General features: G+C 29.9%; 10 protein-coding genes across 14 annotated transcripts; 6 read left to right on the top strand and 4 right to left on the bottom strand.

Annotated features, from left to right (window-relative positions):
- Positions 1-40,199: 40,199 nt before the first annotated feature.
- On the top strand, positions 40,200-43,677 carry LOC116769535 (porimin). Its single transcript, XM_032660665.2, has 3 exons — positions 40,200-40,386; positions 41,953-42,379; positions 42,640-43,677. Exons 1-3 carry the CDS (start codon positions 40,314-40,316, stop codon positions 42,755-42,757), a joined length of 618 nt encoding a protein of 205 aa, XP_032516556.2. The 5' UTR covers positions 40,200-40,313; the 3' UTR covers positions 42,758-43,677.
- On the bottom strand, positions 43,546-46,684 carry LOC116769737 (crossover junction endonuclease MUS81). Its single transcript, XM_032660925.2, has 3 exons — positions 45,456-46,684; positions 44,972-45,389; positions 43,546-44,782 (listed from the first exon to the last, which is right to left on the bottom strand). Exons 1-3 carry the CDS (start codon positions 46,538-46,540, stop codon positions 44,447-44,449), a joined length of 1,839 nt encoding a protein of 612 aa, XP_032516816.2. The 5' UTR covers positions 46,541-46,684; the 3' UTR covers positions 43,546-44,446.
- Positions 46,685-47,375: 691 nt separating this feature from the next.
- Positions 47,376-55,761, top strand: LOC116769857 (RNA polymerase-associated protein CTR9 homolog). The gene is made up of 18 exons (XM_032661058.2): positions 47,376-47,532; positions 47,602-47,700; positions 47,811-48,050; positions 48,118-48,582; positions 48,851-49,078; positions 49,175-49,381; positions 49,554-49,708; positions 50,016-50,186; positions 50,554-50,768; positions 51,134-51,291; positions 51,692-51,820; positions 52,385-52,647; positions 53,009-53,255; positions 53,462-53,667; positions 54,035-54,155; positions 54,338-54,576; positions 54,829-55,065; positions 55,137-55,761. Exons 1-18 carry the CDS (start codon positions 47,497-47,499, stop codon positions 55,324-55,326), a joined length of 3,606 nt encoding a protein of 1,201 aa, XP_032516949.2. The 5' UTR covers positions 47,376-47,496; the 3' UTR covers positions 55,327-55,761.
- A 48-nt stretch (positions 55,762-55,809) lies between these two features.
- Positions 55,810-59,515, bottom strand: LOC133319144 (solute carrier family 35 member F1-like). Its single transcript, XM_061522468.1, has 4 exons — positions 59,394-59,515; positions 58,786-59,153; positions 58,458-58,594; positions 55,810-58,293 (listed from the first exon to the last, which is right to left on the bottom strand). Exons 1-4 carry the CDS (start codon positions 59,443-59,445, stop codon positions 58,101-58,103), a joined length of 750 nt encoding a protein of 249 aa, XP_061378452.1. The 5' UTR covers positions 59,446-59,515; the 3' UTR covers positions 55,810-58,100.
- Positions 59,501-60,187, bottom strand: LOC116769782 (solute carrier family 35 member F2-like). The gene is made up of 3 exons (XM_032660973.2): positions 59,984-60,187; positions 59,716-59,907; positions 59,501-59,641 (listed from the first exon to the last, which is right to left on the bottom strand). Exons 1-3 carry the CDS (start codon positions 60,040-60,042, stop codon positions 59,548-59,550), a joined length of 345 nt encoding a protein of 114 aa, XP_032516864.2. The 5' UTR covers positions 60,043-60,187; the 3' UTR covers positions 59,501-59,547.
- Positions 60,188-60,579: 392 nt separating this feature from the next.
- Positions 60,580-62,009, top strand: LOC116769859 (THO complex subunit 7 homolog). Its single transcript, XM_032661059.2, has 3 exons — positions 60,580-60,752; positions 60,818-60,941; positions 61,045-62,009. Exons 1-3 carry the CDS (start codon positions 60,743-60,745, stop codon positions 61,511-61,513), a joined length of 603 nt encoding a protein of 200 aa, XP_032516950.1. The 5' UTR covers positions 60,580-60,742; the 3' UTR covers positions 61,514-62,009.
- Positions 62,010-63,550: 1,541 nt separating this feature from the next.
- On the top strand, positions 63,551-94,034 carry LOC116769526 (5'-3' exonuclease PLD3-like). 4 transcript variants are annotated; one of them, XM_032660646.2, is made up of 11 exons: positions 63,551-63,889; positions 82,910-83,022; positions 83,724-83,885; positions 84,208-84,385; positions 84,897-85,031; positions 85,425-85,547; positions 85,796-85,864; positions 88,932-89,063; positions 92,201-92,340; positions 92,612-92,777; positions 93,070-94,034. In XM_032660646.2, exons 1-11 carry the CDS (start codon positions 63,626-63,628, stop codon positions 93,331-93,333), a joined length of 1,746 nt encoding a protein of 581 aa, XP_032516537.2. In that variant the 5' UTR covers positions 63,551-63,625; the 3' UTR covers positions 93,334-94,034. The 4 variants fall into 4 exon arrangements, with proteins under 4 accessions (XP_032516537.2, XP_061378475.1, XP_032516539.2 ...); XM_061522491.1 differs by lacking the exon at positions 63,551-63,889 and adding an exon at positions 65,868-65,989; XM_032660648.2 differs by lacking the exon at positions 63,551-63,889 and adding an exon at positions 82,162-82,316.
- Positions 94,035-94,192: 158 nt separating this feature from the next.
- Positions 94,193-108,181, bottom strand: LOC116769426 (structural maintenance of chromosomes protein 3). 2 transcript variants are annotated; one of them, XM_032660514.2, is made up of 24 exons: positions 108,082-108,181; positions 107,842-107,956; positions 107,535-107,674; positions 107,248-107,406; positions 106,408-106,533; positions 105,617-105,784; positions 105,449-105,540; positions 105,096-105,249; positions 103,090-103,319; positions 102,567-102,776; positions 102,064-102,163; positions 101,829-101,975; positions 101,290-101,448; positions 100,743-100,901; positions 100,266-100,477; positions 99,687-99,849; positions 99,244-99,407; positions 98,693-98,900; positions 98,272-98,448; positions 97,879-98,015; positions 96,165-96,342; positions 95,347-95,529; positions 94,818-95,056; positions 94,193-94,633 (listed from the first exon to the last, which is right to left on the bottom strand). In XM_032660514.2, exons 1-23 carry the CDS (start codon positions 108,094-108,096, stop codon positions 94,844-94,846), a joined length of 3,609 nt encoding a protein of 1,202 aa, XP_032516405.1. In that variant the 5' UTR covers positions 108,097-108,181; the 3' UTR covers positions 94,193-94,633; positions 94,818-94,843. The 2 variants fall into 2 exon arrangements, with proteins under 2 accessions (XP_032516405.1, XP_032516404.1); XM_032660513.2 differs by having other exon boundaries at positions 94,193-95,056.
- Positions 108,182-109,885: 1,704 nt separating this feature from the next.
- LOC116769845 (organic cation transporter protein-like) lies at positions 109,886-114,473 on the top strand. Its single transcript, XM_032661044.2, has 7 exons — positions 109,886-110,058; positions 111,981-112,188; positions 112,561-112,661; positions 112,841-112,992; positions 113,087-113,713; positions 113,805-113,986; positions 114,297-114,473. The coding sequence occupies exons 1-7, from the start codon at positions 109,895-109,897 to the stop codon at positions 114,447-114,449; spliced, it is 1,587 nt and encodes a 528-aa protein (XP_032516935.2). The 5' UTR covers positions 109,886-109,894; the 3' UTR covers positions 114,450-114,473.
- A 1,843-nt stretch (positions 114,474-116,316) lies between these two features.
- LOC116769568 (histone-lysine N-trimethyltransferase SMYD5) lies at positions 116,317-121,193 on the top strand. The gene is made up of 7 exons (XM_032660703.2): positions 116,317-116,504; positions 116,583-116,710; positions 116,879-117,115; positions 117,526-117,763; positions 118,007-118,184; positions 118,268-118,482; positions 118,667-121,193. Exons 1-7 carry the CDS (start codon positions 116,466-116,468, stop codon positions 118,778-118,780), a joined length of 1,149 nt encoding a protein of 382 aa, XP_032516594.1. The 5' UTR covers positions 116,317-116,465; the 3' UTR covers positions 118,781-121,193.
- The last annotated feature ends 22,986 nt before the right edge of the window (positions 121,194-144,179 follow it).

Raw genomic sequence — 144,179 nt, 5'->3', positions numbered from 1 at the left:
TTTCAAAATCACTTCACTCTATCACATTTTAATAATTAACAGTCATTCATTCAGTTAGTAATATGCTACTGGCTAGAACATTGCACAAAAGACAAAATATAACTTACAAAGTATAAGACCTAGTTGAAACACAATATATATTCACAATTTAGCGCACACTTGATGAAATCTTCGCCGATCAAACGATGGGAATTGACTGACATTGCATTAAACAAGGTATAACACTTGACAGTCGTTTTTAAAAACTACCCTCTTATAGCTTCTATTTATATTTGCAACAGTGAGTGAATTCATAAATTAATATTAACAATTATTAAACATTTCACCACTTCAATTCAGTAAATCATTACAATATCTAACATACGTATATAAAGGTGGACTTAATACATTAAAACTATTAGAATAGCGGTGTCGTTGAGGGTAAGTAAATAACAATCCTGGAGCTTCAAATTAGTAAATTTTAGTACAAGCAAATAAGTTATTTTAAAGATTCCCTTTTTTATGTAATTCCCATCATATATTGAGTTTTCTATATGCATGAAATATAATATGAATACCAAACCTCAAAGGACAATCTGTATCGCATTTCTGGATCTTAGAGACATTTGATTTCGTACCGTATAAAGGTAAGTTATATTTAAATAAACTTTCATGGAGACTGAAAACTTATGATCTGTTTTAAGTCAAGCAGAGCGTGGTAATAACGCAAAGTGTAGAAAAAAACACACCTACAAGTAACCAATTGTGAGTTTACTATGACATAAAAACATAGAGAAATAGGATAAGACTAAGAGTATAAAACCAATCCAATGCAAATAACAAAAAATGCAAATAATGGTATGGCAACAATAGTAAAAATGGTAAAATACTGTTAAAAGAGTAAAATTAAGAGTAAAATAATTTAAATATTAAAGAAATAAAGAAATGTGGCAACATTAAAAAAAACTGTTTATTTAATATTAGTATTATTAACAGTTATTAATGTAATAGGCACGACTTATTCTAAAAGATGATATAAACTTTTAAATACACTTATTTTGTTTTTGTAACCATTTTTTTCTAATCATTAAACTTTTATTTTTTATTTATATACATTCACAACTCTGCCTGCGTTTTTTAAGATCTTTAAAAGTATTTAGTTTATTAATTGTTTTAAGCAACGATTAGTATTTTTTCAATATTATTTGTCTGAAGTGTGTGACTATTTTATTTTTACTACATGTTATAAGTTGAACATTATAAATTATTGGTTTCGGGATGAAACATTTCAACATTCAAAAGCATCTGTAAGAAGAGTTTGTTTCTTTTTTACTGACACCTTTTGACTTGAATATTAAACATTTTGTTAGTATAATTTTAAATGAGAGTTTGTTTAAAGTATAAACATTCTCTTTTCATTCAGATTTTGTTAGTATAAACAACTTCTCTTAGGACAAATAAAAGTTTCTGGCTAAGCTTACGCGAAATGTGGGCAAACAGGCTTCATTATAACTTGGTAAGAAATACTTCCGTATATAAAGATATAGATATATATAAGCGAAAGCGCTCGGCTCCCCCAATGTTCCTCTACAATTGATGTTTCTCAAACGATTTTTGCTAAAGTTTGTTTTGTTTGGGAAAGGTTCGATAATTTAGATGATTTTTCGTTTCACTTCCTGTTAATCCTTCAATATTACTTAGAGAGGATCTCAGTTGGCTATAACCTATTTTGATCCGTTATGAGAAGAATTAATTTTTGGAGTTCATATATTAGGATTTTTTTTATACATATTTTCTGACTTTATAAAATACTAAATACAAAATAAATTACAGAGTTTAAGTATAGTCTTAGAGGTCTTAATCATAAAGGTCCTGATATGGCTATTAAACATATACAAATCTAAATTGGTACCAATGAAAGAGCAAACAAATTACAAAATATTCATTTAACGTCTAGGATCAATACTTCATATGAAGTATTTCAAAATTACCAATTTAATGGCGGCGAAGATTTTGTTGAATTCTGTAATTGAATATATAAGGATCTATAATCAATTAATTATAGCAAGTTCAATAGAACGATAGAAATGTCATTATGTGATATATAATGACAATATATACATTGAGGGATCCTTACGCATGAACGTAATGTTAAATAATTTAGTATATTTCTTGTAAATTTTACATGAATAGGCTTAATATACTTCTCCATATAAACTTTGAGATTGTTTTAAAATCAACATTTATCCCTTCGTATTGTATTCCTATCCAAATAAAATGTAGCAAAATATATGTTATTCCAGAGGAATTTCCTAAGCATACTTTATTGTTAACACAAAAAAAAATGGCAAGTAAATTTTTAAAACTAAATATAGTAATAAATTATTTTGTGTATCGTTTGCTTGGACTCTACATGATATAATTCAATTAGCAACAACGCCTCTGTTCTCTTAGTGCTTAAGAGTAGTAATGACTTTAGCTAAAGTCTCTTATAAAGCAGACTTGGAGTAACAATTTTTGAAACAAACTAGAAACAGACACGAGGAACATTAGCAAAAATCTAATGTAGAAGTTTGTGTCTTGCTGCGACTTTTTGTTTTATTTAAGATAAATTTAATTTAAAGCAGCAAAAAACAACAAAAAATATTTTTAATTTTCATTAACATGATTAGGTAACATATCGGTGAAATAAATTTTAAATTTGAATGTATAAAACATTTAAAAGGGTTTGTCAAACAAAAATTATATTTTTTAAGGTCATGGCATAAACGTTTTTTATGTAAGTACTGCTGTTTATAAAATAAATGCTATTTTAGGAAAATTCTCCAAACAATTAGATTTGTATTCAATTAGCTAACTGCTAGGAAATGCCTTTCCGGCAGATAGCTATATCATTAAAAAAAATGATAATGTGATTGATACATCGTATTCCCATTTCCACAATTTGAAATGAAACGAATTTCTTCGTAATATATTTAAAAGCGAAAGATGATTGGCAGCCGAATAATAAAAAACAACTTTATGATTTTTTTATGAATAAAAACAACATGTTACACCTTATTTTAATAATAAAGAGTGTTTTTTTAGAGGTATAAACATTAAACTGCAATAAAACAACGATGGAATATTCGATTGACATGACTTTTTTTATTCTAAAGATAATTTTGTGGCATTACATTTTAAATATGTTTTCTGACATATGACTGTCACGGCTGGCTCGGATGTAGTCCAATCTGGACGCCCATTTTTCGAAGACTGTTTCCAACATTTGTTGCCGTATACCAGCAATAACACGGCGAATGTTGTCTACCAAACGGTCAAGCGTTTGTGGCTTATCCTTATAGACCAATGACTTTACATTACCCCAGAAAAAATATTCTAGCGGTGTTAAATCACAAGATCTTGGATGCCAATTCACAGGTCCAAAAAGTGAAGTTAGGCGGTCACCAAACGTGTCTTTCAATAAATCGATTGTGGCACGAGCTGTGTGACATGTTGCGCCGTCTTGTTGGAACCACAGCTTCTGGGCATCATGATTGTTTAATTCAGGAATGAAAAAGTTAGTAATCAGGGCTCTATACTGATCACCGATACTGATCACGGTCTGGAAATCATCATTTTTGAAGAAGTATGAACCAAAGATTCCACCAGCCCATAAAGCGCACCAAACAGTCAGTTTTGTGGATGTAACGGTGTTTGGGCATATACTTGAGGATTAACTTCACTGTAAATGCGGCAGTTTTGTTTGTCGACGTAGCCATTCAACCAGAAGTACGCTTCATCGCTAAACAAAATTCACCTATGAAAATTGGGAACAACGGCAATCTCGTTTTAGGCCCATTCGATGAATCTATGCCTTGCTTGATGATCGTTTATCTTCAATTCTTGCACGAGTTAGATTTTGTAAGCACACAAACCAAGATCCTTCCACAAAAAAGTGAATGGGCATAGATCCAATTCCTGTGCTCGCCGATGAATGGACTCATTCGGGTCTTCCTCAATGCTACACTCTACAGTAGCAATAACATCTTCTGTACGCACCGTACGGCGTCTCTGTCTCTCGACGACAAAATGGACGTAGTGCGCGATACGTATTCCGCACGAAAACATTATTTTCCAAATAAAATTGTACAATTTGCCAGCGTTGTACAGGCGTGAGTCTATTCATGATGAATTACCAAACAAAACTGAGAATAAATTACTTGACAGCTGTTAAATCGGTCGCCATCTTGAAAAGTAAGGCCAACTTAAAGTTCTATACCTCGAAAAAAAAAATACCCAATATTTCTCTTTGATTAATTAGTAATAGTATACAAATGTAAAACCAACAAACTTAATTGTAAGACAAAAAGTTACGACACAGAGAACACTATTAATATTACAATATGTCATCATTATCAAAGCGAATATTCTTGTAAAAAATCCTTTTATCCGCGTGTAGGTACATGTACTTAGGTCAAAAATAATTAGTACAAAATAATGTAAAGGATATATGAATTATAGTGTCAATTAATCAAGTGATTTTATTAATTATATACGAAACTATTCAAAGTGATACAAGAGCTCTTAGGAAAAGCAGTGTAAAGGTTAATCCTATGCTCCATATATAATTGTCAAAGGACAATACAATAGACACGTATATTTCAGGGGAATGTTTACTATCCTAATAAGACTTCATTGACTTTGTTCAGGCATAACGATAAAATCTATGTATGTTGTCAACTTGATAGCAATCATGGTTTATCTGAACGTTTGTGGCAGCTAAAACTGACTCATAAAACGTTTAATTTTAAAACAGCTAAACCAAAATATTACTGGAAGTTACTGGTTTCATTTGCATCACATTGAAAATTCTGTTAGTGAGAACTAGGTAAATCATTTCAAATTCGGTTTTACAATATAAAACGGTCAAGATAAAAAAGATTACTGTGACGGCGGTTTTAAGTCCGTTTTGGAATATTCGAGCGTGAGTCCTAACCAACAGAACCCTGTAACCACCTTTAATTTTACATTACTATTTCAAACCTTTTTTAGAGTAGTATTAAATTTAATAAGTTTTCTTAATTACACATGATCCTACAGTGATTATACTCTTAAATGGAATTTATTTAAACGGTATTTACGATAATTGTGTAAAAGGAGAGATTCTTTTGCTCAAATAAATCTATTTTATCTTCATTTAAATTTTATAACTAGGCAGTCATTGTGAAGTAAATCACGTTTTCACTTAAAATAAATAACAACAAATGGACATTAAATATACTTTATTAACAAGAATTTTGCTGTTTACGAATATTCAACTAAATCAAATTAAATTACTACCATATTGTGCAGCCTACAAAATATTTTTAACAGTTAAAGTGTATATTTTGACATAGTATTAATAACAGGAACATAAAAATGATAACATTGGCAAAATATTCCACGATTCCAGCGCGAATGAAACCTTAGCATAAACAAACATAACAGGCAGACAAAGTAACATAAGTAAAAGAGCTCCTTCCAAATGAATATTCCTTCTTTTACTTTCTCGCTGTATCTATTTTTAAGATTATATATTGTTATCAGAATGTATAATCAGTATTGCATTGCAGGCAATGATTGTAATGATCTTTAAAATGTACATAAAATTTGTGAATGAATGATTTGATATTTTGATTGCTATTGTTTCGACACTATATTTTTTCGCTAACACTAAGATATAGCCAAAACAGTTCGTGTCGTGCGTATTTATCTAGAAAAACAATATTATCTGTATATTTCTATTCCGTATATCAGTTAAAACATAATATTTACTTAATAAAACTACCTTTTTAATAATTTGAACCAGTGAAAAAATTTTTTTAATTAATCGTATTCCACATGAACAAATTTACACGATATCTTCAACTTAATGAGGTCACAATCAACGTTCCAAGATACTGTATTACTGGATTTTGTAATATTCTCATATAATAATAATAGTACTTCTTATTCTACTAAATCAAACAAAAAAAGGCACGACAAAAAAAAACAGAGTACAAAAGGCCATCTTATCTCTATATCTTTATTAGTCAATCCAAATATAACAAGTAAAAAGTTTAGTATTTTTTTAATATTTACCTAGTGAACAGGCCCCCGTCTTCATGCAATCCTAAAATGATCAACGGAATATGTTGAAAGCGTAAATGAATATAAAAATAGTTAAATTAAAAAGTGTTTTTATTTTATTTGTCCTATACGTTGAGTGTATATAAAAATATGCATCTGATTTTACGTAGCATAAATTCATTACTATAGTGACAATTATGTACTAATAGATCGTATACTATATGTACAAGACTTTTACAAAACCGCAAATGCTATTGAGTCTTGAACAATTCATGAATTTGGCACAAATTTACACATATCGATTATTCTAATAAATTTATTTATCCATAGACATATATCTTTCCGAACATATATAATTTGCTAGTTTAAATGAATCCTTTCTATTTGAATATAACATTTATACTTTACAAACTGCATTACAATAATCTAGAAACGGTATTTTTAAATATTATTTCAAAAAATGTAAAATAGGATTTAACCAATTTATTAATAAAATTATAAAGTTGTTTTTTCCTTTGTTTATTTTAAAATAATAAGTTATAACTTACCTCAGTGTCCTCATTAACATATCTCATATTATTCAAAGTAAATGAATCGTTATATATAAACTTATTACTTTTTTGCTACAACTTTTTGATTTGTATTTAAGAGCTATAGAGATCCGCAATATTGCAATTAAATTCCTTTGGTCGGTTCTGTTAATTTACCTTTAAATAAAGATTTTCTATAGGCCCAATACTTTTATCAACGTTTGTAAATGTCTTACTAAATAAAACGAATATTTTCGGATTACTACGCGTTATTTTATTATTTAAAAAAAACACATACTCCCGCCGTTTCGGTTACTTTGTAGCAACCGCTATCACGGGCAGACGAAATGAGAACGTTTGTCAGTTGTTGTCCGTGTACTCCCAATTATTTCTTAATTTTCTGGCGCACCGCGCTGGATACCTGCAAAGTAGCCTCACTGTGTCACGAGGTCCTGCGCTGTGGTCAGGGACATAGGATCTTATATTTTTTTTTATTATAGGTAGATAGGGTCCCAGGTGTTAGATAGATTCCAGCCATCTTCTCTACTGAAATTGGGATGTTTTTTAATTTCAATTAACCGTGACCATAATCAGAGTTTCTACAAAGAAACCGAAAAATCGGAAGTATATAGTTTTTTTAATAATAAAATAATGGGGAGAAATCCAAAAATATGACTTTTACTTCAATGAATACTCGCGAAAGTCTTATGTCTTATTAACATTATTATCTTAATAGAGCAATAAACTTCACCTTGATGGATCAATTTTAAAACAAAGCAAAAGAACAAAAAGGGATATACTCGTATAATGTCGGTAAAAGTTAGATATCTTATATTCTCGTATATATTAATTCATATGTAGGAAATCGCTTTTATGGAAATTACGTAAATTACACACAAAAGCATTGTTTCTCCTAAACATCGTCGTCAGCTACCCCTTGAGTAATCCTCTTATTTCGCAATGTATCATAAAGAGGAATATACAATTTGGACTTCTCTAAACATATAATACTGTTATATTAAAAGACAAATTTAGTATTTTATTTGCACAGGACTCTCTCAGAGCAAATATATTTTAGAATTAATAAACGATCTTACACATTTGTATATTAAAAGGTTATGTTTTTAAAATAATTAAATCCGAGGGAAAATTTATTTCAATAATTTATATTTAAAAAAAAATTGTCATCAAAGTTACTTAAAAGACCATCTAAACATTGTAAATCATTATATATTACAATAAATTAATTATTGTTATATAGCCTCTGGCAACATGGTCGGAGGAAGGGATGACTAAAATAGAAAAACGTCAAAAGGTTAGATATAAAAGGATGAAGCTGTGATTAGTCGGGAGTTAGAACTGTTTAAAAATAATTGATGTATACCCGTGTGAAAGTATTGAAATAAATAGAAATTGTAAATCTCTACTATGTCCGATTTCATTTATATTCTGTACTGAAAAGGCATTTTTGCAATATTATGTGAATAAATTAAAAACATTCTTGTAACAACTTAAAAATGATTGATCGTTCTCTATTCACCTTTCCAGCAACAGCGGTATTAATTCTTTATTTTCTTAAACTTTCGTAAGTTGAGGAAAAGTATTAATGACATTAATGAGTGAGTGGTCAAAGTTACTTTTATCTTGTTCTTTAATCTCTTAATGAGCTCTTTTGATTTCATTCTTAAGAGCTTGAAATTATAGAGCACTCGTTTCTAAATATACTATAATAATTATTGATTAAGTGTTACTTAAAGAAAACATCATAACTATTCTCACTCAACTTGACATATTGAGTTCGTTCGGAGTCAATAAGTTGCCTCCCCGTTAAATCATTTACTTTTTGTTTGGTATAAGAATGAACATTTAAAATGGAGGAATGTTCAAGTCTATTTATATCCATATAAAATCGTTCCGGGGCTAATATAATAACTTAAATATTTAAAAAACAAAATGTGTTCAATTCAACATTTTAAGTTACGATCCTAATGAATTGTTTCATCAATAATATCAAAAGCATATAAAATTTTCACTGATCTTGATCAGAAATTGAAATATCATCCTCTATGTGAACAAAATTCTATGCATCATTTTACTACAGATGTTTTACGATTTCTTACATATACTTCATTTTTATTCATTTTTAATTCTAGAAAGTTGAGAGTTACTGAACAAAGGTAATGATAAATTAAATGAAAAATCTTATCAAAACTGTGGAGAAAATATAGGAATTTTTAAATTAATATTGAAATTGAGTGTATATGTATATTTTTTTTGGAATGTAATTTGTTTTGTAACGCAAATACAAAAAAAAAACACACACACAAAAGCATTTAACATGCATTTACGTCACAAAAGAATATAAATAAATTATAATAAGAACTTAGAAGGCTGACACGCAATGTTATTTTTGTAAAAATATTGTTACTTTCATTTAATGTCATGAATCTATTGAATGTAATGAAAAATCCTTTTTCAAATATATATTTACCTTTTGTAATTTCCTTTAAAAAGTTACTCTTCATAAAAACTTGATTGAAGTCGAAGGAAAAGCCGTTAATCAACTTTACATATAAGGTCGCAAGTCGGTATATCATAAAGAGAAGGTGTTGCCATTTTATTACGCATAATATTTAACCTCCATAAATAAAAGATCGGGATCAAATGAAGAAAATAAATATTTAAGATTCCCTCATATTTAAGATATTATGTTTGATTTAGTTAATTAAATATAAAAGAAACATATGTTCTATATGTTGTTTACTTATTTAGTAGAAAATAAGTAGTTATTTTTACTTACAAGATACGAATCTCGAATAGAAGTGTAGGAAATATTCAGAAACATTATTTCTAAAATTTCAGATTTTGTTAATTAAGTAAATTATTTTTAAACTTAATGTTGAAATATAGCATAATTTTATTTCTTACAAACTTAAATTAATAATTCATAGAGTTTATTAAAAAATTATAGATAATTTACATGTTTATGCTATAAAAGGGTTTGCAATCACGGGTTTAAAAGGGAAAACATATATTTTTGGAACTAAAACTTATCAATATTGAAACTGATCTGTTTATTATGTAACGAAAGTATTATCATTGGCCAAAAAAGATTTAAGCTCTGACACATAAGGACCCTTCAAGAATAAATAAATCCATAAAGATTTTGCCCAGTGCCCTAGATCGATGTAACCGGAAATGCAGTCTATCATTCAGCACATGCAAACAGGCACGCACCGTAATTTTAAATAATGTTGAAGTTGGTTAATATTGCTATCTAGTATTATAATGGAAAGTACACATAAAATTTGTGTAACAAACTAGTAGTTTCACTAAATTTGTCTTAAAGTTTTTTATAAGCTAATTTTATTTCTATGTTATTGAGTATTTTCTTTTTTAATCTGGCATTTCTTCGATCGCTTAGATTGTTAATTGCATATAATAGCATCAATGCTAAGTCGAGTGATAGAAAAATATTTGTTGTTGGATTGTATTTGTCCTTAATAATCAACTTGCCCTATTTATTGAATTAATAAAATTTACGTTACATCTACAAATTTACATTTTTAAATGTTGCTGTAAATTTTCCTCTCACTGATATGGCATACTTTACTGCTATGATGTTCCTGTTGCGGTCTTATTTTTAATGGTATGCTGTAAAATAAACATTAAGTACGTCATAAAACATCAAGCTAACATAAATAATTTCAAATAGAATACAACGAAAAGATTCATAATTAAGTGATATGTTTTAGTAATTCATATAATCAATGTATATATAAATTTATGTGTGATATGAGATATTTTAATTGTACAAATGTTTCAAATATCGCTCCTTCATAATACCTTTCAGGACGCCTTTCACTCCGACTTGGTGGAAGAAATGCGTGATACAATCCATATTGATGGGCTTGCTCAAGAATGTGTCCCGACTTTATGTGTTCTTATTACCCATAAAACAATGCAATGTATGGAGATAATGATAATTAAAAATTTAGAACTTAACACTTTATTTCTTATGTAATATTATAAAAATAACGATATTGAATATTTATTGTAATCAAACTCTTTCTGACCAGGACATCACCGTTCAGGCGCCGCGCAAGGTCCATATAATTAAAATATTTAAGTTATAAAAAAGCATGTAGGTGAATACACGTTTAATACAACCATTGAAATAATAAATTGAAAAAAATATTTTTTTATTTTCAAACATTTCTTCGCTTTAAAAATGTAATTACAGTTGCACTAAATGTTATTAAAGTTGTACTAACCCTTGAATGTTTAGCGAAGATTAAACATTCTTGATAATTCTTGAAAATGTCTTCAACAACTTATATATGTTTTCCATTTTTAGCAATAAATGTATTCAATTGACTCAAATGATAATTTTTGATAGTCAAATCCATGTCTGAGTAAAGCATCAATCGTTGAAACCCCACAGCTTTCTTTTATCATAACGAGAACTCAATTACTTTCTGGATCGCATCCTGAATAAAGATTTTTTTGTTCAAATTTTATTACAAACATAGATAAAAAAAAAACAAAAAAGGTTTTCTATTACCTTTGTCAATTTTAGGTTTACCACATTCGCTTTCATTTCTCCAAATCATTTTTGCTACGCCGATTTTACCTATATTTTTTGTCTTTTTAAACAGTATCCACTTCTAATCCATACAACGATTACTATCGCCAGTCTTCTGTCCGTCTTTAAATAAATCTGCATCATAGTCCCAGTGAAGAGTATAGGCATACGTCGAATAAAAGATATGTGACATTTGAATTTTTATAATATCAAACAACCTGCCCGTTATTTTTGCCAATCTTTACCGAATACTTATATTTTTTATTTAATAAGGATTTAATATGAACACGATAAGATGATGATTAATTCTTGATTATACGTAGCTGTATAAAAAAAATATTTATAGAGCATTATATTTTGAGTTGCGTCGACACTCTATTACACTTTTATCCTCAAGCAAGGTAAAAACAGACATGCCATTCAGAGAACCCTCTCAGTAAATAGCTCGGTGGAGGTATAAACATACAACATATATACCTGTGTACTTATAAACATATATATATATATATATGTATATAATTGCGACAATATTAAAATTAATTATAATGGAACTCGCTTATTTTAGAATTTCAATGAATATATAACACATACACTTATTTAAAACAGCATTAAATGTGCAAAGGACCATTTTAATTAATATAAAAATTGCTAATAATTTGTTCTTGGTTTCTTGGAACAAAATATTACAGACAGGCAAAAATATCAAAATAGTAGATAACAAAATAGTAGATATTCCGCCAAAAAAAAAACAAGTTTTAAAAATTTATTACAAATTATAATAATATTATACCTGATGACGTCATTTTATCCATCACATTATACACTATTATTTAAAATTACGTGTCAATAATTATTTGAAAAACAGAAACTGAAAAGTAATTATTAATTTGAAAAATATAATTTATTTAAGTGGTCATAACAACAAGTTATTAATTATTTACGCTCCTTTGTTTTAAACAATTTTGGAGTCTTTTTTGCTAAGATCAACAATCGCTTCAACAAAGGAAATTTCAAGGTTCGTAAATATTTTCAAAAAGACGTAGAAAAAATCTTAAGTGGGTAAATTTAACAAAATTGATCATAAGAAATCCGAACAAAATCACTTTCAGTTTTTTTTGAGAACATTTCTAATCGACCGTAAAAAATAAGACACTCGATTGTAAACTTATATTTTGAGAGTTATTTATTTACAAGTTAATAATTTTTAATTTTCATTGAATTCTCTGACTATGATTGCATCGGTTGGCAGGGGGAAATGAAGTCGTAGGTGGTGAACACAGTATATAAGTAACAGCTTATTCACCTTTTTCTTAAAGACCCCAAAATTATAACTCGAGAGAAACACGGACGCAAGCAGACTATTCGTATTCTTTGCTGTGTGCTGTACGTTCCCAATGAAAGAGAAAGCGTAACGCTTGGTCCGGATGCAAGGAAGGTCTACCAAAAAACGATGGAGGCTCACCGTTCGTCTGCTTGTTCAAAGATAGAAAGAGGATACTGGAATTAAAATGTGCAACTCCTGCACACAATCAACAAAATATATCATGTAGAATACCAAGAGGCTAACTACTTTTCTTCTGTGCTGTAGGCTAACTAAATTGGATGTTACAATGTTGTGGTCTTTGCATGATGAGTTGGTGAAGAAAGGATTCTAGATTGGAAAATGAAATAAAAAAGTAATGAGTTTCGTAATTAAATAATGTAAATATATTCTTTGTCTCCCTTAAAATTTAAAAATCAGCAAAAATATGTCGCACGTCCCTTAATAATACTGTTTCTCCGCGTCTACTCACGTATATTGTACTACTATTCATAAGATATTGTAGATACTTTTTCTTATAAATCACCGATATATTACTTTTTTAATTGCTTTTTCAGTTCGTATATTCCAGAGCGAGAAGATTGTTTAACATATCCACTCTCTTTGACAATTACAACCAACAATTTCTTAATTTTCTTGCGTAGTGTTCGAGACCCATTTTTCAAATGCTCTAACTATATCCTAAAGTCCCGCAACGTGGTCACGATTTTAGGTGTTAATGTTTCATAGTTTTTGTTTCTCCAATTACAATCCACAACACCAGTGAAACTCTTACTCTTATATATATAAGTGAGATGCGGTGAATAACTGTTATTTTTGTCAGTTATTTTTTTTTTATAAAAAAAAACTACAAAGTAGCTTAAGTAATTGCTTATTACACTATCTACCCGCTAAAAAAGTGCTATTGAAAGCAGTACAGCCATTTAAGAAATTAGAAAAAACAAAAAGCTTACAGGCAGACGAAAGATTTGTAAAAAAAAATATATTTTGGTAAATATACCTTGTATACAAACATAAATATTAAGTAATAAGTAGTAGTAACTTAAGTATTTAATAACAAAATGAAAATACTTTTAACGTTGTCTGTACAACTATCTGTATATAAAAAATCATGAATTTTTATTATTGGCTATAAATTTTTATGTTATATTTGTAATATGATCAAAATAGAAAACTATATACCTTTTGATAAATATGATCCCTATGAATTTATATTGAACCATCAAAAGATAATTACAGTACAAAAATCTTTATCTTTTCTATTTTCTTTTTTTACGGAAGGATCATCCTACTACAACCTTATAAATAAATACATAAGTTTAATATTCGGATGTATGTTGCGGTTTCGCGCAAAAATAAATTAAAGGATTTCGATGCAACTTTGCAGTAATGTTGCTTAAACTTCGGAACGGGATATGGATATTCATTTATTACAAAATTCCTAGAATGTCCTTCATGCGGAATCAAGGCACAACAGTGCTGTTGTGTGTTAATCACGTGCCATAGACTATAGTTGTCTTGTCCAATTGGTTACCATAAATAGGGTTAATCATTCTTATACTTTATACATTTCTCTCTGATCGTAATTCAAAAGTCAATGTGGAAGAAGTCATAAACAAAAATTAATATAAAATAAAATTAGCTTACCTTGTGCTAAGGCTCAAATAAAGAATGGATCAATTTCAGCTATCTATATAGAACTTCAATGATATTGAAGTGAAAATCTGTATGTATGGATAAATGAATGGAATTTAATAAATCTTTAAAGTCATACTTATATAATAATAATGAATATTATCGGCATAACATACGTGCAAAGCTAATAGTTCTCCAATAAATTTATTATACTCTATAAGTCACACAGATAAATATAAAACCGCTTGTTACGTACGCGCTACATATTATAAAATAAATGAACATCGCCGGGGCAACATTGTTGTATGGATAAGATATCATATAACGAGTGACGCCGCTGACTCCGCGGAACGAACACCCAGCCGTGTGAACCAGAAGATTCCAGATACCACACAAGTATGGTAAGTGAATGGGATTGCTATCCTAACATCAGGGCAATCATGTAGTCTTAGGTATAGGTTATAACTTTTAATCTGTAATTTTTATTATAATATATATATAAGTAAGTTTCGTAGTTTTCCTGGAACCTCCGGTTGCCACCTTATATAATTCGCTATTAAATAGCAAAACAAACATTAAAATAAAAACAAAACGTTTGCTTATCATCCAATAATATCAATTAAACTTTGAAATAACATTATAACTGAACTTCGTACAAGAATTTTGTATCAATATTGTTAATGTAATTTTATATTCCCTATTGTTGCTGAGCGTCGTTGTTTACATCTGTATATTTCCATTTATCGGATAAGACGAAATATAAACAACAAACAGCAACATAAATCTCAGAAGTGAATAATTTCATACATTCAAGTATCTATACGATAATTTTGTACGTAATCCTTGTTAAATAAAAATATGGATTCAATTAAATAAACATATATACATATAAATTATTTAAAAAATATATACAAATAACCAAATATTTTAACTTATGAGATTATCTTTTCATTATTAATTATGAAATAATTATATTCATAAACTTTTTCCAGACTTAGAAATAGTTTCCAAAACTTACAAGTATCTTGCAATTTATAAAAAGGTGAAAAATTATTGAACTTTTATTTGAAGGAATACATTATATTTAAATTTAATGTAAAAAATGGACTATGAACGCTTCTGGTTTTTCACTTTCAAACCTACTTGACAATGATTTACAACTTTCATAAATCAAGGTGATGTAATAACTTATCTCTGTAATAGGTTGAAACATTTTACACGACATTGTTATATTATTATTTTAACAACTTACAACAATAATGTGAATTGATGAAACTATTTAAGGTGAAAAGTTTTCATGGGAAGTTGGAATTTCAGTTATTTAAACGAAACTTAACTTGAGAATCACAAGTTCTGTACTTATTAAAAATATAAACATAGTTTAAAGTAAATAAAAACTTTTTAAGTTTCATTACAATTTAAATGAAACTAGTATTATTTAAATGAATAAAACTCGCGAAAATCTTAGATCTCATTTCATTACAATTTTTCCCGGACTAAATGCTTAAGTTTCATAAATAATGTGCATGTATATATAACATTCACATGCTGGGACTTAATCTTTTGTAAAGACAATTTAGAGGAAATGATGAAACAAATTATAGTAATAAAGTTGTTTAGAAAAAAAGTTTCAAATACTAAAAGGTAAGTTCAAATATATTTTTCATTCAAAATACGTCTTATTTTAGGCGCCTTTAAGAATCTATAATTTTTAAAGTGCATATTCAATAATTTAATTATACTTGTACTGAATTTTTCATAGTACATTGTAAAACTTAGTCACTTAAAATTACTAGTAACGTATTAATTTCAAACTAAGTTTCTGTAAATCTGGCACCAACGGCGGTTTCTTTGACATCATACTACTAATGCGACATCTTATAAGCTTTGTTAATATTAAAATAGATGAGGAGTATTTTCACCACCACTGTGGTTATTTTCAAAGCATCCATGTAAAATTTTATCTAATAAAATGTTCTAAGAAATATATAAGCATCACTTGCAAAAAAATTGATTCATAAATATACAAATATCTTTGATACAATATTTATATATAAGATTGAGTAAATAGCAGTTAAGTTATAATAAATAAATTGTATATTGACGGATGTGACATGCGACATTTTAGGAATATGTTCTAGTTTCTAAAAGTCAAGTAGGAAGTTAAGTTGTCAGGAACAAGCTCATATTATATTTGGGTAAAAGACCGAGACAGCACCCAGTAATACATTAAGATGTTACATACGTACAAGTTGCTAACTCAATACATTGACATCATGGAACATTAGCTCAAGAATCAATATCCAATTTAAATCAAAATTATGCAGATGACTACGCAGCCTTTTTGAACCAAAAAAATCTAATATAACTTAGTATATAGGCTAGCGGTGATCTCATATTCCCAATCGAGTTCGCAATTCTACATAGCATACAGAGTTCGCAATTCTACATATAATGTATAATACTCCCCTAAAACTGTTCCATGTCAAACTTTGGTTCAGCGTAAGACAAAATTTATCTCATAGACTAGTATCAGAATATTTTTAATAGGAAAAACATGTATTTGGCTGAACAACTTAAAATATTGAAACACTTAAGAATTCTTTGTGTACAAAGGTTTTTTTGGCAAAACACTTGGCAATTCTACACAAAAATACAGCAAATGGATGTATATACATCACAAACACCGTGATTTATATATAAATTTTGTTTTGCAGTTATCGTTTTACACAAATGTTTCTGCTTTGTTCAAATGAACATAAAGGAAAAACTACAATTTATTAAGAATTTTGCTTAAATTCTGCCATAAAAAGTAAAAGCTAGAGCCTCCCATGAAACTTAATGAGCAAAGCAACCATAGTTTTAAAAATTCCGTAAAAATATAGCGTGGTAACGCATTATTCAATTGTGTGAGTTACATTTTTTCCGATGGTATTTCGTCCATTGAGTTTTTTTCCTGGAAGTTAATTTTATCGCCCCTTCATGGAAAACTTCCTTATTTTATAGATTACTTTTTATAATCAAATTCAGAAAAAGGTTGATTCTTTTAGAATTTTATTATTATATGTAAGAAAAATAAGCCTTCTTTATAAGTTTTTATTTTTTAATAAAGTGACTAGCAAAACTTTAAGATTTGAAGGTAACAACTTTGCATTTTTAAAATAAAATTGTGATATAAATATTTATCGACTAATAATTCCACTATTTTTATATTTAGTGAGGATGAATGCATATAAGTATGTATGTATAGATTATTGTTGCACATTCAAGCCACTGAACGGATTTTGCACGAACTTTACGGCTATGTGTCTCAGATATGAGAATAATAAATGCATAGTATTAATTTTTTTTATCTTACTAGTATTGATAACCTCCAACTATATTATACAACCAACGCGTTGCATCACTTTGTTGTTTTGCCTTTTCTCCGACCCTATATATTTTTAAAACAGGAGCAAACGTCAACGCGGCTTTCATCCTTTCAAAAACAACCAAGCTTTTTGTCAAAAAAATAAACTCAACGTCTTTTTTTGGACAGGTCAGTTAATGGTAAATACTCTGGTATACATTTTTTGTAATACCCAGCAAAACCGAAAAATTCTAATCCTCTTTACAGTCGTAGATCGCAGTTAATCTTTCACCGCGGAAGTTTTTACTGTTAAAGGATCTGATGCCCCTCGAGGTACTATGTGCTCAAAATAATCTACGTGTGTATTTTAAAATTTCCAATTTTCTCATTTAATATATAATTAGACCGCAGTCTTGATGAAACTCGACGATAATGTTATTATATCCCACCAAGCTGCTAGAAGTAGACTAACTCATAGTTTCATTCACTTCGGACCCAAACCCTTCAAAAGACACCTGGCATACCTTTGGTGGCTGCAGTGAAATTCTCTTTAAAATATAGTAAATTACCGTGCAAGTATCTAAATTCCCTGGCGGAGCAAGATGTAACATCTTAAACGCGGTCTAAAATATGTACACAGCATTCTTGAAAAATTTCGTTCAAATCTTATTATTTGCTACACTCAAAAACAATTCTTGTCACGAAAGTAAAAACTACATCTTAACCTACACTTTTAGCCTACGCCTTATTTTTACAAGATAAGCACAACACAGATTGCAACGTATCTCCAAATCTGTGTTGATTGAATTGATTTATGGGATTAAGTCATAATAAATTAGTATGTATGAAGTGACTTGAGGCCGATTCTATATGTTGCTGACACTTGGTAAACCTATTTATTGTTTTATAACACTGTATATATGGCTCTTGATTTTAATTCCGAAATCGCAGGTATAATGTCTTACATGACATATCATTTTGTAGAAACTATTCGGAATTATTTAATGGCGTTTCATAACAAAGAAATAAAAAAAAAAAAGCAATAATTTTACACTTTAGAACAAATTAATTTCTTTTGTCCGTTTGTAACTAAGTATTTTAGGTACGAATCCAAGAATTTTGTCACGTTTTAAAAACGTTTTTAACTACTTCAAAATCATTGTGATTCCCAATTGTTGAATAAATGAATTTAAAGAAAAATATATTTGGACGTTATTTACTTCAAATTTATCGAGTTCATACATCCTAATTGCATTTAAACGAACCAATGTTCATATGAGATTAATGAAAATTGACCTTTAAATCCCCTTTGTCCCGTCAAATTGCATAGCTTCGAGGAAATTAACGTAATTCAGTTACAATTCGCGTCATAACTCTTCAACATTTTGTGATGTAAAGTTTTCCAATTCTAATAACCTAATTTTCAAATATAAAAATAAAACAAATCAGAGCAGTTTTTTCGTCAAGGTCTTGTGATGATATTATTATTTAATTAATTACATTTCGTATATGACGCTCTCCATATTTCTCTAAAATAGTGTTTTATTGAATTTATATCATAACCGGACATTGTGAACTTTTAACCTATTTGTGGTGTAATATGAACCAAGATACATACATACCAAGATAGATACACGCTAAGTCGGTACGGACATAAATTAATCTTAAAATGCTTGTGCGTTAACGGTAACATTAGGACGGAATTATTAGGATTACATTGAAAAACTAATCATACAATTTCGTGGTTGAATTATGCTTTAGTCTTTGAAGATTTAGGGATTAATTCTATAAAGCCACAACTGTTTAGATCTGTAGAAGCTAAGGTACTTGGTAGTTGATACAACATCATAATGTATCGAACAATAAACAATATATATATAAATTATTTATTAAATTATACTATATAACTTTAATTTATTACTAAAATGTACTAGATGACTCACTTCCAATCATTAACATTAGCTCAAGGATCATTACGGAGTACAATTCTAGATTACCTAAAATAATCGGAATCTTCTTGAGTGACTTTGATATTTCTAGTAGGTATTAACTATGCGAAGACTCTTATGCTTAAAAATTTTAATTTCATAATGACAATCGGGTTTCTTATACAATATTTAATCAAATACATGAGCATCGATATGCTACTAGTCATGAGATCTGATTATTATTCAAAATTTCCTTAAAACGTATCTTTTCCGTACTATCCTTTATTGAAAATATCTCTTAGTGGATGGGTTTGGTCCAAATATTTTTTTTCAAAAAAAAGCATTTATACTAAGAGCAATTATCTTAAAATGAAAAATGGTCAATTAGAAAAACACACGCCAATATAAATAATGTAAGTAGACTCCTGATTTTTATGTAAAGCACTTTAAAAATTAAGAGAACTCTTTGAATATATGGTTTTTTGAAGGGAAATAAAATTTAATCTACAGAGCAGCCATATATTAAAAAAAAAAACCTGCAAAAGTAAAGCTTGAATTTGGTCACGCATTAGTCAATTGTGTGGATTACATTTTCGGCCGTCGGCATTTTGTCTATCAAGTTTTATTGCTGAAAGTTTATTGTATTGTCCAATCAGGATAAAGTTTATTATTTTGTAGATTGCTTTTTACAATTACATTTACAGAGATGCTGACTTCTTTCATATTACTTAATTGTATATACGGAAAAGTATACTTTCTTAATATTTTTTATTGAATATATATAAGTTGTAGGTGTACGTACATCATTTAAAGGCGTTTTAAAAGAAAGTTAATTATATTAAAACAGTATTATTAATTTTTTGTAAAAATAATCACTTTTTCTGTGAAAAAAAAAGTTTGACATATTTTAAGCACATCTACTTCATTGCTGTATATGAATATAAGACTCTTAAACTCACCCTTACACTTAAATGCATTACTAACTAAGTTTGACTACTTAACCGTTTCTTCATTTCTGACCTCCAAGAAAAATGTACACAGTTATGACATCGTGTATAGGTCATAATTTAAAAACAAATTCATTATTTTTATTGCTTACATATATAAAAGCATATATCTGTATATGTGCAAGGTGCTCAATAACTGCTTAAATATTTGCTCCCAATAGACTGAAAGCCAGTTTTTAAGGTGCCTTAGTATGCTACCGAATTTAATACTGATGCGAGATACGCTATTACATGTGGCGTATCTGACATATGTAGGTTTTCAATTCGCCCGTTCATTATTTCTCCAAGCGGACCAGAAATTTCAAAGTATAAAATATCTTTTAAACTGTGCTAAGTCGCAAAAACGCAGGTCTGCGTAGTTTTAATACCCTGTTACCCAATAAAATTCATTTAAGTTGAAGCATAGTATTTAGTTGGGAAAAACTTTTTTCACTACAAAATTTTCAAATATGTCAATATCAGATTTTTTAAATAAAAGCTTTACCAGTGTTTGAAAGGAAATACAAGGTAGCCAGATGGCATGCTGTACGTGACAGACATGAGAAATGTCACAGAACAGCACCTTCTGTTTTACAAAACGCCGTCTGATCCCGGATATACCTAAGGAATGATTGACACGTACCCTCTAACAAGGATCACCAGATACATTTTATGATACAATTGCAATATTTACTTCAGTACTCTTATTGAACTACCAAAATTTTATTTGACTCATTATTTGAACTCTAATTTATTGTGAATACGCCGCCAGCAACTAGTTAAGTTTGCCTCTTAATTAACAATCCAGACTATGTACGGAATTGCGGCTTTCAATCAATGACCTAAATGACGGCCAGTCTATTTATTGTGTATAATCTGTCAATTACGAATTTAAACCTATTTTTTACAATTTACTTCTTGTTGATTTAATAGTATGTAACAAAAATATAAAAATTTCTGTATCAAAATGCTAGAGATGGAAGTAGTAAGTGGATAAATATGAACAATAAAATCTATCTGTTAAATATTATCTCATTTCTTATTGAATTAACGTAATTTCATAATTTAAAATACTTTGTTTGTGTCAAGGAATTCATACATAAATAGCATTCTCTATAGGTTTAAAAGGATAAATACAAAATATCTGTGTGATGATGTTCATTGGCATCATTCAATAAGTATTTGCAGATTTGATACATAGTTCGCAAATTTGATACATCGCTCACTCGGTAATTAATCTGACTTGGTTTTGCAATTTGAATTATGTAAACAGTTATTGAATTAATTAGTACGCACAGGAACTTATCCATGTAAATTAGCTTAATGTAAGGATTACACAAGGTAAATAACAATAGACACTTTATAATTTTGCTGTTCGGATGTCACGTATTACTATATTATAATTTATATTAATTTTAAATGTTGCTTCTGTTCCATTATAAGGTCCAAAAATTAAATTGACGATATATTATCTAAAAATTATTTTTGATTTAAGATAATATCAAAAATAATTTTATATTCTCAGAGAAACGGTTTTGTTAAGTATGCCTGTACAAATATTGATAATCTCAATATTCAAATAAAATGACATACCTCTAATGAGATCTAAGATTTTCGCGAGTTTTATTCATTTAAACGAAACGCGTAGTTTATCCGAAAAATACTAGTTTCATTTAAACATACCTCTAATTTAAACAGTTTGAAAATAAAAAATTTTTTACTCATAATTATTTTTGCAACCAAACTAAAGTTACTATACTCATAATTACCTTTTACATAAAAATTTTACTGTTGCCAAAAATATCTAACATTGTGTTTTTTACGATTTTTAGGTATCGTTAGTTAGAACATGATAAGCAAAATTGACAGCTCCTAATCTACACCTCCTGTCATTAAATGGGTTCGTCGTAAAACGATATCTTAAACTAGCACCTGACAGTAAATCCCTCGGAAGACAATTCCTTAGCTATATTTGCTGATTTGGGCATCACAAACCTACAACAGAATTACTTATTTGTCTGTACAGAGATTTGTGTCTTCACATAAAAAGATCTTTCGCGATTTCTTATTTTAATTTTATACATTTTACTTATTAAAATATTTAGAAAAATATTTTATTACTCCTTTTCACTCATTTATATTACCATCAATTCTCATAATTTACCAATTTTGAAAATGATGACACCATTCGACATTATCTACTCGTTAAAATTCTGACTTGTAAAAAGACCCCTATCAACGGTTGACCTAGATATACCTAATGAATCAAAGACTAACTGGATAGACCTTGGTAAATGTAGTTTATATGACATATTTTAAAACTACCACACTGAAAGCGAAGATTGGAGTTTGGTTTAGTTATGTTTTTTTTTACCTAAATTAGTTTTTAGTAGCAAATTTATTAGGAAAAACCTATCTTAATAAAATTGATTTTCTTTCAACGTAGGCAAAATCTATATTTGACTACTTTTTTTGACACTTAAATCTAAAAGCCGAGTAGGTATAGTTAGTTGTCCTTGAATAAGATATATTTATTTAATTTAATTAGACGATTTTTTATTTGTTCTCTGTTATCACGTCCATGTCAATCATGAGTTGTTATCAATACTCGAGACATCGCAAGAGGAAGTTGTCCCCACCACGCCCAGTATCTGACCATACTATATATTTTTTTAGGACAAAAAAAAAACAAATTACTAATTGTTACAAACTCTTCATATTAGATGGCCACCCTCAAATCAAAGGCCGTCTTTATATGCTCGCACCATGTAACACTGTCGCTTTGAGAAGTATTATCGGTTTACGGGATCAAAGGTTGACACTCCCTCTGCACTTTTTCCCCGATAGTAAAGCCATTCTTTAGACAACTACGTTGGCTACCATACTTTACCCTGAACGTGCGAATGGCTAACAATGCGTTTCCATGAAATTTCTCATACCCAAAAATCATTTCCGTGTATATCGAAGCCATTCAATAAATTGAGGCATTGTTATTCTCAAAAATACTCGTAACACAAAAGTAAGAATTGTATATACCATATTTACATACACTTGGTCCAGAGTTGATCTGAATCATGATCACTAACTAACAATGATCACTAGTATGACGTTTAATTTCATACAAATCACAAAAATGAGATAATTTTTAAAACAACACAATCAGCAAGCTGCGATATTAAAAGGAGAGTACGAGCATCGAAAATGGAAAATATAACTAGTTCGACACACTGACCTGCTGCTATGATATATTCGGTCAAGCACAGGTGTCTGTCACTCTTTTCACTTGTAAATTTTTATTTATGCCAAATGACTGACACCATACTAGCAATTTAGTAAGAGTATTAGTAAAAACGACATTGCAACGTAATATTCAGATCTACCTACAGCCTTTGAGGTCGTTAACATAGTGATGATGACGTAATAACAAATACAGGTTAAACTGTGATGTATGAAAAAGTGTTATTTAGTGACTAAGCTAAGTATTACTCAAAAGTTTTTTTATAGTGTTCGTATTATGTGGGTTCATTAATTGTCGTTCCATGATATTCACACTATAATATTCACAAACCTAAATTCATAATGAGTATCATGTTCAAAATTAATAGTTATAAAGATACGAGATCGCGTTAAATTTTATGTTAATCCAATATGCACTTTAAAAATTAACGGATATTGGAGAGCTTTCTACCAAAAAAATTTGTGTCAGTTATTGGTAGACACGAGTTAAATACGAGTTATATACTATGGTAGTGGTATTATAATTAAAAAAATATAGAGTTAATTTAAATGCATACCAACTAAGGCAATTTTACGGTTTATAATTCTGTAGTATTTTGCAATTACACTCCTTATTATTTCATATTAATATCACTATTCCTATTTTTGCCTCCACCGTAACCAAGATAATAATAAATTCATGTCTTGATACTTATATGAGATAGTTTCAGTTTCAGTTAATTAAGTCATATATGTAAATCTATTGTTCTCAAGTCTCAACACGTATAACAAGCTAACGCCAACTTTAGGCCTTTTTGATAAATTATTCCAGAATATTCTCATACCTTTATCAATTAGTCTTCGGTTTATTGCTAAACGACAATTAATGATAGTATTATAATCAATACTTGCAAGATTTTGTGGGGATCATCTTAAATTAATAGAAATATACTCCTGTGGCACTATTAAGAAAGGATAATAATATAACACACGAACAAATACATTATTGGTATACTATTTTTCATCATTGATTATTACAATTTCAAAAAAAAAATCTACTGTTGTGAAATCGAGCTAATGTAGCTAATTAAATCGAACATTTGTAATTAAAAACGTACAACATAAATGTATAGGAATAATAAACAAACAAATCCAATAACAAAGTGCAAATAAAAGATAAACGTGGGCAAGGTACAATAATACTATTACAGAGCCATCTCTCGGACGAGCTCCATCAAAACTCATAACTTATTATAACAGAAGCTTTCGGTAACTTACACAATATGCTTTAATATTCTTGAACTATCACTGTGCATGAATTATACTCCATTAAATAAAATATTATACAAGGAATGTCACAGAATTATAGAACAGAAAATAATCGTCGTTGTTATGCATCTACCTACCCACTTATTACATTGTCTAGCAAACGAATTCTATCCACATATTCAATATTACGCTCGCCTCGGAATCTACGACTCTATGCACAGTAATTCGGTAGAGTGGTGCGCACCAGAACGACTACAATTTAAAAAAAAACTTTAACACCATCTTAGCTAAACCACGGGTTACTAAACATGACGCGGAAGTCCATTTGCACATGCAATAATACTACCAAATGACATCGTTCGGAGCAACAGAAATTTACAATAATCGCTCAAATTTTAAACATATAATTCACAATTTAAAATAAAATCGCCTCATTAGCGTTAATCGAATCCAACTTACAACAGACTTATAGTGAAATATGCGATCGTCCTATAAGTGAGCATAAAAATTATATGTTTCAAATCACACATGCACAATTTACTAAATGACAATAATTCAATTGTCATCGATCTTTATATTTACCATTTGGAGACCACAGCTGGCAGAGATTCCAATAAGCATGTTGCAAATAACGTTGCTGGAATAATAGTTCATAACAAATCACTACCAGAGGAATGGTGTCTCGAAGATAAATAAAACCTTGAGTTAATTAGCTTAAGATCCAACAAATGACGTAGATACCTATCCAGTTCCTTTGTATTAGCTAGAGACTAACCGAAAAAAATGGACAACTTTTCTAAAACAATTTTTTTTTGTTCGGTATTGCCATCACCTGAAATAGTAAATATTTATCACTTTTTGACATATATTTAACTTTTAAGAGTTCAAACTTGAAATATTTCTTTTGATGAATTTGAGATACTGAAACATATAGTAGGTGATTTTTTACTTTTATAATTCATTAACATTTACACCCTTTTTTTCTTCCATCAATAATAGCCCAACTTTAACTACTTTTAAATTTTCTCAACAAATAATTTAAATGATGAAATTATTTATGCCAATAAGCTCGTGACATATGAAAATAATTAAAATATATATAAATAAGACAGTCATTAACTATATTCTATTTTCTATGTTCTTTTGTATTGATGTCAAAAGCATAATAAAGCGATTATTATATTTTATTACTTTCTCCTATTTCTCTATATCACTTTTGAACTTCTCCTACAAATCTTTGAACTTTAACGGAAACAAATGGTTTAGTAATCCTTCACATACTATTTGTAAAAAGTGTGACCAGTTTTTCTTCACGTTATCCATAAATTATTGTTTGTTTACTGGTAACCAAAATTACATTTTCTCTTCCCAGTCTTGACCATTTTTAACCCTCGATTCAAAAGAGGAGTTATCCAAAGTGTTGTTAGTTTGACGTCAATGTTCTTGTGCGTGTCTGTGCATCAAAATGCACCCAAATGCACCTAAAATAATGTAATGCATTTTTGGCCTGTCATTGCTCGTTTAAGTGCTTCACGCTTGACAATTAATGCATAAGTTTTTTTTATTTAATAAGATTTTCAGCTAAACATTTTTAACATCAGTGAACTTATAAATTTTACAAGCAATATAAATCTATTATCTATTTTATGCAAATATTGTACATTGTATTCTCCGTTGGAAGTTCATTTTATTATGTATCCTAGTAATAATTCCTGGGCGTACGCTAAGTTCAATCAAAAGCGTGTATCACTCATGTTTGGATAACATGTTTCCACGTGTCAATATTAATTAGAATGTTATAATTGTAACAATAACTTGCTGTTATTTGCTGTATTCAACATATAACAACAGTTTAACAAATTTGTAAATAAACTTTTAGTACATTGTATTTCTTGCCTTTAAAACAACTTGCTGTAATTTTTTTCCTTCGTAATATTTTGAGACTTTGATTTGTGTCAAAATTTTGTATATGTATACTCTCTTCAATAATCTGATATACAGAAAAAGCTAAATAAATTTTAAATTTTATATAATTCATGACATACCAAATATTTTTGTTTCTAATTTGTTATGATGGTAGTATTTTATATAGTATTATGTATAGTACTTCATTTGATTTGAATACGTTGGAGGAGTTAAACATTATTTATTTAACCTACCATTTATTCCAGATGTACAAACTTCAGATTTTTACAATATTAGTTTAAAGATAGCTTTGTATAGATAACACAGACTTCCTTTTTTCTTCAATATACGAACTTATAGACTTAAATAAGATTCTAGCTATAAACCGCGACACCAGCAACATCCACGTAATTTAAAATTCTATTGGTTTTTATTAAAATTCTGATAAAGGTCAGATAGCTACAGGCACCTGCTTCCATTCTTATAGAAACAGTATTCGCTTCTTTCTCTATTTCATTTGTTTTTTTTTTTTGTTTGCACTCATTATGACGATAAGTTGTATAATGGGTATGCTGTTTTACATATGCTTTAAAACATTCAGATATTGCCTAGACATTTTATCACAGGTAATTATAGAATATTGTAAAATACGAAATTTAATTCGAATTATTTTTCTTGGTTTACTTTCAAGTCACCATCACCAGAAGGCTTTTGACTTCACTTTTGTCTTTTTTTATACACTACGCTTTAATTCCTTTTACGTACATATGTGTATATACAAAATATGTCACATCACAAAACTAATATACTAATATAGATATCATAGCTTATTATCAAATATAATGAGATGATTATAATCAAATGGGAAATAAAAATAAATATTTTCTGCTATTTAAATTTATTTGAAAGCTCAATGAATTGTAGTGATTGGTAAAACTTTCACGTGGAATTATTCCAATGATATAGATCTTTGTAAACATGTAGCTTGTGGAATAAAATAAAATGAAGCCAAAAGTTTTAAAATCCGCTCGTGCATTTGTCAATGATTTATATAAACGTTATTAAAGCGACAATAAACAATAATGACGAGACCTTTAATTCGTATTATTTACAATTCATATCATATATTTAATAATTCATTCTATAAAACTGTATTAAAATAATAAACTTATTTCTTTTTTTTTTCTAATAAAAGAATCGTTTTCTGTATTACGAAATCCAAAACTATTTATATAAATGATTTTAACAAATGATCTAAAAGTTTTTGGGTTTAAAAACAAACTGATATATTTTAGATTTTTTATATTTATAAAAATGTATATACATTATAATATTTTTTCTTTCTATCGTAATCATCAAAAATGTATATATATTTTTAAGTTCCTTCAAATATCATAAAATCAGTTCGAATTTGAAACTGTGAACACTAATATTTATTTGTTTTTGTATCACTATAGCCTAAATCTAAAACTACTTTCGGATTTTAGTGAGATTTCAACACTATAGCTTATACAATATATATTCACTAAAAGTAAAACTATGTAATATGTAGACCCTAAGATGGTTTCCCTTGCTCCTTTGCCGTTATTGAAAAAAGGCTCAATCATAGCGAGATTATATCCACACAAGAACGGAATGTTGAAAATGTAAGCGTCTTCCTTAAACATTGTTTGCAAGCCTTCCGCTTATATTCACTTATATTACTTTGTTTTGAAAATAAATAATATCAGACATATCACTTTCAAAGTATATTAACAACATATTAGAAAGATATGATTTATCTTGCTTATAAGTCATATCTATCTCATTATTCTGAGTGATCTTATTAAGCTAGACATGAAAGATAAAGCACAAAGCCTATTGAAGAGGTAAGAAACTGAATAAAGTATAAAAGTAACTTTAATTTCATGTTTGTTTTCACTTAAATATAACACTTATACATTAAAAAGCATAAAACTTCTTAAGCGACTAAAAAACATATATTACTTATAAAATACTCCTCAAAGGACAACAATCTTTGTCGCATTTCTGTACCTTGAAGTACATCTGTTTGATTTCTCCTAATACAAACTTAGCCTACATTTAGACGAATTTCCCCAAAGACTTAAACACGAGGCAGAACTTCAACTTGCTCTCTAGACGGACAAACAAGTGAACATTGTTCTAAACGTCACAACACTGTACAATGAGGCTAAAATATCACAATTTGTTTTAAAATATAAAATAATAAAATATGCATCGTCTTCAATTAAATTACCTTACATAAATCTATAGTTTTAAAATTAACTTACATAAATATACTTACATAAATTAATTTACATAAATCTATAGTAAGCGTAAAGAAACTCTACCAAGTAATTCTTTAAAGTAATATGGGAATCTATATTTTATCAGCTAAACGCAATAGAAGGGTGAATACAAAATTCGTAATAATCTTATAATTACAACAGAAGACATGTTTATAAAGAAACAAAAAAATATTTTTATCAACACTTATCTAGAAAGTAAAGAAATAGTGGCTTTATAATATTGTAATAAGTAACAAAAAGAACACAAAATTATGTTCAAAATTAAAGACAACATATAAATTACTAGTACCCATTCAGATTTCTTCCCTTATAAATTAAGGCGAATAATCAATTTATATTAAGTTTAAAAAAAAAACACAACTACTATAGAGTATAAAATAAATCAATTGGACTCTTTGTTACCCAAAAAAAAACTGAACACAAAATATAAGATATAAAATTTGGTATACTGAAAAAGTTATTTCCCTTGTGCTTAGAATAATATACTTAAAATGTAATTTAAACAAAAACAGATTATGGAAACAGTACAAGGTTAGAACTGCTATAAAAAATAATAACTTGAGAGATAGAATCAAGTATTATCTTATATTATATAAGTTTAAAGACACACCCAACATTTTATAACTATGCTTGCCCACAAAAATCTTTACGAAAACTGGTCTTAATACATCAAAACGTTATCAGTTGTTCAAGACAAACAAAAACTTATGTTGATATTAGTTCAATATATATATATTTTTATATAAACATTTTTTGTTGTTATCTTGACAACTTTCGTAACAAGAAAACCTTCGTACAAAGTAAATTCCAATAAAAACTAAAAGCGATAGACGACCCAAAATAGCACTTCTTTCTCCTTGGAGGACTTCTGTCGTTAGTATAGGACATACTTGGCGTTATGGAACTATAAAAATAAACAGGTTTATATAAGAATAATAAGATTTAGGTTTAATTTAATAATAGTTAAATAGCACTAGCAGCACTATTTAAAAGACTTCTGGGCAATATTAATTAAGATACGAGGAATAGAGTTTTCAGCGGTACCTCGGTAAAAATACAGCGCCTATTATTGTTAACAGTTATGTTATGGGAAAGTCGAATAATATGATTTTATTTTAGTATAATATATGCTATTCAGGTATAAACTAGAGAAAATTTCATAATGGTTAGAGGTATATTTTTTGAGAAACAGTAAAAACATTATACCATACCATGTTAGCATCTCGTAAACTTTTCATTTATCGTCTCTGCGGCTTTGTTTTTGGAAAACAATGTTTATTAATTCTTAACACATTAAAGAGCTATTTGACATATTTTACATTATTTTTTTAACATTAGTACATATATGAATATGGGTTCTGTGAATGAGAAATAATTAATTTTAATCAGTCCGATGTGTTAATTAAATAAAATTCTACGTTGCTTACGAAGACCTGACGGTGGAAGAAAATATCAAAAGCTGTTGCATAATATCACTTGAAGGGTTTTTGTTAAATTAGAATAACTTTAACTTCTGAACATAATTTACTAATTAATTAGTTTAATAAAATACTATCTGTAATAGCCACAAGGAACCATTAATTTCAATATGAACAAAAAAAAATCCATACATATTTCCATACATACTTATATTAAAACAATTGTGGGTTAAAACAAGTTAAATATATACATACTTCACTATCCATATTTTTTATTAAAAATAACATAATTTGTTAACTTATTATTTATAAACTAGACAAATTTTAATAATAACTGTCTCTGAGACTTAATAATCCTTAAAGATCCATGGACAACATATAACTGTATATTAATTAACAAACTAAATATTAAAATCGAAATTGTTTTACAAATGTTTAAGAGGTACAATTGTTTGTTCTTAATTAAAAGTATAAATGCAAATTTTAACCAGTTTTCAATATCCCATATAATGATATCGGTTTACTTCGAGTAAGTAAATACCCAATCGTTGTTTCACAGAGACTTTATTTGGTGGTGGCTAGAGTATTTTTGGCTTTTTAAGGAGGATTAATGTCCCGCAAAGACCTTGACGGGCTTATTATTATATATCGCTAAGGGACGGATTACAGAACATCGGTGACCCTTTTTGCCGACATGAATTATGGCCTTGGTCGTTTTTTATTCTTTTAGACCTGTACTTTTTCTTTAATTAATATATTCACACCTAAAGCGTCTACTAATTGTGTGTAAAATGTGTGATTATTTTATTCGAAAAGAAAGCTAATGCTCTATGTTCAGAAGTCCAAAGGGCTAGGTGATATATTATTTATTGTGCTTAAGACTTTTGCTCCTGAATTAAATTACATTTCTATTCAGCTCTATTAGCTTCTAAACACATTGGGCACTGAGTCGAAAAACGCTGTAGGTACTTCATTCTAAATCTATTAATATACCCTAAATTGTACATCTGTACTTTTCTATGACCTGATGTAATACTATTTCCATTTTTGTTTTAAAGTTTTATAAAACTAAATGAAATCACCCAATCCTAATTAGAGCATAGAAAGAGTAGTCCAAAAAGTTAAACTTACCGAAAACCTAGAAACCCTAGTAGTCCGGAGAGACGTCAACTACGTTAATGTTTTCTATCGACTGTTCTGCAATGCTCAGAGTTCTGCAATTCTTTGATTAAATTACCAAGTGACGTCATTACTCCTACACACTTCGCTTTAAATCTGAATTATAATTGAGATTATCCCCATTACCTCAAGGCATATGTTTTTCAAACTATTCGGCTATCCATCGCGTTTCATACCAATATATACAAATTTAATCTGAGTGAATAAGTTTCTTAATAATACCTAATACAATAAAAACACACTAAATTATCTCCTAAGACCTATATTAATGCATGAGTATATTTTCAGATGAATATTGCATGATATAGAATCTGTTTTGTTTTTATTTGTGAGTAACAAAAAAGGCTATATCATAAGGGTCACTGAATTTCGTTAACATAATTAGGTATTGTACATGTATTTCTTTGGTGTCCTCTAGTTACCTTTTCTCTTTTTTAAAATAATAAAAAAAAAATTGTATACTATATACTATTGAACATATCGGTGTTTTATTTATTAGAATTGAAGTTTTGAACTCAGAAGATGACATTTATATCGACTTACTTCATTCGTTTATTTTTTTTTACTTGTCAACTCAAACTAACTCAAGTCACAAACCTTTTTTCAGTTCTTACTATTCGCTTTGTGATATTTATTTTGTATTGTTACTTTTAATAATACCGTATATGTTTGTTGGGTTTAATAAAAACTTCTGTTATAGAAAATTAAAGTTGCGCTTTTTGTCTTTTAAAGGTCAAATTGTGTGACAGCAGCAAGACAGAATTCAGATTTAATGTAATAAATTGTAACTTATTATAATAAGAGTAATGGGTGTTTACAAAATCTTTAAAATTTATTATTTTTCTTGCTTTTTTCACTTAAAGGCTTCCATGGTTTTATTTGAAGTTTTTGGTTTTTATTATTTAATTATTCTAGTTAATTAAATTTGCTAATTTCGTGAACAATTGGTACACTTTCCAAAATTCTGGTAACGTTGGATAGCTCATTTATCGAAGAAAGGCTAAGCCTGTTAATATGTTTAAACTGTTAATATGACTGTTAAAATATACTATTTCCAAATTTTAACATTATAAGACCTAGTGCTTTTATTAAACACTTTCAAGTTTCATGCACAAGGACAATAACGTGGTGTACCTACAACGACTTTTTAATGTACTATTTTCAACGCAACGCTAACGAAGTCGTTGAGCAAAAACGATAAATATAAAATTTTTGTGCAAGTAAAAGTTTTAATTTTATTCATACATATTTTAGAAAAATAATTTTACCAATTTATTTGAAAAAAATGGAACTTAAATCTTAACGAGAGTGTTACTCAGATTTCCAAGATACATTGAAAGAAATTAATACTAGCATAAAAATATGCAGAATGGTTATGGAATGGTTATGGTAGGTAACGGAAATAAAAAAAACAACATGTTGGAGTTCATCCACCCCTAACATATTGTGACGAAATTATTTAAATTTGTAATAATTGAAGATATAATGGTTTGATTGCAATAAGGTCTAATTTAATTTTATAAAATAAAAATTGTGTTTTACTCTTATATACAAAAACTTATTTCTATGACCATTAAGCGTATTTTGTCTTAGCATACTTTTAAAAAATGTAGATAATGTAGTGATTTTACTCAACTTTCTCCACGAACAAGGCCGACAAGGCATCCACAACATCCCTAATGTTGCAGATGTCCATGGGTGACGAAGCTTTCCTTCAAACAGGTGGGCCGTCTGTTCGCCAGCCCCTTTGGGACAAAAAAAAATCTAAACATCATCAATCAGTGTGCCAATGTTTTAATTAACATGTTGTTCTGAGATTCATGAACATATATTTAATTCACTGTTACAAACCTCTCCATTTATTGATTGTATATTTTTTTGTATGAAAAATAATTAATCACCCCCGCAATCTTTGCCGGAGGCAAAGAAAATCCTTTTAAACCCTCATAAGTCTTGCAGAAAATATAATTTAAAATAAATTTTTAGCCAGAAACGTTGCATTTTATGCGAAGAAGGGATTATTCATTTTAATACTTGGTATTATAAATATTCTTATAGAAATTTTTGCTCTATAAAGGTAAAATTAAAACGGGCGACAAATTGAAATACACTTATAATTTTTGTTTTAAATGTAAAATTTAAATTTAAATAGAAATATTAAAGATAACCACAACTATGTATTAACGTTAGCCTAGACTAAAAGACCACCTTTCGATAAAATAAAAGAAGAATAAGGTAAAAGGTTTAAAAACCATTCAGTTGCATTTAGCACAATAGATGACTTATTATGACTTGTATAAAGTACATTGTCCTTTATTAGATATTTAGAACATCAAAGTTTACATTATTATATAATTTTTATTAAACCTAAAATATTGTTTAGCTATAATCCTACCTGAGGGCCAATAGAAAAGACTCCCTAGAGGGTAAGCGCATTATCTCAGAGAAAGCCTATTCACTCTTTCCTCAAAAACCCCCAAATCAATACATACACAACATAGAATCACAAAGGCAAATAAAATTTTAAAACCCTTTCTAGGAATCCTATTAATCCAATGAGCCACGGAATCCAATGACGCAAATGTTTTACAGCATCTGCCCAAACGTTGCAGGACTATTTCAAACCCGGCCGGAAATGAGTTATAGAAAGATAAAGAAGCTGTGCTGTAGTAATTACCAGTCGTATTTGGACAACCACAAAATATTACCTTACAGTTATTTTAACCTTTTATGATTGAGGGTTTGAGGATATCTCAAGGCCAAGTTCTGAAGGCAGTTAAAGATATATTCTGAGAATTTTTAGTAGTGAAAAGTTAAGATAAAAGGATTCTTGTGGGCGTTAAAATACATACATACATATAATGTGTTTTGGTAGCTTTCCATTTTATAACATTATCATCATACCAATCGAAGACTTACTAAAATTTACACTCTCTACCATGGTCCGTCTTTTCAACTCCGACTAGTAGAAGAACTGAATTGATAACATTCCACAAATATGATGTCATCTTAAAACACCTTTCAATAAAAAGTCGATATTGTGCAGCAAAAAGGGCAACGCAAAGAGAAGAGACCTCTGATAAACAGCTGCATTGTCTGCCATTGGCTTCGATGAGCAGCCATTAAGTTGATATCCAGGCAATAAGTGCACCAAAAATGCAATAGCTATAAACGTGATAAGGACACTAACAGCAAATATACATATGTACGCACATACTCAGTGTGGTGATGAAAATTACGTTCAAAAGTTTTATCTGAATATGTAAAGTACGTAGCCTCTATATCATACAATCAGGATCTCCTACCAAAAAATCAAGTGCCTCTTATTGGTTCTTGGGTAGGGGCGATTAGCCACAGTATTAAGTGACGACCTCTAACCTAAAAATTACGTATTATTAGTAAAGGAAGTGCAACGACCTCACAAACGTGCTTCCTTAGATAGAGTAAAAAGTATGCAAATAATAAGTGAAATGAAAGTTTGGAAGTAACACCCAAACCCTCCAGATATTTCCATCACGTCCTCTCCTCTGGACGCACAAGAAAATACTTATTAGCAGATAAACCTTTCATAAGTGCTTAATCCCCTATTCATAAACTAAAAATTATTTAGGATTAATAAAATAAAATATTCGAGATGAATTTATATAGAAATATTTTTCATCCATCTTATCCCTTTATTATTCCATCTATAAATTGTTAATAAAAGTGACCTAACGATTATTTACTTATCAGGAAGTCCTCACAGATACACATGGTTTCAGAACTTAATAACTCGTTCTCCCCATATTTGACTAATTAAATTATCCTTTTTTTTAAGGAAATGTATTGAGTATGAATGCGGTACAGAGAAATTCCATATAGTACATGAGACTGAATCGTTAATTTTTTTCGACGGAAATAAAATTACGTATTACCATCGGTTCCGATCACTAGCTGTATGACGTTAATAATTTTTCTGCACTTTACCGCGACGACAAAACAATGTAAAATTAAAAAATGTGTATAATGAACTTTCATACTCATATTCATTAATATATTCTTAACTTTTAAAAGAACTGTTACAGCGTAACTAGTATTTTAACAATCATGGTATCATATTTACCTAATTTTGTTTCCTCCATTTATGATTTTATATTCAAAAAAGTAACTTGTACAATTAAAATGTATGCAGAAACTTGCATGGAACTTTCATCGAAATAATAATCAACGACTTCCTTGATTTGTGAGATTTTCATTTTTGATCTTCATTTATATCAAAATACTTGTAGCTATTTGATCCTCTAAAAGTAATTACTTAAAATCTAAGAGATTCTCTAAGGTACATAAAGGTGAAAATTGCTTGGCAACTTACATTAGGTATTACTAATGAACTTGGATAACTAATCTTGACAGTAAATTTCAGATGTAAGAAAATATTTAATTATAATTAATTCAGTAGAGTCATCGAAAAAAATAACCAAATTATGTAGAACTCTTTAAAAAACATAAAATACTTATATTTATAGATATTGAATAAATCTGTTATTTAGATACTATTTTTTCTTGTCAAAGTATTTATATATTTTGTAAGTACAAGATAAATAAGATAATGATATAAATATAAAAAAAACATTCTCAAGTTATGTTAATTACAAAATACAAGAAGATCAAACTAACCATTACATAAATAATAAAACTCAATTCCCAGTCCCAGCGCCAGAAATGAGCTGTTTTTGTGCATAATAATAATTTGACTACAGATAACGACAATAAGAGAACAAAATTTTAGTATTTAGCTGACCAGTACATTCCTCTGTTGCATTTATTTAAAAACATTTCTACATTAATTGCGTTTAATATGAATTTCTCTAGGTAATATCGTCTACATTTAACTGTCGCTCCCTCTTATTGTAGCTGTCCCTTTAGAATATTCCTACAATTTAGCAAAGTGCTCTATGCTTTTGAGAGCTTTTGCAATGAATTTAACAACTATTCCTGAATACTTTTTTTGTGTCTTGGAACTAAATTCGTCGTCTAGGAACATTTGTCACTTTTACTCTTTCTGTGACATAGTATCATTATATACTATGTCATAGAAAGAGTATATATTCTTATAAGTTACATGAATTTTATGTAAAATATTTTTTATTATAAGTTTTACTAAAACAAAAAATTAAAAAATAATGAGTGTTTCTAAATTCTCTCCGCTTTTATACAAATGTTAGTAATGTTTGTGAAGCTAAAAATTAATTAAAACACGGAAAATATTATTATTAAATTTGCGTTAAGATATTAATAGATATTATATGTTTTAGTACAAAGTACCCAATTGATAAATGAAAATCGACACCTTTTAAGTTAAAAATATTCGTCAAAAAGCAATGAGAATATAATAAATTAAAGTTATAAAAAATTACAATTTAATTCTATTTTTTTTTATTTGATTTGCAACTTATTTTCTTTAAAGATATACAAAGCAGTAAATTTCCTTTAATAGAACTTCCAATTTTTCAGAGGTCTATGAATAATATTAAAACTCTTTTTTTGTTAGAACATTGGATTTAATTGCTGTATAAAATACATTCAGTTATCCCAAAGTAAACGACATATTCTTCACAGATATCTTTTCCAATTTTCCTGTATCGATCAAGCATATGCTAGTCGTATTGTAATTGTGTCAATAGATTCCGCCCACATTAATTTATCAGAAGTGTGTCGGAAACCGTAATGTCACTAATAATAGCAGTTGTACCAGTGACATTACCTATCAGTATTCAGATTTTACAATCGCTGCCAAACAGCGAAGCCACAATAAATTTCTCGATATACATCGCTTTTACGGTAGCATTATATTGACGTGATATATCTCTATTTATTGTTCATAAGAGACACTATAGAAACAACAAATACAAATTTACTAAACCATCTCATTTTGCATGTTTTATAGGATCGTAAAATTGGTATGTAAGAAATTATGATAAGGGATCATTTCATTTTCATTTAGAGTTGGTTTTCTTTATTAGTAATTTTGAATTTTGATTTGGTTATTTGAATTTATAGTTTATTTTCTATAATATAATATACTTAATAGGGGGTATCTAAGTTATAATTCAGATTAAATCAAAATACTTTAGTCTTTATGTTATAACCTCTCGCTAATCCTGGTCTCCATCCTGCGATATGTGACCAGTAAGACGGCGAAGAGCACGATTGCCACGATCGTTGCACACGAGATATTTGACAACACATAAAACTCCAGACACCCAAAGTTTCACTCTGTCTTAATTAAACAAAAATATGTGCGACAGGAATAAAATTTAAATAATTTAAACCTTGTTTCAGTTCATGGCAGAATGAGTTAAATTGTGATATAGCTGAACGTAATTTAATCCTATTTAACGGGGTATAAAAGACTCGACGGTCCGAAAACCAAGAGAGCAAGAGGACAGGTGACGACAATCAATATACAATAGTCAGTTTTTAAGACATATGATGTCATATTGGTTTGCATGCTTGATGTGTTATTAGGAAATAATTATTATAATTATTAAAAGAAAAGAAAATTTTATTTTCAATCGTTTTAAAATCGTACTTTTTTATGTGAAAGGTGGAAAACGAGCAGACGGACTACTTGGTGGGCAGATGCCCATTCTAGACCCAGGGGACTCAAAAAAGAAGAATCGGCGATATTACCAAAATCAATGTTAATTTGAGTGACAAAAAGTGCATAGTATGTATGTTTTAGTACTGTATAATTGTGAGGAAACACAGGGATATACGATCGGTACTATAATACAGATTCGACATAGTATTAGCACGGTAATCAATAAAGAGCTGGAATAATGTTTTATGACAGATTCACAATTGACATCCAACAAAGGGATACGAGATAACAATGTTTTTCAAATGTCAACATTATCTTGGGTTAAACTTGTGTTTATTTAGTTAATTATGGTACACGGGATTCCAGGACAATACCTAATTATTATTTTATATCATAGTGAAATTATATAAAATGGAATGGAACCGATAGGTTAACACAAAAAATCGGGAATAAAAATTCCTGCGGTACCCGCTGATAGAGGAGTTGAAGAAAGTTTCCCCAATACAGGACTATGTAAATAAATATCAACAATACAATAGAAACTCATTAGCTCATTAACTCATTAGCATGGTTGCAAAAAAAATGGCCTATTATACATTTATGCTAAAATAATTAAAGCTATGATTTAAAAATAATATGATTTTCATTAGGCAATGAACAAAATGGAAGTATAAATGAAAGGGCAATTGGCCATTTTGCTCACATCATTCACAGAAGAACCAAATACGATTACAAAGATTCTCAATTATTATGTCTGAAGAACGGCATTTATAGAAAATTATTCCTTTAGCCTTACTACAGAAACTGTTGGAGGCTAAAACGATTTTGCTATTTAAATATTTCGTTTGATGACTCTGGATAATCCATATCACAGAAGACTAGTAAAATATGTTTAATTAATTTGGATTTCATGCTTTTAAACGAGAAACGACTAATCTCTGTCAGTCAGACAGGAGTTAGTAACAGAAACTATTAGACGAAATCTATTTCGTCTAATAGTTCTGAGATCTATCTCAGAGACAAAAAATAAAATATTTCAACTCATGAAAAACTAAGCTGGAGATAAGATTTCAGAATATTAATTCTTTTAAACTAAGTTAAGTTGTAACGTTAGCAGTTGGTTATCTATTCATTTCCAGATATCGATATTTCCAGATATTTCTTGGCACATATTTCAGACGGATTGAACAGAATGGAATCACTGTAAAACTCGCGAAATTCAATCTGGGACAACAACAAGTTAAGCTTCTCAAATACGTCGTTTCGGATGAAGGCATTAGACTATCCGATGATAAATTCAAAGCTATCGTCAAATATACATAGCGTCAAATAACTCTGACATTTCCTAGGAATACAAAATTTCTACAGTGACAAATCTTCATAGGTCGCCTCTAACCAACCAACTAAATAACTAACCAGCTTCACCTTATCTTAAATTCATACCTACACAATGTCGAAACGCTAGATAAAAACATCATCGAGTGACCAAAGGAAGCAATGCGAGCGTTCGATTCATATAAAGTTGGCATTGCTAAGGCAACTCTTCTTGTCCACCTGTCTATTCAAGCCACACTTGCAATATTTAGTAAGCCGTGTTCCAACCAACTCTAAAGTGGTGAGCATAACTAGAATCAACGCTAAAGTAATATCCTGGTACTTATTACTTAAAGCGTAAGTTTAATTACAGGCACTTATTTAAAAGTTTGTCAACGAATATTGCATATACTTTTCAAGTAACATACAAATATCTCATCGACTAAAAATTTACATGAAATTCGATTAATAGTTAAAATTATTTAAGATTCGATTTAAAAATCGATTCGATTTTTACCATCTGTAAATTATTGCCAGTCGAAAAATATTGTTATACAGTTACAATACAGACTACACAAATTAATTGAGTATTTTTCTTCCTTTACACATATTCTTCGTATTAGCATAGAGCTGAGAGCCGTCATTTGTAATTTGTGTTCGTGACTCAAACGATATTTTTGGTCTTTTTACGAAGGAAACCAACAATCTGCGCTCAAAATGATAAAGAAAATTATACTACTGGGTCTGCTGTCGTTTTCGATGTGTTTGAGTAAAGCAGCAGAAGAAAAAGGTAAGATTAATTATTACCAGAACAATCTGGCGTCGCCCATCAAAGTAATTGCGTTCAAATAAAAAAAAATCTTATTCTTGTAAGTCAGCTAGTTCTAAAACTAGTTTTAAATGATAACTTCAGAAAAATCTTAATTGTAGTGACTATTCATTATAAATTTAGGTGCCCATGAACATTTATTGTAAAACGAAAAATAGGAATGCTTTAAAGGAGTCAGATTCCTAATCATACACCGTTATATTAATCTCCAATACATTTCTTTTTTTTTTATCATATCCTAACTAGTTCTAAAAACGTAAAATTTTACACACGTTTAAGTATTGCACAATTTCTTTGTCCGTGTCAATGTATACTTAATGTTATTCAAGTTTTATTTTACGACGAGAATTTAATGTATTGCTAAATCGATCTTGTATTAAGATAAAAACCAGTAATCTTCGAATAAAAAATCAAATGTGTCGTGAAAAAACTTTATCAGGAAAAAAATTGTTGTTTTTTATTCAATAATTATTTAATTAGTTCAAGGCTGATTTATATTACTTTGTTAGATACGTCTTTGTTATAAATATTCCATAAAAATTAAACGAAAATTCCGAGTGAATGTGATTCTCTTAATTTTTTTTCTGAAATAAGTCAATGGTAGACTGCCATCATGTCTCGTTGCTTATTAATTTCTTTAATAATACCTTATAACCTATACCTTCATGACTATTTCCTTGTACCAAAAAGATTTCACAACTAAGACACAGTTCCGCCTTAAACAAGTTCCTATAAGAAAGCTCATAAAAATTGATTCGATATCTGTATTTAATAATAATAATAAAAAAAAGTAAATGTGTACTAATAATATTTATGCACATTAATTGGAAAAGTGTTTAATCGAATGATATTTAAGAAGATTTAATTAGATATGCAACAATGTATATTAATTTATTTTTTAAATTACATACTTTTTCAACTTCTGCACTTTTTGAAACAAATATTTTGAACTGTATCTTATGTTCTCTTTTTTAAAGTGTAACATTTCTGTAAAACCGGTTTGTAATATATTATATTGTCATTAAAATTAACTATTTATGATTACTACATTTTGTACTTAATTACTTTTTTATTACAGTCATGACTTAAAAGCATGATTCTCCCCAACCATGTTCATGTAAAACTAAAAAAATAATATCTTCATTCCCAATTTTCCAATATGATATAGATAATATATGTGTAGCTGTTTAAAAAAATGATTATAAAGTGAAGTTATATTTAAACCTCATCAATATGTGCATATTAAATAGACAAACTTGTTTTAATCTTAAGTCTTGTATCATCTGATTAAAAAAAATTGTTGATCACAAGATGTTGAAATTTATATTAAAATAAGGAAACATATTTTCCTATGACTATGTCTTGTAAATGAATTACTAATTTATTATATGGAATGTATGTATGCTGTAGTTTTTGTGTTCAAAGTTCTGACATTATTAATCATTGAAGTTATTACACTTTTAAAAAAATGTTACTTGATGAAAATACATACATTTTAACTAATTATCTAATCACTTATAATTACAGCTGCAACACCTGCAATTTCTATTGTGGCGAATAGTACCACAACAGACATAAAGGAAAAAAATCTAACCACCTCAATCCCTCCTCATCTGACTAATGAAACATCTACTAAAAATGAAACAGAAATTAACCCAACTTCAACCCAAGTGACACAAGAACCTGCAAAACCCTCGGAGGCAACCCCAGCCCATAAAGAAGAAATTTCTAAGCCCGTTGATAACAAAACCACAGAAAAAGAACCAAAAGCCAAGGAAAATTCCAAAGAGCTTGCCAAAAACTCCACTGAAACCAAAGCGACCACAGAGAAAGCTGCAACTGATAAACCAATGAATGATGTGACCGGCAAGAATGCAACAACAATGAAACCTGACATGCCAAACAGTACACAGGCCCCAAAATCTGAAGATAAACATGTTCTCCAGGCGAGAGGGTAGGTTCAATGAGGTTTTTGTACTTTTTCTGATTTATTATTGTCATGGTTTATAATTTTTTTTTTTTAATATTTTATATAACTATATAACTCTATTAAAATTCAGACATTCAGAATTAATAAAAATTTATTGACTGTGGTTGACTTGATGTCAATATATTTTTTATTAGTCTTTAAAATTTTCTACAGGTTTTTAAGGACTAGAGATGAATAATGATGTTTGTAATTTATAAAATTTAATAGAAACAATTTTGTTGCAGTTTTGATGGACCCAGCTTCATTGGTGGCATGATTCTCACCCTTGGACTCCTTGCTATAGGATTCATGGGATTCAAATACTACAAGAACCAAACGGAAAGAAACTATCACACTCTTTAAAGTTTTCATGGCTTAGATATCTATGTAAGTGCACTATTAGGATTTATATTTAGTTATTTTTATAACTTCTTGTTATGTAATATTTAGAATTTTAAAGAGAATTTTTTTTTTTTTCATTTTATGTGCACTACATTTTCTCGGAAAGAATTCCTGATGTAACAGGGTTTTTATTAATAATATTGAGATTGTACCTTTAATGTGGTGGCTGGTCACTATTCTTTTATTTACTTTGAATTTATTGCATATTATAGTATACTTCAGCCACATAATAGGTGTTAGTGCTAGGTTTCTTTATATTTTTGGCATTTATCTCATATTTGTTTTAAATATAAGTGTTCTTTGTGTATATATGTGCTTGCGATTGGATGTTCTCTATTTTTGACACAAAAAGTTCTTAACATTTCCTAATATTAACACATAAAAATTCTATATTTGAATTTAAAGATATTTATTATCAGTTTAAAAAATTTGTAAAGTTTAACTATTTAAGTGCAATCTAGTATTAGAATTGGGTTTTTGTTTATCTGTGCCATCTCAAAAGCAATTTCAGAAACTTATAATTCCATAAAATAAATATTTAGTTTTAAGCAAAATACATATGTATAAGGAAAACAATGTGATGATAATTAGGGTCTGAATTTATATCTATATTGGTTTGGCACAATCTTTATTTTTGAATCTCTCCTATATCTCAATTTTTTTTTTGTACTAACTGCTTAATTTATATATGTAGAATCTCTGAAATCTGATTATAATGTTTGTGCTAAACCAATCACGCTGTTTACTCGTAAATGGTTATGTAAACTTGGAAAAGTTGATTCCATCCTAAAGTGCTCTTAAACTGAACTATTTACAGATGATTCATAAATTGTCTCTCATGTCACAGTCAATAGTTGTGTTAATAAAGTATATATACTAAATTTTTTGTGTTATTTCATTTATTTTTAGTACATTCAATATAAAATTATACAAACGTTTCATATAAAACTCACTTTTTGGCAGTTATTTTTATAACAGATTTTTTAATTTTACCCAATATAAATCTCTAAAGCAATTTTTTTGTGTAAAATATATGTACTCGTCAATATACATATAGCAGTTGCAGATAATGAAAGATGTTTTGCAATTTGCTATTTTTTATTATAAAAGGCATTAAATATTTTTAATAATTCACCCTTTTCACAGAATACTTAATACTAACAGTCTATGACAAAATCTTTTAAGATTTTTCCTTGATACCTATAAGTTATCTACAAAAAACAATGATCGAAGTAAAAAATAACTAGACAATATTCTTATAAAGATAAAACAGTTCTTGATTTAGTTTATAACAGTAAATATTCAATTCTTTTAAAATATTTCCTACAAACCTATTTTTATGAAAGAATATGTTTATCTGTAACATTTCATAGCACAAAAAATAGTGTCTCGGTTATATTCTACAAAAATATATATCTTTTTATGTACATTATTTACAATAATTAATCTAGTAAGGAAACCTGTACAACATGATTATTATCTATTTATAACTAATTGGTCATTTTTTTTAAAACAATTTTACATAACACTGCCATCAAATTATTGCGATTTTAATTAAAAATACTACAGAACTATTATCCTTACCTTCACAGTTCATCTCAAACTATTTTATTAAGGGACTAAATTCACTCAGATATCATGAGATAAAAGTTACGTTAATTCTCTCAATGTAAACAATTTGTACAGTTTTTTACTTACACGAGGTCCTACATTACGTTTACTCTTGCCTTTAATATTAGCTAACAACAGTTCACCTTTTTTTTTATCACAATTTTCATATGCATCCATTAATAATTTTGGCGTTCCGTATTCATTAGTTATAGCCACAGCTTTATCTGCTGTTAATCCTCGTAGTTGTAAAAGCATTTTTATAAAGGTACATTTCAAAGACAAAGGTTTATTTTTTACGAGAGCTTTTTTAAAATAATTGAATGTCATCAACATGTCGCCTTCCGCCATTTTGTGGTGACCCTTAACAGAACAATTCTGTAAAGAAAAAAGAAAATCTTTCATAAAGCAATATACCTACTTTTATTTTATGTTAGTATATAATAAACATAAATTATATTTTTCTATATAAATATAATTCCTGAGTGAGCTATTCTATAAAGAGATAAATAGTTTTGAAACATTTATATATATTTTTGATTATATTAATGTAGTGATCATATTTACCTGATATTCGTTAATTATTTTCATTGTCAGAATGGCTAAGAATCTAACAGTAGCCGCCAATGAATCTGTTCGATGTACCTGAATCTCATCCCTAATTCTCGTATTGACCAATCCTTGCATCAATGTCTGATAGGGCAAACCAACATATTTACTATCATAATTTTCAACCAAGTAAACAACTTTTGCTTTACTTTTCTTCAATCTGAATTTCTGTTCATGATATCTACCATCTTTTATACTATTCGCGAAATCGTCCATTCTTTTCCTCTCAACTATATAAGGCAGCACTAATTCTTCTTTACTTAACCTGTGCCTTGCTATCCATGCAAAATCACCGACACTCAAAGATCTAAACTCGTGTTGAAGATTAGGATATTTCTTCATTTGGAGCATCAGAGGATCATTCTTCTTAGCTAAGCTGTAAGAAAAATGTATATTAGTGGCAACACTTACAAAAAAAACATTAATTAATATAAATACACACCCAGAAGTTTCTTTAACATCGACAAATAAAATAATATCATATGAACCAGCTTCAAATTCCACTACTTCTTCAACCTCTGTATTACAAGTGTCAATGCCGTTTCTGGAATTAATTGGAACATTATTTTTAGATCCGTCACAATCGTCTTCTTCGGGTTGTTTTGAATTTGTAACTTTAGGTTTTTCTCTATTTTTGTATTCTTTATACAGTACCTTTGCAGTTTTAATACCCAATTTTGTCAATTTAAATACTGGAGTTTCTCCATTCTTTCTCATTACAAGGCCCTTTGATACAAGGTTATTCATATTTGCCCATAACAAATTATGTAAAGCATCTGAAGCATTTTTCATAGAACTCTCAATGTATTTATGGGCTAGTTCTAGCAAATCCATCTTACTAATACCCTGCTTTGAATTCACTATTGAATGTTCCCAGAGACCCATCACTATAGCATAACTACCAGACTTGTAGATAGGTTTGTATTTTAATTTCCTTTCCCTTCCTCTAAGTGATTTTTCCAATTCAGGACTCAGAGAGCTGTAGTTAGCTTGAATTAAATTAGAACAGTAATCTTTTCGAGATCCTTTTAGCACATTACTTTGGGATGGTACCTCTTGAACTTCTTGTACTTCATTGTCAGATAAGTCATCTGTTCCACAAGGCACATCAGTAGTAAGCTTGGTGCACTTAAAAATGTTTCTTGCAGATTGTTTCTCAAAGTCATCTTTGGTAATGTAATTGTTTTTGGCTTTTTTAGAACTGATATCTATTGGCTCTAGTTCAGGTAGGGTTGTGCTAGTAACTTTGGAAGAATTATTATCCAATTTATTTGAGCTTGTGTAAGCTTGTAGACGCTTATCGAGGAAAGAGCATAGTTTATTATCGAAACCTTTTAGTATAGCACACTCCGCGCCACTTTCTAACGGTAAAGGATACTTGGATAATGAACTGATAGCTTCATCCAATGAATATTCTAAATTGTTCAATTCAAGCTTTGCCTCATCCTGTAGCTCCTGAAGCCATCGTTGAAATAATGGATTTGGTCTGGTTCGTTTTAAAGTTATTCTTTTACTATTAACAGCCATATCGTGAACTTTCAGAATTGGTAGCTACATTAGAAAAAAATATATATATTAGTTGCTACTACTAAAACATAAAAGTAATAAAAGCAATGATTCTTTCATTATAAAAAAGAGGATTAAATGTTTAAATTAATTAATAATTTTCAAATTTTTATTGACAACATCAATGTCAAAATATTTTTAAACAGCTGTCATAAATAGATTCTAGGATACTTTCGCCAGTCATAACTATTAATATTGTTAAAAATATTAATAAACATAAAAATTATAAATTCTTAATTAACATATGTATTTTTTAAATGAAAAAATCGAATTCAATATTTCTACTTCCATTAATTAATAAAATCTATAGAAATAAAAAAATAGCTTTTTAAAAACTTAATTTTATTCAGCGTACAATACAATAGCGGAGGATTTCTGCTTTTCACGTAAATGGCATCTTTTATCAAGGAATATTATACTACATTTGACGTTACGTTAAATTGACCTTACATTCTAAGACATTAAAATCCTAACCATGATATTTTATATCTACTATTGGTGTTCTGAAGGCGTTATAATATTTTATAGACAGGACAAATTCTTTAATTCAGCAAGGCAATTAAATTACAAGGTAAGTTTTAAAAGACTTCGTAAAAGTGCAATGTATTTACAATTAAAATACTTAAAAAGACTTCATTTGGAGTTTTACTTTGAACAGATGAGTAATAAAGAAAAAATATAATATTCTTTATTACATTCTAAAGTTATTCAATTGTATTTCCAACATTCATATATGTATTATATTTATATATTATCTGTACGCATATACCGTTTATTATCTACATTCGTCTTATGTTAAATTTTGCCAATTTCAGATGTGTTGTTTGATGTTTCAATGTTTGTAATTAATGGTTAATGTTGATTACAAAACAGATATTCTTTATTTTTAAGGAGATGTTATAAAATAAAACATTAAAATGTCGCTTGAAATTCCATTGATGTCCACCGATGAGGTAATAATATTCTATGAGAAGTCCGTCATTTGATATTTTTTAATATATAAGACTTTCAACAATTTTTAGGTGATAGAGCTTGATCCCGAATCTTTACCGTGTGGTGAAGAAGTGCTTAGTATATTGCAACAAGAGAGATCCCAGCTAAATGTCTGGATTAATGTCGCAGTGAGTACTAATTAACCTATAAAGAAAATGCATACGTATCGTAATAAAAAACCTTACAAGTGACGGATTTTAAAACACTCTTAAATTTAATAATATTGGTAATTTTATAGCTTGCCTACTACAAACAAAACAAGATCGATGATTTCCTTAAAATTCTCGAGGCATCCCGAGTGGATGCAAATATTGACTATAGGGACTTTGAAAGGGATCAAATGCGAGCACTTGATATGTTGGCTGCATACTATGTTCAAGAGGCAAATAAAGAAAAGTCTAAAGACAAGAAAAAAGAGCTTTTTACTGAAGCTACTTTGCTTTATACTATGGCAGATAAAATTATTATGTATGATCAGGTGAGTCACTATTCTTTTCTCAGATATTTTGTTAAAATTTCTTTACCTTAGAACAATCTTTGAACAGAATCATCTTCTTGGGCGAGCATATTTCTGTCTTCTTGAGGGTGATAAAATGGCACAAGCAGACACACAGTTCAATTTTGTCCTCAATCAATCACCAAATAATGTGCCATCACTGCTCGGTAAAGCCTGTATTGCTTTTAACCGAAAGGATTATAGAGGAGCTCTAGCATTTTACAAAAAAGCTCTAAGGACGAATCCTAACAGCCCAGCTGCTTTACGTTTGGGAATGGGCCATTGTTTCATGAAATTAAATAATCAGGAAAAAGCCAGAATGGCGTTTGAGAGGGCATTGCAACTTGATCCTCAATGTGTCGGAGCTTTAGTTGGGCTATCGATCTTGAAATTGAATTTACAAGAGAGTGAATCCAATAAGATGGCAGTCATCATGTTGTCTAAGGCATACGCAATTGATCCCAAAAACCCAATGGTTTTAAATCATTTGGCAAATCATTTCTTCTTTAAAAAGGTAAGTAATTTTAAGAGTATTTATCATCAAAATTTTAAAAATATTTTTAAAAATGTTTTTAAAATATGAAATCTTACTTAATCATATATTTGATTATTCTGTTCATTTGACATGTAATTTATATGGCGGTCTATATGTTGACCAGCTCATTTAAGTATACACTTAATATATATTACTCAATTAAAGAATAACTTTCTAATATTGTTATATATACCCAAATACATATAATGGATTCGAAGTGTCATTAAACAAAAAAAAAAATTATTAGGATTACAGCAAAGTCCAACATCTTGCTCTGCACGCTTATCACAACACTGAGAATGACGCAATGAGGGCGGAAAGTTGTCATCATTTGGCCAGAGCTTATCATGCGCAAGGTGATTGCGTTAAAGCATTCCAATACTACTACCAAGCTACGCAGTTTGCGCCACCGAATTTCGTACTACCGCATTATGGCCTCGGACAAATGTATATATACAGAGGTGACACTGAAAACGTAAGCATATAATAAACTGTTTGATGCCACAGTTTTATATTGTGTAAAAAATTAATAAATATTTTGTTACGAAACACTTTTTAATTTTAAAAACAGGCGGCTCAGTGCTTTGAAAAAGTTCTTAAAGCTCAACCGGGCAACTACGAAACTATGAAGATTCTAGGATCTCTATATGCTAACTCTCCATCTCAATTACAACGGGATATAGCGAGACAGCATCTCAAGAAAGTAACCGAACAATTTCCTGATGATGTAGAGGCTTGGATTGAATTGGCACAAATTTTGGAACAAAATGATTTACAGGTGAAAAATATTCAAAAATATATATTTTTTAATCTATAATAAAAAAAAATATCCCATATAACAGGTGTTATAAATGTGTTATTGGCAATATAAATATTTTTATTATGGATCACTACTACAGAATAATATAATTAGTGTGTTTTTTTTCAACATCTCATATGTAAATTTCTAGGGTTCACTGAATGCATATACCACAGCCATGAAAATACTTAAAGAAAAAGTAAATGCTGAGATTCCAGCAGAAATATTAAACAATGTTGCCGCATTGCATTACCGGCTTGGTAATTTAAATGAAGCTATGAAATATTTGGAGGAAGCCTTGGAAAGGTTAATAATTAAAACATTGTACTTCATTTATTCATTTTTAATAAAGAAATTGAAACAAGAAGTCGACATTTTAATATTTTTTTACAGTTTCTCTACTATTATTTTTTACTTGTAATATCTAGTACATACTTACAAAACTGTTATGCCCTTGCGAAATGAAAAATATAAGACTGGTAGTAATGTCTTAATTTAGGTGTTAAAATAATATTAAAAAAAAAAATTATATATATATGCATATATATGTATATGTTTGCGAACAATCAATAAAATTTAAATATTTTTTCACTATAATGCTACTGATTCACAGAGAGAAAGTGGAAGCGGAGACTCTCGATGCCCAGTACTACAATTCAATATTAGTGACAACCATGTACAACCTGGCGAGACTTAACGAAGCGCTCTGTGTATACAACAAGGCTGAGAAACTGTACAAAGATATATTGAAGGAGCATCCCAATTATATTGATTGCTACTTGAGGTACGATATTGATAATGTTACACCTCTTGGGTGCAGTAGTTTGTAAAGAATTAGAATTGCAAGAAATATATATATATATACATATATACCAATAAAAAAAAAACAATTTGTGTGTCTCTGAATGCTTAACACAAAGAATACCATAAAGAGATTGTGTAGTTATAAAAAGTTTGGATTATTACTTAATTTTTATTTACATTAAATTGATAATATGTTAATAAATAAAAAACTTCAAAAAAGTATTTATACGAATAATAGAATAATTATGATTATAGACATAAGATTTACATAAGAATATACATATAAAGGTGTATGTAACCGTCTAAGACTAACGAATATGGAATAAAATGTTACCACACTATAATAGATTGGGCTGCATGGCAAGAGATAAAGGGCAGATATACGAAGCGTCGGACTGGTTCAAAGAAGCTTTGAAAGTGAATATAGAGCACCCGGACACGTGGTCGCTGCTGGGGAACCTTCACCTGGCGCAGCAGGAGTGGGGTCCGGGGCAGAAGAAGTTTGAACGGATCTTACAAAACTCCACCACGTCCAACGACGCCTACTCGCTGATTGCGCTCGGTGAGGCTATATGTAAAATATAATAGATTTGGCACATGACTTCGTTCGTCTTATGTTCAGAGAGATATAAAGAATGACGATTACTTAACACATTATATATGTTAATTGACTTCGTAACATAGCGTTTAAGTGGCGGGACCTTATATTACATAAACTTGTGATGTGCTCCCCTGCATATACGGAATGAGAGGATAAATTATTGCCTAAATTTCCTAACGTCTAAGCTACTTTATTGGAAAATTTCATCGAAATCCGTTTAGTGTGATACACATCTATACATCAGTGGAGACGCTTTTATAATATAAGTATAATCATACATATCTGAACTGTAATTTTCAGGCATTTTTTTAAAAATAATATTTCAGGCAACGTGTGGCTTCAGACTCTACACCAGCCAGGTCGTGAGAAGGATCGCGAGAAGAGACATCAAGAACGAGCTCTCGCTTTGTATAAACAGGTGCTGAAGAACGACCCGAAGAATATATGGGCAGCCAACGGTATAGGATGCGTGCTCGCTCACAAAGTGAGCTGTTTGATGGTTATAATAACATTAGAAATAATACTTTATTCACCTAAATCCTTTAGAAATTACGGCTCAGTCGAAAAAATTGTCAACGTTATTAACTAGTGCACTACAGATGGTAATATGGGTCGTCGGCATATAAAATAGTACACAGCAATAACTAGGAGAGTAGAAATTGATAACTGAATATGATAGCGGAACAAAAAAGAGTTTAAGAGAAAATATACATGCGCTCATCGACCGCACAGTGAGGTGAATGACGGGTGTTAAATATCACACAAGAAATACTATACTTAAAGCTATTCAGCTGTATTACTATCTTTAGACAATAAAAAAATAATTTTGTATGAATCAATAAGAATTTAGTACAAATTTGATATGAATTTCGTGTTCATTACAGGGTTGCATCAACGAAGCTCGCGATATCTTCGCCCAGGTGCGGGAAGCGACGGCTGATTTTCCAGACGTCTGGATGAACATTGCTCATATATACGTGGATCAGAAACAATACATAAATGCCATACAAATGGTGAGTGTCAATATACAGGAGTATATATATACATAGATATATGCATAGAGGGTGGGGGAGAGACCAAAAATATTTATACTGCTTTCATAGACACTTTGTTGAGAGAATTTAACTTTTTTTTTTCAATTCGAATTTTTAACACCTTAAACAGAATCAATAAAATTTGTTTTAGGATTGTTTTAATGAGAAAACAGTTGAATTTTTTAGATAAAAATAATGTATATTGAACAATATGTAGTAAATATTTATTATATGTTATATAGTGATGTCATTTAATTTAATTAATAAAAGTGAATGTAATGTTTGTGGTTGTGGTAATTTTTAAAGACCTTCTATGGATTTTGTAAGGAACAAAAGAGTATATAACTATCCGACACTTTAAATTTTTAAATATTTTTTTGATTTCACGCAGAACCACCAAAGATTTCTCTCAAAAAAAACTTCCTTTATATATGTATATATATATGTTTTGTAAAGTTTATTGCTGTTAGCCCTGCGACTTTCAAAGCGACACCGGTGGAGTCCTTTATAATATCCCTCCATATAATAAAATTTTTATTGCAGTACGAGAACTGCATAAGAAAGTTTCGGACCCATCACGACGTGGAGTGGTTGACGTGGCTCGGGCGCGCTCAGACACTAGCGGGTAGAGCGCGTGCCGCTCGCACGTCTCTACTGAGAGCACGTCGGGTAGCGCCCCACGACCCCGCCCTACTCTACAACACCGCGCTCGCTCTACGACGCCTGGCTGCCCACGTGCTGAAAGACGAACGATCCGAACTCAGGGTCGTACTGAGAGCGGTTCATGAACTACATGTCTCACATAGGTTGGATTATAGCTACATACTCACATTAACTTAATTCGACCGTTTTAGCTTTATACATATATAATAAAACTATAAAGTTTACATATAACAGCACATGTTACATGGGTTAGCAGATATCACAACTGTAGTTAAGCTACGACAGCTTGAACACAGGCTGGCTGGACCGGGGAATCACCACCCTCTCCCAGAACATAGGCGTGAAGTAGTAGTGAGAGAGCCGGTTGCCTTTTCCCTTTTCCGCAATCAAGGCCGACAACGCCTCCGCAACTTCCCTTATGTTGCATATGCCCATAGGCGACGGTCACTCCCTGCCATCTAGTCTGCTCGTTTGCCACCTTTGATATAAAAAAAAATGTTCCAGATACTTCCAACGTTTGTCCAACACCGAGGGCACGCCCGCTGTGACGGACGGCGCGGCGACCACTGAGGTTCGCGAAACGACCGGCCCACTCGGCAGTGGGGCAGCGGCCGCGGCCGAGGCCAGGACATGCGCCGACCTACTCTCCCAGGCGCAGTGGCATGTAGCGAGAGCGAGACGGCAACACCAGGAGGAACTCACACTCAGGGACAAGCAACGAGAACAACGAGAGGCCTTCAGGAAACAACAGGTACGAATGTTATATACAGGGGCTTTGATTTGGTGTAGAATTATTGAAGATCACGATTCAACTTACGGAATAATGTTCACTGATTTATAGTCCAAACAAACATAACGATGGCTTATCTGTAATATATAATTGAATATAAATTTTCAGAGTATGGAACTACTCATTGTTCGAATCTTAGGAAAATAATCAATTATAATAAATTACAGGAGGAAGAACGCAAACGGAGGGAGGAGGAACAAGCGAAAAGCACAGTGGAAATGTTACAGAAGCGACAAGAATACAAGGAGAAGACAAAGAACGCGTTGTTATTCGCGGATATGCCGTCTGAGAGCAAACAGAAAGGACGAGGCCGCAGGAGAGACGAGTATATATCAGACTCTGGCAGCGAACAAGACAGGCCGAGGGAAGAAGGGTTCGTACAGGAATTAGTTTCGGTTTCGGTTACTTTTCAGCAAAATAAAAAACATCTGCGTAGTTTATCCGAAAAATATTAGTTTCATTTAAATGAATAAAACTCGCGAAAATCTTAGATCTCAATTATATTATAATATATGATACTGGTGTCTTAGTATAGTTCAACCTCATGCCGACAAATTTTCCTTAGTAATATATAACCTGTATGTCCTAGGATTTTTTTTATTTTTTTTTCCAAACAACGTTCATGGCACTGGTTAATAAATATTAAATATGCTGATATTAATTTAATAATTGCCTAGTTGTATTCTAAGTTACACACGCTGATACTTTAAATAGTATTAAATAATATGCTTTGATTAAAGGGAACCGAAACAACGTAAACGCAAGCGCGATGCCGAAGGACGTAAAGGTAAAACTAAGAAGAAGAATCAACGAACCAGCGACACTGATAGTGATGCGCCGAGGAATAAGAGCAGAAAGAAGGTGAGGCACTATTATTATATATTTTTTAATCTATACACCTACGATATAAGCTGTGTACTGTAGCTCGTCAGTCGTTTACTGTTTGACCAATAAACAAAATCTCTACATCACTTGTGCTCGTATGGACGAAAAATAAAATGAAAGAGAATGTGTGAAAATGTCTTACAATCTATCTTATACAGGGCGAAAGGGGTATCGGTAAACGCGAGAAAGCCAAAATGGCGGAGGATAAGCTGGGAGCTAAACAGCGCGCTAAGATCGTATCAAAAGAAACTATATCGACTTCGGAATCAGACTCCGATGGTGGTAAGCGCAAGTCACGCAGCCGGAGTCGCGGCGGAAGTCGCAGCGGAAGCGGGAGTCGAAGTCCTCCCGCCAATAAGGGACGGAAGAGGATTATGTCGGCATCAGACAGTGACAAGTGAGTAAAAAAAATCCTAATTCAATGTTGATATCCAGATTGTTGCCGGTTCGAATCCAGCTCGTGGGGATACATTATTCAGGCTTTATCATTCATTTGTATATTAATTCAAGCACTAGCCTTATTTTTTTTTTTCAATATTATAAATGTAATTACTCGGATTACATTATAACGTTGCTTTTATTTCATCATCGAAATCGGAGTATAGTTAATTTAATTTCACATTTGCTTGACACTTTTCATTTGTTATAGATCACGTTCAAAAAGTCGATCGAAGTCGAGAAGTCGCTCGCGGTCCGGTTCAGCTAAGAGCCGACCAAAATCAAAGAGTCGATCCAGGTCTAAAGACCGATCCAGATCGAAGAGCCGCTCGAAAAGCCGATCTAGATCAAAAAGTAGATCTCGCTCAAAAAGCCCTTCCAGGTCGAAGAGTCGCTCTCGGTCCAAAAGTGGATCTAGATCCAAAAGCCCATCGAGATCGCGATCAAGGTGAATATAATATCGAATAAAAATTTAAGAAATAATGCAGACTTGATTAACATAAAATTACTATTTTTTAGATCCAAAAGCCGTTCCAGGTCAAAGTCGAAGAGTGCGTCGCGTTCCAGGTCAAGATCCAAAAGTGGATCACGCAGTCGTTCTGGATCGAGATCTCACTCTGGATCTAGATCTAGATCCGGTTCAAGAAACTCTAGACCCGCGACACCCGAATCTAGAAAATCAGTCTCAGCTAGTGAAGATGAAGCTTAGTCGGATATTTAAGATGACGTATAAACACAAGATATCTCTAAGATATTCGGAAATCGCTTTCATTGTGTTTTTAATTTTCTTCGGTTAATTATAGAGAGTTTGTTTTCATTATAAATGTTACTATTTTATCTTAATGTCTTTCTTTGTATGTATGTTAACTATACAGGAATATCCATTATTGAATTTTCAACTCCAAGAAAGCCAATTCATATAGAACTATACTATATAACATGTACTGATATTTGCTAACTGTATTGTCCTGTAGTGTTGTAATCATTAATTGTATTTTTGACAAGATGTGACCCAAAACCTGTATATAACTGTTCCTTCTTTAATTGAATTATCTGTCAATTTTTTTTTTTTTTTTGGTAGTACAATGATTTATTTCTCTTATTCTTCAATGTTGTAAGATAATAAATACTACTTTAGCTATAATTTTATTTTATTGCATATATTTATATATATGAAGTAAAACAGCCTAAATTCAAAAACATTGTATATTTAACGAACTAGTAGTATAATACGGTCACTTAAAACGTGCTGTAAATTGGAATGTAAAATCACCGCTCTAATGACAATTTATAATTGAACACTAATACTATAAAGACTGAAAGGTTTTGATCTTTAAAAATATTATATAAAACAAACATGCTAGTCAGAGTTTATATCCTTGCAGTGATTCTAATCCCAACATCAGTGACCTTACCAAAAGTTTCCACCGTCACACTAAATACGGGGCGTTACTAGTTTTAACTTTATATGTTATAGAGTATGGAAGTTACAACATAGGTTAATAAATGAGAAATACGAAGCGAGTACCAATATTATGATATTGAGGTTCGATTTCTCTGAGACGCTTACGACGACGGTACCTCCCAGATTCTTAAAATCAGTATTTCAAGGGAAAAACCCCACTCGTACAATCTCCCCCAAAACTAATAAGTCTAACAGCGAAATATAATATACAAAATGAAAACGCTCCGTTTGTAGTGTGACCATCAAAACTTGTGATAAGGATTACAGTACATGCTAAATGACGTTACATCCCTTGAAGCAATAATACAACCGTTCTAGCGACGGAAGAGTAAATAATCTATTTAAAGTTAGTGTCAAATCCTTTTATCAATTCATACTAATGGACTAGTTAATAAAATGCGTAACTTACTTTTAGTAATTGAGCGATATAAATAACTTCTATATTATATTATAGCCATATACGTTTCATCAACTAAATAGTAACTCAGTTAAATAGATTCTTAAAAATATAACGTCATAGTTTATCTGAGAGTCGAACAAATCACAGCGTGGAATAGTAAAACAGTATAACATATATACATGAATAAGGTTAAGAGATCTGCTGGGCGTATTGTGCCGATATTTTAATTATTATCGCTGGTAAAATATTCGGCAATCATACAATTCTTCGTTTGACAATGACCTTTAAAAGAAATTTTTCATCAAATCGATGCTGTATAAATCACAAAATGCTGTACCTACAGTCGCTTTAATTGCTGTTATAAAAAAGGAAATTAATTGAAAAATACCTTTATAATTTACACATGAATCATTAAACAGAACAAGAAAGACTCGCTTGTAGGGACACGAACCGCTTTGTTTAAGTTGTCTAAACACTGTTCGTTCATTATTTCAATTATTACAGTTCATATTATTTTATTATAACTAACATACGTTGCCATAAGCCTAAATTCGTTAACGAAAAAATTGGCTAGAAAAAATATTCATATAACATGATAGATAAAAGACATTCGTATTGCTTGCAAAATTAAATTAAAACCAAAGTAAAATTGAAAGTTAAGTTATAAGTCTATATTATAACTAAGAATAAACAATATTATTATAATATCAACTATTATACACACCCTTAATTTAAATAGATTCTACATTTAAATCTCATATAAACATCACTAATCTAGCTGATTAAAAATTGAGTAAAAATTCGAGTAAATGGCAGTATTCGTTAATAAATTTTTCAATTTCATTATGCATTTTATGTTTGACTTCGTCAAAAGTGTGTTTAAAATTAAATGTGCTCGTTACAAAACATTCTCGTGACTATTTCTAATAAAGTTTAATTGATTACATAAAAAAATCAAAACAATTTCAGGTTCAATCCAAACAGTTCCAGATGAAATAATAAATTAAAAATATGTCTGTATATCTCTGGGGCGACAAAGATAAATTGCCACTAAGGTTCACTGAGGAACAATTATAATATAAATTTACAGGTTGTATTATAAAAACCTATTAAGATAAAATTGATAAATATGTAGTAGGCGGCTAAAAAATTTAAGCAACTTGAAAAAAAATTACATCCATACATAAAATGAAAATCCATGATTAATTTAAAAAGTTCAAGATATCTATCACATCATTGTGCTGGTAGTGATATATTTAACCGTACATTTAGATAAAGCATCTGAATGATTACTGAAATTATAATAAAAACAAACTGACTCCATAAAAAATTAAATTAATTATTCTACATACAAGAACTGTTACCTATATGTAGTTCCTTGTAAAGATCTAATGATTTTTAATTCACTAACAACAAAACTAATTTGTTCTAAACATTCAACTTCCTAAACATTTATCACATGTCAGACAATCAAAGTAATAGATATACCGATCTCGCTAACTTCAGTCATATCTAATATAAAAGTTTTGCGCTAATTTGTGCTAATCAAACTTGGTCCAAACTCTGCAAACTGTCGTAGAATATATTATGTTTATTAAAAATGAAGTAATATTAAAAATTATTGATTTATGTCTTGATTTATTTCCTTAGTTTCATCTGTATTTAAAGGTCCGAATGGCATGTTTCCATTAGGCATGGTGTTAGCAGTCTGAGGTCCTCCGAGGAACGATGTGAATGTTGTATCTCGACTCATTGGCGGTTCGAGACCTTCGGATAGAGGTATGCAGTCCAATGTGGGTACTGTGTACTCCCTGATTGAAATAAAACATACATCAAACTTATCAACGAGAAGTAAAATATTAGATTACAAGTTTTACAGAAATATGTTATAATAAAATAAATCACACACAATATATCTGATTGTAAAATCTTTTTTTTTCATTCCACAAATAACACATACAAAAATTATACTCACATGGACACATTATCCTGTGTCTGCACAGAGTCATGAACAATTTGTGGTATAACCACAGGATTGGATGTTCGTCTTGCACTAAAGAGAAATACTCCCACCATCGCCAACAGATATGATAGGAAATAAAGAGCATGGAACTGAAATAATAATAAAAAAAAATTCTTACAAAAAATTAACAAAGACATAGTCAGTTGATATTTCCATATTAACCATATTATATTCTTCAAAGTATAAATACATATAATTTTCAAATATAACAAGAGAAATAGTAATTAAAGATTTTGTAAACAGAAATTTGATCATTAATAGGTAATAAATAATAAGTCACCTTAAATTGGAATATAAACATCCCAGCTATCAAAGTATAATAATCCGAAGAGAGGAAAGAAAGGTGCAGTATTATTGATCCAGCATCCCTTAGCATAAAGCTCTGAAGGATTTGGAATACTGTTTGCACAACACAGTAACTTCCCAACTGTATAATTGTATCTAACTCGTACCAGTTAAATGTCATCAGGTCACTAAACTCTAAGAAAAATGTCTGGGAACTTGACAACAAACTCCCAATGAAACCGAGCAATGCTAAATATTCCGCACATGAATGTGTTTTGAGCATTATTTCTTGGAGCACAGTCACTAGAGCATAGAGGAGTGATCCGGCTAAGCAAAGCATATCACCCACTAATTGGTTTTTACCTGAAAGTAAGAAAGAAAAATTTTTTCTCTAAAAAATTTTATACATTTTATTTATATTAAATATGCTATAACAAAACAGTATAAAATGTCTAAACTGGAGTGATTCTATTTCTGACTATGTACTTTTGACTTAATTTAATTTCACTAACAATTTGATATTTGACCAGTACAACATTTTAATGGTTAAATTTAAAACGCAATTATTCCATTTACTGCTTCAAACTTGAAAACTGAACTTACCATCAGTGGGAGCTCCTTCCACGTCCGCCCAAACCACACAAACAACTGCCATCAAGCCCAATGTTGCCCCAGCAACATGAGCGACCCCTAAACGTTGACCTCTCCATGCACCTCCAACTAAGGCTGCTCCTACTCCGCTACATGCTAACAGCTGTCAGCTTAATACTGAGGTGAATCTTTGTGAGAGAACTAGCAGCCAATTAGCCTGCACATCTAGTATACAAGCTATAAGAATTAACCACCATTTTCTGAAAAAATATAATGAACTTTATATATTTTTTGATAAAACATTGAAAATAATACTACCAATTATTTTTATTACTTCATTAACTGTGTAAGGCCTCTGCATAATAGAGATGGAGAAAATAATATGAAAAGTACAAAGTAGGGGATAACTAGTTGTCCATTAGTAGGAAACTGCCAAGTAGCACTCTGGAGTAATGTAGTAAGAATACATTTTCCACTCAACAGAAGAGATAGCACTTGACCTAATATAATACCGCGCCACACTTTCCTAAAAATAGAACATTTTTATTATTTACGCCAAGTAAAGTGTTAGTAAATAGTCTTCATCAGGTAAATGTACACACCATCGACCCAATTCTGAAAAATATTTTTCAATTTTTTCACTGAAATCAATGTTCTCCATTTTCACTGTTTATTGGTTTCTATAGCTAGTAGGCAAATCATATATAGGTGATAAAATCTAAACACAAACCGACCGAAATTAATAAAATTGCCATAATTTATTCGTGAGTACCAATTTCGGAGGCCAGGCTAGGGAGTCAATCAAAAGTCGAGAATAAACTGCAAAACATTTGTGACAGTTTACGTTCTGAAATAACCAATGTTCAAAAAGTATAAAATAACTATTCAAAACATATATTAATAGTTAGTTAATTAGAAATGAAAAAAAATATTATGCTTATGGTATATAATTATAAAATTTAAAATTACAATTTTATTTTTTATTTTAAAGCAATATTAGAATTTAAGGAATTCCAATTTTTTGAAAAGACAATTTATAATTAATATTTATAATCGAATTTGTTTAAATTTCTTTAAATAAATTTTTAGAGTACACAAAATTAAGAAAGCTGGGCTATGTTCTATATAAATTTAAGTTAAATAGGTCATAAGGCTGAATGAACCAGTGTTCTTTGCCGATTTCCAAAAAAAACATGATGAAAAAAAATTGTTTGGATAAATCAGAAGCACGAAATCCATAGAAAACAAAGTTTTATGTTTTGACTTTTCACAGTTCACTCCAATAAAACAGCAGCACTATATTAAACAGCTGCCGAATATAAAATTACATTTTGTTTAGTACTGGCCAATCTACCGTGTAAATGGCTGACGGTAAATTAACGCTACGAAATTATCCATATGAGAATCTTTAAGTTTCTTATAACATTTTTTTTCAGAGGACGTTATTCGGAGGCGTCTACTGATAGATGGGGATGGAACCGGCGATGACAGACGGCTTAATGTTTTACTTAAAACTTTAATAAAGTGGTCAAATAGCACTGATGAAAAACCGGAAGAGAGGTTAGATTTGGTATATGAAAATTTCGTTTATAAAAAAAAATCATCACTATGAAAAAAAATTGAATTAGTAAAATATTATTTATATAATATTGTATATTTTTAGTAAAGCAACACACGACAGAATGCTTGCACAGCTTGCACAATGTGAATTTGCAGTTACAAAATCACAGCTAGGCTCAGAGATGATGGCTGCGGAATTAAAGAGCTATGAAGCACTATCAAAAATACTTGAAAATGGCATAGAAGTTGCTAAAGGTAATATAGAAAAAAGCAAATCCGATTTGACACAAGCAAAAACAGTTAGAAAGAATCGCATTGAATATGATGTTCTCGCAAAAGTTATCAGCGAACAGCCCGATAGAAAGGAAACTTTGGAACGTCTTAGTACATTAAAAATGGAGTTGAGCAATTTAGAAGGGACAAGACAACAATTGGAGAGTCGTCTGTCTTTGAGAAAAAAACAATTCCATGTGTTGGTAACATCAATACATCAGTTACAAGCACTGTTAGATGAGAATGATGATATAGAAATGACATCTGATGATGTTGAAATGAAGGAAGCTTCTATTTAAGATATAATTTAGATCATATATTATGTAAAGTGTATAAAAAATAATGAATTAACTTCAATAATCTCCTTTATAAAACTTTTGTTCAGTTTAAATTTCTTTATATTAAAGGTACCATTGCAAATAAATGCTAGATTCTATCTAAATATCAGAATCCTCATGATTTTTAAGTTCTTAAAGCTTGAATATAGTTTTAGACCACAGATTAAAATATACACAGCAAAAAAAAAAATTTTAAAATTCTTAGAACGCAAGTGAATATTCCTTGATAAAAATTTCCACTTCCCATATTTGTGTTATTATTTTCATGTGGGTATTATGTAAAGGTGTGTGTGATTTTATTCTCCTATGAATTTTTAATTCAGTGCAACAGGCATTGAAACCAATGAAGACTATAAAATAATACTTCAAAGAAACATTGACAATAGTATTTTTTTTTACTTCTATTCTTTAAGGAAAAAATTAAAGTTTTTACAAGTAATAAAGTATTTTAAGTACCTATGGGATTTCTTATATAACATTTTGATTTTTCTGGTAACAATAGGAGTGATAATCATATGTTAAGAAGTTTTTACGGAATTTAAATATACAATATAAACTACAGATAAAACTTATAGTAATTTTATTATTTTACATTTTAAACCAATGTTTCGACTACTTTACATTAGTTTATTAAAATGTTCACTCGAGAAAGTCTTTAATAACATAACATAATCACCCTCATAAACTGAATAGCTTATACGCGTGAACTTTTTTTTTCTCAAAAAGATTTTTTTTTAGTACAGAATGTCTCGGGACAATTTTAACCATACTTACAAATAAATCTAATTAAAAGGAATATATATGTACCTACAAATATATAACCTCTCGTTTTGACGACAATATTAGAAAACAAGTAACACGTTTGACGCTTGTATTCTTGATTTTTCAAACAAAATTATTGTTTGTGTTACAAGTTGCGATATAAAAATGAAAGTCACTTTTTTCTTTTTTTTTTTATCATAGTATTCATCTATATGTCTCACATTACACGAACTCTTTGACATAAAGGGAATTCATATCATATTTATTTTGGAAAAAGTAAGTTTATCCAATAAAAAAAATAAAATTACTTTTTAATTTCGGTTATTTTTTTAAAATTCTTTATTTTCATTGTTGTGCCTAAAAGTTTATAAAACTACGTAAATAACATACAATTTTACACCGTCACATGACGTTTGAAATTTACTACTTAACTTTGCTAAAAAAATATTTTTCCAACATTTCAATTTTTTCGTCTTTATGGTATCCTGAGTTCAATATAAAAACTTCCATACAATGTTTAAGCTAAAATAAAAATTAAATGTTAATTTTGATCCCTATTCCATGTTTTCTGGTCGTCTGCTTTCGCTGTTCAAATATGTACATTTAAAATATTAATATCACCACTTCCAAGTGCCAGACTGGGTATTCTACAGGGAACGCGTTTAGTGTTTGTCGACCCATTAGGATCCTGAACAAATACAATTTATATGTGCAAACTGTTTTTATACATGCACTTATACCTATACTCATTTAGGGAATAGGGATGCGCTTAAACATAATAAGGATTTTATCATTCATGAATAATGGTTACGATATCCCTTTATTTAATTCTGTCGGATAAAGTTTTCATTTAATAAATGAAACGGTGTAAGGATTTGTTTAGATGCATGTGTTTTTAATGTACTTAAATTGTATAAAATGTAATAAAAATGGTTTATGTGTATTTAATGTGTTTTGTAAATATATTTAGGACTACTTGAATAAAAATAAATCAGTTAAAGTGTCTCTTAAAAAATTATTAAGTTACAATTTTTATAAACACCAATTTTATTATTTATAATAGTCGACGGCAACCTTGTAACAAATTCTTACATATTTAAACTGTCATGTGAGTTTATGTAAGCGTTAAATAAACTTAAGTGTCTATTTTTTATCATTAAAATAATAAACATTTATAGGCTTCACTTCTACGTTGAAGTTTAACGCGCACGCCCGGAGTCACCGTCGTCAAAGTACGATTTCGTTTCAAAGCGAACGCACGCGAACGATCGGAACTTTTCTGAAACTTTTCTTTACGTTTCATAACAGAAAATGCCTTCTTGGTGGGACTATTTACATTTTAACAGACAGTATAGTAATAAGAGGAATTTAGAGGAGGGTTTATTTCAAATAGCGTCTCAGACTTGTAACATTTTGGTAAAGGTCAACAACACTAACAATATAAATTTGACAAGGAATAATAGAAGTGACGAGTACGGGTGTGCGGGTCCACCTAGAGGGAAGAGTTCGATGCAAATATGCGTACCAAAGTTTAGAAAAAATTCTATCACATCCGGCTGCAATCCTGGCCTGTCGGTAAGTCGATATTTGTTATTAAATACATAATATATAATTATAAAAGCACTAAAAAGGTATTTTGTAAAGTTTTATTATTTTAAATATTTTGTCTTGGTAAATTGAACGTGTGAATAAGAAACGTCATTAATATAAATATACTGGTTGGTATATTAATTAAAAAAAAAATCTTTTTTATATTATCATTTTTATACTAACATATTTTTTAATCTACGTGTGTTAACAAACTGACCTTTATTGGTAATGAATAATAATAATATCAGAAAATAATTCTTATATATTAAATCATTTCATGTTGTCTTTAAAACAAATTTAATTTCTATTTTTATAAGTTACTCTTCATACTTTTCTTAATATGTAAAATAAATTTAATTTAAAAATTAATTTTAAATTGGTCATCTATATGAAACATTTTATTCATGAATTTCAAGTTTTATAATAATTTAAATATTTTTTTATAAAAATCATAGTTTCTTGTTTATAATCACAGTCCCATTTTTCAAATATGACGTTAAAATAATTTAAAATATTCTGAGATCATGAAATTGGACCAATGCAACGCAGCGAGAAAGAATATATGTATTTCTTATATATAAATAAGTCTACCTACTTTCTGATAGTGTGGTGGTACAAAAAAGCTACATTTAGAAGATGTGTACAGTTATATGATTTTTATTTGATAATTAATTATGGCTTTTATCTTTATCACTTTGTGGATATTCTATATTACAAATTAAACAATACCTTTTTTATATACTAATTTCTTTTTAATTTAATGATGGCGAATATAAATTCGCCATCATTATCAGTAGTTATCAGTTCACTGCTGCCTATAGCACGTAGCTTTTCACATAATCCTTTCTATAGCACGGTAGTGAGTTTTACCTTCAATTCTTCTCCTTCAATTTCTCCCAGTACTTATATGATGACTTTATCTGAATATCCATTATCCAATTAAAATATTTGTTTTATAGTCACATTAATATACAATACGATTTAATGAGATCTAAGATTTTCGCGAGTTTTATTCATTTAAATGATACTAATATATCTCGTCTGCCCGTGATCACGGTTGCTGAAAAGTAACCGAAACGTCGGGATTATGTAGTTTTTAAAATAATAAAAATCCGCGTAGTTTATCCGAAAAACATTAGTTTCATTTAAATACAATACGATTTGATTGATCTGAAAAGAAATCTGAATATAACTTTCTCTTTAGCTATTTTATATGTTACAATAAACATTACTTCAAAGAATTTTCTAATCACATTTCATGTCGATTGACATAGGCATTTACATTAGTATCACGCAATAAAGAATCGAAGTAGAAAAGTTTTTGAATGTAACGAATACAAGGACAAAAGGATCCATTACAACCCGATAGTTAACGCTCTCCAACATTGGTATAGATTGTGTGATTCATCGATAATGATACATTGTTCTTCGGAAATTACAAATATTATATCAAATTGATAAGGGAAAATAACGATATAGAACCATACAAACTCGGAAGTTTTAAGAAATTTATGAAATCAAATTATTAAAAAAAAAAAAACTAAATCTTGTAGTTCACATGAAGGTAGTTAGACTTTTGTTAAATATGTTTTTAACTAAATACTTACAACGTCGTTGTTAAAAAACAAACAATAATTGGGCTGTTAACTAAGTATTCATTATATATATCTATAATCACATATTATTATAAAGAAATCAGAGGTACGTCGCGGCTGACAGTTAATGGAAGTTTTGTCATCATTTTCGATGTTGTTTAGAAACTCATGGGTTGCTATAAATTTTCAAATTTCTCCTAATATCGGCCCGGCACGCAAACCATCGGTTATGGAGCAAATAATTATAAAAAAACCTACCCGCCGATGAAAATCATAAAGGCATACAACCAATCAGTCTTCGTCCTTGTCTTCAGTCTAAAAGATGCATAGCGGCGCGGGGAAAGTCCAGTTCACTTTCAATGTTCACAGGTATTAAACGATATTATATCGGATACGGACTTAAAACCGCTGCGCGAGTGCTAAGTACTCTGGACTCTGGACATCTTAGTGTTGGCGGTGTAGAAATTTTTGCAAGCTGATTCGATTTGAGGTGAACGACCCCCCGATTGTATTTTGTTGTGCTTTTTGTGCTAGCGTGCCGTGCCGCTATATTGATTTTACACATAGTCATCGCGATCGCTGCATACGCTTTGCTTCGCCGTTAGCAGTTTGACCTTGTCCTAATTGCCCGTGCTTCTGTTGCTTTGTGTTGGTTTTTCGGGAATGGCACGAAGTGGGCTATTATGAACCGATAGCTTACTGCCCCTATGTAAATTAGCTCATGACTAACATTTCTTCGTATAGCTACTATAATTACTTTCTTACATGAAACAATGTTCCGAGAAACCTAACTCAAACTTTTGAAACTGCCAATCATTCGATTGAATTATAACTAGATTTTTTATTAATAAATGTGTTTAAAAGAAAGTTAGATACCAAAATAATACATTATATATGTATTTTAAATGAAAACAACTGATCGAGTAATGAAAAATGATTTTTATAATATGGTAGCACTTTAAACGGTATTGTCTTATGCTGAAGTGTATATAGAACCTTAAGTAAATGACAGTAAATTTGTAATCACAATGAGACCATTATGAAAAAAATCACGACGAAAGCTTTTACAATATTTTGACATCGCTTAGCGATTTTATTTATGACCTAACTTGAACGTCAAGTTGACACAAAGGCTCGAATACAAAGCACGAGAAACATCATCTAACTTTAAAGCTAACCATAATTAAAGTTGTTTTTTTTTTATTTTAATTAAAAATATATATTTGATACTGGCAACATTATTGTAACTAAATGACTATTTATGATTGGATTAACTACAGACTCGAGAGGTTCGTATGTCGGCTTAAATGTATTATGTGCTATTTGTAACCTACATTTCAAAGCTGTGATACTTAGTAACTAAGTTTTGAGCTGACCTACATTAAGTACCGTATCGCATATCAAAGCGATTGCTACGAATTTCGTAGCGCCTTAGACTACGCTACGTGAAGGCCAAACTGACCACTATCTTTATAACGCGGCTGTCAGGTTAATGCTGCGTGTAATTGTATTAACTTAACAAGCTTTATGGTTGTTTCTTTTTAATTTCTTTTTATTTCAAGGTGGCAACACGGTTTTTTTTTAATATAATCTTTTTCTGACTATTGGTAGCGTCTATTTATTCATGGAAAATAATTTTAATGATACTGAGAGAATTCCATGTTTACGAACCATTAGAGTCGAAATAGATGCTTATTGGCGATAATAATGCTTTTAGAATGATTATATTGTTAATACTATTTTATAAATAAAACTACATATATTTTTCTTAAACATAACTTTTAAGAAGAAAATGTATACATATATGTTGCCATCAATGTATATTCTAACTTCTAATCCAATGTATATAGGTCTTAAAACTTATATAATAAGTCGATGATCTTATATAAGCAACATACAGAGGAGAACGAGAGAAAATCTCTGTTATTCCGTTTATGAATATTTCAATATTTTTAAATCACGTAAGCTGTTACGTGTTATTTTTTATAAGGTTTCCTGCAAATGCCACCAGTTCTTATAGGTTAAGGTCAAGGTTTAGTTACTTGGGCGTGTTTCGTCTGAATAATAGTTTATTCTTCAGATCCATTAGTCAGATTTATAAAGAAAATATTTAATATTGGTACTTAGTTGAGATACATTATCCTACTCCGACCAAATTTATCTTTACTGGCAGTAAGCTATTGTTTTTTTTTTTGGTAAATTTATAATGCTTATTCCATTTTATTATCAATACAATTCATTCAGTTTGTTCTTTATTTAAATTGCTTTCTTTTAGTGACATTTATTAGCTGAAAATTCCTATTACTTTTTGTTACAATGTCAGCACAAGTTATAATTTTGTTTATTTAAAATTTGAGGAACAACTCACGTTTTAAAGATTTCTCTTATAAGGATTTAAAAAGAAACAGGAAATGAGAATAAAAGGTCTGTTAGCCACAAAATATTTGGTTCAATCATATTTTTTCACCAGCCTGCATCCGTATAACTAATGTTCACGTTATTCAGTGTTACAGTTGCTTGGAAACTAAAAACAACTAAAATGCGAATTTGACCAACTTAGAAATCGATAAACTGCAGACTTGAGCTACAATAAAAATACTGTCGCGACAATATCTGTTAAATTCTTTTATGATATCCAGAAGCATTTCCATAAAGGTGAAGTAAGTTTGTCTAAATGGAGAAAAATTTTATCAAACAAACATTCTTATATTTTTCTGTTTTCGTATAACGTTTCTGGTAACTTTATCGATGTAATCACTACCTGATCTTGAAGAACTTTTTCCTTGCTTAACGAAATTTAAGGAAATTTGAGTTTGAACTGTTGAACGATGTGTCTGGAAGCTTTTCAGTTTATTATAAGTATTTTGAAACGTTTTAGACTGAAAAAATTTTTGGTAAAGAAATTCTTTTTTCTTTAATGGTTTTATCAAGCGTACTGCGTTTTTTTTTACTTATGTTAAATTTAGTTATTGACATTTCAACCCCTTCCTGACAAGTGAATGATCTGAAATGCGGTACACTCCTTCGTTTCTGGTGATAACATTATGATGTATAGATATTAAAATTTATTGTAAATTCGAGATGGCCAACGCTCCCAAATCTATTTTTCTTCAATTAAATGAAACTAATATTTTCGTATTACTACGCTTGTTTTATTATTTTTAACGACATGTCGTCTGCCCATGATCACGGTTGCTGTAAAGTAAACATCGGGAGTATGTAGTTAATAAAAAATTTAATGAACTTTCATTTACATGAATACTCACAAAGTGTTAGATCTCATTATTGTTTTTCAATCCCATCAATATGGGTATCAAATGTAAGGACTTGACTGGTAGAAATTATCATGGGCTTCCACTGTGCATAAAGTGCAAGGCGGCATGTGGATCACCCAGTTGTATATTTAGGAAATGTTTATTTGAGGAAGGTTACTACTAATAAATCTACTTGGCTCTTAGAGATCCTGGGAGGGATTACGTATGGAGGAGATAGAATGTATGAATTATAGGGCAAGAAACCTTGCAATGAGGTGGTAAATCAATTTAATAAAATGAGATATAAAAACTAAAACGGTTTTATTGTAAACAGCCACGGTTATTTTGCAGATAAATGTATTAAAAGACGAAAAATAATTAAATAGATACAGTCGTGAGTGCCAATATGCTTAGCTTGTTTAGCTCAATCAACTTGTCGAAATAATTAATATGTTCATATAAATTCATGAAACTGCACCGTATTATTGATAAATTTAAGTATGTGAAAAGATGATAACATTATACTTTTCAGTTAAATTAATGTATTTTTTTTTCAATCCATCAAAACTAAATACTAAAAAAATATATAGAAATAAGTAACATCTACTTTGATTAATGAAACTCAGAACAGCAAAAGATTTATTGCTATATTGCTAAGGAACATAAAGAACTTATTTTAAATATCAGTAAAGTTTGATTTGAATTTCATTATTATAGCCACAATAAAACTCTGACTTAATCGGATATTAATGTACGGGACATTAAGACAGGACATTTCATTGCTCAAGCAAAATATAAATTTTCGTAAAACGATTGAAATATATAAATTTATTCTTATTTTGTATAATGACAAAATGAGTCTGCTATAAAATTGTATAAACTCATTAATGTCATGACTATTCAGAGTGACTTCCTTAATGCCTACAATATAGAAATCATTTGCTATCATATATATATACAGGTATTTATAAAGGCTTGTGGGTGATTAGCTTTTGGTATTGTTAGACCAAGTCATTAATATCCCAAACATAATTATCTGTATTCGTAGTATGAACTATTTATAAACACAATTAGCATAGAATTTAGAAAGTTAGACATTTATATTAACTGATATACTATCCTTATATTGATAAGAGATATATTTTAAATAGTACGAGTGGGTAAGAACACTCTGATTTGGCGTCTCGATGTCGCGTTACCTTAATTTATTAGAATATGGGAAGCAAACAACACAAACAAATCAAGCTATTTAAAAAAAAATTGCGTTCTATTTGTTAAGCTAGTGATAGAAATTGTTTAAAACTTTATTATGAAATTTAAGTATACGTAACACAAAAATAAATTCAATAAAAATATTGTGTTTTTATAATAAATTGTAATTAAAATTTGCATAATATAATGGGATTTAAATTGTTTGCTATATTTAATACTTTTGTAAAGAAGAGAAAATGTTACATCAAAATTACAAAGCAACACAGACGGGTTCTTATTTCTTGTGCCTATATAAATATATTTATATGATATATGTTTTGATCATTTATGAAAGATTTTTAAATGTTTGTTTGAGAGCCGTTTAATGTTTTAATCTCATCAAAATATTTTTCAGCAAAACATTAAAATATTTGATTTTATGTTTCATCCATCGATTTTTATTTAATTTCATTACAAAACATATATCAAATTTAAGGCTTAAATAAAAATCAAGGCGTGACACAAATAGAATTCAATAAAAAAACTATTCCATTATATAAAATATATTAAAATAAGTATAAGTATTGATTCTGTGTATATTATTCTTATGTATAAACTTTTAGTAGCAGTTATTATTTATATTTATGTTACTTGCCCTTACACAGAAGGTCGCGACCGTAATGTGATGCATAAATGTATAACACATAACACAGATCCATTGAGCCTTGAGTTCTGTTGCTCTTTATTAATAAAATTAAAACCAACTATTTATATTTATTGTGCACAAAAATTACAATTTAATCAAAATGAAACTATAAATTACAAGTTCTTGAAATTTAAATATATTTATATAAATTTATAATTTAATAATAAGGTGCCAAACATTAAAAAAAAAACGCCTTCCTTTCGAATGTTTCGGCAGTATCGTACCAGTCGTGTTCATATAGCGTGGATTTTTTATTATTATTGCCGTTTTATTTGTATTAATAAAGAAATTTATAACATTCTTGATCCATATATAGTAACAAGAACAGCAATAATACAAACCAGATTTATTTAACAAAGAAAAAACAAGGACGTTGACTAAGATGTCAAAATCCTCAGTTTTACACTTTACTTATTGTAACATTAATCTTATCTCTGAAAATTTGTGTTGCCATATAGCGGAAATATCCCCGTTTATCTTCAAAATGAGATTCTGCTTCTAGTAATTTTAATACAAATTACAAATTATGAGTATTGTAAAATATATACTATTATATATATTATAATTAGAAGGTGAATTAGAAAATTTTAGTTTTCATACTTAAATTACAAAATATCAAGGTTTCACATACAATTACAAGTTTGAGTGAAGCAAAGAAATTGAAGGCACACATGACTGTTGAAATAAAGTAATAAATAGTATAGTATAATAAAGTTAAAAGGATAACAAGGTTAGGGTTTCAATGAACAGAAAAAAGTTATTTTTAAAAAACTATCAGCTTTCTCTTCAATCAATAAAATAGGTACAACATATACGTCAATGATTTAAAATATTATACGTCGTAAATCACTATACTGGAAGGCATTCAGTTATGAAGAAAAAAAACATTAATGGAACAAAGTTTCATAATAATAAAATAGGTATTTCTAGAGAAACTATTTATCAAAAGATGAGTAACATCCAGAAAATTCTAGTCAAGCAGAATACCGAAACTCGGAGCTTGTTTCATAGGAGTTTATAAAGTATTGTTTTGTATTATTTTTTAATAAACTAAGTACGCTATCAAATATTTATGTAATATGGAAAGGGAGCCATTTGGGTTACCTTTTAAAGAGGTCAAGGCCGGAATGTCACACCTATTGGAAACTAAAAGCTGACTATTAACGTTTCTATCGTATAAGAATAACACAATACCAATATTTACCTATATATATTTATATATTTTTTCAATAATCAGTTAAAAATTTGAAGATCTTCCAACCTGGAGTATTTAAATCTAAAAGTATTCAAAATTGATAATTTATTTTGTACCGTAATTTGAATTTGATTACTTAAATGTTATGATAAAGAGATTTGGAGTCTGGGAAGCTTCGAAAGTCACAGATGTTACAAGAAAACCTTTATTTGAATTTCTTATAACCGAGATTACTTATACATTCACCATATTTTCTCGTATTCGTTTTATTATGTTCAAAGAAATTGTTCTTAAAAATCTTAGGTATATATAACATTTGAGAGACAAATAAAAATGCAATGGCCGTTAACTTTAATATGGGTCAGACACTTGAACAATTCTTTTAATGTTTATATCCTTTAACTTTTAGCATAAATGGAATTTCAATGCACTTACTGCGCCGTTTTCAATTCCCTCGTAAATATCATTTACCTGTGGCACGTGGCTCCCTCGTGATCGTCTATCGAACCTTAGCACGCGACCTGTCCTATTGTCAACAACGATTGAATCATAGATTGAAATGTTGATAGTCGTTTGACATTCCAATAAACATTTTGTGGCGGGTTAAAGCACATTTGTAACAATTGTCTATCGTCGTCTACAGCGTGTTACAGTCCTTTACTAGTATTGTTTAAGAATTAAACGTGTTTTATTAGAGCATTATTATTAACTAGTGGAATGGACGATAAAAATGGTTACTATACGTCCACATAAAATATATTAAGTATAAAAGTTTTATGGGAAACGTGAGATTACATCATCTTTATGATGCGTACAGTCCCCAAATATTTGACCTTAAGAATTTTATACATTTTACATTTGGGCAACTAACGTTTATTACTATTACGTTTAAATGCTGCAGTAAAACAAGCGGACCTAAAGTACGGAAACTAAATGCTATGAAATTTAGATTTTATCATCAGAAACAGCTGAATAATGTTCTTTTTGAAGCGTACAATAGATGGCGACAATACATTGACGCAACAATGTCAACCAAAGTTAAATACTTTCATCAACTTTGTATATTACTTTTTACTTGCATGTACGTAGTAAAACCAACGTAATGTATTTCATATACTTGACTCAGTTATAAAAGTCGGGTGTAAGGTAAAGCTGTCAAGCTGCAACAAAATAACTTTATGATAACTGTCAATTTAGTTTTAAAGTAATATTTATGTGAATTAGTTTTAGATTAACTTATTGTGAATTTAGTTCGAGCTAATGGAATAAATGGTTATGATTTAAATATATAGTTTAAGTAATTTGTGTAGTTATTATTATGTAACCTAGAAAGGTGGTGATCAAAACCTGGAATCTTATCAGTAGCTGGTGAAACATTTCTGTTTGATATCAATAGGCATACGAACGCGCTGGTGCCAGTCTTATAATTCAATGACTGTGACTTAGATAAGAATTTCTTGATGTATATTTTTTTTATATTTTCAATAGTAAAATCTTAAAAAACACAAATCAAATAGGATATCAGTACCCAATTCTAACATACCAGGTAAGTAAACGAGTTAACATTTAAATATGATGACAAAAGCGCTAATATTTTATCTTGCCTTCCTTTAGTAAAGTTGCTGAAATATTACCGATTTGACTTTAAATAATAGTTAAAGTGTAAAATAAAAACGTAAAAAACTTTCTTATTTGCCGATCGATGACAAGAGAGACAAAATTTTTCAGCATTCCTTGGAATCACCGTATGGGTGCCGGTGCTTTGCGAGCTTTAACAGTGCCTAGGACTTGCGACCCATGTGTAGATATAAGGGGCCCCTATCATACGCGCGTTAAACGCTCACCTCCACCGTCGAAGCTAGTTTTTCTACCTAGCAAAATTTTAAACAAACCTACTAGATCTGCCTTCGAAGTACATTCTAAGTATGAATTGATATTAGTTCGGGACAAACCCAAGACTTTAGTAGGTTGTAGAGAGATCTAGCTGTTATAGCTCTCGCGCCCACTTCTATCGCTTACAAATTTACCACAAATCATTTTAGTCCAATCTGGAGACACTTTAAAGGTAGTGGCTTCAATTTTGATTTTAGAACACTAGTGTCTTCTCTCATAAAACATATAAAAGACTAATCACTCAGTGTATAATTTCTTTGAACCCTATCGTGACGACGCGAGTATTGACCGCTATCCAGAAGTGTTTTACATGCCACCAGCAAATGCTTCTTCCAACTGCCTCCCCGCAGATGTATCCGTATCTTTTGCCTTCTTGCTTGATCCTAACCCTACCTTGTTACTTTGAGGTCCTATCATATATATATATATATATATATTCTTATATATCATAGGACATTCTTTTAATATTTTGTGAAAAGACACTTTTTTCTTTTTTATATTTCTGACACTTCACTGTCAGAAATAGAAAAAGTTAGCAACGCCAACATATCAAATGTATTTTTATGGACTAAAAGCTTAAAGTTGTTAATTAAAGATTACTATTAAGTTTCAGTATAAAAATCTTATATATAGCGGGGTTAAAATTTCATCTACAGTCATTCCTGTTTGAATATGGTCATATTTCCATTAACATTACGACACTTAAGAAGACGAAATCAGTTTGACTTCGTTTAAAAAATAATATATATTTATTGTATACATTTTTGGATTTAATTTTTGAATGAATAAGTTAAATGTGTTGAATATTTTAAGGTCTTAATTTAAAATTTTTGGATTACTTGATTTCGATACTAATGAATAACTCAGTCATAAATGTTTTGATTTTGTTATTATGAATTTATATTTGATTTCAGTGGATGAGTTCTCGTTTACATCTGCTCTAGTCTAGGGTAGGCTGCAGTTTTTTTAAAAGGCTTATCGAAATTTTATTTTAATTATAATTTTTTTAATAACTGAATAGCGTTAAAAATTTCTTATTAAAATAAACGTATGGAATTCTAGCAACTTTGAGAAATTTATAAGATTGTTTCATGAAATAACTGAATATTATGCCGTGGTCGCTCAACCACTCAGAAGATTAAAGTCAAAGGTAATCGACCTGTCGATCATCATCTGTTTTCGCTTAGAATACAGTTTTCTGGAATATCTTTTATGATTGTTGCAGTATTTTTCAGATTAGGTTAATATCCAGACTATATGCTTGAAAATGTTACTAAAATATAATAATTTATTTGTACGTAAGTCAAGTAATCGAGCAGCCATTAGTTGCCCCAGTAACGCCACACTATTTTCCTAATTTTGTTATTAAACTGGTTGCCATGGTAACCGTCAAGCGTCAATAGTATTTTCTTGACTAATATTAACAACTTTGCATACGACCTTGTCCTTAAAGCATCCTGACTCGTGTCCGAAATTTGATTAATTGACCCTATGATGAGAATAAAACTTCCATAGGCAACAAAAACATATTTTTAATTAATCATATATAGAATGCAAAGCCAAGATTTGTTTTTTTAAGGAGATAAAGCTAATGAAAAGAAAATAAAAATGTAAAGACGTAAGTAATAAATAAATAGCATAGAATTCATTTTAAGCTGTGGATATTTAAACATTATTTCTCATAAATTTTATTGTTTCCACTTCACCTTTATGTCTGGAAAATAGGGCATTATAATATAGGTACATTACTCTGATTCAGATTGATTTGTTTACGGTCTTGAGATGGCAATAATATCTTTTTATGCTGGTGAAAGAGCACTAAACAAGTTACAGAATGTTCATAGGGTATGTTAAAAAATTAAGTCGCTATAAAGGAATCGAAACGTCGGGATTATGTAGTTATAAAATAATAAAAAAAACACGTATTTTCCGAAAACCTTAGTTTCAATGAAATGAGTAAGTACACGCGACAATCTTAGATATCATTAAAATAAAATATTCTAATGTTCGCATTCCACCTGATGATATTTGTTTTTACTCAACAGCTTTGAAATTTATTTCGAGGCATCGCCTTGCCTGAAAAAAAAAACATTATTGTACTAGTTGCATTTTAAAAAGCGTTTCACATACCTACTTTAAAAAGTGTTTGCTTGAAAGTAGGTTAAATATGGCTTGGTACGCATTTTAGATGTTCTTTTTTACTTATGACAACAGACTGTAGTTTTGAAAACTTTATTAATAATATATTAAATACTAGTTTTTGCCTGCAGCTTCGTCCGTTCTGGACTACAAATTAAGTTCAGTGAGAAATCTATAAAATGTGTCAAAACAATAGATATTTTGTCAACCAGTCGTCAGCGACATCTTTATTCTGTGTTATGTGATTTCATACTAAATAAAACTGTTATGATCCCACGGGATTTGACCGCTATGAAGGTATAAATTATAGCCAAGTCTTATCATATAAATACATTAAGAAGTTTTATATCTATATATATGTACATCTGTGCCATGTATGACACATGTGCCATGACTTTTCATTTTATTAGTTATATTAAAGTTATGAAAAACAAAATTATAAGTGTCTACATCAAATATAGAACCCAGGAGACCTGACAGACTTAATTATTAATAAATTTTATATTAAATTAACCTTCTCTTTGCTTATAATTTAAGAGCTTGAATAAGTACGTACTATAAGTAAAAATTATCAAGAGACTAGAATTTAAAATGGAAAACTGTCAAGATGTCCATTAGGGAGACCTCATCTGTGCTCGAAGCGGCTGAGAGCGAACGCTTCATAAATGTCATAACTATAAATATTACTTTGATTAAATTTATCTAAATAGTCGTTTAATAGAAAATCGTTTTATTTTAATGTTTTCATTGCTTAGTTTTCTGTTAATGGATATCTGGAGGTTTAAAAACTTTATTTTTTTTTTCTTTTAATAGCGGAAGTTAGCTGTGATTGGTTATGTTAACATCAATGTTTTAAATCTTAGTTCTTGAAACGTGTCTCTTAATAGTAATTTTCCTAACAATATTAAGGCTTAAACGTATGTTTTTATATGCTTTTTATTCGTTTGAATTTTAACTTTCATAGGAGTTCCATAACCTCATAAAAGTTCAATCTCTATGGACCACATTCTTAAACACAACCCTACGTAAAGGAGTATTCTAAGCATAATATAGATACTTGTATAACGATAAAATACATTAAAATATAAATATTTTTCACATATATAATTATTAGAATATATATTAATTATCTACTTATTTTTTTTAATCCAGCTAACGAATATTCGGCATATTCATTTATAAGAAATAAAAAGCCAATTTTTTTTTAATCGTATTTAATATTTTTTCGCTTCCTGGTATAATTTTTATACAGGTAACCTTTTAATAAAAAAAATTGCAATAAAATTTTTCATTCGAAATTACTTCAAAACATTTAGGTTTTAAAAAATATGTAGTCTACTCTGTACACATATGTTAGACCTCCTTTATAGCTTAAAGTATTATAATATATATATATATATTTAATAGTTTTATGAGGCATAAAATAGAGGGTAGTCTACTGCTATTAAATATCGAAGCTATCGAGTGCGGTATAAATACTTTTAACATTCATAATTTTGCGTTATACCGAACGTGGAACATAAAATGAAAGAATTATTACCGCAATAAAGTCCATCTCATGCAGAAATCATTTCAAATGCTTTATACCATAAAAATAAGGGTGGACTTTATAACTATATTTATATAGACATAAGATATTTTTATTAGATTATAGCATGAAGTTTGCATTTTAATTTATAGCTGTTGCTAAAGAAATTATGCCAGTTCAGTATTATTTACATAAATAAATTTAATAGCTAACCAGCCACGAACAGTAAACCTGTGAGGTTTATCGTTTAGAGTGAATTTTTAATATAAGCAACAAATCGTTTTCAATAAATTACACTCTTATTTATCTGATCTGTCCTAGTCTTTATCTGTTTCAGACTCAGTATCACATTTATATTCCTATTTTTAATAATAACGCTTTTTGAAAATGTTTATTAATCAAAAGCTTGTGATAGAGATTTTGCTGTCCTATTGTTAATTTAAACTGTGAAATGTTAATAATGATAGTTTCAACAGATACGTAATAGTTCTCCACGGAGTCTTTGAATATTTATTACTTGGATATGTCTTAAAACATTATGAACGAGAATAGGACTATATACTTTGTAATTTTAAGGTAGTTTGTAGGAAAGGTGGACTATTTTAAAACTTTATAAAATAAAAAGAATTTTTCTTGAGTATAAGAAATAGAGGAATACATCTAAGTCAGATTTATTATTAGTAGTGAAAAAATAAAATACGGAATGCTCTAACGCAAACACTGATTATGACACTTGACCCAGGTTTGGTGTAATTTAATATTAGCACCTTAATCGAAAACCGCAAAATAAAACGTCACATTATTTTAATTTAACGTAATTAAGCTGTAACAATAAAATGTTGCAAAGAATTTATTATAGAAAAAGCAATCGTTGTAATCACTTGAAAACAATGTGTTCACGTGTGAATATGATAATCGAAGGAAAGTATCGTTTATAACACGCAAAAATCTCATTACGAAAATATATGAGGTCTTTGAAGAAAACTGTTTTTGAACAAATGAATTATTCATAGCTCGTCTATATTACACACATATATGAGAATGCTAAGAAGTGGTGTTTCATATATATATATATATATATTACTTAATAATAAGGCAATTAAATGAAGTAAACCATATAAATAAACTCTCGTCTGAAGCTAAAATACGGTTAGGTAGTAAAAAATATTTATTAGCATATTTTCAACAAAAAAAAATCGCTATAAATTTTGCAATCAAAAAGGGATTTCTTGCGACCTTACAAGAGACACTACAAATTTCTTAATGAAAGCAGAACCAAACTGCGTTTTTTAAATCACTTTAAACCTGATTTCTATATAAAAAAATAACCTTCAATGTTACTGCAATCCCACAGTTTGAGGCAAGTTTCTTAGAAGGAAGTACAGTTCGTCGATACAACTTATTTCTAAGTTTCCTTTAATTTAAGTTTTACAAAAATTTGATATACATAAATAGGTATTTCTTCATTGAAATTTTACCTATACTTTGCACAAAAATACTACCTATTAATAGGAAGAAATGTTCAATAACATAGAGTTAACTGAAAATAAAATGTTCTATATCTTAATTAGGCTTTAAGAATAGCGATGGAAAAATAAATATTTTTTAAAGAAATCTATATAAATAAATCAATTATATATTATAACATAAATACGATATTTCAAATTCAATAATTTTGAGCTCTACGAGTAAAATAGCTGAAATTTTTCATAAAACTAATCAATTAGCAATTCACGGTGATCAAATGTTAAAATGAAATTCAACAGACGATATTAATTGAGGTCAATAAAAACATATTAGAGTGAAAACAAAAGTCTAGCTAAATGGATTAGGTAGCTAATTTCAAATTGCATTGAACTATAACCGTTAGCGCTTACCCTAATGGATTGAATCGATACATAAAGATAGAATATGAGAGACTGGCTTTATATTGCTTATATTTTCTGTAAAGTTAATGTTCTGGAGTGTTGTATATTAAAAGAGGTTCTTTGTAACCTGCTTATTGTACATACAATAATATTTAGCTTACAACTAGAAAGGTGAGTATAATTTTAATTAAGAAGCCTTTGTTCGCGACTTCATTTGCGATATATTGTTGTGTAAGTATGAAATGTTTTCAGAATATATGACAACTATTTAATATCGTTACTAAATCTGTGTATTTCAGCTATGTGTATTTCGTCTAAATCTGGAAATTTATATAAGTTTCTACTAAATTACCGTATTTTTAAAAAAATATTTTTTGAAAATGACAGTAATAAGTTAAATTTGGATTATTTTCTGTAAACAAACTATGTGGTCGTTATTTTTTTTATAAAATCTGATGTGTCTTTAAAAGATGTTGATATTGTGAAAAATAGAATTACATATGTGTAAAAAAATTTACTCTGACTATTTTTTTAAATAGGTGACATTAATTGCCTTAAAATATTCATAATTTACTTTTTCCAAGACTTTTATAGAATTTTTAAACGTATAACTTGAAGGAAGATCAGAATTGTTGTCTTGAATTTTTTACAATTACATTACAAACGCATACTGTAGCCCAGTTTTGGAAAGTGTTTAGGCTTTAAAAACAATATGGAGCATGGGCAGCAGGCAGGAAGCTATGTAATATGTATTTGTATCATGCTTTAATTATTTAGAGCAATGAAAGTATTCAATTGTTTTTCAGTAGTCCAAAATATACTTGTTCTAGCTTTGATATAAAATTCTAGATCTTTCTAATAACAAATTATATTTACTGTAAGTACTATTCAGATACAGCCATTTTGATTTTTCAAAACTTATAGAACCTATTTTCTACAGTTAATATTTTTATATTGTAAAGCTTCATCTTCCGACACAACCAATACTAATAGTAACTAGTCAACCAGTATCGTTGATTATTATTCTAAATACTCTCTCCCACTTATCGACACGTAAATATAAACATATATAATTATAACGTGTTGGGAATAAATAAATTTTGAGTTTTATTTCACCTATATCGATTGTATCCGCCAGGGGCCAGGCGCCTCACCAGCTAAGTGCATTGAAAAATTATACAATTCGTCTCTGTTTTTAATCCATTAAGCTGCGTTTTTTAAACATAGAATACTTAATTCCGTTTAGTGTATTGGTATTGTGATAAATGGTTGTTTGCTTTTTAATTAAAGCCATTCTCGTGTGTCATTCAATAATTTTAGAAATATTTGTATTCTTTCTTAATTGTGTCGTTGTTGCTATCAGACATTTTAGTAAAACTAAACAATTTGTAACAACAAATTTGTATTTTGAGTAAAATGCTACAAATGTTACAACGTTTTTGAATACTCTATAACAAGGTCCTTGATCTCTTACCACGATTTTGTACCGTCTAACTAAACAGGTATCTTGACATTTATCGTAACAACGTAAGTAGTAAGTGAATGAAAACTAGCAACTGTCTCCGTTTAGTCTAGCGATGGAAACTAGTGATAAGGGTATTGAGTACCATTTACTGTTATCAACTTTAAGTCGACTGCTTATACGTACTTCATTGATTATTTGACCAAATACAAATATGTACCTATATCCCATCATATAAATATAAAGACAATAGAAAAAAGTGTTTAGGAACACGATTAGAAATTAGGATTACCGTCTATTTACCATACGCTTTCCCTTGTTAAACCTTGATTGTTTAAATATCCAATTTTAAAAAAACTTTGTATATATCATTTACGAAAAATATTGGTTTTTGTATAAAATTAGCTTTTTAGACACAGGTTTAAGTTTGATTTAATTTCAATTCTTATCAAAATTTTTGAGAGTATTTAAAAATTCGTTGAATACCTTCCAATGTATAAATATCTTTCGTATATTATACATACCTACTTTATCTAAAAGTAACTTTCACACAGAGTCGAAACCTCTCAGCATTCCATGGATTCACCGTGCGGGTGCAAGGTCTATCGCGTTGCAGGAAAAGAACCTTTAACGTTGCCTGGGATTTTCGGCCCAGTTGTAGATTTAAGAGGCCCCTATCTAACGCACGTTAAACGCTCACCTCCACCGTCCCAGTTCCTTTCTCTACCTAACCAAATTTGAAACTATGAAGTATAAAAAAGTAACAAGTTTGATTAAAATGTAACATTTAAATCAAACCTTGATATATACCTTGGTATATTTAGTTACATAAGAATATTTTGTTACTTTTATACAAAAAACATTGTGTTGCTGAAGTTTGAAATGAGTGAATTGTTTTCAACTCTGTCGTTAAATATTTAATAAAGATTTTATATGTACCTACTAAAAGCAAATATAAAATTTACTTCATTAATTAAAACTCCAGTCAGTATCAAGACATAAAAACTTTGATACTCGTTAAATTTTCAAAATGTCGTTAGTATTTATTTTTTAGAGCTGAAGCTAACGATTACAAAGAAACTGATGAAAATCTGTTGATCGAGCCATGAGGGTTCCTTGTTTATTATTTTCGGATACTGAACACTAAAGACTTCTTACAGCAACAATGTATCGAGACTAAACTTTTTACATAAAAATATTCAGGTTAAATTAAATTATTTTGAAAATGGTTATTCTACTGCAGCGTAATTTATTTAAAAAGTTGGAATAACGACATGTCCACTAAATTATACCCTCGCCTGTGAAACAATAATTACCGTATTTAAATCTGTTTTCCCTGCATAGTTTTACTCGTGGTTTTACAGTACAGTGCACAATGCAGTGGTAGCCGACGTCATTTACTTTGCAGTCATACTTATACTGCAAATGCGATTGCACGACTTGTAAGGGAACATCAGGACAAACGAAAATGCAGTTGATTTCAAAGAGTGCTAACTATAGTTTTTTTGAAAGACAAAAAAATAAAAGAATTTTTTATTCAAAAAATTTTTATATATTGAAGTGGATGACAAAAGTGAAATGGTTGGTTGTTTTAAAAAAATCAAAGTGTTTATTTCAACTAAAGTTTAAATAATTATATCGCATATAATACAATATTTTTTTTATTCTACGAATATAATTTTACGTTATTTTTGGAAATTTTAGAATTAGGTATTAGCAGGTACTCGACTCTTTGCGATTGTTATAAGTGTCAAACTCAAATTACTGACTTTTGCGTCAAAATATGTCAATTATTAGTGACTTCTTAATGAACAAGTGTATTTAAAACAAAAATACGTCATATTAAACAAAGACGAAACGATTCGCTTATTATTTCTATTACTTATTTTGATGAATTTGCTTACTTTTATGATGAAATATTTAGCTGACTTTCTTGTTCCTTTCAAATCCATATTTAAAAATTTCAAAGTAAGTTTAAATGTATCTATGAAAATTTTTATTGAAATATGAAATTGATTGATGAAATTAATTTTTATGAAAAAGCTTTGTTATGAATGTAAGGCATTTAAAAAATAATATTAACATACAGTTTTTTTATATTTAAATTTTTGAACATGTGTATAGATAGGAATATTTTGTGATTTGCATATTAATTTCAACTTCATTGTTACCAGACTGTGCTAGAATCGGGGAGCGTGGGGAACGCGTCATCGTCTGATGAGGAGTTGGAGCAGTGGGAGCAAATATTCATGATGAGAGATGAAAACGGAAATAGCTATCATGATAAGTAAGTAATATTATTATTAGTACATTTTCAACTATTTTACTTACTTTATATTTATTTATTACTGGATAAACCACCTTGCATATTGAATATCATACGATTTCTATATATTTATGTCAATTTCTCCTAATTAATTTACATATTTTAATGTAAATCTAGTTCTATTTATTAATACATTTGTGTTAATCAATGGTCTACTACATTTATCACATTATAGAAACTTTTTTATTGTAATATATACCAGTAAGAAATGTATTAGAAAATAAAATACAACAATTATTAAATAAAAAGTGGGTCCAAATTATTTTGATATTGGAATATGAAGATTAAAACAATTTCTGATGACAAATGACAAATTGTTTATAAATTTAAACAACATATGCACATATAACATGATATATTCACCTAAAATTGATAAATTTTCAATAGTATAAGTTTTATTACTAAAAAAGAATATCATAATAAGTTTAAAAATTTATCTTTATTCCTTAATTTACATAGATTACTGTATACCAAAAATGGAATAGAATTACTTTATTTAAATTAATATTGATTGAAAAGTTTTATGATAACATTTTCTTAGTATAATGTATTAAAGAAGCCAAGCCAGTACTAAAATAAAAAGAAAAAGTAATTAAACAAGTGACTTAACACAAAGAAGTTTTTTTGAAGAACTTTACATGGTGTGAGTATTTTTTTAACAGAAGGAAGAAACGCAGTATATGGTGCCGGCCTTCCTGTATCCCTGTATCCATAGTGATAGTGCTTATAGTGTTGGTTGTGTTGGTACCACTGCTGGACCAACCCAATATAGCACATGTTCTTCCCACTCCACATGTCAATTTGCACTGCTCCGAGGAATGTAGGTGAGTATCTTTATGGTTAGATTTTAATGTCGATTAAAATTAATTAATTATTTAAAGTCAACTATACTATAAAAAGATAGAAGAAAAGCAAAAGTTTCAATTTTAATATTATAGATTTGTTTTCATAATTTTAATTATTGTATGATTTGGTAAAAATAGTGAAAGTGCCATCTATATAAAATTACAAGAAATACTTTCGACCTGCCGCTACTAGCGCCGCCTTCCAGTCAATGTGACCGTAATCAGAACTACTCGCTCGTATATATAATCGCTAAACCTCGTGTTGTATGCACAAAAAAAATTTATAAAAAAAATATTTCAGGTTATCATTAGTGGAAAGTATACCAGAAGGTCACATGTATCCCCCAAATGTAACTCACAGGCCAACTAAGAACGCATGGTTAGATTTGATAGACGAAGCTCAAACGTCCATAGAAATTGCCTCATTCTATTGGACACTTAGGTTTAATGAGGAATATCCATATAATTCTTCTATAGAGGTATGTTATAAAATTTATATTTTTATGTTTAACATATTGATTTCATATGAGTTATAATTACAGCTATGACAAAATGAATTTGCATTTCACATTTTAATGACATAAATATAAAAATCTATAATAAAATGGCTCATTATTTTATCGACATTTCATTAATACTATGAAACAAGATAAAAAATGTAAACAAACTTTCAAAGGCTTATTATAATGTAGAATACAACAGCACCAAAATCTTATTCAAATAACCTAAATATAAAGTGCCTAAAGAATTAATTCACAATAATAGGTCTGCAAAAATATATACATATACAGATGTATAAACTAATACATACATAATACAATTACATTCCAAATATGTCATTGAAAGGCAAATACTACAACATTTTATGTTAAAAACTTCTTTATCATAACAAGTCAGTTTACACAATTTATCTTGTCTGGTTGACTCAAATATTTATAAAATATTTCATACAAAAGGTTTTTTTTTATTATTATTTGTTGTGTATTTTAGGGCGAGCAAGTATTCCAGGCACTACTTGCAGCCGGGACAAAGAGGAATATAAATTTGAAAATTGCTCAAAACTGGCCCACCAAGCTAAACCCTAATATAGATACTGAATATTTAGTTAAGAAGAAAGCTGCACAGGTATTAAAGATGACTTTTAAATGTTACGTGAAATACATTTCCATACAAATTTTCTCATAGAGGTCAATGTACTTGAAAAAATAAGCCTTTGTTACTATTTGGTCTTCTTTAAGGTCTTGATTATTTTGTTTAAATATTTATTGATAATAATTATATATTCCATCTTTTCGTTTCTCCATACGAAAACTGGAAAGTTTTGGCTGGCAAAAAGGAAAAACTGAAAGTATCTATGTTGAGGTATTGGGTTAAAAAAAATACGGTAGAGTTTTATCACGTAACAATTTATTCACAGAATCTCAGTATCACTACCTCATCCTAGTGGAAACATGAATTGAATGTAACATTTTTGTAAGTCGGTTTTATGTGTGGTAATTGTAATGATTTTTCTATCAGGTACGGAGTCTTAACTTCTCGAAGCTCCTCGGCGGTGGCGTGCTGCATACGAAATTCTGGATCATAGATAGAACACATTTTTATATTGGTAGTGCCAACATGGATTGGAGGTCTTTGACACAGGTATATATAGAGAGATTGTGTATGTGTGAGTGTGAGGGTGCGGCTCGTGTGTGTGTATGTATAGAACTTATAGAGTGTGGTTGTACATATAAATGTGTTGTACGTGCGAGTTTATGAGTGTGAATGCTTGTGTATGTGTATTATTTGCATGCCATATATAGTATAATCTGTACATGTGTGTGTATACATCTGTATTCGTGTGAGTCTGTATATGACAGATTTCATAATGAAACTGTATTTTGTTCTAGGTTAAAGAGTTGGGCATAGTGGCATTCAATTGTTCCTGCCTAGCTAACGACTTGGGGAAAATATTTGATGTGAGTATATTTGTATCTTATCTTATCGTATTTATTTGGTTATATGCGCTAATATACACTTTCATTTCTACTTTATTATAGATAGATTTTCTTACTTTCTGAAATTCGTTTTTTTGTATGAAATAAAAAAAAACCAAATCAAGTTAGCTTCTCTCCGTCCACGGAGGATTCCCTCGAATTTCAACAATAAAAAAGTGGTACAAATTAAAAAATTGCCATTATAATACAATATTGTTATTAAAAATTGGTAAAAAAATTACAAAAGAATAATACGGAATTGGTAACAAAGTATGACAATTAAAGTTTCTTTAAAACTCGAAGCAGCGCTCAAATTATTCCGCTCTGAATTTAACTTCATAAAGTAAATTTATCCTGAGTATACATAAGTTTCTTTAACGACGTCGTATTCTAAATGATTTAAAATGTATTCTAAATTCTATCGAACAACACGAATAACAAAGTTTTTATTGGTCTTGTTGAAATAAATTGTATTATTATTATTGTTAGCTTCACCGTTACAAAAAAAATAATAACTCATTGTTATGAAAATAATCAATTAAACAATTTACCAAAATAATTAATAATAATAATGTAATTATTATGAAAACCTTTTTTATTATACGTGGGTAACACTGAAAATGCTTAGAGCTGGACAGTTCGAAACATTGATAGTGAAAACTTTTTTGAATTTTTTGGTAGCCTAATGTAGTATATTGCATTCATTTGTTTTTGTGAATTGGCGGCAAATCTAAAAGTCTTATTACACGTAAAAAAGTACCTAACGCGAGAATACTATTATAGGCTGCGATTAGCATTTCTTAATTTAGTTCCATCTCGTGCCACTATTTACTATTGGTTTAACGAGTTTAATGTGGACGTAACTGTCTCCATCCGCGTGAGAGTCGCTCTTTAACAGCGACTACTGAAGATGACATCAGTGCTGTGCGACGCATGATAGAGAAGATAAGAGAGTGACCTATCAGCGGATACGTGTAAGCCTAGATGAGTCAAGTTCAAAAAATATTACACAAACAATTAGCCGTCAGGAAGTTTTCTACCCGATGTATGCCTCATACTTTAACCGACGACCAGAAAAACCCTTCGCATGGACTGGTATCGCCAACTGTTAGATAAGTTCAACGGCGGTGACTCAAATGCTGTATTTGACATCGTCACAGGTGATGATACCAAAGGATATCAGCTCAGTGGGTGATTCCTTTCGGGATCGGCCAAATAAAGTAAAAAAAGGAATAAGTCAAGGAAACCAGATGATTGCCTCATTCTTGGGTCGGAATGGTTATTTCGCGACATTTGTACTCGCAGTTGGAAGGAAAGTTACTGCACACTGGAATGTCAATCCCTATTTGTCTGTTGTCTTGGAAAAAATTCGACAACAGCGCCCACAAACTAGGACTGATGAATATTTGACTAGGGCAGGTAAAAATAATAGTTATGATTCATCCGCCATACAGTCCTGACTAAACTATATAACTAAATAAATAATTCGATGTATTCGCTTTACGATCTCTGAAGATGAATGTGAAAGCGTACGAAAATGCCATAGAAGAGAGCCCTAAGGAAGAAGAAGAAGAGAGGAACGGATATTACTTCGAAAAATATTAAAAATATTGGCACCTTTCTACATTAAGCCGTTTTTCATTTTCTAAATATTGTCAGCGTTATCTAGGTATACGTGCTGTATACTTTTAATTTCTAGCTTTATTATAATTCAATTTTTAAAAACTAATTTTCATTCAAGCTACTTTTTTTTTTTGTAAAATCTAAAACATCACTTACAAATAAATTTAATCTGTAACTTTTAACGTAATGAAATATCTAAAATAAGAGTCAAATTTTATTTTTATTTTTTTATGCTCAAGGGGGCAACCGAGCAGACGGCCTACCTGATGGAGGTAGTACCGTTCTCTATGGACAACATCGTTTTGTGGATGTGTTGTAACCCTTGATTAGGGAAGAGGGTTAGGAAAAAGTGGGAAAGGGAGGGAAAAGGGAAAGGGCAAATAATTTCGTTAAAATATTTCTAATATATAAGAGACTAATCTAATTCCGTCCTATCTCCGGCTTAATTCTTACTTTGTCCTTTGTAACAAAATTATCTCGGAATCCCATCACTTAATTCTAACCTAAATCGAATAGAATTTTGATTACGGAATAAATTTTAATATCCGTTCTGGAATCAGCTTAAAAGATTTGTATGTAATGGGGTAAAAATAGCTTCGTGTCTACATTTATGTTGCGATGTTTTAAGTTTGGAAAACTTTTAACTGGTACGGACCGGCACTGTCGCATTATAATTATAAAATTTAATGTCACTGCGGATAGTCACATTTAAATAAATCAATGGCACGATACATTTCTATTTTAAAACGTATATAAAATTAGATTCCTAAACTGTAAGTGCATCGGGCATGACCTAGATTAATAGTCAGTATCAAAAACACATATTTAAATGTATGTAATACTTTATTAGTACGTATATATAGTAATTTATTTTAGTTAATATCTAGAAAATGCTATAAGATTTTTTTACATTTACATTGTATAAAATATAATCTTCATAATTTTTGTACATAAATAACATTATGTCAATTTCGTGTCTCCGGTAATAAAGATACGTTATTATTTATATTTTTTCAATGTGATGTCAAGCCTGTCTTATTTATAACACTAATATTAGTGGGACGTTTTTCACAGTATTATTTTTGATCAAATATAAGTTGTTTTTAATACCTACATAAATAATTTCATTCTGTTTCTGGAAAATCTTTTCGTTTTATATTTTTTATATTCAGAATTCTGTCTATTAATTGTAATCGAAAATTTCCTAAAAATTTTTTTAATTAAATTTTTCGGTCCTGAAAGTGAATTCCTGACGCGACACGTGACAGGAACGCTAACTTTGAGGATTAATTTAAAAAGGCCTCATTGATAACTTTTTATTTTTTTTTCTTTTACGTATCGATTATAGGTTTAATATAACACACGTGACTATTATCAGATAAGACATAATTGCATTATATTTATGCTATTAAAATATAATAATCAGGTATATTGGAGGCTGGGCACCTCGGACGCCGTAATACCGGACAGCTGGCCAGCGGATCTCAGCACCGATATAGACATGGAGCACCCCATCAACATATCCGACGGTGCTCACAGCTATGGAGCCTTTATTACTGTAAGTAACTATATTTATAGTTTTTAAAGAACATATGTATGTAACAGTTACGGAGCATTTATTAATGTAAATTACAATATAATTGTTTTTTTTAATGTTACAGCAACTGCTTAAATATTATTATTGAGCTTATATATATTATACTTATTTATAAACACTTTAACAATAGTATCGATCGAATTAGTCGATCGAAGTAATCGATAGAGATAATTAATTTATCGCTTATACTGTAACGAGCTCCGTATTTATTATTATGACTACATATAGATAACTCTTAGCTTACGCTTTGTATTTTTTTCAATAACGCAGCACAATAGCGCAATAAGTCTTTAGCGCTCTTTGTGACTCGCTTTTATTATTCTTCGGGTTGAATACCGTTTCTATTAGATACGTCTTAAAGAGTATTGTACAAGTATTAATATTGGCTTATTTTATGCTTAAAAAAATATTGTGGTAACATTTTCAATATGAGCCATTTGTATCGTTTTTTTTTTGTTTTTTTGTCTGCTGGCAACACTGTGAATTATTTTGACAGAGAAGCATTTTAACTGTTGTAATATCTGTAAAAAAAATACGATATTTTTTTTAAAAGCACGTTAAACTATTTAGTAAATGTGTCGAATTATTTCACCCTCTTAAAAACTTCAAAGTTGTGATTTTTAATATTTTTTTTTTCGTTATTATTTCAGTAGCTTTTTCGTAAAAAAAAAAATATCTTAACTAATTTAGGACAAAATAACAATTGTTTTGGCAATATTTTTTAAAGATATTAAAATGTTTTATTCCTTTTTATACTATATATTTCCCAAAGAATTTAATTAATTAATTGTCGGAGACAAATATGAGAATTTATGGTCTTGTATTCTTTATTATGCAAAAGAATGTTGCAATTTTGGTTTCCAAAGTTACGTCTTCTTTTATCATATTAGCACCGAAATAAAAAAAATATATTTTTTTTAAGTAACTTTTCATGTATATGTTTATATATATGTTATGTCTCATAGTTAAATATGTTGTTAATTCTAATCTTAATAGTCCTCATTTATAATGGGATTGAAACTTAATGACGTTGGGTTTAATATGAAAATATACTGATTATATTATGACAAGACCTTAGCTTGTGTAGAAAAAAAAAATATAAAATCGTAGATAAAATCTGAGTAACAAGGCCGTAAATAAAAAAAAAAACCGCAATTAAACCTTTGCCGTGACATTTGTAGACGTGAGTGGCTGTTACTTGTTAACTTGTATGTACATTTTGCATAGCGCTTTTTCTTTTCAAAGCGCGTGCATATTCTTTGGCTGAAGACTTATTTATTTTCAAGGTGACGTATATAAGTTTTTATACGTGACAAAGACATATTTCTTAACTATCTATGTATATTTTACTAACACTGTAATTTTTTTATTAATTTTAAAATAGATCAACATTGTTGAATAATTTGTAATTAATTAATAGATTTAAAAACAATCTGTGCCTAAACATTAATGTCAGACAAGCTTTATATAAAAAGGTTATATTTAAATTATTTATCTTACATAAGAATATTAATGTGTAAAAAATATACTAACCATCGTATTTTTATTCATTCGCAATACATCGGATGTATTCGTATCGTCAAACTGCCCGTATTAAGTCAAGAATGAAAACTAATACTAAGGGTAATGGTATATCGTTACCTCGTCCACGCGATCCGGACATTAATCAGACTTAATTTTTTATATGAAAAATGAACGCTCTAACAAAATAAATATTTTATTTATTCACTACCCTCGTTATCTTTGACTTGGGATGGGGATATTTAATTATCTCAGTTTGTAGAGGTTATTTATTACACAAGTATAATTAATTAATTTCAAACATAGCCTCGATAATTACGTCAGTTGTTCAATAGGAGATTTAGATGTTAACGTGTATCTCACGAAGCTTAGATCGTATAATAATTCTTTGATGCCATTTGTTATAGGCATTAATTATCCAAAGCACAATTAGGTTATGTTAACATATTAGGTTAATTTAGTAGACAGAGTTCAAAACGAAACGTTAAGTCATTAGAGAGCCGTTGTTACGACCATTGTAAACAAACCTTTACACGGTCGAAGGGCGTTGATGTCTGGGAATTAATGAATGCGATCATTTGTTTTGTGTAACGTTGTTTTAATACGAAGCACAATAAATTGTGACTTTATCAATGTGTTTGAATAATCCCACATTGTTTAATATGTATATACGAATAATCTTTATACATAAAATATAAAGACTCGATCAATTTTCAAAGGTTCACTGAAATTAATATAGGTTACCTATTTATGATTTTACCTTTGCTCTCAACGTCAAGACGGACAGCTTACAATTTTTCATTCGTGTATACACATAGGTTATACGTTCGAAGATTAATGAACGAAAAAAATATATATTATTTGCATTTTATTTTCCATGAAAACTCGTCAGGGTGGTGGTGTCAAACATTATTTTATTACACGTCTTCCGCGAGTAATGCACTTCCGACGGTTACTTACGTATACATCCAACGGATTTGACCTCTACATACTTCTTCCGGAGACGCCTTTAAAGCTAATACAATACATCAGTAAATTGTAACTTGACATACGAATTTAATTTTGGAACACATTAGACAATCTTTCCCTACACTCACAATTACTGGCCATTATAATGTTTTGAATTCACCCATATTTTTATTAAGAACCTGTTTTGTATTGTAGAATAAATGTCGGATGATTTCGATTCATTTATTTCATTGTTGTGAGATCGTTATATACAAATTACAGTTTCATTGCATGAATGTTGCTTAACAACGCCATCTATTGTTAAGTACTTTAAGTTATAGTGTAAAGGGACTTTCAATTTTATTTACCAGAGGACACGATGACGATTTTTTTCTAAAAATTAAACCTATCTGAGCAGATTAATCGAATATACATACTAATAAAATATTTAATTACTTTATAAATATATATAATATACATATAAAAGAATTGCTATTCCTAAGGTATAAATATAACATCGACATTTTATTTTCATAATTTAAAAATAAGTCGAGTTACATTCTAACGATATATTTATTTCCGGTAACGGCTTAATTAGGCTTAGACTAAGAGTTTGTTATTGTATGCAGAGCTCTCCGCCGCCGCTGAGTCCGACCGGCCGCACCAACGATGACGACGCCATAGTCAACATCATACATTCCGCTGAAGAGTTCGTTTACGTAGCCGTCATGGACTATGCCCCAGCTCTAGAGTACACGCCGAAACTACAGTACGTAATTATGACATACTATGATGATTTTCATATAGAATAGTAATTTTGAAGGAGAATAGTAACGATAACAATTACTTTAAGAAAATAATCCTTAAAAATGATGATGATTGAATATCCTTCTGAGGGAATCCAAAACCCGAACTCTGTATTGGTTAAATATCTTGTTTAATTTTAAAACTGTTGTTCATTGTTCCGTGAATTGATAGCTTAGTATCTTTAATTAATAAATAATTACGTCTATTCAAATAATGTAAGTGTTCGTATGCAGGTTCTGGCCTAAGATAGACGACGCTCTACGTCGCGCTGCCTTGGAGACGCGCGCCCGTGTTCGTTTGTTAGTGAGCTGGTGGAAACACTCTCAGCCGGCTGAGGAACACTTCCTCGCATCACTGGCGGCGCTGCAAGGAGCTTACACCAGGGTCGACCTACAAGTGGTGAGATTTACTTGCACATATGTACTTGTACACGGATATATAAATGTACAGAGACATATTTAACGGACGCATACTTTTATATCACATCAAATAATTAGAAAATCGCAATTTAAAAAAAGTACGAAAAATAGTGATCTTATGATTTTGTGAGTTTGTCTCATAGTTAAATTTATTAGTTAAACTAGTTAGTGTAATTCGTTAAAGTAATAAAGAAGCATGATGCTCGTATTATTTAAAATTAACATATATGTAATGTTAATAATAGTTTCCATAAACCGTCTTATAAATCCAGAGGCGCTTCATAGTCCCGTCGACGCCGGAGCAGGACAAGATACCGTACGCTCGCGTGAACCACAACAAGTACATGGTTACCGACAAGACGGCGTACATCGGCACATCCAACTGGTACGGCGATTACTTCGTGGATACTGCCGGAGTCGCGTTCGTGTACGAACCTCACGATATGAACAATACTAAGGATATAAGGAAAGAACTACAGGATGTGTTCGAAAGAGATTGGAATTCACCGTACGCTGTGCCCCTTAGACGGTTATAGCGATAGTTTTATTATGTTTCATATATCTTATTTTTTTATTAATCCTACGTTCGTTTGATAAATGTGTTCATTTATTGTTTTTTATATAATTACGTTATTATTGTAATAGAGTTTTAAACTCGTTATCGCACTTCTTGTGATACGTTTTAGTATTAAGCAGCTACTTCTAGTGTATCGTAGAGGGTAGGTTGACGAAATCGATATACTGTTAATGAAGCCAAAATGATTCTCCTTGAATTTTTACTTAAACTTTTAGATGATAGTTTGCAAGAAATAATATTTTAGATTTAAATGATGTTTTCTATGATAATGTTAGCGTGTTCCTTGCGATAAATAATTAAATAATTGAAATTTTCTTAGTGACGTGTGCCTTTAACTCGCGTGGTCTGTTGGTGAACTTGTGTGTTACGTAGATTTTTATATCTTCTATCTATACTCTTACTATAAACTATCTAATAGTTCTGATGCTATGAATTGTGAACGATTGTATTTAAAACTTATTAAACGTTACAAAAAAGTATTCATTCTCGCAATAATTTGGTTAGAACATATCACAATTATATTTAAAAAAAAAAACGACAAATGTTTATGTAATATATTATTTCCGAACGTTATAATCTGAGAGCAATAACGATGTAAGTCTGTGAAGTTTGATGACGTCATACAAGAATAAAATCTGCAATAAAGTTTCTTTTTTTAAATCGTCTTTTTTTCGTATTCTTTTTTCTGCAATTAATTTTATTGTGCCGCTTCATAGTTCTTAAACAGAATTGCTTAAATTGCTTCCAGGTATTATGGCAATTTTCAAAAATTTGAGATTTTTTTTTCATATCATAAATAGAACGTTTAAATAAAAACCTTTAAGTTTTATCATTTATTAACCTGTGTTTAAATTTAACACCGTATTAAAGATCTAAAATTAGAAATATGTCAATATTCTCTTAAAATTATCAAAAACTTATACAATAAAAAGTCAAATTAAAGTAAATGAAATGTAATCACTGCAATCATCAAAATAAACTCAACAAAGTGTTCGTGTAAATAAATATCTCAAGAATCTGAAGGCGCCTGATCGAAGGTAAATATAAACGTAGATAAAAAAAATTACTGCAGAATAATTTAAAATATCTAGAAATACATAGAAAAAGGTAATTTATTATCTCCATACAACATCGTTCATAACGTTCGTATTAAACTGTCGCTTCGTATATTAATGCGTCTGGAGTGTTGTAAACAATTCTTATAAAAAAAATAAACTAAATTTTAATACAGAAAAACCTCTTCCGGGACGCTTATATATCTGAAACAATTAAATAACAATATGCTTTTTTTTAATATGGCAAAAATTAAAAATAATTCAAAAATATTTGCCATCGAAAGATAATTTTTTTCAACAGGGGAGTTGAATCTGAACATAAGATATGTATTGTTAATCATAAAACATATGCGGATCTGAGAGCATTACAGATAATATATATATTTACGATGTAACGTATTATCCGTAGCGGGTCTACGCGTGCGTAGCGCTGTCCTCTACGAAATCCCTGGCCTCGTCGCGCGTGACGCACTCCACGTGCGACACTTTGTTCCGGAACTTGACTCCGTAGAACTTGTGGGCGTGTTCCAACAACTCCGGACGGAAAGTTGTCGTTATGAACTGAGCCGACGACGACAGCTCGTGGATCATGTTCGCGATCGCCTTACGATGCTGAGCGTCTAGAGCCTGGAATTATATTATATTATTATTTCTTTGTAACTATTAATATAAATAAGTCTAAAATTTACATTTATTCTTCTTAGTTAAGGTCTAAGTTACACACGTCATTAAATATTTGGAACATCATTATTTGATATTAAGTCATGATATGCTCTATAAAATTTACGTATCTGTGGTCTGTTATGTGAATGTGTTTCCATCGATCTTGCCTCCTGACTGTTAAATTCATATTATAATACTTATATATATAAGACTTATACGAATTCTAAATGTTATATTTACTAGAAGCTACAAACCTGATCAATTTCGTCGAACAAATAGAAAGGTGCTGGATCACATTTCTGTATGGCGAAGATGAGTGCTAGGGCGACCAGTGACTTCTGACCTCCGGACAATTGGTTCATTTCTCTCATGTCACCTTCACCTCCAGTGAACGATACTTTGATACCCACGCCAGTGAACGGGTCCGCGTTAGCTCGCTAGTTATACAATAGTAGATATAGTAAGTGTGTGTATATATGATAGGAGTAAACAGTATACGTGAAGGAAAAAATCTATCTGTGATTTGTATGACATAAGTCTTGTACAGTTGTCTTTGTTTAATGAAACAGATATGAATTATTTGTATTTTATACAAATGTACCAAACTCAAGATTTTTTGATGAATATAAAATCACTTTCTGAATTTTACTATTAAACAACATAAAGGACATTCTATCAGATATTGAATGTGCTGTACAGTTTTTACAAAAACTTTGAAGGATGACTAATAATATAGGAACGTATAAGAACATTTTGTTATATCAAAGCATTTTTTATAATGTCTTTTAAGAATATTTCTTCTTTAATTAAAAATTGATTATGATTGGCTATCATTCCAATTGATGGCAAGTAAAATCTTAGACGGTAAGCGCACCATTCAGCTGAAACCTATTCACTCTTCCCTTGAACATATTCAAATTGTAAATTGAAGAACACATATGCAGTAAAATTGTTCCGATGCTTTGATCATGAGGACAAAGTGTATCGCTTTGTGTATATTATGAGTGAGTTTTAAGTATTAGTTCATGTATTTTTCTACTGCACAGTCAAGTTACGTTAATTTCATACTAACATCCGGTATATCTTGACCCTCGTCGGGCGCCACTCTCATTATAAGACTCCCTCTGCCTTGAGGGACCAACTTTTTGAACACCTCAGTGAAATTCTTGCTGACTTGCTTGAACGTGAACTGTATCGCTTCTAATTTCCTATGTTCCAACGTCTCGATGAGCTCCCGGATCTTTTCGCCACTGAAAAAATATATCGCAAAAGTAATTTCAAAGTAATTTAGGTTAAATATAAGTATTATAGGTTATCTAAGCTGTATGTCAAGTTCACGACAGTTAAAAACTAATTAGGGACATGGGTTACACGTCGGTAATTACATTTGTGATACATGGTTCCTATATAATAGGATGGTGGACCTCCAAAGCGCTACATTCAACGTTATTTCCATTCTGCAGACATGTCCTATTTACATTTCTGTTTCATATTAGCGTTAATACAAGGGTTATTTTGTTTTAACGTCATTGAGAGTGATAATAACAAGGGGATTGTTAGATCAAACTCGTCGTCTCCCGTTGATTTCGAGGATGCGAATCTAAATATAACTCAATTAGTAACAAAATATGGTTATAAGATAGAACAGCACAGGGTGGTCACAGAGGATGGCTATGTTTTGACCGTGCATAGAATACCGCCGAGAATTAATTTAAAAAGAAATATCCCGATATTTCTCATGCACGGTGTCTTAGATTCCTCGGATGCTTGGGTACTGCAAGGACCTGGATATGCTTTGGCTTACATCTTAGCAGACAAAGGATTCGATGTCTGGATGGGCAACGCAAGAGGAAATAAATACTCGACAGAGCATACATCCCTGAAACGAAGCGGGAGCGAGTATTGGAAGTTTTCTTGGGACGAAATAGGCTTTTACGACCTGCCGGCCACGATAGACTACACGCTCAAGGAGACAGGATTCAGAAAATTATACTACGTTGGACATTCCCAAGGAACAACTTCGTTTTACGTTATGATGTCTCTAAGACCGGAGTACAACGACAGAGTTGATGTAATGTTCTCATTGGCACCGGTGGCGTGGATGAGTAACGCTAAGAGTTTTATGTTGAAACTGTTCGCACCGACATACGGTTTATTGAACTACCTACCGTCCAACAGTTACGTGGACCATTACAACACATTGTTAGGGCTGATCTGTAAATACTTTTTGACGGCCTGCGATAATTACATGCAACAGATTATAGGGCACGACTATAAGTATACGGAGACGCATCTCTTGAGAATCATCTACGCCCATTCGAGCAGCACAGCGTTGAGACAGTTTTTTCATTACGGACAACTTTATAGTTCTGGTAGGTTCTGTCGCTATGATCACGGTTTGATAGAAAATCTAGTGAAATACAAAACCATAACGCCGCCAGACTACGATTTGAGCAGAGTGAGTGTTCCCATACGACTATTCTATAGCGATAACGACTGGCTGTCTAATGTGACCGACGTTAAAATACTATACAATAAGCTCCCGAACGTCGACGCCGCGTATAAAGTGAACAAATTTAACCACTTGGACTTTCTGTACGCAAAAGTAGCGAGATTTGATATACAAGAAAATCATTCAAGCGATCGAAGACAAAGAGACCTTTGGTAAATAATATCGTTTGTAACAGATTTTTGTTTTTCAAGAATAAATTAATATATAAACATTTTTTTTTTATTTATATAATATATATTTAATAGGAAAAATGATATTTAATGACAATAATCACCCAATATCGAGTTCCTCCTTCCTCTTGTACAGTTTTTCTTTCTGTTCCGAAAAGCTTATAAACTGATCCAAAGCTTTCTTATTCACGTGGTTGTATTTCTTGAGATGTTGGTTGGCCTTCTCCAGTTCTTTGAATAGCTGAAGTGATATAAATATTTATTAATAGTTTTTTCCGCTACTTCGTCGTAATAAGTAGAACATACGGTTCAAAAGGCAGCGAAAAATATAGCCAGTCGCATTTCAGAACAACGTATGGTTTATCTAACGCTGGATTGTTTTAAGAGTAAAGTTTAATCAAAACCTGCTCAGTAGAGCAACAAACAGCCATACATTCTCACAAACTAGCATTTACAATTAAATTAGTTCAATAGCTTCTCCATTTAGGGAGTCTTACCTGTTTTAAAGATAGTTTCTGGTACTTAGAATGTAGTTCGGGAGCGTTAGGCAGGGTTCCTAGGGCCGCTATTTTGTCCAATGACTCTTGTATTTTCTCTTGTAATAACACTTCTTTGGACGCCATCTTTTCCAGACCCTTGGCATCTTCTTCCATTTTGTCTTGTGCTTCTTTCTCCTATATATATGTATATATTATATCGGATCATGTTATATAATTAAATATTAATTATAATCACATTTACAATCTGATTTAGTTGTCACGAAAACAAATGTTATGTATTAATGTAGATAATATTTTTTTTTTGTTTTGCAAAATATATAACGTAACATATAGAAGTAGGATTTCACATCAAACATACTATAAATAGTGTTGCTAGTTACTAAATTTTTTTTTTTTTAAATTCTAAATATAGGGTAACCTTATTCCTCCATTTGTCTAGATCCAGTTTGAGGGCCTTTTCCGTCTTGACCGCGGCTTGGACCTTTCTCTCGACATCTTCGAGGTCCTTATTGATCTGTTTGATTCTTTTCTCAGCGCCGGTGAGATCCGCCTTACTTGTCGCCAAACGACGTTTGCGATCTTCCACTGAGATCTCTTGAAGCGCTTGTACTAGCTCGTCCTTACGACTGGAATGATTAAATATTTAAAATTATATTTTTTCTATATTCTAAATTATGAAATGATGGAAAAGCACTTGCTTCTGATAACGAATAGTGTATGATCTTTTTGAATTTATTTTCATATTATATAAAAAAAGATTACAAATTTATCGATATATCGACACAAAGATATTATATAAGTGTTTATTTTTGTTTGGTTCGTCGGATCTTTAATGGGTTTTTTAAACACTTATCTCTAACAAAGGTTTAGTTTATTTCGTTAAAAAACATCTCAAACAGTCTTAAGTACATAAAATATTTATTTTATTTGCATGTACCCTGATACTGTATTAATATATAAACATGTTACCGTATAAGGTTGTTAGTGAGCAGGTTTTCTAGTTTGTTCTTGGTGGCTTCAAGGTTCATTCTCTGACTGAAGGCCTCTTTGTTCTCTTGTGTCAGACGTCTGATGGCGTCGTTCAGTTCGTCGACCTTACCTTGATCAGCTATAGATAGCTGCTCCATGAGTTCCTAGAAGTAAATTATTAAATCTAATAATTGATTCAAATTTAATTAACATTACTAGGTTCTGTTCTAAAGTGAACATTTGACACATATATATATATATATATTTATACTTATTTAATTTTTTGAGCTAAAAAATCCCGTTAAAAATTTAACATTTATGAAAAATAACGTAAGAACATCGAATAGTAAAATCTTAATTCAAACTTCATATTAATAACTATTATATAACGTAATAAAGCAAAACAAGTAAGTGAGAATTCTATATGTTATTATAATATATACCTGGTGTAATTCTGACTCGAGCCCTTCCTTGGTTGCCTGCATGGCTTCCAGACTGGATCTACACTGTGCCAACGATCTTTCTTTAGGTCCGCGGAATCGTTCTATGGACGCAAGCTCCTCCTTCATTAAACGAATATCAGCTTTGACTTTGTCAAATATATCTCTGGAAGTACAAAATTCATTGTATAGATATCTTTCTGTCGTGGTTATATAAGCTTATACCCGCGGATACGTCTGTTTTTAAACTTTATGGGGATTTAAGATTTTTTTAAGCATATAATATATGTATTAAAGTTTTCGTGCGTTGATATAATTGTTCCTTTTTTTATTTATTAATTAAACAGTCTGTTGTAAGTTGCAAGAAATGTATACTTAATATTAGTTTTTTAGTGTGATTGTACTTATAATATTACTTTGGATGTTTGTTAACCTCTGCCTTCTCATAACCTTCACATAATAAGTTTCTATTTTACTGTCTTTTTCATTATAATTTTATTTGTTTGAATGCATACTTTTAAGTTTTTTTTTATTTTATATAAATAAGTTGTGTAAAATGTAGAATAATTGTTGATTATTTACTTAGCCTTCCCCTGTTTCGTTTCAGTCCTTTGCATTTCAGATACGATAGTATTAATGCTGGTCTCCGTTTTATTGAGTTCCTGTCTCAAGGTGTTCAACTCTTCGTCCAGCGATGTTATTTGTTCCATCAATTCCGATCTCGTCTTCTGCATCTCCAGACGGGACCGGGATTGATTAAAATATCCACCAGTGAGTGACCCTTTCGATGATACCTAAGAAAATATTATAATTATTCTACAATGTGTCATTGATTATAATTTTATAAAAATTCTAGACTATACAGGTTGATTACATTTTTGAATTAAATATGTTGAAGTAAATTTTCATATTAATTTATTACATTTTGTGTTTTAAAGTTAAAATACGTAACTTCAATATAATACAGATATAAATTTTCTAAATTAGTATTGATAGGCACATTAATTATATAATAGATTAATACATGTTGTATGTTTTAAACAATGTATTTTTTTTTACCTGATCCCCCTCTAGAGTGACACAGTCTAGGTGAAACTGCTTCCCGAGCTCGGTGGCACACTCCAAGTTCCTGCATATAAGCGTCTTACCGAAGATATACTTCATAGCCTTTGCATACTTCGGATCATACTTCAATTTCTGAACCATGGCTATGGCGTTCTGAAATATAGTATCCAATGAAACTAAATTAATTTAGTAATTAATGTTTTTTGTTAGCAGCAACACTGATGACAGCAACAAATATGATAGAGTGATCCACCTACATTGCGCTTGACATCATATTATTTAAAAATACCAAATATTTTATTGATCTCATATACAAAACTGTTTAATGGACCGCATGGAAAAAAATATACTCTTTTTTTAATGTGACGATAAAAAAAATCTTATTTAATGTAATTATTTTTATAGATAACTTTCGTTTCTTAATCATCAAGTAGATAATAACAAATCAAAGCAATATTTATTTAACAGTATACTTCAGTCATTAATATAAATATGAGATAATTTATTGCATAAATTAAACATCAGTATAAATTTTCCTTACGTTATCATTAGGATAAACCATGTCCCTGACTTGTAGTCTATTGAGGGGCATGAAGGTCACCTCGCCGGGGAGGCTTTGACGATTCATCTCCTTTAATATTTTAGTACCGACGGTGTCCGACTCCACTATATGATGGAACAGTCTGTTGCCGGCTGTAACCTGGAATGGGATTCATATGTTATGCTAAAGAGCTATGGACTCAAATATTAGGGCATAAATAATATTATGACGAATGTATTGCTACTTAACCTAATGGTTATGGATTTTATTAGGAAAGAGTGGTAGGGATTATTTACAGAAGAGAAATGTGTTTTCGTTTTAATATCTTTTGTTGTGTTGAATTATTACAATATTTTGTTAATTACTTGATAGATGAACTACATATATGGTTTTTTTTTTTGGATTTTGGTATAAAAAATATTTTATTAATTATTACGAGAGTGCTTTATAATTATAAAGAATATACTGATATATATGTAATTTCGCGAAATGTACGACATAATCATTGTTTGAGATGTGTTATAATGAAAGTAACAAACCTCAACAGCTGTGTATATAGTTTTGTCGCAGCTAAAGTTTTCTATAACAGGGCCATAGTATTGTGTGGCTATCTTGGCCCACTCACCGCCACGTTCTTGGAAAGTTTCTAGAACTTTCCTAACACTGTCTCTGCCGTTTAGTATGGGCTAGGGTTATGTAAGAGAATTTTATTAGAGAATTACGTATTTATTTGCTTTATTAACAAAATATTACATTATAATTCATATTCCTTACCTTTCCAGCCATGGAGCGAAGTGCTTGATCGGCTTTAGATAGATCTTCTTTTAAGGAAGACAAATTCTGAGTTAATGTGGTCTCCTTACGCCATAACTCGCTATAAAATTTGTTTTTATGTAAATATATATATTATAGGTGTTCCCTACTTTCATCTCTATCTGAATATTATTTTGGGTTAATTATATTTTTACGTTCCTTTCAAATAAGGAGCTCATTTGTGTTAAATTTTAGTATCTGAATCGATGTTGAACATGTAGAGACTCTAACATTATATTATTTTCAGTACCTACGCATTTGAGATTACTCTGTAGGTTTTAATTTTTACATATAAGAATTTTAGAATATACGAATACACCAAAGTTACTTATAATTCATCAGAGTTTTACTAACGAAAACTGTGAAATACTGAAGGGAGAATAATTCTACTAACTATTAAGTGAGTTGTATGAAATTGATATCTTCATATGTACTATAGTAAGTGAATATTTAAAGCAACTCACTTCCTAGTGCTTTGTTCCTGATCCTTTTTCTTCTTACACTCGTAGTACTGCTTGTTGTGTTCGTCGATGGCGACCCTTTGTCTTTCCATTTCCTTTGTCATTTCTTCGATTCTCTTCTCCAGTTCCGTCAGCTTTGTCGCGTCCCTTCTCAGATCCTCGCGTAGTTTGTTCTCGTGGTCCTTCTTGTCTTTTATTTGTTTGTTCAGTGATCTGTTGTTTTCAATTGATTTTGGTAGATTTTATTTGTATTATAAAGTAATGTTTCATAATTTTTTGGGTGTGGTAAAGTAATGAGAACTCATAAATTTTATTTAAATGGGACTCTTATACGGACTGATATATTAATTGAGTGGTAATTGTAATAGTAGCTCGGTTTAAGATTGAATTGTTAGTAAAAAAATATTGTCAATAACAGTAGAGTTTTCAGCACTTAACAAATCGCATTTCTTTAATTAAGATGAGATATTTTATTTTGTAGTTAATTTTCCATATCATTAATTCGTACACCGTTGTTTTTGCTTACTTGAGCTCTTTCTCTATCCATCGATCTCTGTCTTGTTTGGATGTAAACTGTGTGCCGCGGCCTTGCTTGGCGTATAGCTCTTGTCGTTTCTGTTGGTTCAGTGCGAGCGCTCGCGTACATTCTTCCTCCCGCGCCTTCATCTCCTCGTACTTGGGCTTCAATTCCTCTAATTCGCGTTCTTTCTCCGAAATCTGCTGACGGAGACGCTCCAGCTCAGCTTCCGCTCTTTCCTGTACAATAAGAACGGATTTTTAATGGCATAAAATTACGAAAATGTCTAGAAGTATATTTATCTAGTCATTTGCAAGGTAGTAGAGCCTAACTGCAAAGATTTGGGGTAGGGTAAGCAGAATATGTTTGAAAAAATTACCAATTTTCGTCATAATTTCCTCCTCTAAAATTTTAATAATATTCGCGAATAAATTTAAAGCATTCCGATCAGAACTATATATTTTATAAATCTATTAACTACAAAAGTACCTTAAAACGATTACGTGCTGTTCATCACCGCTTTATGAAAGTTATCTAAATTGGAATATCCAGCGCATATCCAGACATGGTTATTATTTGAAAACAACAAACAAGGAAAACAAAATAACTTATTTGTGTGTACACAACCTGCTACCTAATAAAACCTATCATAATATATTTTATTACATCGCATAACGTAACCTTTTTTTAGTTAAATCTAAACAGGTCACACACCTTCCCTTTGTAACTATTTTAATTCTATCGTCAAGCGACAACATTGAAAATGTACTCGTAATTAATTTCGTTAAACACACATCATCGTGCAGAGCTCACAGCTATATTTTTCCATAATTCGTTAATAAATTAATTTACTATCTAATTAAAATTTATTCACTTGCGCTTAGAAAGGCAATAACGGCAAAATGGCGAAAAAATATACCTACAAATTAAATAGTCCCTTTTCATTTGACAGTTTCTATGACTTTTTAAACGAGTAGGGTTAAGGAAGCGGCGCCTCTCAAACCCTTTTTTTTTTCTCGTGGGGAAATGCTTAATGCATACTCTCTTGCTTGGGGAGGAAGAAAGAGGAGTTATGTCGGACTCTCGTCCTGATGAGGACGCACTACCGACTAAAACCCCACGGGTTGTCCCACGCGCCGCTCTTCTGCTGAGCCACAGGCCCGCAAGGCGATTCTGCTGTGATCAGTGCCTCTCAAACCCTAACACATGCATTATGCATATTTTTGCACACACACATACAAATGTTTCCTGCGTACAACACGAGATTTGAAGATCGTCCTTGAGATTATTTGTATAGAATATATACACCGAGTAGATTGACAATTAAATTTGAATTATGTGACATATTAAATGTTGGTAAACATTCGTATTCCGTAATGTGTGATTGAAAGAATGTAAGAATTAAACAATATAGGTTTAGTTGTTGTATGGGTAGGATAAGCAGTGCTTATTTGCATCAAGTTATTACAGCTAGAACATGAGCTTGCTCGCTCGGGGAAGTTCTACCCTCACAGAGGATCTGCGTGAAGTAACCTTTAATGGCCGCATTTCGTCCGATGAGAGAGAGAGGCCTTTCCTACCCTCCCTCTCCCTCTCCCACAATCATGGTCAGCAATGCATCTGCAACATAAGGGATGAACACCCCCTATGTTGCAGATGACCACGGGGGACGCTTGCCGATTTTAATTTAAAAAAATTGCTCTAAAGCAAAAATACAACTGAATAACCACTTAAACTTATGCTCAAGTCTTTGTCTTTGTCGGCTACGAAGTTAGGCTCAGAGAAAATTGTAAATGGTATGGTATGTTGAAATAATCGGTACGCTAACCGACCGGCTGCGGCGTCTCTAGTCCATGTCACGTAATTTCTTTGTCTAATCTAGATTGTTGTTAAGTTTTATGAAAATCAGTTAAGTAGTTTTTACGTGAGTCAAGGACAAACATCTATTGTCCATACATACTCAGTCTTTCGCATGTATGATGCTAGTATATTAATAGGGTTTAATGTGTGTTTACCTTAGACTTGTTATCTCCGTCAACATCGTCTGTCAAGTCTTTGATGGCGAGCTCGAGCTTCGTCTTTTCTCTCAACAACTGCTGTTGTTCAGTTGAAAGTATGTCCTTCTCTTCACGAGTTGCTGCCACATCTTTTCTGGCTTCTTTTAGTTTTCTATATAAATAAATAACATAATGAATATGATTTAAATAAAGATAATAATATAAAACTTTTTTATATAAAAAAAAATAAACTACCTTATTCTAAAAGTCTATTGTATTGAGAAATTATAAATAAATCAATATCATTCAAGCTTTTAAATATATGTAATTAGAAGCTAGTATTAAAAAATTATTTATAAATTATATATCACCTGTTTGCTTCTCTCACATGATCTTGAGCCTCTCTCACCATGTCGGCATAATGTTGTTGTTCTTTGCCACTGTTGGCACGCATTTTCTCTAACTGCAAAAAAAAAAAATAAAAAAACAAAATTCTTAGATAGACTAAAAAGAAACATAAGCAAAAAAATAAAACAAACATCTTCCAGTTTCCGTTTGTTTTCTCTGTGTTCTGTGTCATGTATTATAAACTCAAGGACACGTCTGGCGCGATCCCATTTCTGATATTCCTTCAATTCCTCTTTCTCCTCTTCAAGCGTTTTTAGCCTCTCTTCAATGGTTTGGAGGAAATCGTTAATTTTTTCAACCTTAAATAAAGAAACAATTTGTACTAGTGATGGGCCAAATAATATCGTGGACCAGATCTCTGTACACATATTCATTAACAGGATCTGTTGTTAGGAGAACTGTATTTTGATATTTCAATTCAATTAGTATTGATGCGAGCAATCTTATCACACACTTGAAGATTCGTGATTGGTATATGTTTTGTCATTTTATTATTGAAATTATTTTCGCTTCTTCCAATAATTTATTTCATAAATATATTAAAAATTAACAAGGGAAAACATCCATTACGAAAGTATACTAACTTTTCTTAGAATATCCGACGATACGGATCTCTATTATAACATTAGCTGGTAGAATGTTGTAATGTTACATAAATATTTCATTTATTTTATTTGTTTATAACTCATTCAATTTCTTTAATGAACCTCTTATCTATTTTTTATTTATTTTTTAAAAGTAAATGTCAACTTGTAAAAAAAAAAACTCGTCACATTCATGTAATAAGATGATTAAAAAAAATTAAAAAATATTTAGTTTTAGAAAAATACATATAGTATACTTGGTTCATGAAATATAAGAGTAAAATATAATAAAAGTGTCAATGGCATAAATTATTTCATACATATTACTGTATATTTACCTTCCCGACAGTTTCTTTCAATATGGTAACAGATTCCTCTCTCCTCTCATCGTAAACCCTTGTACCAGCTACTTCTCTTAACAATTTCAATCTGTGCGAATCAGGGGCTACTGCCATTTGATTAATCTGTAATAGTAAATGTAATAATGTTGAATTTATACAATATTTTTAGCCTTAATACAATGTTGGCTATCAATTGAATAGAAAATACTACAGAACAAAGAATTTATTGACACAGTCAGAATTGAAATATCAATTCTGCGATTTCGGTTGAAATAAAAGCTAGTCAAATTAAGAATTGTTGAGAGAAAGTGGAATAAAATAGTTTCAACAAAAACAATCAATAGATATCAATAGTAGTAGGTTTGAATCCTCGTCATAGTGGCAAATTTTTCATTCCATATCTCAATTCCAGTTGAAAATAAATATATGAATGAAAAATTCTGGAAAAGGCTCTTCACAAATATTTTATAATGTCAAAGGTTTCCAAAATAAAATTAAATGTACATCGATAGGTGAATAGTTTTTTTTCGACTTGACTGTAGCTGTTAGCCCTATTGGCTTTTACAGTGTCACTGGGAGGGCTGGGTGGCCCGATGGGACCAACTCTGGTAAATAGATATGATTAACCAAAGCTATAATACGCAATTAATGTTATTACAGAATTAATAAAAATATCTATAATAACAAATCAGGATTTTTAAGTTCTCTTATTCATTTTTACTTCCTGTAAGATTGTTAACTCTGTTCATAATTAATTCTTGTAAGAAAAATATGAATATTATGAAGATTAATTTTTAACATAAACTTATGCTTCCAACAAAGAATTGCAAAGCTTACCTTTCCTTGTTTCACAATGTAATATGGATTAGAGTTGGAGAGACCAGCGCTTTCCAGTAGATTTAGTACTTCCGATCTTGGTACAACTTTCTTATTGAGGAAAAATTGATCTTTCTTAGAACCAATGACTCGTCGGAGGAAAATCTCATCCTTTTCAATCTATTCCAAACAATTGTATATATTATTTGAAAACGTAATGCTTAAGAACATCATGTCTTATTTTCATTTCAAAAGCATCAACAAGAAATCTTATGTTTTATAACAAATAAAAAAATTAAAGTACTAACTGGAATTCGATTATCAGAGTTGTCAAAAATGATTTCAACAAAAGCTGATATCACCCGAGGTCCAGTGCCTTCATGTAGTAGCGCCAGACGTTGCTCCGGCCTGAGATGAGAGAACTCATCGCTAAGTACAAACTGGATAGCTGAGACAGAACAATTGAACATCTGAATACTTTAAACACCTAATAACAATGATATTATCATAAGCTCAAGGGTAAATATAAAATTGTACGGATCCTTTGAAACCAACATCTAATATGTAATGTAAAACAAAATAGCAGTTTTTGTTATGTTGGTTGAAATAACTTACCATGGAAAAAATTACTTTTTCCGGAACCATTACGTCCAACAACTACATTGTGCCGTTTATCAAAGGGTTCTACCACTATCTGTTCACGATAACTCTTAAACCCTTGAATAATCACCTATAAACAAAAACAATTTATATACAGTTTGTCACACATAGGCACACGTCATAGTCTCTGATTTTGAAAAACATAAGGAAATCAAATTTATCTCTTTAAAAATTCAATGTAATGTTTATTAATACCTGTTTAATATGCATTTCTAACTATTTATTATTATCCAAAAGTTAGTTAAAACATCGCAAACGATTCACCGCCATTTCTCAAATGACAGTTGATGTTTGTCGTATTTATGGCTTCATTCACATTGTGATAATTATGTTTTGAATATTTTAAATAAATATATTTTCAATAAAATATCTCCCTAAAGTAAATAAACTAAATCTGTTTTTAACTGACTTCTTTTAAAAATAACTTTATGGAGATTCTAAAAAAATTATATTTGTATTTTTTTTGGACAATCAGATGCATCACAATCTGATCAATGTTTAGATACGAAATTAATAAAAGATTATAATTTGTTATATGTAACATGATTATAATTCTATAGACATTAGATAAATCAATTTGTAAAAAGTAAAAAGTTGTCCATAATCTTTAGAAAAAAAATCGCTTATTTTTATTTGTAAATGTTCTATTAATATTTATGTACAAAGAAACATTTTGACATTTAGAGCAACACAAAACGCTTGACCCTTAAAAGATAAATACAAAAAAAAATCTCACCTATCATATACGTTTCACTTGCTTTCCAATAAATGTATCGTTTGAAATTCCATTTAAAGTTTAAATACTAGTTCGCCGGAAGTGACACGTTCGAATCCTACACGTTTCGATGAATTTTAAATCAAACCATAACTTTAAAGTTAAAAATATACTATGATTTTTGTTTCTTTTGGATCCCAACAGACTACATTAATATAAATAAGGTTGAATGATTCTGTTATAAGGTAAATTTTCAAAGACATAATTTTTAAAAATATGTGGAAAAATATTGAAAGTTCTTATATGAAGTTATATAATAATTTCATAAGGGATGGAATCCCTTCACTTTGTAAAAATTCATATAAGCAATATTTCGAATTATAAATGAGTTCTTGAAGTGCTTCTCTTAATGTGCAGATCTTATATTAACTTCAGCTTTCCTCCAGTTATCTATGTTTTTTTTTTCATATTCTATCAAGGTGCGAATTACGATTAATTTTAACTTTATTCCTAATATCTTACTTGTCATATTGATAGTTCCGTTTTTGTGACAGGTATACAGAAAGAATTTCTATTGTTTAACTTTAACACTATTTTCTCTTTCGCTATAAGCCGAAGTTCTCAAGTTTGATGCTCTTAATTTTTTTTGTAATTTCTCATGAAATGTTTAGACATTTATTAATATGGTTGGTATTTACCATGGCTATGTTAATTATAGTTTAAAATGTATTTACGCTGTTGCGTTGTTCTAATAACTAAAGTAAAGTTTAATAGCCACAGGCTAATGGGTAATTGCAAGACTTGCGAGACTCTTGCTGCAAGACCAAGACTGGCCAAGTCTAGTTTTGTTCTTGCATTTGGGCAACACTATTTCTTTACAGTTATTCTAAAAAGGTATAAAAATAATAAAGATATGCAAATATATAGTATTTTTTAATTGAAAACTGTAAATAACCACATAATTTGTTTTTTAGAAAAGAGTACCCAGTCTTTAATTTACATTCGGCCATTATGCTCTACATACACCTACAGGTACATATACCTACTTGTAAATTGCATTAAATCGGTAATTATCTAAATAAAAAGGACTGATTTAACTTGAATGGTGTATTTTTTTAACTTGTTTAAAGTCGGTTGTTAGGTTTCTTTCGTAGCCTTTTATTGTTAGGGTCAGAATTAGTTTTACCATAATCTTATCATATAATCATATCTTTATTTAAATTTGTTTAATGAACCTTAACACATTCTGCAATTTAAATTTAGTTTTAGTCATTGACTGTGAATAGTATTAATATGACCGTAAAAGGAGTCGTTGAAGTTAATAGTGATGTTTTTATGGAGTTGAATAAGTTTGGGAAATTTCAATGTATTCAATATATTTTGATATGTCTGTCTATTATGATGGTGTCTATGACTAATGTTAATTACATTTTTGTGGCTCAGGAAGTAGATCACAGGTAAAATAATTATGAAAACATTAATAAAATAACTTTTTTTTTTCGACTTCATTGTTGGCGTTAGTCCTATTAGCTTTGACAGCGTCACTGGGGTGGGTGGGTGGTCCGAATGAGTCCTACCGTTGAACTACGGGCTTGAAGAAGTGTGAGTACTTTTAAAAGGCTGGACCTCGGCCTAGGACGTATATAGTTGAATTGAGGTAGGCATCGGGATATGTGACAGTTTTAGTGAGTTAAGAGGTCATTCATATCTGTGTAATCACTTGTTTGTCTTCAAGGTGTAAGCGTACGTCGGTAGGGCGTCTCTTATCATTCGGAGCTATATTACATAACAAAAATCGAGCGTAGTAAGCAAACTAAAAGGATGGGATAGCTGAACATAATGCCTTAAAATTAATTCTATTTAATATTGTTTCTATCTTTTTTTGACCAAATTGCGATTTGGTGCTGGTAGATTAATAAAAGTTTAGTCAAGCATCAAGTCAAGCTGAAAAGAGAGAAATTGAAAGAAACAAAAATATTACATTAATAAGTTATTTCTATAATTTTTTAAAACATAATGTCATCGATAGGTACATTAATATCAATATGTATATATGTATCAATAATCCATACGGAATAATTTAACGATTAGAATTTAATTTAAAAAAGTAATTTTAATTATAACACGTACATACCTACGAGAATATAAACTTTATTTTCAAAAAGACTTGTTTTATAATTATGTGAATAGTTTACTGCGATATTTTTATCGTTTATGCTAATTGTATTACATTCGAAATTAAAGAAATATCGAAAAATAAAGTTAATAATAAACAAGTTAAGTACGTACCTAATACGGAAATAGCTATTTATATTGTATGACATTAATTGATAGAAAAAAGGAACCTATTTTGCCGTAATTTTTTTTCTCCTGTTACTTTACAAAAACAATGCTATAGAGCAACGGATGAAAACAGGAGCGGCTTTCAGAGATAGATAACTTCAATTATAAACGATTTCTTTGTAAATCATTGAAATCGGAAGGGAACAGTACCAAGTAGGTATGTTTAACAAAAACAAAAGTTTCACATCTATAGTCCTCAGGTAAACAAGTAGAAGAATGGAATAAGAATTCGACTAAAAAAAATTACCAACTCGATTTTAAATACGTGGTTATCACCACGTTATGTTTAAAATTCGTTGTCCAATTAGGACGGTAAGCAACAGTTTTGCAAATGTTCAATTTTCAGCTTGATAGTTAATTTGTTTTAAAAATGAAATTAAATGGTTTTAATGATAGTAGAGTTGTAGTAACAGTCCTATTTGTAATTTGAACGATTTCTTAACTGTTTGTTTGATTTATTTCAAAAGTTGAACACAATTATTTGCACAACATTTTTATGCTGAGTTCATGACTGCCCAACTTACTTAACTTGTATGTATGTTAATATATAAAAACATTCATTAAGAAAAAGGCACTGTTAAATCTCCTCTCCCTGCAACGCGATGAGCCTGGCACCCGCATAGTGAATCAATGGAATGCTGAGAAGTTTCATCTCTTTTGTCTCATTGAACAGAGTTATTTCATAATAGAAGCGTGTAACTTCTAATTTTTGTCATTATATTTGAAAAATTTAAATGTAAAATTATGTGATATATGGTACGATATATTAAATATAATAATATTCTTCATTGTACACCCTTAAATAACAACTATTATTGTATTATTATTAATTATATTTAATTTATGATTTATTTTTGACCTTTTTCGTTGTATTTATGGATTGATATGCTGATAAAATATAAAGTTCTTCATTGTTTAGTTGAGTTTTATTGGTTGTTGTAAGATAAGTTTAAATAAAATACAATATTCACAAAAAAAATATATAGAGTAAATATAACACAAATTCCTCTTAACTAAAAATAAATCAACGTTTCAGATGTTTAGTTCCAAAATGCGAAGATCTGAATCCAGTTGTGGAAATACCTCACTGGTGGCCAAGTGATGTAGACGAAAGATGTTCTCAACCGGTTCTAGATCAAGAGAAGTATCATCAAAATGACAACTGTTCAAAGGAAACCTTCACCAAAGAATTAAATGAATGTCATGAGTGGGTTTATGAAAATAACGATTCTGTCGTTTCCGTTGTAAGAAGTGTATAATTTTTTAACTACAAGTGTATTGAGCAGATATATGTACCTAATGTTATTTTATATGTTCAAAAGTATCAGAACTTTATCATAAAGATCGTTAATCTGGGAAAATATAACCTTATAAAAATAGGATGGTACGGGTAAAGGTTTCCATTGTCTAACTAATGAAACATTTAAACTTTGTAAGTTTTGTAAATCTCTGTGGATGAATACACGCAGATTTGAAGTTATATTATATATATATCCATAAACGAAAAATAAATTCACACAATTAATTCATATTTTAATTATTGACTGAACATGGAGGATCTTAATATTTTAATAATAAAAAAATATAGTTATAACATAAGGTTTTTTACCATTCAGCTAAATTTGGGATGTCAGCCATGGAAAATAAGTCTTATTGGAACTATACATAATGCCGGAATGTTGTTATCTATGATAATATCAGGGCTTTTAACAGACAAGTGAGTTAGTTTGAATATATAAATAATATTTTATTATATATTCCTGCTTCAATAGAATAACTAAGTTTTATCGTGTGATTGCTCGCTGTAAAAAAAAATATGTCAATCCGCACATATAACTGAATTATTTTTAATCTGTATAATTATTAAAAAAATATATAAAATATTTATTTTTTCAGATTGGGACGAAAACCCACACTTATCATGACCGTTTCTTGCGGCGTTGTAGGCTTAGTAAAAATGTTCGCAACAAATTTTTACTTATACCTGGGAATAGAATTTTTAGAATCAGTTTTAGCTTCTGGATTGTATACTGTTACTGCTGTTTTATGTAAGCTCTTATATTATTATGGTATCACTTATGCTACTTTATTGTATAACTATCTTGAATTAAGGAAATTCTATATACTTATTTTTGTTTTCAGTAATCGAACTGGGAGGTGGTGGGAGACGTGTATTGGCAGGAGTGTTAGTAGGCACTTCAATATATGTAGGAGAAATAATCTTCGGATTGTTAGCAATGGTCCTAAGATATTGGAAATATTTGATTATAGCTGTTTACTCGCCATTGGTTATGTTTATATTTTATATTTTTATTTTAAAAGAAAGCACGAGATGGCAATTGATAAGGGGTAAGATCGTAGAGGCGAAAGAGACGTTTAAATTAATAGCAAAAATGAATAAATTGTCGCTAACGGAAAAACAAATAAGCGATATTTCTGGAGACGTATTATGCTTGAAACTAAATGTGGTCGAACCAAAAGAGAAAGAGAGTTTCAAAGATATATTAAAATCCAAGGCTATACTGATACGTCTGGCTGTTATGTCGTTCACTTTTTTTTCTAGTAACTTTATGTATATCGGTTTAACGGTCAACTCAGTATTTCTTCCTGGAAATAAATACATAAATTTCCTTATCTCAGCGGTGGCATCGATACTTGGAGATTTAATAGCACTGTATTGTTTTGCAAAGTACGAAAGGAGGATATGTTTGCAATTTTCATATGTATTTAGCGCAGTTTTTATTATAGCACACAGTTATACTCCTAATGGTAAGTATATCTAAATAAAATTAATGAAAAAAATAAATAAAAGAATGATCGATGTTGCTATTGCTAAATTTTTTCTACATAATATTTTCAGATATAATTTGGTTAAAGTTGTTACTATTTTTATGTGGAAAAATGGCTGTAGTGATTTGCATGATTGGTATATTCATTTACACAATCGAATCATTCCCGACCAATACTAGAGGCATCCTGATAGGCCTTTGCAACACTGCGGGCAGAAGCGGAACTGTATTGGCACCCTTAACCCCCTTACTGGTATTATTATTATATTATTATTTTTAAAATTTAAATAATATTAAAATTAAAATTCGAATAAATAATGTAGATGAAAAATCATCTATACGAACAGGACTAGACTGCGATATTTTGAAAATCGCAAAGCGATCCCTTTCTTTGTGATTTTTTTAAATCGTAAATCTTTTTTATTCCGGTATAATTCATTTCTTTTAAATCACGAATTTAATACTGTACCTACCACATAATGAAGTATTAATTTTTTTTTTGTATTTAAAATTTAAAATTTACCTCCTTGTTTCGATGTTATTAATACCTATATTTTTTTCAGACTTCATATTTAGAGGCATTTCCATCTATATTGTTCACTGTATCAGCCATCATATCCGCTCTTCTACTTTCATTTACACCGGAAACGAAGAACCTACCCATGTTTGATACTATAAAACAAATTGAAACGTATGATACAACTGTTGAGACATAGACAATAAATGTTTTTTCTTATCGATGTGAATTTCTATGTTATTAATATTATAGTCCCTACTAATATTATAAATGGGAATGTAACTCTGTTTGTCTGCCTATTTGTTACATTGACACGCCTTAACCGCTGAACCGATTTGGGTGAAATTAGGTATAGAGATAGATGGAACATTGAAGAAAGACATAGGCCACCTCTTATTCCAATCCCGAATCCTGATACCGAAATTAAGCGTAGTCACCGGCGAGTTTTTAGGTTGTTATGTTAAGTTTAACATAAGCCTTTTTTTATTAATTTGGATGCAATATATGTAGAAATACTAAAAGGATAATTCTTTTGATGCCTCTGAATTAGTTTTTTTTATCTTCTGTGTACTGCCTTGAGGCTCTAACATTATTTTAAATGTTTTTGCTCGGGATCTATTTCATATATGTGTTATTAAGATAATGTGTGTTTGTTGTTTTTGTTGCGTCTGTATTTTAATACTTGTCATTCTTCTCTACTCGATATATGGTAATTTAGGATAGGATTCTTAAGACAATGTTTTTTTCTTTTATGTATTATAATAAATATGATTATACAACATTTTTATAAATTAAGGTAATAAAGATATTTAGTATAGCTGGAAGTAAATAACTTTGTAAGTCTCTAGAATTCACTTCATCCCTGACTATTTTGAATATTTCAGTATCATCAACAGACAAAACTGTATTGGTGTTATTAAAACAACTAGTTATGTTGTTAATGAAAATATTAAATAATAAGAGAGCAAGTTAAGGGGCCTGGCTCCTGGGGTATGCCAGGAAGAATTGGTTTAAAAGTGAATATGTAACCTTTTATAGCAACGGCTTGAAATTCATCTCAGGGTCAGGAAGTTATCTATTGTAGGAGATTACGATGTATTCCGATGTATCCTATTTTGTTTTGTAATAAAGGGAGTAGGATTTTATGGAGAGTTTTTAAATAATCTGTGTACACGATGTCAACCTACCCTCCTTTTAGGGGCTCCAAAATCATGTTTAACAATTTTCGCAAATTAGATTTTATACCTAATACTAATGAAAACGTGTTGATTATAAACGACTGTATGATACAATATGAACTTATATTTTTACAGGGTTGAATTTGTTTGAATATTATTTACGTTAGTTACGTCATATTTTTCGAATATATACACAAAAATAACTAAGTGTACATTATAAATTAAAGGGATTATGATCCTTTATAGTTTTATCTTTTAAAAGAAAAATATCTTTACCGAAAACGGCTTGACGATATGATAGTCCTTGATCTTGCAGTGCTGGCAAAAAACTTTACCATTTTATTTTACTATTTGTTCTAAAACTAATGGGTTATAATTAATTATAATTAGTAAGTTCTAATTTTTATACTGATTATAATTATATTAATTTAAAATTGGTAAAAATATTTTTAGATGAATCAAACTAAATAATCTGATTCTACTTTCATAGTATTTTTATAATAATTTTAGAGGTTACTCTATACTTTAATAGGAAAATGGATATTGAACGCAAATTAAATGTGAAAATTAAATCAAAGTGATGATGACACACAAAATCTTCTGAATAATTCTAACAAATTCAAAGGAGATAATTTATTTTGTATATTTCAAAGTAGTTTTTTATTTAAGATATTTCTTCACTTCTAGAGTGTAAAATAATTACTAAAAATATCTTTTTTTTTATGAAACGGTTGCCTTCACATTGATGTAGTCTAATATTATGCCAGTGTCCAGGTTTATATTAGTATTATATTTAATTTCTCCAAACATGTTAATATTTAAATATTCCTCAATTTATCGTGAATTTTTGACATGCACCAAACTTGACATTGACAATTGACAGTTGCATTTGAGACACATTAATGTGTGGTATCACCGGCTAAACTTAATTTTCACAATTATTTAATAATATGGAAACTGCTTATTAAAAAATTATTTCATAATTTTGAGTTCCTATTCTGAATCCAATTTTTTAAACTTACATTAAAATTATAGACATGGCAGGGTTCGAGGTTAGAATGTGCAATAGCCAAAAGGTACTATAGCATTAAGAATACTATTATATGGTGTTGTGTTTGAAAATTTTAATAATCTCTTTTAAACTATTGTTTAAGGGTAAGGGCCTCTTTGCTACAAAGGAGTTTTTGCCGGGAGATGTAATTTTAGAAGAGGAACCATTGGTTTCTTGTCAGTTTGCTCATAATGCGGCATACAGATATTTAGCCTGTGACCATTGTATGAGGTAATGTTACTTTTTTATTTTTAACAATTTTTTTTAATTTTTAGCTTTTCCAAAAAAATGAGTTGGTCCAACCTAAAGCTGTATTAGTTAAATAATTGTGTAAAAAGCTCACTCTCTATACTCCTTATATTATCAGTTTCAGTACTAAATTTGTATATTGTGTTGCAGACCATTAGAAACACCAGAACAGAATGTGAGGCGCTTGTCAGCCAAACAGGATATCATTTTACCACATTCAAACTGTTTTGAGACTGATCTTTTAAATATCACGAGCTGCAATCAATGTGGTATATTATATTGTTCCCAAGAATGCAAGGAGATCTCATATGCAACTTATCACCGGAGCTTGTGTTATATACAAAGTGAAGTTATGCATCCAATTAGTGTGCTCGTGGAGACTTGGAAGTAGGTTTTCAATATTTAAAGTCATAGTTCTTACACAACAATCACTTACTATAAGTATGACTAATATTTATATAAATGATATCATAAAGGTTTGTACTCATGTAAGGATAACATCTAAATTACTGAATAGAGTAAAACATTATGTTTTAATTTTAGATACTTGACCTTAAAAATATTATGATATGTTTCTTAATATAATTAAAAAAAAAAAAACAGTTTTTATATTTTGTGGCTTTATATATGTATTCTTACAAATCTAAAACTTGTATTCAACATTGTTGAGGAATTTGTATTTACTAGTATTTATTATGTACTCTGTTTTGATCAATATAGTATAAACCAGTACTTTAAGTAAATTTAAAGTTGAAAATATCTTTATATAAAGTATAAATTTATTGTTATCCTCACAGACAAATCCATTATCCTCCTGAGACTACCAACATTATGTTGGTTGTTCGTTTATTGGCATATATCCAGCAACACGATGATCCTGCCCTAGCTGCAGAAAATGTCAAACAGTTCTGTCATAGAACAATCAATGAAGATGCTGAGCTGGTACACAAATTGTTAGGAGAAAAGTTCAGTGACCAGTTAAATACATTAAGGGAAATGACAGCTAATGTTATTAGAGGAGAATATATAGATGAGGTAATTGTTGTTGTCACCTCCATATTTATGAGATTATACTAATTTTTATACACATTTATAGAAATTTATTTCTTATATAGCATTAAAGTTCCTGAATGTATGTATGTGATTTTAAGTCCTTATATGTATGTGATTTTGCTAAAACTACATTACTCTTATTACACCATTCAAAGAGATATTTAAATAGCGGTAATGGATAAATCAGTTCAGATTATAGCTTAAATTACTGTTTTTTGATTTCAGTTCCTAAACCCAGAAGGATTTTCCTCCTTAATGGCTCTTGTAGGTACAAATGGTCAGGGCATTGGCACAAGTCCCCTGGCGCTGTGGGTGAATTCAGTGTCTCAATTGACTATGTCAGATGATGAAAGACAGCAATTAGATGTTTTTATAGACAAAATATATCAATATGTTGAAGAAGGTAAAGTTTTAACAAATTAATACAATTGTATGCGCTTATCATATATTTAATAAGGTTATGAGATCTATAACATATGATTCTAGAATCAGGCCAGTTCCTTAACACAGAAGGTTCGGGTTTATATCAACTTCAAAGTGCTTGCAATCACAGCTGCGCTCCAAATGCTGAATCATCATTCCCATACGGCAACCACAGAATACAGCTCAAGGCTATAAGAAATATCAAGCCCGGTGATGAAATACATATAAGCTATTTAGATGATTGCACTCTACAAAGGTCTCGACATTCAAGACAGAGAGTAAGTAACTTAAAATATTCTAATCTATTTTATTTTCTTTTACTATTACTTATATATATAATAGTAAGCCTTAATTTCATTGAAGATTTATTTATGTATAACGCTTGAATTTTTTAAATTTAAAACACATTTAATATTTTTTTTGTATATAAATAAATATCTAATTAGGCAAATAATATTTCAGGAATTATCAGAGAATTATCTGTTTGTCTGTTGTTGTGAACGTTGTATGTCACAAAGCAACGAACCTGATTGCACTAGTGATGAAGAAATGAGTGATGATGACTTGGATGACTGATGCTCTAACTTCCTAGCGCTTTGTTTGCTGGGACTTTGAGTGATAATAATATAGAGTGATAATGACATTTAATAGTGAGGTGATTAAAGCTAAAGTGGTTTATGAATGTTAAATGAATGTTTCTCAATATAATCAATAAATACAATATATTGTTGTCATCAAGATATGATGTGTAATGTTAAATAGTCTATCAGAGTTATTTAAAGTAAACTTATATACAAATTTGCATGTATATACTTCTCAGTTGGACACTGAATTTGCTAGTAATTTATATGTTTATGACTATTTGTATGGAAGTACTTCATCATTCAGTCATTTTCATGGTATTCTATTTTGTAATGATCTAGTTTGTGTATAATATTCTTGAATTTGATCTAGGGTTGAAACATTGGGAAAGTTGTTAATTCGTAAAATGCTAGATATAATTCTGTGTAAAGAATAGTAAGATCTTCAACAGTTGTTAACATTTGAATTGTCAAAGAACCTGGTATTATAGATATGTATAACTCTTTCTGTCCCATAATACACTGCTACAATGGCTTGAAAACTATCTGATTTTACAAAATATAACATATAAGATATAAACCCTTGAGTGTGCTCAGAGCCTATAATGAAGTGTTATAATTTATTTTGAATTATTATGACTTGGGTGAATCTTATGATATTAACAGAAATTAAAGTGTTTGCATTTTGTTGTAAGGCTTAATACACACTGATGTGAGTCACATATGAGATGTTAATATTGATGATATATAAAAATATATATATATAAAATATCATATAAAAATATATGTATATACAAGATTGATAAGAATTAATATTGTTTGAATATAATATTTTTAATACATACTTTAGTCACAAGCCTGGCTTAAGTGAATGGTATAGTATTTAGATAATATGATGAATAAGCTATAGTTTTTATTGTTCATTGAACATAGATTTTATCATTAAGTTGTTGAGTCAGCATATTAATTGTAATATGGAGTAATTAATTATATTTATGAATTTTTGTAGGTATTTTGATGTATGATAGAGAATTGTCCATAATAAACAGGTATGAAACGAATTTGTCATGTTGCCTAAAGATGATAGACGGCCTAATTAGTGCAATGAATATTCATTATATTTTCTAGAATCTAAAATTAAGCGATGTAATAGTATCTTTTTTCATACCCACTTAGTTTGAAATAAGGTTTGATGTTTTATGACGCATAGTTAAAATTAGAATTTTAGAATTAATATGAAAGTATTTCTTAAGATACTCTTGATTGCAAAATATATATTTTTTCATATATGCTTTTGATTGACAGGTTTTTTTTCATGTTGCATTTTAATTTTTTTATGGTATACATACTTGCCAACATTTTGAACAACTATTCAATATGTAATTTTATCATAATCTAGTAAGTTATATATAGACTGGCCACTTGATGGTGACTAGTTACAGTTGCCCAGATACCAGTTTGTTAACGATAAGTTTTTATTGTCACGGTACATACAGTGTGAACAGTTTTTCAGTAAAAAATTTTCCTATATTCTAATATTATTTAGTTTATTGTATGAGAATCGGGAAACGCTTCTTATGCAGTGCTATTATGCAAACTTGTGCTAAGCATACTATTCTCGCAAGTGACAGAAGTTATGTTCGTATAGGAATTTTAAGGATTTAGTAAGGAGAAAGCGTTTAAAGATCACTATCTTTAAATGTTTTCTACCTACTAAATCCTTTAATTATAGGTATAGATAGGTGGAGTATTAGGACTTTAATCTATATGGGTTTGTTTTATTACATATTCTGAGTCTGTTATTAGCGAGGCCGCCCAGATATCTTGTATAAAATTTCCTAGTCGTATATAATAAAAATGAACCATCCGAATATTATTTGGTCTTCTATAAAACATTTTACAAATAATTCATGTATCTTTTTACTTGGTAATAAACGGACGGCTGGTATATCAGAAATATTTGAATAAGATTTGCCTATTGTTTCATTGCTATTGGCTAAAATGTACCGTTTTGCGATTGGTGCAAACGGCCTGGGCAGTGGGTGTCTGTCGTGACATATCGCGATATCATGACAGTTGACGTATTTGTAACTATAGAAGTGTCTTAGATTATTGTTGTTTTAATGTTATAATATTTCTACACGACACTGGCAGAATATAATGTGCATGTCTTTGCACGGATGAAGGCCACATTAAAAAAAAAAAGTTATATTAGATTGCAGTGTAAACGGCCTAAAAGAGTTTTAATGACCATCTTTTTAGCTATAAGATTTAAATACGATTGCCTAGAGTTCTGTGCATTTCTTTGTTCTAGAAAAACAATGGCATTATTCTTTGCAGCTAAGTGGTTTGCCAATGATGAATCCTATTACATATGTTTGAAATAAAGTCTGGATATAAATCTTGTCTGTATTGGTTTTATTTTTCGTAGAAATAAGAGTATTCGATTGATACACGAGAAGTATGTTTTTTCTACACTATTATCTGATCTTCAAATAGTTCAGAGAACTTTGGCTACATATAATAAAAATCGTTATTACGAATTTAATAAAAAAAATATGTTAATTGTTCTACCTCAATTAGGTATCACTGTCAAAATTTTTACTAGCAATTATTTTTATTTATATTACAAAGTATGAAAATTAAATAAATTATTTTCGTAAAATTATGTTTATGAATAGTATGCTGGCTTTGTAGCCTTTAGGTGATTGTAACAGAAAGGAGAAAAAACATGCTATCAATGTAATTCTTATGAAAAATGAATGAGCATTTTAAGAATTAAGATTAAAATGACTGAGGTTTGAGACTGATTTTGAGGGGTAAAAAGATAAAACAAGTGACACTATAACGCTAACAAAAAACCTGGCGTAAATTCTGTTTATTGTAATTAAATAAAGTTATGATATATTATTAATATTCAAACGAAAATGGAATTTAATTTCCCAATTAGCGTGTTTATAATGGAAACTAGGTTTCTTTTTATACCCTAGTACTATGAAGTTAAGTATGGATTTTCATGAACTCTTTCATACAAAAATGCATTCAGCCATGCTGAGCCGCAGGCATAATTTAAGTGTAAAATTTAAGAAGCTACAGCAATTTCGGTTTTCATTATTTAAGGGTAAAAAATCTAATTCGAAACAGAATTTCGAAACGGAATTAGTACGTTGTTCGGTTCAATTGAACATACTTATTTCTTGAAAAAATTGATTAAGTTAAAATGTTTTTATTACTGCTTTTTTATTTCATTTAATATGAATTGTGAGTATGTTAAATATATTAAATCAGTACTAAGTATACCTTATGAACGTTTGTTTAACTTCTAGTAAGTTAGCCCTAAGTTCGATTCAGCTTTTGGTTAGCCATGAAATGTGTTTCGGTCAAATGCTATCGCAAAAAATATATATGTATTTTGTAATAAAAAATAAATAAATATATTCTGTTGGCGATATCCGGTCCGTACTGGTTCACATAATGAGATCTAAGACTTTCGCGAGTTTTATTAATTTAAATGAAACTAATATATTTCGGATATACTACATATGACATCACATCTCGTCTGCCCGTGGTCACGGTTGCTGAAAGTAACCGAAACGTCAGGATTATGTAATTTTAAAATATGTAATAAAATTCGCGTAGTATATCCGAAATATATTAGTTTCATTTAAATAAATACATTCTTCTTATGTTGTGGCAGTTATAATTAAAAGAGATAAATATACGTATATTATTATTAAACTCGGAGAGCGTATTCGGCGTCTATAACTACTTAGTCTAATATTTTACAGAAAATAAGAAGAGGAGTTATTTTCTTCTCTAAATTAGTAAGCGTATTTCTAAACCAACTTTTTAAGCTAAATGGATAACGAGGGTAGAATCGCAATTTTCACTTTGTATAAGATAAAAAACGTAAACTCAATCATGTCAACATTTATAACAATACTCGTAACAAGGACAAAGAAACAGCTGGAGGCAAAAGTCTAAAAGTGCAAATTTGTAAAGGTAAATTGAATTGAAAACAAAACGCGTTGGACTAAACTTCCTAAATCACTCTAACATTATTATCCGCAGGACATCAAGTCGCATTAAATTCTTCATTCATTTTATTTTTGCGGCCTCACGGTCCGGAATTCGCGCGTCTTTGATCTGAGGCAAAATAAAAATGGAATAAAATGCACTTCAACTGTCTTTATAAAAGGGGAAAATATAATTTATTCACAAGATAATTTTCTCTTCCCCTTTAAGGAATCATTTGAAATGGGTGGGCGAATGAGTGTTTGTACTATGAAAACAAGATTCACTACAGCACTAGCGAGACCGTAGTTGTTATGCTTCTTATGTATTCTTTTTCTTTCTATTCAGATTATTTGTATGCAGCTGTAGTAAATTTATAACAAGGAACTTCGGAACTTACTTTGGAGATTAAATTTGTTTCAGGTCTCTAGATATAGTTAAAATAAAACTAGGTTTTTGCTTTCAACTCACCTACATTTTTTTTTACGTTTTAACCTTAGCTTGTGATTATTTTCACACAAAACATTGTTAGTGTTACAAAATTTTAGACATCGTTATATAGTGACACTTTTGAATGGATGCATTTTACGTTCAAGATTTACTGTTATGCAGTTAAAGTAATACATTATTTGAAATTTGTATGTATTATGACAAGAATATCCTTGAATATATCAGTATCCGAGTATTAAGGCAACAAAATTCGTTAATAATAGAGATAATATTATTATAAAGCGTCATTTAGTATTTTTTGATGTTCAAAAATCGTATCTTGATATTTATCGTTAAATGAACAACGACACTCAAAGCGAAATCCCCAAATTGGGGTCCGCTTGAGTTGACGAATGTGCTAATAACGACCAGATATGGACTTCGGTATATCTGAGGGCCAGATTTAAATTAAAATCGTCCCCTTTCTTTGAAGAAATGGCGCCGGGAGTATCTAATTGTGATCCATTCGAAATATTGGCCTTCGAGCGGGTTGGAAATAATTGGCGAATTTTATACTCAAATGCCTTTTGTCGTCTGTTATTGAGTTAGCCAAGCGTTACTCAGTCGAAATGGAAAATTGCTCTGACTAATGAAAAATTCTGTTCGGCGAAATGTTCGCGGTTTTTCAATTTATTATGGAATATTATTTTAGTATATTTCATTTTCGTCGTCTTTCTTCGTTTGAAGAGGACTAATTAAAGATAAATAATTTGGTTATCAAAATTTGTATAAAATATAAAAGCTTCAAATAATTTTCGCTATACCATGTTAGTATTGCTGACAAAACGTTTTCATTAAAATGTTTATTTTTAAATATTTGTTATGTTTTGTTGTATATAACAAAACAGAGAGAAGTGGTTTGTAATCTGAACGTTGAATAATGCATCAAAAGTATTGACGGTTTAAATTAACCTTTTTTTGGTTTGTTTATTTACACAAAATCAGTTTCTTTCTGTATTAAGATAAACGAAATTGTTATATACGAGTAAATCATAAATTAGTGCATAATAAACTCCTCAATGCGATGAGGCAACGAACTGGTTTATTTACTGGTAAATTATATAAATATATGATTCCAATACAAAATAATATATTAACAATCTTAAAATTTTTGGAACTGACGTAAAGAATCAGAACAAGTCGATGTTGTATTGAGATCAAAGGGTCCTAAATGTTTTTTTTACACATCAAAGTAGTAGTTTACAGTAGAAGATGATGTTGTTTTTAATTTTTTTTAGCTTGTGGTATTGCTGATTAATCCATATTGGTCCATCCATCCATAATCCATATCCATATTGGTGATTGGTCCATAAATTGAGTGGGCCTGACGGTACACCGGAAAAGAGCTCAAGATGTGTTACTCCAATAACATGAATTTAAATGATTGCGTCCCACAAGGCTAGGTGATATTTCCAGAACCTTCACTGACACTTGTTCAATGTTTTTTCCTGTTATTTTTTGTTATAAACAAAGTCTGTAACGTCACACTAATCTTTTTTGAGGGTAACTACTGTTCGAATACCTAGGTAACACTGAAAGTGTTGAAAAAATGAAAAACGGCTTAATGTAGGAAGTTGCAAATACTTTTATTGTTTTTCGAAGTAATCTCTATTTCTCTATACACATCGTTGCATTCGATGGAACCACTCTCTTCTATGGCATTTTCGTACGCTTTCACCACATCTTCAGGGCTCGTAAAGCGAACACCGCGAATATTATCTTTGGTTCTTGGGAATAAATAAAAACTTCAGGGCGCCAGGTCACGGCTGTATGGCGAACTTATTTAACATTTGGCAACACCTATCCATGCGAAGGTGTTTCTGGTCGTCGGTTAAAGTATGTCAAATTGATCCGGTACAAAGCTTCCTGACGCCTGAATGTTTGTGTAAATTTTCTTGAACTTGACTCATACTAATATCTAGGCTTGCCTGTATTTGCTGATAGCTCTATCTTAACTTCCTCTATAATGCGTCGCACAGTACTGATACATTACTGAGTCTTCAGTAGTCGCTGTTAAAGGACGTCCCTCCCGCAAATCATTATTGAAATTGCTACATCCACACTTAAACTCGTTAAACCAATTGTAAATAGTGGCACGATAATCTTAACTTATCATAACGTTGTTGTTGAGTAAGGCCACAACGATAGTCATTATAACTCATTGACCGAAAATTTTCTCGCGTTAGGTTCATTTTCACGTGTAACGAGAGTTTTTAGATTCGCCGCCAATTCACAAAAACAAATGACAAATGAATGCAATTTACTACATTAGGTTACCAAAGAGTTCGAAAATTGAAATTTTTCAAAGTTTCTAATTGGCCCGTTCTAAACATTTTCAGTTTTACCGACGTATGAAGTTCTCTCAATTTATTTTAAACTTTTCAGAATATACGGTTGCATATAGACTTTAATTCTCAACATTGTATTTAATATTTCGTATTCTATAACATCCCCATTAAATACTCTTAGAAATAAACTATTGATGTTTATTGTCGAATGTAGAAAAAAACTAACGATAGGCAACAAACGTATCTTTCGGACACAGTGAGGTTATAAGTAAAATTTGCATAAAAGTAAAGGCTTATATATTTTGTGCGATAATCGTTGCAGCCAGAAAACTATTTCCGAAGAAGCTTCGTAGTAAATTGGAAAGCCTCGTTCATATAGCGTTTTCCGCGTAGATGGGAGGAAATAAAAACAAGGAAATGAAAATAGGTTAAGGGTACCCTCGGGTTGGAATGAAATGAGGATCACTTTTTGTACACTCGCTTACTGTTCATGATTTAGGGACATTAAAGGATTAAGGCAGAGAGTATTCTCACTTTTTTTAATTCCACTCTAAAAAATTGTTAATGTAATACATTCTTCCACACTAACACTATAAATAAAAAAGTCACTTTGTTTATCTTTCTGTTATGCTTTCCCATTTTAACCGCTACATCAGTTTGGAAAAAGTGTAGTACAAGATAGATAAGAGCGTCAGATAACACAGTCTGCCTTTCCTGCCAATTAAATTGTTTGAGGGTTTGAAGAATGTTCGTTAACTGTTAGTTCTTACTCAATGTAGGCATTTTAACAATAAATATTGAACGTTGCAGAAAGTTTTGAATTTTTACATGTAATTATTTTATAATAAGTTTTGTTTATGAACGTCTAATGAGATATCCGCAAATTAAATATTTTTCAATTTCCCAGGAATAATTATAAACTTTCTGACAAGCTAACAACTTGATTACGGTCTTTGATAAACAAATTGTGACGTGTTGTCTTACATAAGCCTAAATCAAATATCGTTCGAGTAATTACGTCGTGTAAAGTTAAGGTGTTAGGTAATTGGGGTGGCATCCCGTCGGTAAATGGCTCTGATTTCAAGTAATCCTTCTAAAAGAAAATACGACACGTGCCAATGGCATCATATTAATTAATTAAAAAGTTCTTTTATACTTTTCAAAATGCGGTTGGAAATAATAAATAATAATTGGAAAGGGAAATAATAACATGTTAATATTAACTCGTACATGAAAACTTGAAATTAAAATAAGTAGATATGAAAATATTTTTAATGAACATTCATGAAAAATATTGTTGGGGTAAATACCAACTATAATTTTTTAATAAAAAAATTGATATTTAAGTATAACAATAATTTCAGTCAAGTAATTTTGCCATCCTAATGTGTGTAGAAAGTATCAAAGTCTGTGTGTGTTTCCGAAATCGAATTATGACAAAAATTTTAAAACTATTAATTTGTCCTTATTTACTATGAATTTTTGGTAGGATTCGGAAGATTTCTTTGAACTTTCCGATACAAAATAGAAACTAATTTATTTAGATTTATGTACAACAAGTGAGGCTTCCTTTCATAAATATTACTTTTAAAGTTATGTAGATACATAAAACAAACATAAGCTCGACCGTAATACGTAACGCTTCAAATATAAATGAATTGCTATTTATAGCCATAATCCATGGGATTTTGACGGTTAAGTAGGTTTCTGTTCTTTGGTCATCATCAATCTTACTCAGTCCGAGTAATCGTTGAGAACCAAGGAGGATTAAAGCGACCTACCTTTTTAAACGGATCGGTGCGTGTTTGGGCTCATTTTATCAAAATATAGAAGTTTATGGGTAACCTTAAATAAAAGACATTTAGGTTATTTAATTACTTTGAATATTCTGATCACATCCAATAAAACAAAGATACCAGCACAAATGAAACAAAAATATATATATGCTAAAATTTATTCAAATATAACGTTTATGAATATATGAGTAAAATATTTCCATATTTGAAACATACAATTAGGAAGTCGTTTATTACACAGACAAAAGGTAATTGGCGGAGACATCAAACAAAACAAATAACACATGACCCATATTAAGGGTAATTTCATCTTAGCGTTATATCAATCTAATTTCCGTAGTAAAGCAAAGATGCCGGTGTTCGGGAATGTGCTAATAACGAGCTCAAGCCTTACAAAGATAAAGTCGGAGGGTGAATTTTAATTAAATGCGTCCACGACATTAATGAGATGAAAGTGAGTTGGGCTCTTTATTCTGATTTGTTTGTGCAATATAATTACAGGGGGACGGCTATGAATTTTTTAATGTTTTATTTCAATTTGCGTAATGGTTGATTCAGATAAAAGGTATAATGATGAAGGTAAGGGGATTAGTGAAGTGAACTATTGAACTGAACTTTGATACGCAACTCTTTTTTTTTTCATAAAAGATTATTCGATATTATATTTTTAAATTCTTGTTCCTTATTTTATATGTCGGATTGATAAATATATTTTATTTTTTATATAAAACTCTGTTAAACATATTATTTGAAATTTTCTAATTATTCAGAGATGTTAAACTAAATTTTTATGATGTAAAATTAATCGCTACTTTGGTAGCAAATGGAATGGTCCGAATATATAAAATTGTATACGCACAATTTAATTAATTTACCACACTTACAAAATAAGTTCATAACACGCTCAAAACAAACTCTCCTAATATATAGAAAAACATTTCTGTGATATTTAATATCGAAAACATTCCTAATGATTAAAATTTATTTTAATAATTTGATATTTGAATTCCAAAAGTTTCTTTCAAGTTTCATATAATGTACAAACTCATTAGAAGTTTCTTCATTTCACGTCTCGAACTTTAAACTCAAACAATTCTGTCAATTTCTAGAAAGTTGGTTCAAGCATTAAATGAAGTCTTTTAAAAAAATATATGAGCTGTTCATATTATCTAAATGTTTTTGATCGTTAAAATACTTTTACATAGTTAAAATTGGCAATCAAATAATTTGTTTTTAATAACTTAACAACTTGTTACATGTCACGGATATTTTTGTTATGAATTTTTGTATAACTTAAAATTTTGTGATTGATTTGATTACTTATATTTGATTTATTGGAATTATAAAAGAAAAACCAAAAAAAAATATTTTTTTTGTGTTAGATTGTTATAAAAATAAAAGGCTGCATTTCGTTTCATTCGTTATGCATTTCCAATATACGTTATAACTAAGTGGAAACATATCTCGATGTATAAATTGTTTATTGTCTTCATATATCTAGAACGTGGATAAACTTTATCTTGTCACAATATTTTATATCGTGTTCAGGGATTCAATGTACATATTCCATTACGTCATTTCATAACAAATTGCTTAACGGACGATGTATGGAATCATCAATTGAATTATCATTTCTACCTGACTTGATGTGACTTATATGTTTAGATTACTACCAAATCGGTGTGATATGAGCTTAGTTATCCTTTGCCCATGTCTAATATCTGTTTTGATCTCACTACCATTTAGATGGTGAGATTAATATAATATCCTGTTAACTGATATGTTGGTTAATTCTGTTCTAATTGCCGTTTAAGTGCTGTTAAATGTGAGATATAGGATTAATATGAAACTAACCTTTTCGGATACTACGCGTTTTTTATTATAAAAGTTCATCTCGTCTGCCCATGATCTCGTGCTGTGAAGGAACAAACGTCGGGATGATGATATTAAAAAATAATAGAATACGTAATATTCGAAAAGCTTAGTTCATTTAACTGAAACTTAAAATCTTAGATATTATCATAGGACATATAGTTTTTTTTATACTGAAATGCTCATTAATTAGATATGCTAATCAACTATCCTCAGCTTTCCACATCTGTAGAAGTAATTCTAGGCGTATTTATTGCTCAAAAGACTTCCAATCAAGGGTGGACAGGAAAGGAGCAGTAGAAATGGCCTTAAAAAAAGGGGTTTCGACTTCTGACGCTTTCACTCATTCAATGAAATGTATCAGCAATAAGTATCTACGCCGATCTACTGTCAGAGAATGGTAATCCGTTGAACGAATCAGATCAAGAACAAACTTTTGGCATTACTACGGCCTTATTTCTAAAAATCACAAAAAGTTACTTTTAAAATATACTAATATTAATTTACTTATCACAATATATGACGCATGTCAAATATTTTTTTTTAATATTTATAATAAATTAATTAAAAGTGTAAACTTTACAAAAACCCACTAAATATCTATAATTACTTAAGATTTACATATAAATTATTCAAAAAAATCTCTAACATGTTGTATAAAATCTATTACCTAATTAATTAGAACAGAACTATTGCATGTTATTTCTGATTAATCTACTGTAGAATAATAATATGGCTTTAATATTAAATAATACAAGACTATCTTGCTTGTTAACAGGAGGTAAAATCTACAACGCCATCAAATACATCCCCTACCTTCTTGTTAGCTCGTTTCTAGACCTCGAAGATCCGGCCGAGCAAGCGGGAAAATTGAATATATTGTACGGTCCGGATCTGTGAAGAATTTGTTACCTTACATAGTTAGGGTTAGTGTTTAAAATCGAGTAACCTCCTCATTATAGGCTAAGAGTTAGTATCTCAGGGTTATTATATGCAAGGATGAAACGTATGTAATATATTGAGGTCTCGTGGTCTGTCAAATTGTACACTACTTGCTTGTAGCGTATTATGTTCTGGGAGTTTCTGTGTGATGATAGTAAGAATGCTATGTATTATGATTTATAAATTACTATTAATTTAAATAAAATTTTTCATATGGAGATTGAAAAAAATGGTGTCCATTTAATAAAACATATTAAAACAGTTTAAAACCCAGAGTGTTCCATTTGATAATATAATAAATTATAATTTAATCAAAGTTATGACCAAGTTTTATAGCTTTTAATTTTGTTTAAAGCTATTCGTAAAGACTATAAAAGTGTAAATTGTGTGTGCAATAATTTGTACCTCAAAATATTGAATGGGTTCAAAAATCGCACATTTAGGGGGTGGGATTATATTTAATGTTTTATTGTTCTCAGTCTGGTGTCAATTTAAGGTTATTTGTCTATAAGGGAAAGGAAAAGATGGTAAATCTCATGCAGAATTGTTATTCGAAGACAGTAATGAGAACAATTTTCTTGCGGAGGCTTGATAAAGTGCTCTGTTTATATGAATGAAAATGATAAAGTATTGACTCTACTGTAGACCCCGGAGTGAAAAAAAAAATGTTTTGGTTTCAATAACAAAAAGTTTTGTCAAATAAATGAATAAATTAATACATTTAAATATGAAATTTGTAATAAATATCGTAATCTGTTTCGACATGTAATGAATTTTCGTGTTTTCATTGCAATAAATTATATACGTCTGAAATTCTCATAATTGAAAAAGAATTTCTTTAATATATATTTTGCAAATTTTTATATATTTTTTTTTATTTGAAAACTTTGGATTTTATGACAAAAGTATTTTATTCTAAATTATTCACGGTCCTTTTAATGTATTCGTTAATATATTGATATAGGGACGTTTCGTTTTATAACTGGAAAGCTTTGTTGTACTCAGACTGTATATCTTAATTTGAGTCCATTTAAGTATCTTCAGCACGAAATATGGCGTGTCGTGTCGCAGATGGCGCGCCTTAATAAGACACCCTATAAATTTGCCATTTCTGGTGACAAATCTTGACTTTCTGATTATATTCTGGTATACATTGATTTCACTACGTCTTAATTTGATTATTATATTGGGCGGATTCATAAATTCGTGTATAAATAAATGCTATATAAGGTTTACGAGACAAGATCATTGTTAGAAATAAATTTCCATAAGTTTTGGTTACATTTTTTATTACACATTCCTTATCTTAACAATCTTGCTATCTATAGTACAAAAAAAAAAAGAATTTTTTCGTTAGCGTTCATAAAAATTAGTTGGCAGAATAAAATATTTATTTATAATAGCGTTGCTTCAGGGCACGCTTAGGCTTTTGTGGCGTAATTTATTAAGTGAAAGTATATTTACATTTACTAAACTAAAAGTGGTTCGTGAGAGAATGTGGGTTTATTAACACTAAAATTTATATTACAAAACTTACAAGTTCAGACCTAGTTAGCCTCCGTGTAAAGTTTATATATTATTATATAATTAGAAACAATGTGAGATGCTTTGATGGTTATATTATATATTAAATGTTTAATTTTAATACATTCATCAGTATAATTAATGTATGAATGAATGAAGTATCGTGGAAATCATTTATAGGCGTTGATGTATAATTGGACAGAACCACATAAGATCCACTAATGCATCAGATAATGTCAGACGGATTGACGTTCGGGTAAATGGAAATTATGTCAACGATCCTCCCTGATCATGAATGTTCCGTTATAATCAACTCACTTAATTGCTATACAGTAGTAGTGGTATTTTACTTTTGTGATTTATGTCCCTATCTGTGAATGTTGATTTAATACGTTTTATCTTTATGTAGTCTATCTTCCGACTTACACACGTATTGAAGTAATTTTATATATTATTTACATTGATTTGCAACTATATCTTTAGTATAATTGTAATTCTTAATAGGTTATTTATAATATGAATATATTTTATTGCTTAAATTTTCAGTTTCATACACGTCATTTCGTTCTAAAACCTTGGAAGCTCGGATATATTGGTACATGACGGTAAGTTAGAAAGACGATAGCTGTAGGTAACTTCAACTTTGAAGTTAAGTTGAAATACGTGACATTGCCACGAAAAGTGTACTGGAGTGACGTCTACCAAGAAATCCATTTGTTTGCAGACACAGCAAACAAGGTCCGCTCTTTAAAGAATTGGAATTTCATGTTTATATGGAAGTTTATAGAATCAAAAGGCTACTAATATTTATAAAAATGTTAGTAGGCATTATAGATGATTTAATATACTCTTTATAATAAAAATATACAAGATAATTAGATATATTAAAACGAGATATATCATTATATCTCAGTCCAAAGAAATAGATCATAAATTTTGCCGATAAGTGTAATGTAAATTTTTAAGATTAATAGGAAATATTATATATTCCGTTATAAGAAAATAATATCAATTTCACGTATGTGTTATTAAAGGCTATTGTGTTCTTATAAATTTATTTATTCAACAAGAATATTGCGTATATAAGATAAGTGGAAAATGCTCCCTTTAGTCCTTTATCTTCATTATAATAAGTCCACCTCCGTTTCATACTCGAGTGAATCTACTTAACTCTGTCTTTAACGAAATCCGTCTTAGCAGGCAGTGAAAGGAATTTATTTATTTTGGCCAGTATAAGGTCGCTTTTATTCGTACTCAAGTTAAGTGGACCTATTGGAGTATTTGGTCTAGAGATTTACCTTTGCTTTTTTTTGACTTTTAGCCCACTCCATCACCAGGTTTTGAAGGTGCTTTTAATTGATCGGATTTCATTATTCTGTAATATTTGCTATCGTATTTTATCAAAGTCAAATCAACGGAGTGAGATAAGAGGAAAACGTGTAATATGTTTTAAACCTAGATAAAATATTTATTGGTATTGTTAGCAACGTTTAGTACCTTTTATTATGTATTTCGTTAGATCATGTCTCATTTTGACTTCTAGTGATTGGATAAATAATAAAAATGATGACAAAATAAACAAAATTTATCCAATTTAAAAATCGTACCGTCGACACAAGCGTTCTATATAATTTCTCTACATCGTTTGTATTCAGAGCTGCATCACGTTTCGTGGACATGGGACTTCACTTTACCCTTTTTTAGTCTTTTATAGTTTTACCCCAGATCCTTCTGTTAACGATTTTCGTGGTATACGCGGCACGTTTTTATGACATGAATTCTTTTTGAAAATCTCCGAGGAATCCTCTCATATCTCTCTTGTGAAAAACTGAAGTTTGCTCTATGAAATGTGAGTTTATATAGCGTCACTACCAATACTTTTTTATTTATCAATTTGAAATGTTAAATTTTAATTATTATATTTTAATAATTATATATTTAATATGAATATCGTCTTACTTTTTTAATTTTATTAATAGACAAGACAACATGAATGTTATATAAATTTATAATTAACATTTATCTATTCTTTCGTTTGAATTGTGGTTAAAAGTGAAATAATATTACTGGCTTTAAAATTGATACTGTAGTTTGTTTGTGTTCAATTTTGAAGAAATCGATACAAGCTCTCAACAACACCTTTAGTAGGCGAGCCACGTACAGAGTGTGTTACGCTCCTTCTGCGAAAGAGGTACTCTATAATTTTATTTCCCGACCAAAACGTAGTTACCTTGATACTGATACTTTTGTAAAGATATTTGGCATCGACTTTCCGTTTGTCTCTGATCAAAGGTAAATTGAATCAACTCTAACGTATGTCGGATACCTGTTTTTTGTTTCTTAGTTTCGTAAAATTCCTTTGTTCAAGGTGGAAAAGATTTTTTCAAGCAAAACAAAAAGGGGTTCTATCTAATATGTATCATTGATATCATCTTATACATATAATTTACTTTATATCACATAGCAAATTTTGTATATTTAATTTATGTAGATATTAGTTTTTTTTATATCAATATCAAACTATTTATTAAACGTATCAATAAAACTTTTGGTATATTTGTTCATAAAGTTAGTCCTTCCTACCATATTCTTAATTTTCAGATTGTCATTTTAAATCATGACTAAAATAATGAAACTAAAACTATTAAGAATAATAAAAGTTGAATTAAATAATAAGTAAAAATAATTCGGATTAACGTTAAAAAGTATTTTAGGTGTATTTGTATCTATAGTTGCTGAAATACATCACAGATACGCTCATAAATAATTAATAAGGAATCTCTTAGTCCGTAGAGGTAATCAATGAAATGCGGTTGCACTCATTTAAAATTTAACAACCGCGGCCAACGTTAATACGTAAGTGGATTAAAATGATCTGTTTGATTTATACGAATGAACTTAAAATATCTATTTGTGATTTTAACTTTTTTGTTCGTCTTAATAGAGGGTATTTTTGTTTAAGCAAACATGTAATAATTATTATAAAAGTTTATAATACTTTCATATGTAAATAATTTAATTTCGACAACGATGTGGTAAGAATTGCAACTATACAATCTATCTCATCCCCTTATTTTTATAAAAAAATGTAACTCAGATTTTCATTATAAAATCTTCGGTCGGATTGTGGTTCGTCAATGTTAGCAAAAGGGCTATATCCTACACCTGAGCACGCTTCATAAGAAATAAGTAATTCAATACCTCCAAATACACCAACAATACAATATTTGTGTTCGGTAATTTAGAACTCGTCTAGACTCTAGAGATATAACAATTTTGGTACTTCGGGCTTCAGATTTTTTTCAATATTTAGCGTTGAATATGTCACAAATATCAAAATTATTACAATAACTTATCAATGATTTAAATAAGTACATATCAAATTATGTTTAAATTTATAGGATTTTTTCTTCTGATTTATATAACCCGGTAGATTTTGTTACAACATTCATTATTCCAGCTAAGCCACAGTCCCCCGTTTTATGTAGGGAGTATTTTTTGCCATTAGTATAAAAATGTGGTTTTTACTTTATCAAGCCAATATAATGTTGCCACAGTACAAAACTCTCGTTTGCCGAATTTAGTGGGGGACTACAAGACACATGGTTGTGTGTTCATAATTTATAGGTTGTTTTTTGTGTCGGGTTAATGGCCTTTAATGGTGGTCTTATGTAACAATTACAATGACCTCTCCCTTATAACAGACCGTAATTTGTTTTGAGATTGATGTAGAATGACGGAGAGCCATGTCCATACTGAAATTGTCTGGTTGATGAATCTATAAAATGAATTATGATAAATTAATGATTTGCAAATTTAAATGTAATTATTTCTGTACAAAAACATGTCCTATAAATGAGGATTCTCCTACTCGAGTTTCTAATTTGTTATGTACATTGTCAACCTATTGTTATTTTATTGTAGCACTTATATTTATATATTTTAACTGATAGTTACGTCTAAATAATTTGTATCGAAACTAAGGCAAGTTAACAGAGGACGTCTTGAATTATTAAAGAAACCCTGGGGAAATCTCATGCGGACGGTGGAACTGGTACAAAATTAGTTAACTTTAAGGTAAAATTGATGTCGGATAATTATTTATCTAACCTTACTCAGCTAGAATTGTAATTATTATTTATTTATCACCATCACTACTATAGCACAGCAATAGTTACTGTATTTATATTTTAGGGTTTCTCTGAAATGTTTGGCTTAATGAACATTTGAATTTTCTTTTAGGTCTTTTAGTGATAGCTATACAAAAACCGTTATGGGCTCGTAATTAAAAGCGATTTTTCAGCGACTGTTTAACAAAGCATGTCAGCAATTAATCAAGTACAAGGGTTGACCTTTTTTCCGAAAGGGGCTGGATTGAAAAGGTTCTCATTAGTCCAGCTCTCGGCATAATTAGTTGAGATTATAGAATGGGTGTGTCATATTATTTGTGTTTGCGTAATATCCCTGATTAAGTGCTGTTGGTCAGTCCCGTCGCTTGTTTATTTTTGTGTGTATATTATTATTAAATAGAATATACTTTAAAATATGAAACGCAAATTTTAATTATCAAGTTAAATACATAAATTTATTGAACCAGCTGGCGTTTTTGTAAATTTAAAGGAAAGGCTGTTTAAAAACAATGTTGGTGTTCCTTACCTTACCTCACCCCAGGATAGCTGTAGCACTTCGGATTTATTTAGAATCGCATTAAAAAGAATTATTATGAAAATATGTTTTCATAAGCTCTCGTTTGTAATGGAGTGCAGTCATTAACGGCCAGCGAGAAGGGGAGTTATGGAAATTATTCTTTCATACCCAGAATTGTGAGCGTTGAATGCTGAACTTGTGAGTGCCAACAATATAATGGAAGTCGTCTGAGAGTTTAACTTCATATATTTGAAATAGACAATGATTTGATTTTAAAATAACTTACGTATTGAAATGTATATGTAATCATTATAAGTATAGTGACGTAAAATTTGTAATATTTTTATGACCACATAAATGTAGACTGTAATAGAAATTTAATGCATCGGTATAGAATGATGACTATAAGATGCTCGCCCTATAAATCATATTTTTGTTTTGCGCAGTAGAATATCTTGGAATTTTAAGATATTAAACGCTGCGTAATATATGCGACCCTCCTATTTCCTCAGGAGGCTATTTGTATTCAGAGGGTAGATAGCAAATGCATTTGTTGTTGCATGCCGCAGATTCATGGAGAATTCTGAGGATATTTCGTACAGGAAAATATTTATGTTGTTTTGAATTATACTTAAGTTGATATGTTATTTATAGGGAAACCTAGTAATAACTAACAATGTATTATTTATTTTAAAATATGCCTATCGGATGTTATATATTTTAAGTCATCGTACCGATAGGTAAATTAATTTTATATTTTATTTGTCTTCCATTATTAAAAAGCTTGTTCCAATCTTCTAGTTTTATGTTAACAGATTCCCAACAACTTATTCACCCTATCTGTAGCTCATCGAATTTCAAAAGTTTGCCAAATTCGGGCGTAATGGTTAATTAAGTATTGTTGTTTCTTTTGCTTAAGAGTATTAATTGGAGAGTTTTAAGTATTAAGGCCCGAAAGGAGGATAACTTGACTTTGAATTTATAAACAATTCACAGATTATTTAATTATAAGTGCTCTGAAAGGTTTTTGAAATATATTTCTAAGTAGTTATTTGTTGGTGAAATTATATTCATTATTATTCATGGAATATTACTTTTTCTAAATATATTTTTTATAATAATTGCTTAAAGGTATTTTCAGGATCTAACCTCTTGAAATATGTTTTACAAACAGTTCTCGTTCCGGAGATAAAATCCCACAGCTTTCATGAGCACTTACAAATAACGAGTTGCGTAAATAACGCACTTGCGTTCCTAATATGAGTGTTTGCTCAAGTATTTCTTTCACTGTTGGTTTTATTATCTCCTTTTATTACTTGGAGGATTCGGTAACTGTTGGAAAGTTATTCAGGTTAGTTATTTAGGTTTTAGGGTTAAGCGTTATTGGTCTCAAGGTTGGATTTATACTAAACTTTCAAGTGTTTCTTTTAGAAATATTAAAAAATAACACCTTTTGTTTTTTAGTCCTATTAAATTCTGTATACTGAAGTATTTTGTTTTGAAGAAAGACTCACAAATTTAATTTTGTTGTCAGATTTCCTGTTTCATTTAATTAATTACTGATATAAAAAAATTGTTATGAAAAAAACATGTATAATTTTTTTTAAGTGTAAAAGAGTATAAAATTTTTTGATGTCCGAAAATTTGTTTAATTAAACAATTTGTCAAAGTGAACTGTAATATAATGTTGAAATATTTTAGTTTAATAAAATTAATAGACGTTGTTAGCCAAAAATACTACAAATATGCTTTATCAACGAAAACGTTTAAAAGCACTTCCCATGATTATACAAGAACAAATTCAAGGGAAACTTAGACAGAAATTGGAATATATAGTTAGGATAGAAGTTTAAATGAAAGAACATTCACAATTTTGTATTACTTAAAAGACGCCGGTGAGTCCATTAAGAATATGAAATGGGGACTGAACTAATGTTAAAAAAAATACTTCAACTATCCGACAGTTTATAAAATGAATTTTCGCATTCTTAATTTTTATTTTCTTAAACCTTATATATTTCTTATACTCATTTTCTTTATTTTTTCGTGGTCTTTATTAATATGAAGCTCTGAAATATAGGTTTATATTTAAAATGTTTTGATAATGAAAATAAATTGTTGTACATTATTTTTTCATAAACTTATCGAGTGTAACATCAATAGTACCTCTTAAATGTAGTTGATTTTATAACTATCCTTTACATATTTGTATATTTGTATAGATCTTCAAAATTAACTCTCAAGTCACAAGATCCGTAACAACTTATTACCTGTACCAAAACACATTAAGGACGTGTGATATTTAACTTTAATGGAGTTGGTACAGTTTCCAGGGTTGAAGTAAACCTCATAACTATATAGTAGCCTCAGGGAGTTCGTTGAAATACGATCAATTAGACAAGGAACTTAGCAGAGAAATACATAGCTCAGGGGAAATTATGATATGCTGATATTGTTATAACAACTGTTTTATTACTACCTCAATGATCAATATACGATACATAAACATTATCGTAGATTTTATTGTATGTACAAATATATTTATCATATATAATTACGCGAGTAGTTCAAATATCACTTTAATTGTAAGACTCTATTGGTTGAACTATTGAATAATTTATGTTAACAAACTTTGAACGGAACAGCATTAAGTTATTAGTTTAAGAAGATAACCCATTAGTATTGTTGGTGACATAATGCGGTGGGAATTGTGGCGAAGACACCGTCTCCGCGCGTCAGTGGTGTTGAAATTGATAGCTCTCTTAATTATTGTATATGCATATGTTTTGCTATATTGACTTCATGTCATGAACATTTTAAACTATTATGCACATTGGAGAACTCTTTTCTTTTTGTATCATCAATTTTTTAATAAATCTATTTTTTTACATAAAAATAAAAGAAAAAATATTTTTTTACGTTCATTTTTTTCAAACATATACAGGTGGTATTATGGAATGCAGTTATAGTGAGCTATTTAAGCTTAAACAGTTCAGCAGAATGTGTCTTACTGAACCTGATGTCCCTACATTATATGACGTATTTTTTTAAATCGTTTTGATACTTTTCGTTGAACAAACATGAAACATGCACTTTAACAATCTTAATTAGTAACTTCCGTTTGTCATTCACCTCGTGTTTTTTTAAAAGTTATTATTAGAAAAATTATAAATTCTTATAAATGAAAACGTCATATTAATGAATATTATAAATTTGTTATCTATTAAACACTCGTTAAAATGACATTGGCTGGCCACAGGCTAAACTCCTTGTGGTCTCGTCTGCGACGAACGAACGCTTCCATAACCGATTTCTCGCTTATCACATTATATTAGGATGCGGTTGAAAATACTAGTTTTTTTCGGATGTGCTTTTATAAGAAAATGTTCATTTAAAAATATTATAACCAATGAAAACATTTATAATTAGGAAGAATATATTAAAAATATTAAAAAGTGAGAGGTGTAATTTGAGTGTTTGTCGTTTAAAAGTATTTGTTTGTCTTAAAAATTTTCTTTATGTTAAGTTCGAAACCAAGTATAATGAAATTATATTTCGTAAATTATTTAATCACAATCGAGACGGGCTATCTGATGGTCAGTAACTACCTGCTTATAATATTTGTAGGCTAGTCCAGGTGCTTAAGGAAGTGTTTTAGAAATAAGAGCAATAATTAGGTATACATTTGGACAGAAGGATTCCAAGGGTGACTGTGATCTTCTTGGTATTGATATACTATGAGAGGCTGATACTGCTCCGATCTAGGCAGATCTCTAAAAAGTTTCAGCCGACTTCAGAAAATTTACAAAACGTGAAAATTATATGAGTCCTTTACAAAAATAAAATAAAAAAGAATATAAATTTTATTTCATACCAAAGCAATGATTATAAATTAAAATAAATATAGTAAGGTAATGGGCACATATAAATGTAGGTTAGTAGGCTGAAGGAGTCACGAAATGCTAACATCTAGATGAGCCGTAATAATCGTTAGTGAGAACGTGCCTTATCTTACAACATACGTTGTGTTGACACAAAACACAAATTATAAGAAGATACAATGATATCTTTAATACACGCGTAATATTAACCTTTTTTTTGGAGTACTGTAAGTTTATACTGCATACATTTAGAAATATATATACAAATGATTCATTCTAAATATTCTTATAAATTTAACTAGTACGTTAATTTATATTAATATTGATACATGAATGTTATAAAACATTTTCTAAATTATACATTCTAAAAAGTTAAGTTTTTTTATAAAAACTTAAACTCTCTAAACAATTGTAAATATTTTGTAATTCTTATAGTGATAACTTGTCGGTGTGTGATTGCCCTTACAAAACATATAGGCGTTGCTGTATTTAAAACTTTGGCTATTACTCATAGTGTACTACATACTTATTAAGGCTCGTGATAAGACCTTAACTTTATGAAATGTTGAATTATGTTTAGAACTAGTTAGAAATTTTCGGACGGAAAATTATTGCCCGTCTGCAACAAAGTTAAAATGAGTATAAGCAGATTTCATAGGTTGAGATGTTAATTAATAAAAAAATAAAGTTATAATTAAAAATGCGAGCATATTTTAGGTTTGTAACATTCTAATAATTGTTGTGATTTTTAATTTCTATATAAACTATGAAATATTTTATATTTAATCTTTAAATTTTGATGTTTAATGAAATAGAAAAAAAAAAATCTGCTATAGAGTCACTCAGGTGTAAAAATCTCATATAATACTTTTAGTATTTATTTGAATTGCAATTAGGCAGCAACTGATTCAATTCTTACATAAAAATTGTAATTCAGAATTGTAAAGTTAAATATTATTTTACTCGTATGTTTCAAAACCTATAAACTGCCAGCGTTAAGTGTGGAGGTACAAACTTGTACTAGGACTACAGAGTTATGACGTACGCTCTGCGGTCAACTTACCATGAATGAGACCTTTCTAATGTAATGTCAAAATTAAGAGACGCAATATTATAAAACTTTATCTTTTTGTGAATAATTTAAATTTCGAATCGACTTCAAATACTCATTCCTTTATCAAAGTCTTATAAATATGTAATTTTTACGATAAAGTAAATTGTATCATATATTTTACATAAATATTTATATTATAAGTCTGTTAGTACGAACTGGCCTCAAAAGTTAACTACGTGAAATTCTGCGCCAGTAATTACTTGGGGAAAAAATAAACATGACTCGATTACAGTCCTTTTTTTCCAACGGGAAGTTGACGGAATTAAATTAAACAACTTTTTAAAAATTTTCAGTGGAATTTCATAGTTGCCTTTGTTGAAGGTAAGTCGAAAGGAACAAACCCAATTAATATTTGAATTCATACAATTTTAGCGTCTGGTTTGTAGATGAACCATTAATTTGATATAAAATTGCTGTTTGTAGGAAAAGACGATGCCATTTTTTGTTTGTATATATTATGATTATCACACTGTTCAGTTGCTTATATTTTGTCTGGACGTAAAATAAATGAAATTGAATAATAGTTAACAAATTGAAATTATTTTATATTATAAAGCGAAAATTTTAAAATCAGCATGATGTTTAAAATGTCTCAGGATAAAATGGGTCAAGATGTTCCTAATCCCATAAGCGTAACGATGCCCAAAGGCTACGTTATATCGTAGCAAGCTTTGTAGCTCCATCGTCGCAGGGACCGTTACATCGTAGTAAGCTTCGTAGCACGAACAGAGACGTTGACATGCATTTTGAACTTAAATTCGTGGGTATCCGTCTTCGTGGATATAATAATTAGGTTTCGAGGAGAATTTATATAAACTCTATTTATACAACAGCTCTGTATATACAAATAAATTCAATATATTTTCACTAAAAGACACACATTTTACGGGAACGTACTTTTAAAATATTCCATTAATATGATTAAAAATGTGCCAGCTTTAAGAGTTTATCAAGTAAAATTATATTTAGGTCGAATTTAAAAAATATGTTTATTTGAAACATATACAAACTTTTTCTACATTTTATAATCTATAACTTTTTTTTTTAGTAAAATAACTTGCAGTTTTTAAATTAAGCTGCAAATAATTTATAACGAGTTTAATAAATGTACGAGAATTTAAAGTGCATCTGCATAGCGGTGCCATTGGTCCGTACATTTAGTTCCGTCAGTGAGAGCAGCTTACGGAACATTAACTTTTAAAGGCTTTATATAACTCATTATAGGCAGTTGCATTTGAAAAGCCCGAACTTTAAGCGGTTTTCCTTTTCGGTATTTACTTGTGTTTCTTGTGTTATAAAAATGCAAATTAACATGCAAAATGTTGTACGGCTCTGTATTTTTATGTGAAAACTGTTCAAAGAGATAAAAGTCATTTCGCTATACAAAGTAGACTTAATTAAAAAAATATAATTTTAAAGAATAATTTAAATGAAAAACATATATCTTATGGATAATTTTATATTAAGTTATGTGACACCTTACTAATTTGCGAGACCTTATTAAACCACTATTAATAGAACACAAAAATATGATATAAAAATAATTTTTATTTGATACAAAACATCTACACATTAAGTCAACTTAACAATTATACTCCAAAGTGAAGAACTTCATTGAGTAATTATGCCATAAAGGCCTTACAAGACTATCATTGCTAGGAAACTGACTTTCAAATGACAGAAAAAGTAATCTGTCGATGCGTTTGTCAGCTACTATGCCACAACTAAACACACATACACCCAAACGCATGTACAGACGCACACACACACACACACAAATCGAAACCTACGTCAAATTTCTTACACCCTTCTCTTTGTCTTGAGAGATTAAAATATATAGAATTGTAATCTTCACCAATCAACAAAGGAAATAGTATTATAATATAACATGTAATTCGATCAAGTTTTGTATCAGTTTTAATCTTCAAGAATTCATTTTGGAAACATAATTTCCAAAGTGTTGTCCTTCAAACCAATTTTAACTTCGACCATTTGAAAGCGTTCTATTTGAGGTTCGATTGGAATAGTTTTAACTATCTACGTTCCTCGATTTGATCCCTTAGAAGTTCGGTCCATCAATTTCTGTGTTATATTAATGAAAATTGTTATTTTAATTACATTAACATGTAACAAAATAAAGTTAAACAAAGGAATTATGCATATTGTTTGCTTACTTCTAAAGATGTAATGTATTTTGTTAAAGAAAATGTATCATGTTAAACTGTATACACTTTTATTTCTTAAGCTCAACTAAAATACAAAATAAAGCCAGCACAATTATTACATATTAGGATTAAATGAATAAAGTATTTTTTCAGGTTCAGTCGGAACGAATATATTTACTTTAAAAGTTGTTTAAACATTAAATAAAGCTTGTGTCCGCGTTGTATTTCCCCAGAGACATGATCCATTGTAAATAATGTCCGGCTAAATAACAAAACCCTATTTTAATTGATCGTATTTCACTAAGTTCCGTTCTAGTTATGGGTTTACCATGCTTTATGGGGTGAGGTGGGTCAATAATTAACGTGCTACACTGGCTGTGGAATTTGTTTTCGACAGATCGTATCGGCCCTGAAATTATTGCTTTTGTCGACATTTATGCATGGACCTAAATTGAAGAAATAGCTTTAACGTAATCCAAGAATAAATATCACATTTCCATATGCTTTTATAATGAAAACGGGGTATTTCGGTTTATGAAAATATTAATAATATGAAATTAAACAATAAAAAGTAAATACACATACGAAATTATATTGCCGTTTCGATATATATGTACGTGAAATGCGACTGCGCTAAACAAATAAGTAAAACAGACTCAGTT

The sequence above is a fragment of the Danaus plexippus genome, chromosome 14 (genome assembly GCF_018135715.1).
Source record: "Danaus plexippus chromosome 14, MEX_DaPlex, whole genome shotgun sequence".
NCBI lineage: Eukaryota > Metazoa > Arthropoda > Insecta > Lepidoptera > Nymphalidae > Danaus > Danaus plexippus.
Note: the sequence above shows the minus strand (reverse complement) of the source record. Positions and strands in the feature narration are given on the sequence as shown.

Excerpts from the sequence above, each read along its gene's own strand:
- LOC116769526 (XM_032660646.2), top strand. The coding sequence starts at position 63,626 with ATGCCTTCTTGGTGGGACTATTTACATTTTAACAGACAGTATAGTAAT. Across the intron at positions 85,032-85,424 it reads TTAAGAAGAAAGCTGCACAG|GTACGGAGTCTTAACTTCTC; the intron begins GTATTAAAGATG and ends TTTTTCTATCAG. Across the intron at positions 89,064-92,200 it reads GCTATGGAGCCTTTATTACT|AGCTCTCCGCCGCCGCTGAG; the intron begins GTAAGTAACTAT and ends TATTGTATGCAG.
- LOC116769782 (XM_032660973.2), bottom strand. The coding sequence starts at position 60,042 with ATGGAGAACATTGATTTCAGTGAAAAAATTGAAAAATATTTTTCAGAA. Across the intron at positions 59,908-59,983 it reads TTTTCAGAATTGGGTCGATG|GAAAGTGTGGCGCGGTATTA; the intron begins GTGTGTACATTT and ends TTCTATTTTTAG. Across the intron at positions 59,642-59,715 it reads GGCCTTACACAGTTAATGAA|AAAATGGTGGTTAATTCTTA; the intron begins GTAATAAAAATA and ends ATATTTTTTCAG.
- LOC116769426 (XM_032660513.2), bottom strand. Across the intron at positions 100,902-101,289 it reads TGGTTTATCCTAATGATAAC|AACGCCATAGCCATGGTTCA; the intron begins GTAAGGAAAATT and ends ACTATATTTCAG. Across the intron at positions 99,850-100,265 it reads ACGAAACAGGGGAAGGCTAA|AGATATATTTGACAAAGTCA; the intron begins GTAAATAATCAA and ends TTGTACTTCCAG.
- LOC133319144 (XM_061522468.1), bottom strand. The coding sequence starts at position 59,445 with ATGGCAGTTGTTTGTGTGGTTTGGGCGGACGTGGAAGGAGCTCCCACT. Across the intron at positions 59,154-59,393 it reads GGAAGGAGCTCCCACTGATG|GTAAAAACCAATTAGTGGGT; the intron begins GTAAGTTCAGTT and ends TCTTACTTTCAG. Across the intron at positions 58,294-58,457 it reads ACACAGGATAATGTGTCCAT|GGAGTACACAGTACCCACAT; the intron begins GTGAGTATAATT and ends TATTTCAATCAG.
- LOC116769859 (XM_032661059.2), top strand. Across the intron at positions 60,942-61,044 it reads GATGAAAAACCGGAAGAGAG|TAAAGCAACACACGACAGAA; the intron begins GTTAGATTTGGT and ends GTATATTTTTAG.
- LOC116769845 (XM_032661044.2), top strand. The coding sequence starts at position 109,895 with ATGACCGTAAAAGGAGTCGTTGAAGTTAATAGTGATGTTTTTATGGAG. Across the intron at positions 110,059-111,980 it reads GCTCAGGAAGTAGATCACAG|ATGTTTAGTTCCAAAATGCG; the intron begins GTAAAATAATTA and ends TCAACGTTTCAG. Across the intron at positions 112,189-112,560 it reads ACGATTCTGTCGTTTCCGTT|CTAAATTTGGGATGTCAGCC; the intron begins GTAAGAAGTGTA and ends TTTACCATTCAG.
- LOC116769535 (XM_032660665.2), top strand. The coding sequence starts at position 40,314 with ATGATAAAGAAAATTATACTACTGGGTCTGCTGTCGTTTTCGATGTGT. Across the intron at positions 40,387-41,952 it reads TAAAGCAGCAGAAGAAAAAG|CTGCAACACCTGCAATTTCT; the intron begins GTAAGATTAATT and ends TTATAATTACAG. Across the intron at positions 42,380-42,639 it reads CATGTTCTCCAGGCGAGAGG|TTTTGATGGACCCAGCTTCA; the intron begins GTAGGTTCAATG and ends ATTTTGTTGCAG.
- LOC116769568 (XM_032660703.2), top strand. The coding sequence starts at position 116,466 with ATGGCAGGGTTCGAGGTTAGAATGTGCAATAGCCAAAAG. Across the intron at positions 117,764-118,006 it reads GAGGAGAATATATAGATGAG|TTCCTAAACCCAGAAGGATT; the intron begins GTAATTGTTGTT and ends TTTTGATTTCAG. Across the intron at positions 118,483-118,666 it reads CTCGACATTCAAGACAGAGA|GAATTATCAGAGAATTATCT; the intron begins GTAAGTAACTTA and ends ATAATATTTCAG.
- LOC116769857 (XM_032661058.2), top strand. The coding sequence starts at position 47,497 with ATGTCGCTTGAAATTCCATTGATGTCCACCGATGAG. Across the intron at positions 52,648-53,008 it reads GAACTACATGTCTCACATAG|ATACTTCCAACGTTTGTCCA; the intron begins GTTGGATTATAG and ends AAAATGTTCCAG. Across the intron at positions 55,066-55,136 it reads CCATCGAGATCGCGATCAAG|ATCCAAAAGCCGTTCCAGGT; the intron begins GTGAATATAATA and ends ACTATTTTTTAG.
- LOC116769737 (XM_032660925.2), bottom strand. The coding sequence starts at position 46,540 with ATGGCTGTTAATAGTAAAAGAATAACTTTAAAACGAACCAGACCAAAT. Across the intron at positions 45,390-45,455 it reads GATGTTAAAGAAACTTCTGG|CTTAGCTAAGAAGAATGATC; the intron begins GTGTGTATTTAT and ends TTTTTCTTACAG. Across the intron at positions 44,783-44,971 it reads AAATAATTAACGAATATCAG|AATTGTTCTGTTAAGGGTCA; the intron begins GTAAATATGATC and ends TTTTCTTTACAG.